Genomic DNA, 144,179 nt, shown 5'->3' with positions numbered 1-144,179 from the left:
TATTTTTACTTCAATTTGCTGATTATTTGAATATTAAATTGTTTATTTGGCATAATGTGTTAGACATTGGCAAACCATGTATATACGAAACACCTCCACTGCATGTCACTTCGAGTACTTGAGATCAATCGTATCCTCGAGTGCTGGATGCACAAACCAAAACAATTCAAAGTAGCTTTTCCATCTTCATTGTTTTAAAGTATGTGGCACTTCGGACTCCAAAAATATGTGTTGTCTGGATTTAGAATACTAGTACATGTAGTAGTTCGTCAGTTGTCTTTTTAATTATGTCGAAATCATGCTATCATCTGGTCACTCCTTTCATCAAACGTAAAGAACGATTTGCATTGAACAGCGAGGTCAAATACATGTCACGACTGACCTATTTAATAGTCTATGCACACTTTCCGACAAAAAAACCTACAACAATATTGGCATCATCCAAGGATCTTTAAAACAAAATTGTTTCTGTAAAAATTTGGGAATGTCACGCCTTTTTCTCACATAAAATAATATTAGGCAGGCATGGCAAAAACAAGCACATCAGTTATGTATAATACCAAATCAACGTCCTTATTGACCAAATGATTATGTTCATAGACAAAATATCTTTTTTTAAAGTCAAGCGCTTAGATTATCCGATGACGCAAAAATATAACTCCTATATAATGTCATGCATCAGCTGCTACTAAGGAAATAAGAAAATAATACAAACACATAGAGAGCTCTACATGCCATTCTGTGACTTCTACTACGTCACTGGTGTAGGTTTTGTATAGTATCGTTTAGAATAAAGTACTCTAGACGAATTAAGGTTTAATTATATAAATAGAACAATAATAATTAACGATAGTAATTATTTTATTGTATACATTTCATCAACATATTTGTCGTCAACAAACTCTCACAAAATAAATTACAGTATAATGGGATATGTCACGTTAACTCCCACTAACGTGATGGCCTATATTATCCTAAATGTTAATGTTATTGTCTCTTGCCTATTTTTTTGTGTCATAAATATAAAAAAAAAAGAAGTTTTGGTATGAATGCCAGTGAGACAAGTTTCCACCAGCGGACAAATGCGGTAAAAGTTAGAAACTACATGTCACAATACGGCCTTCACCAATGAAAAAAACCCGCTATACAAGGTCTCGAAATGACCAATGTCAAACGAGAAAAATAGCGCCCAGATTTATTAACAAAACAATAAATGAAAAACAAATGTGATATACTGCAACAAACGACAACCACTGAATTACAGGCTCATGACTTGAATGCCGTTTAACAGAAGTGATAAAAAGCGAATACTTGTTTAAAGTGATGATATCGCAAACAAAATTGTATAACATCTTAGTTTAATATTCCTTAATATGTATTTATATGTTTTCTGAACAAAAAAAACGTTGATATATCAATATTTTGTTTTAACCGCAGTGAGATAAACGTTTGTTTTTGTTCAATATATAAAGATCTAGAAATATGATATAATCGCTTATCGGACAACTGTTCACCATAGACCAAATGACTAGTATAGGAACGCCTATAGGTCACCATACGCCTTCTTCAACAATGAGAAAATTCCATAATGTACAGTAAGCTATAAAAGATACCGTTGTGAACATTCAAAAGAGAAAAACCAACGTCTTGATTTACGCTACAAACAAAAAACTTAAAACAAATATGTAAGACAGCAACCAACTACAACGACTGAATGACTGACTGTTGTTGTCAATTAATCCATTATATTACTTTTCATTAATAAATAAGGAAGATATTGGGTAATAATTGACATTACCTATTACATCTGGAAAGCATCCACAGCAAGGGTTTGTTATATGAAAGGAATTAATACTACAGAATTTGTACTGAATTAACTCATATCTAAGAATAAAAGAAACTTACAAAATATAAATAACTATTAATGGAAATGTCGTGACTACATTAACACAAATAAATCATTTTCCCTCAACTTAATCACACAGATGTAACATGGTTTCAAACACAGCCACCGCCTCGGTGGTCTTGTGGTAGTGTGTTCGCTTCGAGAGCGGGAGGGCATGGTTTCAATCCACTGCCGGGTCATATGAAAGACTTTAAAATCGGTTATTGCCTCTCCGCTAAGAATGTGTTATTAAGGAGTTAGAGCAAAGACTGGTCGAATACTGTGTCCGGCAGAGTGACAAGTCTTTCTGTGGACTGTTAACTTGCGAACTAGCAGCGTGTCTGTCTACACAAAGCAGGGTTAATATTGTATATTAGACAATCTCAAATCTTTGATTGAAAAGTTTCAATTTGGCTGTACAAATGTATAGATTTCTAATGTGTGACTACTGCTTCGGGGTAAATGAATAATTATTGTTGAAAGACAACGTTCTAGAGTTATGAGATATCATGTAAAGACTAAACTGTGCAGTTTTATAGTACTTTTCCTTTATTTTGATTTATAAACAAATAAACAAAAAAACATTATCGGAAATTTTGAAAGGGCTTTTGTGCTAGTATATGAGGATTTAACTCTTTGAAACAATGAGCACGTTTATCATATATCGAATTGTAGCTGTGAATAAAAAGATGAACTAGAATTTCAAATCATACTTTTTAACAATAACAAAACTATAGTTCAGATTTAATCTTCATTAGTTTTCCAAGGTGATGTCATGCTACAAATAGCTATGACGACAAATCAATACTGTCACAATTGTCAAACGTGCGTCATGCTTTCCTTAGTGATTCAAATTGAGTACCAAACCTCATCTATACGGTCATTTTTCACTTAGAGAGGGTCAACCTAAAATTTCATAAAAATAAAAAAGTTAACTGGCTATGAATTTATAAAGATGTAATTGATAAATTATGGCCAAATCAGAAACATTGTTGATTTCTAATTTCCGGGACCCTTCTGGAACAACTAGAGTCACACTCAGAATTTGATAGGGTTCGTGTTGTTCAATCTTAGTTTTGTGTGTAAAAAATCATCCGATTCTTATGTTTATAGTACTTCCTTGTGAATTTTGTAAACTTGGTGTATCGTGTTGTTGGATAAGATAGCATAAAAATTAAGAAATTCTAAATATTATTAAAAATTACATTTACTTATTCAGGATTTTAAACAAATACAAATAATTATGTTTAAGATATTGCATTCTTTTAATGTTTATTTTATGCATAAATATTACAATGTTTAGTTATGATTCTGTTTCTTCTCATTATTGTTTTATCGAAAAATATAAAACCAGGTTTAATCCACCATTTTCTACATAAGGAAATGCCTGAACCAAGTAGGGAATATGACAGTTGTTTTTCATTTGTTTGATGCGTTTGATATTTTGATTTTGCCATTTGATATAAGACTTTACGTTTTGAATTATCCCTGAAGTTCGGTATTTTTGTCATTTTACTTTTATTATAATATGTTAATAAAGCATCTTGAATCTTTGGTCTTACATTTTCTTGTGCAATTTATTTACTAATTTAGGTTAATATCTAGATAAAATAAGATAAATGCAATGTTTTCCGCTCTGAACTTGAACCCTGTCTAAAATAGAAAATTATAGTCAGGAACTATCTTAAATCAAACCAATAACTATCATGTTTGGTCGCAAATCACTCTGGTGTCCATTTTGTTTCAATAAGCTGAATCTGAATGTATAACGTACGTACAAGACATATATCCCTGTCTGACGGCCATACACAAAAGAGTAACTATACTATACTATTAAATCTAGGAGTCCTTTGTCATAAAATTGATTTGATAAAAGGTTTTGTTATTTCTCTACGAGTTAAAGGAAAAACACTGAAAGTATCATTTCACGTTTCAATCAGAAAATTTGAAATAGCCAAAGTGCAGACAGTAAGAGTGCGCTTTTATGCATATCATAATTTCGAACAAACGCTCCTTCATTTGTATTTTATCGGGAACGTATATACTGGTACGGCATTCTGGTACGTCATTATGTTTTGCACTATCAACTACACAACATTTTTTTTAATTAATTGTCAGATTTACTTTATCAACTATAACAACTTTTTTTGTTGGCGTCTTTGACAGATTATTTTTTGGATGTTTATTTGAACCTTTTAGTCAGTCATGTTGTATGTCTGTGATGTATGTTAACACAGTTTTGGCTGCATTTACCAAGTATGTATGTTTGGGTTTGGAACTATAAATAACTGTCATACAACTAGGAGCTTTTACCCACCGTTTTCTTCGCAAAATGTCGGTACCAAGTCAGGGATGTGACAGTTGTTTTCTATTCGTTCCGTTGGTTGAAAAAGTCTAACGTTTAATTTTTGTCAGCTTTTATGGACTTCCCCTTTTTGAATTTGCCTTGGAGTTCTATTTTTTTAAATACTTTTTTGCAAGGAATTTTCAAATGGAAGCGTCTTTTCAACAATGAATATATGCAAATTGGGTAAAATTGCAAGCATATACTCACTTTTTATACAAAAAAGTAATTTAACATTGATGAAGGACCTATTGAGCAAGAAAATAGGTTATGTTAAATGCTTTCAATGTGTACTCTTTTTTCTATTGAACTCAGTTAAGAGGCTTTTCGTTATACAATTTGTTTGTACCCTCTAACAATAGGTTACAATTTCTAAGATCTAATGAATCACCTATTATCTGGAAATTCTAACAATTAGACAATTTGTACCCATGCATACTATAGCAGACAGACAGGATGACAAGGGATTTGATTTGCTGCCCTATAAAACACGTGTGTTAATGAGTTGTGAAGGATGTTACCTTATTCGTCTGTATAGATTGTCATTCTAATGTTCATTTCTGAACACATTTAAATTCAATTGTCAAAATAAATTAAACTTTCACAATTTGTCTAGTGTATTGTTTCGGTTGATGATGAACTAGGATGATAGATGCACCATTAAATGAAATGGAAGGTACTGAAACGAACCCATCACAAACTATTGTTGACTCCTTTACATGTTTTTAACACACAATATGATTAAACCCTTTAATCACACACGTAAACTGGAATAAAATTAAGATCATGGTGATCCAGTATTATACGCATTGACCATGTTTACTTAAAAGAGATGCAAAGGATACCAGAGAGACATTCAAAAGTCTAAAATAAACTGACAACGCCATGGCTAAGAAAGAAAAAGACAAATAGACAAACAACAGTACACAACACAACATAGAAAACCAAAGACTGAACAACAAGAACCCCACCAAAAACTGGAGGAGGATATCAGGTGATCCGGAAGGGTAAGCAGATCCTGCTCCACATACGGCACCCGCCGTGTTGCTCATAAATATATATATATATGATATGTCTAAACCGGTAGATCACATTCGGGGGAGGAGGACGAGATTGTAGTTACGACAATTGGAACATATTCGTCGTCATCTGTGAAGCATATGGGCATGACCAATGAAATTAACCATATGCCTTTAAATTCAGAACCATCAAATTGATTGTTTATCGATGAACCGTATAGTGCGTGTAGATGTTAATATTTTGTGTACTTTTGTAGTTCCTGTAGATGTTAATATTTGGTGTTCTATTGTAGTGCCTGTAGATGTTAGTATTTGGTGTACTTTTGTTGTTATTTTGCTTTTGAGTTGATATCTTTCTTACATTTTGTGTTCAAAAAAGAACATTCCGTTAAAAACTTGGTTTGTTTTATAAGCTTACACTGATATTTGGATATTCTCTTTAAGAACGTTCCTTATCATTTGTTATATTATCCAGTTTCGGACATATGTAGTGTTGATAGTGTTGGTTTGAAAAAAACTCATCATAGATACCAGGATTAAAATTTTGTACGGCAGACGCGCATTTTGTCTACAAAAGGCAAAAAAAGTACGAAATTGAAGAGCATTGAGGTCCCAAAATTCCGAAAGTTTTAAAATTATGCTGCACCACACCCTGTGGCAAATATTACGGGTTCATTTATCGCAAATAGAAACTTACTCATTTAAACAAACAAAATTTTTAAAGATTGTAGAAAAAATCAAACCCTGAAATCTCTGTTTAGTTTTTAAATGATTCCTGTTTATTTCATCATCACACTGTGCTAAAACTAAAGGACACAACGGAAGCATTTTTCTTTCAAAATTTCCACTGCAAAGACATAATCAGAGTTTTATTTTTCAAGAATTGGTGACTCTGTAGATGTTTAAAGAGATTTGTAAAGAATAGTAATCTTTTTTCGTTGTACTTCTTGCCCTTGCATAACTTGGTACATTGTCGGTTTTGTCCGCTGACAAGTACAAAGGATGCCACGGTCAGCATTCCCTTCGGGAACACCTGATATCAACTCTGTTTTATATAAGATAGTTTTGCCTTATTTTATAATTTTGCCCTCATAATTTCGATTTGTTATACCTCTATTTAATATCACTTGATCAAAACCGCCATTTTATTACATAATTTAAACCGGCTTTGTAACAAAATGAGTATCAATGAGATCAATATTTAACAAAGTCAATGGCTTATTTGAACTCAGTTGCATGTACTTACTAACACTGTCGTATGTATCAAAATTATATATATATTCGTTTTTATAACCGAAAAAATGGAAATGCATACTATTTTGATCAATAATGATGGATTGAATAAACATCGATATTGTTGGTAACAAATCATTCAAAAGATGTCTCATTTGACGATAATGATGTTATAACATCTGGCATATATCTTTATGATCATTTATAATAAAAACAAAAATCGTATATGGTAAGACAATCTTCTTTATTGATAAGCAAACAGTTTGAGCTAAGTACAAAAACAATGTGAATTGACACCATTTATAGACCTTAAAATGAAATATCAACTTGTTCACTAATTATGTGAAAGCTGTGCACAGAATTTGAAAGGAGTAGGTTCCTATTTTGAACTGAATTTGTATCAAACTTAGATTTAATTGAAGTAAAACTTATTTACTCTTCAACTTATTTAATTTTTGTCGAGCCTGCGACTTCTGTCGCAGAAAGCGATACATAGGTATAGTGATCCGGCTGTGGCGGCGGCTACGACGGCGGCTTTAACAAACAACTTAGAAGCTAAATATTTTAGAAGGTAGACGACCACGATCCTTCACATTTTGTATATAGATGCCTTATGTTATGAAGTTTCTGTCTGTCATATGTCCATTGCCCTTGAAATCATTTTCATGGTTCAGTGAATACTTGAAAAAAGTTAAGATTTTTTGTATTCATAATTTCTCTCTTATTATAAGTAATAGGATAACTATATTTGGTATGTGCGTCCTTTGCAAGGTCCTCATGACTGTCAGACAGTTTTCGACCACATTTCATGGATCAGTGAACAATGTTAAGTTTTCGTTGTCAAGTCCATATATCAGATACTATAAGCAATAAGTCTACTATATTTGGTGTATAGAACGATTGCAAGGTGTACATGTCCAACTGACAGGTGTCATATGACCTTGACCTAACTTTTCATGATTCAGTGGTTAAAGTTAAGTTTTTTGTGTTTGGTCTGCTTTTCTAATACTGTATGCAATAGGTCAACTCTATTTGGTGTATGGATATATTTTACGATGTGCATGTCAGTCTGGTAGGTTTATTTGTCCTTGACCTCATTTTACGGTTCATTACCCCATGTAATTGTTTTGTGTTTTTTGGGTGTGTTTCTTAAACTATGAGCAATAGTCAACTATATTTGGTGTATGGAATGATTGTAAGGTGTATATGTTTGTTTGGCAGTCATCATCCGACCTTGACCTCATTTGTATGGTTAATTGGTCAATGTTAAGTTTTCCTGGTTAAGTCTGTCTCTTAGATACTATGTGCAATAGGTCAACTATATTTAAAGCAAAGAATGATTGTAAGGTGAACATGTCTGTCTGGTAGGGTTCATCTGACCTTGACCTCATTTGCATTGTTCATTGCTCAATATAAAGTTTTCATGGTTTGGTCTGTTTCTTGTATAAGCAATATGGCTTGGTTTATCTGTCCATGACCTCATTTTCGTTGATCATGTTAGGTTAATATGATACGTGTAGTAAAACTTTATATTTAGGACTATCAACATAAAATTAATGGTCAGTAAAGCAGGTGAGACATTTCAGCGTGTGCACTCTTTGTTTATTATTAGAGTGTCACTGACGAGTCTTTTGTAGACGAAACGCGTGCCTGGCGTACAAAATAGTAAGCCTGGTATCTTTGTTGGCGTCAAATTAGCATACCATTGAACTATCTAACAATTACAATGAATATAGACATATTTCTATAGGTGTTTAAGACCTAACACAAAGCGCATGTGTCGCCAATAATATCTTTTGATATTATTTTTTGTTATAATGATCGTTGTATATTAACTTTTGGTACTGCAACTATGCTTCAAGAACATCGTTAAAATACAAATTATTTTGTCAACTTTTACCATTGATAAATATAACAGAGACTACCTCCGATATTGAATTAATTAAACAATTCAGCCTTTTTTATCCATGACAGGAGCTTGTAATTTAATGATTGTCATTGGTTGCTGTCTGTCTTATTTTTGTTTTCCTAGCCTAAATCAAATCTTTGGTTTTCTATTTTCAATTGTGTCACATTTGTCTTCGGAAAATGTCTGTACCAAGTCAGAATATGACAGTTATTGTTCACTCGTTCCGTTAATTGATAACGTTTGATTTTGTCAATTTTTATAGACTTTTAAATTTACCTTGGAATTCTATTTTTTGTTATTTATTTTTAAGCTTGCTATGTGGTATCTATGATGTGTTTATCTAAGTATCACTAGTCTTAGCATGACAGATGTAGCTTGGGCCCGGGGACATGTAGTTGATATCACAACTAAACAAGTAACAAAAATTATTCACACTAGATATGGCAAAGCAAAAATTAATCAAACAGAGCTGTATTTTATCGTATTAACTGTGGAGGGAATATTTAATTATTCTCGAGTAAGATCATAAGCTAAATTATTTTTTCCGAAATTCTTACTTAAATAGAGTAAAGAATTTTCGATTTGAATAATAATCTTTATTTCTCCGAAATAAAACGTCAATGGCTCTATGCCACAGTTGATATAAGAGAAATTCCTCTACATGTGATTATTTGAAGGATAAAGTAACTTTCCGTTATTGTTTCTTAACTACAACTAAGGAGATACCATTGGTGAGCTGTCTCTGGAGTATTATCTTGTCAACTTGTGTATGGCCTTCCATTTCCTGATATTGTGTAGCGTATTTTACATACATTTTTTTTAAAATACTTCCAGAATTGTGGCAATTTTCATTAGCAAGTTTAACCTTTTATTTATTATTTTTTATATAGGTTATGTAGAAAGCTTATGTTTAGATATATCAAATATTTTACTTATTTCTTTACAATTTTATGTACGGATTTTTATTTGTGATTTGACGAAATTAATTATGCGTACAGGTAGCTGTTTGACAAAAGTATTCATAAACTATGAATAATATGTCACTTTGACCATGGCATTTTCTGTGCGGATTTACATATCTTTAGTAATATAAATGCCCAGGAGACAGTGCAAATGAATACTATCAGAAAATTTAGATTTTTGTTGCAAAAAAAAATATACAATTATGTGTATTCAATAATTTATTTATATTAATCAACTCATTTTTTTATATCTATTTTTTAATTTGTTTTTTTAAAAAACAATCTTTCCTTTTTTTCTTCAAAAAATTATTTCTTTATAACATATTTACATGATTTATTTTTTTTAAAACATTTCAAACTGAAAGTTGGAATACATATAATTGCGTATTTCATGTATTAGATAAAGTAATATATCATAATTTTATCTTTCTTAATTTAGGTCATTGTCAGCCAAGACTTCCTTATGATCGAGGTCAAACCACAGCATAAAAGAAATCAACATTATATGTCAATCATAAAACTTGAAATCCACAATAGAAAAAACAATAAACCAATAATATCTGTACTCAAATAATTGTATTCTCCTGAGAATACATTTGCAGATAAGTTGATAACATACTACCAACTTTAACAATGACAAAATAATGAACATACAATCAAACGTATGAAACAGTTTCCCGGATAATATTGTTGCATTTAAATAATTAAATTGCTATTTTATTAAATTCCATTACAAGATGAACAAATCCTGTTAGTCAGATCTGTGATTTTTGTGAACATATCCTGTTAGTCAGATTTATGATTTTTGTGAACAGATCCTGTAAGTCAGATCTGTGATTTCTGTGAACAGATCCTGTTAGTCAGATTTATGATTTTTTTTTTCAGATCCTGTTAGTTAGATCTGTGATTTCTGTGAACAGATCCTGTTAGACAGATTTATGATTTTTGTGAACAGATCATGTTATCAGATTTATGATTTTGTGAACAGATCCTGTTAGTCAGACCTGTGATTTCTGTGAACAGATCCTGTTAGTCAGACCTTTGATTTCTGTAAACAGATCCTGTTAGTCAGATCTGTGATTTCTGTGAACCGATCCTGTTAGTCAGATCTGTGATTTTTGAGAGCAGATCCTAGTACTCAGATCTGTGATTTCTGTGAACAGATCCTAGTATTCAGATCTCTGATTTATGAGAACAGATCCTAGTTGTCATATCTCTGATTTTTCTGAACAGATCCTAGTAGTCCGATCTGTGATTTTTGTGAACAGATCCTAGTGGTCAGATCTGTGATTTTTGAGAGCAGATCCTAGTAGTCACATCTGTGATTTTTGAGAGCAGATCCTAGTTGTCAAATCTGTGATTTCTGTGAACAGATCCTGTTAGTCAGATCTGATTTTTAAGAGAAGATCCTAGTAGTCAGATCTGTGAATTCTCTGAACATATCCTAGTAGTCAGATCTGTGATTTCTGTGCACAGATCCTAGTAGTCAGATCTGTGATTTTTGAGAGAAGATACTGCTATTCAGATACGAAATTATCTAAAACACGTAAAAATAGTCAAGCCTGAGCAAACTGTGGACGGAAAGTGACAAACGATTTGAACACGATAACATACCCAGATATAAATCGACCTCTTTGATTTCTACAATACACATATCTCTCATTCCGACACTATAAAATGATCGCGCTGCACTTCTCAAACCGCGAGAAAATATTATTAGATATCCTTATGATAAAAAGACAAAACGTTAATAATAGGGTCAAATATAAAAGTTAAAAGGCACATGCACAGTTTTGAAAAATCGGTTGTAGGCTCTCAAACCTTTCCATTATCAACTAAACATTTATGTTATTTCCAAATTAAACCCCAGTAGAGTTCTCCTTTTTGTAAAAAAAGACCCAAAAAAATCCAGAAGATACCAAATGAACATTTAACACTCATAAGCAGAAGAATTAATGTCAACGCCTTGGCAAAAAAGGGAAAGGACGAAAAGAACATCAGGTCCACAAAGCAGTACATAGAACACTAAAGAATTAGCAATATGAATACATAGAAAAACCGGGATGGTCTCAGGTGCCTCGGAATTTTGTAGATATCCTGGTCCACACATGGAACTCTCCATGTTGTTCATGGTAAGTACAAATTTGGTGACAAGTATCATCTGGTGATGTTACAATCGAGGAAAAGAGGACGTGATTATGGCTACGTACGAGACAATAGGCAAATATCAGTAATACACTGTATATCCGTGATGTTTCGTATCTTTCAACCAATTCGTGATATTATATGTAATACATCGAGATTGTTCTATTCCCGATCATTGCAGTTTGAAGTTAAACGCCTGGCTGGTTAGGAAGACAAAGCAAGAGAGACGTTAACCGGTCTAGCTCCATTCAGAGTTCATGTCATTCCATCCTGTTTTTGTTCTCGATTTGCATTTGTGAAAACAAAATAATGATGATTTTTTAACATCGATAAACTACTGTTACCCCTTATTTACCCCACGTAAACCAACTGCTAAGGTGTCATAGAATGTAACAGTTGTACGGCAATGATCATACTAACATTAAAGGGGTTGTGGATGGGGTTAACAGAATGGGGAATAATGGTAAAAAAGAACAATGTTTAAAGAAAAACAAACAAAAAACAAAAAACAAACAAAGAAAGAAAAGAGAATAATTCGGTGCAAAAGTATAATGTACAACTGTGGAAAATAAACAAATCAGGATATATAAAACTGATTACAGAAATTAATTAAGGATGTACAGAATAAAGAAATAATTTTATTACAGACAAAATTAATATTAAAATCTTTATTTTAGTATTACAGAATAAGCGTAATCTTTTAAGATAAAGGCAAAGGACCAAAAATGAAGAATACAGAAATTAGGGATCCCTATGATGACCAACATTAAAGAGAAATGGCAAGAACAGAGTTAGGAAAAAGTGTTTATATACTGCATAGCTTGCTTTTTGCGCTTCCCTTTTCTTTAAATTATTTCAAACGTTTCTACTGTTGGTAAGATAATCTTGATAATGCAGAGATCAGGAGTATATTAAGGACATCCGAAAGCGTTTTGAGGAAAAATTAACATTGTAGGATTATAGATAAATATTCTCTGTAAAAAGTAATATTCCTTCGTTTTGATATAACACAAAAATTACTATTTGAAATCAGATAAAACTCATATATATTTGAACAGTGCTTGCGTAGTTTGAAACAAATTCAAGTAAATATTGACCTTCTAAGTGATACAAAAATAAAATATATTTCAAATTCACAGAAGGACAAATAATATTAACTTCGCTATTTTTGACGAATTATTACTCAGTATAAAACCCTTTTTGGCGATAGTTACATTGTAGAATATAAAAACCTATGTCTTTCAATTTCAGTTTTCAATATTTATGATGTAGACGCACCCAGTTTCACTTAAATTGGTGATTATGCGATAACAGCAATTGCTTTAACTTAAATTGTTTATTCAAAAAGAATTTTCAAGATATGAACATCGACAAACTTATGTTGCAAAGACCTTCTAAGTGCAAAAATGAAATTCAGTGTCATAACAATAAAGTTCCATAATCAGTATCATGATCAAATTAAATGTTCTTGTTAATTTTTGGAAGGCAGGTCTTTGGCAGTTGCTCTTTAATTTACAATTACCTTTTTATACTCAAGACAATATAGAGTTTACAATGATGCATAGATCGTTCTATTGTTGAAAATTGAATGTTGACCTCTAGATGTACTTTGGTTTTTGGGTTTGTTGAGTTGCTTTCTCGTCAAATTAGATCTTTTGTTTAAACTGCCGAACTTGAGAATCATGTATTCTGTGTTCTTAAATCGGTTTGAAGCGTTCAGATTATAGTTTGTGATTCGATTTTTTGTGTGTGGAGAATTCGATGTTTGATATACTACATTTCACTTACAATTTGCTGTTTAAAGTCAATAATTTTGTTGACTTCTGATCCCAAATTTTCTATTGCTTTAATTACGATAATAAGATATCAGGAAACTATGTCAAAACAAAAATATATGTTTGTTTTGTAAGGTTCGATTTGTAGCTTCTTACTTTTTTACACATTCTCGTACTATACAGAATATTCACAATTATTATATTAAAATCAGCGTATTCTTTAGATATTTTAGAAACTTTACAGTTTAAGCGTTTCCATCTTTTGAACAGGTTATTATTGTGAAGAGAAAGATTGAAATATATGTTTCGCCTAGGTAAAGTAAACACCTGTGTGCCTTAACAGAAATAGAAAGTCCAAGTTTACCAAACGAAAGTAGTAAGTAAATGAGGCCACAAACGACCTATCTGACTATTTATTACATCATTAATAGTCAATTTAACCACCTGAAGGTCGGATTCGATTACCTCACAAATGTTTTCAGACACTAAAGTAGCACTTATAATAATAAACATTGCATACCTGTTGTATCCAATTCTCGGGTCTCCTCCCTTTTAACATAAAACCGTTCACGGAATATACTGAAAAGAATTATGTATAGGTGAAATGTGTTGATGGCGTACCAAAATTTAAGACTGGCATCTTTGATAAAATTTTGGTGTTACCCTTCAATCTTTTGACTCTCCTAGTGAATTGTTACATTAATAAATCTAACAATTTGAGTAAATGTAATGAAGATGAACATTAACGTGAGATATCTAGTAAGTCCCTGTTTTGATGTAGGAATAAAGGCACATTAAGTGTCCATAAATAAAGGCAACAATAGTATAAAGATGTTCAATTGTCAAAATTGATAAAGCGAACAAAAATCCGGGTTACAATCTAAAAACCGAGGAAACACATCGACTATAAGAGGAAAACAACAGAACAACAGAAACACTGAACTACAACAAAAGCAAACGCATACATACATAGAAACGGACTATCTGATAACAACTGTCATATTCCTGACTTGGTACAGGACATTTTAAGAAAAAATGGTGGGTTGAACCTGATTTTATGGCTAGCCAGCCAAACCTTCCGCTTATATAATCAAGAGATACATCGATTTTATAAGATGTAGATAATTTTTACATCGATACACATGCATTTAAATGTTTTGTTCTAGATCACGCCGTTAATATTCTCATTTGAATTGTTTCGCATTTTTTTTAATGTCTGGACCTTTTATATGTAACTAAACGGTATGATTTTACTCATTGTCGAAGGATGTACGGTGACTTATAATTTCTTTTACCCACTTGTTGAATCTTTGGTAGACGGTTGTCTCCTTGGCAATCATATCACATCTCCATATTTTTATTTACATCTAGTTGTATGCATACGATTATCCAAATGGAATAACGTGTATTCCAAATTTACATTTATCTAGGTACACACTAAAAGTAAACTTATTTAAATGTAAAACAAAAGCACCAAACAGGCTGTACTCCGACAAGCTGTACATCAAGGCTTTGTGGAAATCTGCACATTGTCAACTGTTGTAGGTTGTTTCAAACATCACCTCTAAATATTATTTTTTTAAGCGTTTTTTATCGACGTTATGTCACGTTGACTTTTTTCCTGTCATCAACCAATATCATATCTAACCTTCACAAGCAGGATCACACGATGAAATGATAGAAATTGATCTGTTATCTATGGTTATTAATCATTTTATGTCTGTTATGTGTGGAATACATTTCATTTTGACAGAATGGATTTGTCTTTTTCGATGATTCATGTTTTGCAATGATTCCAAGGACTTGCAAGGGACAGAAATATATGATAGTTTACGTGTACTATAATGTTAAGCATATTATGGACACCTACCACGGAAATAAAAGGCTGAAATATTTCTGCATATACTTTGTTAGTCTTTGCGTACCATATAATGTATACCTTGATTTTGGACACCGACACCGAAAAAAAAAAGACTGAAATATTTGTGCATATACTTTGTTAGTCTTTGCGTACCATATAATGTTTACCTTGATTTTGGACATCGACACCGAAAAAAAAGACTGAAATGTTTGTGCATATACTTCGTTAGTATTTGTGTACCATATAATGTATAGCTAGACTTTGGACAACTACCACAAAAATGAAAAGACTGAATATGTCTGCACAAACCCTGCTAAATAGACTTATTAAGAAGTGATATAGTTACGATACTGTTGTCAGGTCATTAAAGATTGCATATTTTGGCGTTAATATTGATTCACTTATAGGGTCTTTGCATCGGCACTAAACACATTTATTTAAAAACCAGTTGTTGGCATGACACGGGTTATGTTCTTCTCATATATGTTATGATGGTATGATACTAAACCCCTAACGGGAAGGATTGTGCCTGATATTCATATGATGAAGACATAATCTTTCAATCAGTTTAATTGAAGTCTGGAGCTGGCATGTCAGTTAACTGCTAGTAGTCTGTTGTTATTTATGTATTATTGTCATTTTGTTTATTTTCTTTGGTTACATCTTCTGATATCAGACTCGGACTTCTCTTGAACTGAATTTTAATGTGCGTATTGTTATGCGTTTACTTTTCTACATTGGCTAGAGGTATAGGGGGAGGGTTGAGATCTCATAAACATGTTTAACCCCGCCGCATTTTTGCGCCTGTCCCAAGTCAGGAGCCTCTAGCCTTTGTTAGTCTTGTATTATTTTTAATTTTAGTTTCTTGTGTACAATTTGGAGTTTAGTATGGCGTTCATTATCACTGAACTAGTATATATATTTGTTTAGGGGCCAGCTGAAGGACGCCTCCGGGTGCGGGAATTTCTCGCTACATTGAAGACCTGTTGGTGACCTTCTGCTGTTGTCTGTTCTATGGTCGGGTTGTTGTCTCTTTGACACATTCCCCATTTCCATTCTCAATTTTAGCTTTTGTGTACCGTATAATGTAAAGCTAGATGTTAGACAACTACCAAGGAAATGAAAGGACTGAATATGTCTGCATATATCTTGTTAGTCTTTGTGTACCATATAATGTATAGCTTGATTTTGGACACCAACGCCGAAATAGAAAACTACTTGAGAAACTTTACGGTTCATGCGTGATATATTTCCGCATATCCTATAACAGTATGTGTGTACTATATACTGTTTAACAAGGTACTGGACACCTAGCTTCTAGAAAAATAAAGAGCAATACTTCAGCATATACTTTGTTAGTAGTTGTGTCCTATATACTGTATCGCAAGAATGAAATACTTTGTTCTGCAAACCCTTGTTAGTATAGGTGTACTATATGATGTAAAGCCAGACTCTGGACACCTACCACGAAAATGAAAGGACTGAAATATTTCTTCATTTGTTTTGTAAGTCAAGGTGTACTATATGACGTGAAGCCAGATTCTGGATACTGATACTATTTCCTAAAAGAGGGACGAAAGATACCAGAGGGACAGTCAAACTCATAGATCGAAAACAAACTGACAACGCCATGGCCAAAAATAAAAAGACAAACAGACAAATAATAGTACAGATGACACAACATAGAAAACTAAAAACTAAGCAACACGAACCCCACCAAAAACTTGGGGTAATATCAGGTGCTCCTAGCTGCTAGGCTATCTACGTATTTTACATCCCTTGCTTTAAATATTTTGGTTTGATTATTCCTGAGGAAGATAAATCAAGAAAAGCGCTTCGGTTGATTGATTTATAAATATTTATAATCAATTAATCATTCACACCTCAATTTATTCTTACTTATCCTTTTGTTTGTGCCGTTGACTTACTCTTTCTACACTAGTCTATGTGTGTATATAACTCACAGAAGGTCACGTTGTTTACCGTAAAAACTGTTGCCTTGGATATATTTATTTTATAGCTAATTGAAGATTTATTTGATACTAGTATTCGACAGGAATAGTTAATAAAATAATTTAGTAGTTTATATTTTTTCTGATTTTATTGTAGGTTAAAGGTTCAAGCATAGGCGTCTGTATTTCCTTAGATATATAATTGAAATGGTATCATACTAGTCATAGATTATGAACAGTTAACGTTTAAAGTTTGAAAGATTTCAATACTTTTTATGACATCAATTACATGCATGTAAGCAAACATTTAACCGGTCTGTTAAATAATATTTGGTTTATATGTTAAACAATACAAGCCGTTCAGAACGAAATTACATTCCATAGTTAAATTGTAAATTATTAACATACTCGCTTTACATCTCGCATGTTCGATACTTACTGTTTCGGTACTTATACATCCCTCGGATTTCAAATGTTTGGCATTGAGCGTTCCTGATGATGGTAAATCCAGAAAAGCGCTTCGGACGCATGAAATTATTAAACGTGTTGTTTTCAATTTTTTACATCACTGGGTCGATACCTCTGCTGGTGGACTATCAGTCCCCGAGGGTATCATCAGCTCAGTAGTCAGTACTTCGGTACTGACATGATTTATAACAGAATTTTCTAAAATTGTCCGTTTATAAATTTTGAAATTATAAAGAAACTAAGGTTTCAACTCCCTCAGGTAAAGTTGACATTAGATGAATTTGGCTATTTGTTTTAGGTATTTTTGTCATATAGCTCTTCAACTGTTTCGGTACTTATACATCCCTCGGATTTCAAATGTTTGGCATTGAGCGTTCCTGATGAAGGTAAATCCAGAAAAGCGCTTCGGACGCATGAAATTATTAAACGTGTTGTTTTCAATTTTTTACATTTAACCATCCTGATATAGAAATATCGTAACCAACGGTTAACTCTAAATAGAAACTAAATCTATGTTTATATATCATCGTCTCTAATGAATGTTATTCCATAAAACAAGAAAATCGGTATCGTATGTTTTTTTACTTCCAATGCGTAGGCCACACTGCTGGTAAACTCTCGGTCTATGGGTAGCACACTGTGGGTGCAATGTTGGTCCCAAAGCGTACCATACGCCCTGTACCTTATAATTCAACATTTTTGCATTATTTAAAAGATACATTTTGTGTATAAATTTGTAGGTTTCAAATTACTTAATATTACTGAAACTACGATTGCATTTCAAAATGGAAACCCTCACCTCAACAGTTTTTTTGATTTGTTAAGAGTCTTTTCTGTTTCTAAGCTAGCAGATGTTTATAACTTTTGTCTATCCAAACTTCTTGTCCCGAACATATAAAGATCCGGACATACCGGTTGTGCGCATTGAAATGTGTATAATATTTTGAAGATCTGAGTTTGAGTAAATCATATTGTTTTTGTTTATACGAAAAACGGCTGCATTGTGTATAAATTATGATATTTTGATATTAAAATATCCTGGTTTATACTTGTTAGAGCCAAACAGATAAAGGACGATACAGTTTAAAACAAGTCACCTATCTAAGTCAGAGTTGCGTTGCTGTTCTGTTTAGACCTTGCTTTATTAAACTTCCTAAATAAAGACGAAAATACAAAAAAAGTTAATAAGAACGATTACGTTTTGTGTATACAAAAGTATTTTACGCATATAATGTTCTCCACAGGAAAAACGAACATGATAAATAATAAATGGCAAACCATAAATACAGTTTAAAATATATATTTTCCCACAATCATATTTAGTATACCCTTTTGTAGCTGGATACATATTGAAACGTTCTTTTGTCCTCGATTACTTGAATATGTTGCCTCGAGCGCTGGGCGCATTTTAACAAATCGCATTAGAATAGAATGATTATACTTCAAAAGTGTTACGTTTTTTAGCCCACAAATAGGTCCAATAATTTTGAAACAAATTTATGTGTAGACATAAATGAGATACTATTATACAAGCAAAATTAATTCGTCTTTCAAATATTGTTTTTACTAGTGAATACGTCTGAAAGTTATTGTGACAGTGAAACTTTGCAAAAGAAAATAACACTGTATCAATGTTATGCGTACAAAGCGTTTTTTGGATTTACCTTCATGGAACGTTTAAAGTAAAAAAATAAAAGTTAATCATGCGTAACTATAGTAACACGTGAAGAAATCTTGTTTCAGCAGTGAAACATAATTTAACAATTTTCCTTAATATCTTTCCTTTTAATAACTTACAATTCCCATATAAGCTTAGACAACCGGAAACTTTGTTAGCTTTGGAAAATCGCAAATGGAGTTCTCATTTGAAATCATTTTTTTTTTATCATTTTCATTCTTTTGAGGCACAATGGTATGCGTCAAGCCCTCTCTTTCACACGAATTTGCTTGAATCACTGCGTAATCAGATTGTCTATTCTAAAACAATAGTTGGTGCGTATTGTTTTGATATGATAATGATGACAACGTGCATTTTGATTCTGATTAATGAATCAAATAAATACTGCAATATATTCTGAAATGGTAACTCGTAACTTTTAGTAATGAAAATGACTGTAAACGTTCACTGAGTATAAAATGTTTAACAGAAAGATATGATAATTTATCTAACCAGTCTTACGCATGTTTAAATATGATATTGTTGTAGTATGATGAGAGACATTCCATAAAGCATTCTCTGTAAATAATAATGTGTAATACTGGAAATGATCCAATTGATTCTCACTTCAGAATGTGCAAAAATTAATGTTTTTATTGTTCCATCTGCATATCGAACATAACATGCAAACAACTAGCAATTGATTATCTGGACAACAGCTTTACTGTTTATTACTTCTGCTAAATTATAATGATTCATATACATTGAATTTCCACGTGATTGTTAAATTTTAATCAAGTGGTACGATCAAACAGTACACTATCCCATAAACATATTTGTATGATATTTGAACAGCTTGAATCGCTTAGACTCTGTGTTTTCTCTGTACTTTTGTCAACGCATTAATTGTGTAACGTAAAAAGCATTATATTATAAAAGGTACCATTAAAGAGTCATGTGTCGCCATAAATTCTGTTTCTATAGTTAATTGTGTTGAGATAAAGACCTTACGAAAGACGTTTTATCGACTTTCTCTGTATACACCATATATAAATGGAATGGTCAGTATCTTGCAGTTACAAGCATGCTGGCACCCAACACACAATAATAACAATAATGATAAAGTATTTGATTACGTTTTCCTTGATTTTGATCTGCGTCCATCATAATACTGGTGGTTTAGGTAAGTTTGCATATGTGTACTCTACAGTTTATGGTTTTTATAAGAATTCATCGACTGGTCAATCTTTTGTTTTATATTATATATTCAATTATTGTAGCAAAAATGTTTAACCCCGCCAAATTCTGTTTGTGCCTATCCCAAGTCAGGAGCCTGTAATTCAGTGGTTGTCGCTTGCTGCTGCATATCATATGTTTATTGTTTGAACATAAATCAGGCCGTTAGTTTTTTCGTTTGAATTATTTTATATTGTCATTACTGGGCAATGTATAGCTTACTGTGCGGTATAAGTTTTGCTAATTGTGAAAGGCCGTACGGTGAGCTATAGTTGCTTACTTCGACGTCATTTGTCTCTTGTGAAACATTGTCTCATTGGCAATCATACCACATCTTCTTATTTGTATATCTACAGCACAGTACAGTAAACTTCAGATACTTTTTTAGGATGATCTTGACAAATGATTAAAAATTTCGTAAATTAGCTTTTTAAACATCGTTTATCATTTTTGAGTGCTTTTGTTCTTATAATACTTTTTCAAAACATTCATTTATATTACTCTCAGTTCGTAAATGGACATTTATATTTCATGTCTTCTAATGTATTTACAAAAAATATGGATTTAAGAAATAAAAATATATATATACATTACAGCAATGTAATTTTAATGCAATTAAACATGATTTGAAGATAGATTAAGAAATGAATATGTCATCATTAAATGTATGTAAAATAAATAAAAGGAACTGTCTTTTATGTGTAATTAGAAGGTAACACAACGAAATAAATACCTACATCAAAAATATATCTCGATTTCAGTATACATATTAAGTGTTTTAACTTTTTGTTCCATTCTAAAAATAAGTTCTTACTGCACATTTATTATACAAAAAAAAACTGGGAGATGACAAGGGAACATTCAAAATTCATAAGTCGAAGTGAAACTGAAAACGCCGTGTCAAAAACCAAAAGGCGATGAAATGACAAACAAGCCCACAAAACACTATACACATGTGGAGCAGGATCTGCTTACCTTTCTGGAGCACCTGAGATCACCCCCAGTTTTTGGTCCAGGTTCGTGTTGCTCAGTCTTTCGTTTTCTATATTGTGTTTTGTGTACTATTGTTTGTCTGTTGGTCTTTTTCTTTTTTAGCCATGGCGTTGTCAGTTTATTTTCGACTTTGAATGTCCCTTTGGTATCTTTCGCCTCTGTTTTACACAGAAAACTAAAGACTGAGCAATACAAATCCCACCAAAAACTGTGATGTCATGTGCACTGGAAGTGTTAGAAGATTCAGCTCCACTAGTAGAAACCGTTAGGTTGTAAATGATTAGTACTTATTGTGACAAGTCTCAATCGTTCATGTCAAATTCAAGGAAATGAGGTTTGAATTGTGGTTTCGACAATTGGACTGTATAAAGCGTACTTACAGAAATTGGTGGTATTCGTTCATTGATCAAATCTAAGGCAATTTAATATTACAAACATGAAAACTAAATGCTAACTATACATATTTTATTTGTTAAATAAAAATAAACTATTGAAAAATAAAAGTTATTCAAAATTAACAGAAACTTCATGACTTATTCAAATAATAATATGTGTGGCTTTGTTTGCACGTTTATATTTCATAGGAGTCGGGTGCTGTTATGTGTTTTACTGTCCAACATTTGTTCTATAATTGGTATCATTTGTATGTATTTCTATAGAATATTAGTACATTTATCTATTATTTCAGCTGTATATAAACGAAGTATGAATCCCGACTGCAGCATAGAAATCCAAAAGGACTGCAAAGATAGAGGATATGATGTTATTAACGATGAAAAAAATTCATGTGTGTGTGTCATTACAAAAGATGGTGAGTACCTGTTTCAATTAATCGAGTACTTGTTGAAACCCATCCCCGCTTTTTTTGCATTGTTGTATATTTTATACGTATTAAAAGGGTCAACAATGTGTTAAATGATAAAGATAAATCAATATAATCATATTATAAACAATAATAACAATAAAAAAAATATAAACGCCGGCATAGATGCACAAACCTGAAAACCTTCCTGGGCAAGCTTTGCAAATAAGCAGTTAAATTTAACTTATGAGTCATGATTTAGGAAGTTTTTTGCTTAAATTCATAATAAAAACATTTTCATCAATGAAGCCTTTTTAAATGAATAATGTTAAATATATTATGAAAATTTGTGTGTTTAAAATTAAACTCATTGTTTGTGTGTGCTTGATTTTAGTAACACAAAGCTTAAAATAAACTGCACTATTTGGTGGCGGAAGTTTTCTCGAAAATAAGACAATAGTTATCAATTATACACCAAATAGTTAATGTTGAAACAATGTAAAACCTCTTCGTCTTTGTCAACAATTGTAATTATGTGTGTAAATTTGGTAACGACACGACATTTATTTTGAATATCAATTTTGAAGTTGGGGGGAAGATTTTTTCAGATGAAATAAACAATATTTTCGTCGATATGTTTTATTTACCTTGCCATTTTGTTTTCATTGGCCAAAGTCATATGTAGAAGTTGTCAATGAATTTCTATGACAAGAGGTCTGACGAAATTTTCTGGTTTGTCTTCATCTTTTCTCTTGTCCTTTAGTTCTAATGACCTTGGTGTCTCTCCTTCTGTTTGCTTTTGCTTTTTGGATACAGTAAAACGTGCCTTCGTATGTGCTTCTTGCTATTTTTCAAAGATGTTTTATTCATTATGTTTTTGCATTTTTTTACGAGTTCAGCATCTTTCATTTTTATGCATAGCTCTGTTTTTCATTTTATTTATACAGTCCATATGATTCATTTGAATATTTTATATTTAATGATTTTTTTTACCTTATTTTTTATTGACAAATTATTTACAAGGTCATGATGACGTCCTTAGAAAATTCATTCGTCTGAAATTGTAATAAATGTTATGTGTTTGCAGACAATGGTCGAATTAACACGAAGATTTGTATCGGTAATATGAGAAAATTATCGATAATCCCTTCCCACTTAACTTGTATCTATGAATAAAAAACTTGTCCTTTTTGAAAAACCGGATGATCATTCACTCTTTTTTATACCCGAATCGCATAAGTGCCCTTTAAACATATATTACTGGGTCTTCCAGGTGCTCCTTTCATACGCAAATTGAAAAGGGGCATCGGGATTGTATTTGAATTATCTCCTCATATTGATATATTGATATATTGAAAACATTAATTTCGTACATTTCATTATTTTTCTCTTCCACAAGTCAGTATAATGTTTTCCTTTGTCAACCTCTGCTTTACCTCAAATTTGTCTGCTATCATTGTTCCGTTTATCTTAAATAGTTTTTGTTCAAATTATTTGTTTAATTTCAGATGAAAGGAGATGAACATTAATCAGGATAAGGAAAGACCATGAAGAAGAAACGATAGTTTTGTATGACTGTTCTGATTGTGTGAATATATATGCCTCTGTATCGTTGCTCAATATCTCTTTCATGTACTTTTTGGTTTCTAGTTTTATGTGCATAATACGAAATTAATGAGTTGTGAATATACGTCAATGAGACAGCAGCTGCAGGGCCACGATAAACATTTTCAATGTTCATTAATAGGTCAAATAAGTCTTTCAGTAAACAGACGTTTATACAATATGTGAAGCTCTAAATTGCAGTGACTTCATTAAACTGTGCAAAATTTTAACAGAAACTATCAAAGAAAAGCACAAGATATCAAAGTAATATTCAAATGCAATACTCATAAGTCGAAAACAAACTGACAATGTCATGGCAAATAAAAAAACGACAAAAAGACAAACAACAGTACACAAAACACAACATAAAAAACTAACGATGTTGCAACACAAACCCAACCATACGCGGGAAGGGTGAGTTATATCAAATACTATATACCCAAAACAAGATCAAAGACTATCACAAGAGCCAATGACTACAAAGGTACAAACATATGAACAGGTACATGAATATTTGGCGAAGTTGATTGCATACTTGTCATCTGAACCCTCTCTCGTTTAATCGTGATCAGTGACATAATACAAATTTGAAAAAGAATATATTTTAGTACAGATTCTTACTGGAACAGCTACTTCAGAGGCGTAGTTTCCCTTGAGGCAATGAGGCTACTGCCTCACTACTTTTTTTACAAAGAAAAAACATAAGGAAGATAAAATGTACAATTTGTATTTCGTAGGATGGTTCTAAGTATTTCACTTCTCTACAAGTTACACAAGTATTTCTACTTCTAAACTAAGACCAATAGGAAGAATTTGTTCAATTATTTTAATAAAAGACTCAAAGTAGATACAAATATTCTGTTTTAGAAAGGGACATATACCTAATAAATAAAAAAAAATAACAATAAAAGAACAGAGTTCCAATGTCCCCCGCGGTGCACATATTTTATCTATCCAAGGTACAAGGGCAATAACAAAATAAAACACTTTTTTTTTTGTTCTTTAAAACAATTTATAAATATCTTAAAGAAATAAAGGCTTCAGAGCAAATGCAATGCGATTTCCGTTATAATCAGTTTTTCCAAGGGGCTTAACTCGTTAAAAATAGTTGTTCAGCACTGATTTTCGAAAGTGTCAAAGACATTGCTGATATGAACCTATGATATAAGTGTCATCAAATTCTGGCAAGAATTGTACACATGAGTGCACTAACAACGCAATTTTCCATAAAATCAATATATCCAAGGGACATAACTCTTTTAAAATTATTTTATCGGCACTAATTTTTTAATTTGTTTGAGACAATGATGATATAAAACTGTACTGTAAATTTCATAAAACTCTGTTAAGAATTGTACACAAGAGAGTGCTAACGATGCCATTTTTCTAAGGGGCATAACTCTTTTAAAAATAATTGTTCGGCACTGAATTTCGAACTTATCCCAGACATGTCAATATAAACCTATAATATAAGTTTCATAAAAATCTGGCAAGAATTGTACACATCAGAGCGCTAACAATGCAATTTTCCATATAATTAATGTTTCCAAGGGGAATAACGCTTTTAAAAATGATTGATTAGCACTGACTTTCGAACTCGTCCAAGACATAGCTGAAATAAGCAAATGATATAAGTTTCATAAAAATCTGGCATGTGAGAGCGCTAGTAGGTCGGACAGACGGACGGCCTGCCAATATTTCCATGTCCACCGAAACGCGTTTACGGGGGACAAAAGTACTGAACTCCAAGGTAAAAAGGGGGAAGTGCATAAGAACTGACAAAACCGAACGTTGGACTTTCACTTGGTCTGTTCGGGCCGGTTTTCTTTTCGACATGATGTTTTCTGTTTTTCTTCGACTGAGAGTTTTTGATAGCCTCATGGTATCGTCTCTTTTTTTTTTATTTCTGTCACTGGACTCTGTGTTCCCCTAGTACTTAACTCCAGTAAACAGCTAACGCAATCATTCTTTTAGAAAGACAAATACGAAGCCAGGTCTTACTGGAAGTGTATGGCAAGCCAAAAGTTTAAAAAGGAAATTTGGATAGGAATCAACATGAAAGATGGAAATCGTGATTGCAATTGCATAGTTGAGATGTATGCCTTTTGTTAAAGTTTGAAAAGTTCTCGTAAATATATTATTTTTTTTACAACTGCAAATTTTTTTATTTTTTTTTCATGATACAATTATAAGTCAATATATTAATTTCTACCCAGTATTAATAAAATGCTTCGCCGAGCGCGGCCTGATACGATCGCAGATGTCGAACCGTGAACAGTTAGGGCAAGTTTGGACACAATATTCAAGCTTGATACTGACTGAATTTGGATTGTGATCAAATTTTTGACATAATACAGGTTTCTGACACAAAATAAATGTGGTTAAAGATCTTAGAAATTTGAAATGGGACAATTAATCTACGGTCTGATATCTAAAATCTAACAACATGGTTAGATTCAGCATATAAAAAAACACCAAAAGTTTAATTTTAGTTGAAATCAAACAAAGTTTAATTTTGGACCCTTCAAACCGTAATATGGACTAATTTGAAAACAGGGCAAAAATAATAAATCTAAATGCACAATAAGATTCAGCATATCATAGAGCCGCAATAATTCAGTTTTTGATGAAATCAAACAAAGTTTAAGTTTTGACCCTTTGGACCTCAATGTAGACCAATTTAAAAATGGGGATCAATTTCTAAAATAGTAATACAAGGTTAGAAACCCCAAAAATTAAAGACTTTAAATTAATCCCATTGAAATTGGTTAAAAGATTTGTATTTATTTTCAATTGAAGATTTTTGCTATTGCGCAATACTGTGCTATTGCGCAAAACTGTGCTATTGCGCAATACTGTACTATTGCGCAATTATGTGCTGTTGCACAATACTTAGTTAATTTGTTATATATAATAATTTACACACCCTGTTTGGTGTATCTCCTGCCATATCAGTTTTTGTTGCTTTTATATATAAATCAGAAATAATCAATGTAAAATTGAAAATTTTTGAAAAAAAAATCCACCACAAAAATGTGTCCCCCTCCCTCCCCCGTTCACAAGGCTATTTTTCTGGAGCCGATAGAATAGCACCTAAGAGGCTATTTTGCCAAAACCGGCAAAGTAGCCACTGCAAATTATAAATACACAGTCATATTGACCTTCTGGCAGAATTAGAAATAACATTTAGAAAAGAGGGACGAAAGATACCAGAGGGACAGTCAAACTCATAGATCGAAAACAAACTGACAACGCCATGGCCAAAAATAAAAAGACAAACAGACAAATAATAGTACAGATGACACAACATAGAAAACTAAAGACTAAGCGACACGAACCCCACCAAAAACTAGGGGTGATCTCAGGTGCTCCGGAAGGGTAAGCAGATCCTGCTCCACATGTGGAACCCGTCGTGTTGTTTATGTTATTACAAATCCGGTAAATAGTCTAATTCGGTAAGTCACATTCGTGAAAAGGGAAGGATATTGTAGTTACGACATAAGGAACATATCCGATATCATCTGTGAAACGGTTATTCCATAACGGTCAACCAACTCGTGATGGCGTCTGTAAAATTTACGAAGGGATGATTTCAACTTCACCATTTGGAACTCTTGGCTTAATAGCTTCCTTGTGAGCAGCAATCCTCTATCAAGGAAATCATGATAGGAAACACAAGCCCGGGAATATCGTATCAATTGGGAGATATATACTCCGTATGCAGGCGCTGCTGGAATGTTGCTACATAGAAATGGAAAGTTCACAATTGGGAAGCTGAAATCATCTCTTTTGTCGTAAAGTTTTGTTTTCAACCGACCCTCATTGTCAATTTCTAAATGTAAGTCAAGATATGAGGCAGACTTAACTGTATCTGTAGTATCCTTTATCTCTAGTTCGATGGGATAGATTCGTTCAACATAGTCACCAAATTTTGTATTATTTAGTGAGAGAACATCATCTATATAGCGGAACGTAGAGTTAAAGGATATTGCTAACTTCTTATCTTTCTTCCTAAGAAGTTCCTGTATGAAGTCAGCCTCATAATAATAAAGAAACAAGTCGGCAAGAAGAGGGGAACAATTGATTCCCATTGGAATTCCGACAGTCTGTTGAAAAACACGTCCTCCAAACGTAACAAATATGTTGTCAATCAAGAAATCAAGCATCTTGATAATGTCAGTTTCAGAGATTTTTTTGTTTGAATCAGTCTTGAGAGTGATTCTTTACAAAGTAGGATTTATCCCTCCCCAAGACAAGATACTTGTATCTACGTTCGCCATTCTTTTTAATGAAACAAAGTAATACCAACTCTTTCAATTTGTCTTTTAGTTTGGAATGGGGAATACTTGTGTAAAGTGTAGAAAAGTCAAATGTTTTAAATCTATTGCAAGATGAGAGAGTCTTAGATTGTATGTACTCTAAAAGAACTTTGGAATTTTTTAGTATCCACATCTGATTCACGCCACCTCTAGAATAGGCAGTTTTACAATAAGTAAAGTGCCAGGCTTTGATTGCTGATAAAATAGAAGAGGGACGAAAGATACCAGAGGGACAGTCAAACTCATAGATCGAAAACAAACTGACAACGCCATTGCCAAAAGTAAAATGACAAACAGACAAATAATAGTACAGATGACACAACATAGAAAACTAAAGACTAAGCAACACGAACCCCACCTAAAACTAGGGGTGATCTCAGGTGCTCCGGAAGGGTAAGCAGATCCTACTCCACATGTGGAACCCGTCGTGTTGTTTATGTTATTACAAATCCAGTAAATAGTCTAATTCGGTAAGTCACATTCGTGAAAAGGGAAGGATATTGTAGTTACGACATAAGGAACATATCCGATATCATCTGTGAAACGGTTATTCCATAACGGTCAACCAACTCGTGATGGCGTCCGTAAAATTTACGAATTGATGAATTCAACTTCACCATTTGGAACTCTTGGCTTAATAGCTTCCTTGTGAACAGCAATCCTCTATCAAGGAAATCATGATAGGAAACACAAGCCCGGGAATATCGTATCAATTGGGAGATATATACTCCGTATGCAGGCGCTGCTGGAATGTTGCTACATAGAAATGGAAAGTTCACAATTGGGAAGCTGAAATCATCTCTTTTGTCGTAAAGTTTTGTTTTCAACCGACCCTCATTGTCAATTTCTAGATGTAAGTCAAGATATGAGGCAGACTTAACTGTATCTGTAGTATCCTATATCTTTAGTTCGATGGGATAGATTCGTTCAACATAGTCACCAAATTTTGTATTATTTAGTGAGAGAACATCATCTATATAGCGGAACGTAGAGTTAAAGGATATTGCTAACTTCTTATCTTTCTTCCTAAGAAGTTCCTGTATGAAGTCAGCCTCATAATAATAAAGAAACAAGTCGGCAAGAAGAGGGGCACAATTGATTCCCATTGGAATTCCGACAGTCTGTTGAAAAACACGTCCTCCAAACGTAACAAATATGTTGTCAATCAAGAAATCAAGCATCTTGATAATGTCAGTTTAAGAGATTTTTTTGTTTGAATCAGAGTGATTCTTTACAAAGTAGGATTTATCCCTCCCCAAGACAAGATACTTGTATCTACGTTCGCCATTCTTTTTAATGAAACAAAGTAATACCAACTCTTTCAATTTGTCTTTTAGTTTGGAATGGGGAATACTTGTGTAAAGTGTAGAAAAGTCAAATGTTTTAATACTATTGTAAGATGAGAGAGTCTTAGCTTGTATGTACTCTAAAAGATCTTTGAAATTTTTTAGTATCCACATCTGATTCACGCCACCTCTAGAATAGGCAGTTTCACAATAACTTTGGAGCCCGGCTTTGATTGCTGATAAAATAGATGTTAATAATTTAGAAAGAGGTTTCGTGGAGCACTTGGAAGACCCATCAATATATGTTTGTAAGGACACTTATGTAGTTTAGGTATCCAATACAGTGATGGAAGATCCAGTTCTTCATCTTTGGTTGAAATTCCAAAGGAACATAGAACAGACCTATGATTATCCAGGATTTCCTCTTTGGTAAGTGTCGTGAGGGTATATGTTGATTTTCCAAGTGAATTGTCAATACCTAATTCATTTATCCAGCAGTTTATGTAATGATATTTACACACAAAAACGATGTTGTTTGGGGCTTTATCTGCGGGGACAACAACATATTTGTCATGGAGGTATGACAAGTGTTTTGCAACATTTGGGTCTTTAAAAATTGATGTAGCGTGGGTATTGATATGCCCATTTAGTTTCTTAATTCGGATTTGTATCAACGACCTCACAGCTTTAATCCATTCGGAAAGAGTATCTACGTCTTCTTTCTCGCGTTTAGCCCACTGCCTGGCATAATCCTCGACTGAATCCATCAGTATTTTGAAGTTGTATTTCCAGATGGATTTAGGCTCACGATATTTCGGACCTTTGGATAACAAATTTCGCAGGGAAGTGTTATTGACAATGTTGAGGTCTCCGGTAATAACGTGGCCAGCCGGATTATATGTGAATTGGGAACTAGCACAGGTGCAATCAGGAGGTTTAGACTTGAAGTCGTCAATGTTGAGATCCTGCAAAACGTGTTTGTAATTGAAAATTTTAGTTGCAATTGGTTTGGTAAAGGTATAAGAAATTATTGGTACAGACTGATCTTTAAAATAAGGAGGTATATTTGACTGAACTAATTTATGATGAAGGATATTGCCTAAGTTGACGCCATCGAGACCTTTGTTGGCAAAGGAAAGTTTAAGAAAAGATCTTTACCCTTTTTCATCTTTTCCAATGCGAACTGGTTTGAAAATACTGTGATTTGCAATATCCAAAATGATAGCTGTAAGTTTGTATTGGTTTGAATAAGGGTTTGTAACAGTGGTTTCCAAACATAAATTGAACAGAGAATGAAGTTTTCAAAGGGGTAATGAATACAGTTTCGTGCGAATGTGATGAATACCTAACGGCTTTTGTATAAATGACAGCAAGTCATTAATAGAGACATCATGCAAAGTAGGTGGTGTATAATGACGATGACAATGACTGCGTCTACGTCGAGGAGTAGAATTGAAAATATTTATCACATTCACCGAGTTACAGGAAGGACTAGATAGAATACCTATACCATCAATTTTGTCATTGCAACCATATGGTGTCGCAGTTCCCAATTGTCGAATCCAGTAGTCCTCTTTTTGTCTACGGAGAGGCGTTGCAAGTTGAGGATTGTTAGTCTTGTGGTATATTTTTTCGATTATACGAACTGTCATAGAAACGATGGAATGATCAGGCTGATTAAAATGCTGGTACAGAATGTCGTTTGCATTGAGGTTGATATCTGATCTATGGCCGCACATACGTTTGTTTAGCCTTCCTTTCGTTTCACCGATCGAAGTAAACTAATCCACAAAGGTTACACTCTAATCCGTAGACGACATTTATAGATTTACAATTCAGATCATCGTAACTTCTTGTAAAGTAAGACTGTTTAGTTAAATTGCTAGTGAATTGAGCGTCTGTTATTAAAATTTCACAAGTTTTGCAGCCATTAGTTTCACATTTTGAAATGAGACAGTGTTGTTCAGAGTCATCAAAATCCAAAATGTCTTTACGGAGAACTGAACATGGCTGTGTATGTGTACTATTGCTATTGTCACTAGTATGATGATCTGAATGAGTCATGTTTGGGATATTTGTCATGTCTGGTGATGAGGGGGCACCTTCAACTGGATTTATTGCAATTTTTTCTAGACCTGAATGTGTACAGACTATTTGCCACTAGACATTAAACAAACATTAAAAAAATCACATTTTTATCTGTAAATGTTGAAACAAGGGTTTTTTGTTTTTTGAATTGAACTATCTGCTCCACAGAAGCATTCAGGTCAGTGGCCCGCACCGATGCATTGGCCTCATTTGCCTCACTAGAAATATAAGGACCTAGCTACGCCACTGTCAGGACTTTATAAATAAAATTAATTCAATTTATCTTTATCTGAATGTATCATGAAAACCATATGATATCATTTCCGTGTGTACTACACCTGGTTTTGGGTAACTTTCTGTCATACATTTGGTAATCCACAAATATAACACGTTTGAGAGCATAGAACAAATAGGTCCAAGAAAAAAAATGCCATGTGCAAAACAAATACCAAATAGTGGAACTAGATTTTGTGTATGAAATTAGGCTTTTTTAGTTTTTTTTTATTTTATTTTTTTTTCGGGGGTCTCTTTTTTTTATTGCTTTAGGTTCTTTTTCTAATGGTTTAAACGGTCTATTCTACCTTTTGCATAGGACAAATATTTACAAATGGTTCATATGGTCGTTGGTAACTGTAACATATTCTATATTTTTTTATTTGCATAAATTATTTTTTTTTCTAATCCGCTTAAACTCTTTATCTTTCCGAATTTTCCATCTTTAATCAAGGTCTTGTATAGCGTTTGAGTGTTATTTTTGAACTCACTATTTTGTGTTTTATCAACTGTTGTTTATTTGTTCTTTTTTCCCGTCATACTAAGACTTATGGTTTTTTGTTGTCCCGTTATTTACTTTTTTCATTTGTTGTAATACTTCTTGTCTTTTTGTCCGTTTTGAATACATTTCTCTTCAATATTTTACCTGGAATAATCTATACCCATTTGAATGCCAAATTACGAATATGTTCTCGGCTTAAAGTTGACATTTCCATTGATATCTAAGATAGGACATATTGGATAACCAATATACAAAATTATTGATATGAGCAAGTAAACCTTGGGTTAAAGTCGAAAAGACAATTTTGACAATAATCAGAAAAACTGTTTGATAGTATTTTGACGACTTTCTGTAAAGTAAAAATTGTTATGTAAAAAACTATCGTTCCCTCAAATTAGTCGCTGTATGAACTATCAAAGAATACAACGTAGGTGAATATTGTAAACATTAAATCCTATGTAATGGAAGTTGACTTTACGAAATATGTATCAAAGAGATTTTATATATACCTAAACGAGACAGCATAACTAAAATACTGTAAATCCAGAAAAGATATCTTGAGACCAACATACGGTCTTAAAAGTCATTTTGAAAAACAAATCGACGAATATATTGATATGAGTGAGGAAATATAAATGTCTTGTATTCAGGTATTTAAGCAATGCAATGCACTTAGAATCATACCTTGAACATAATCCTTCTTAAAACAGTTATAAACATCAATTCAATGTTTTAAACTATATGTCAGGTATCAACTGTCAATAACATTATATAATTATATAATGATAACACTGGTTTCACGATAGGTTCTACATGTTTGAAGATTTGCTCATCCTTAAGGAGCACCAGAGATCAACTCGGTTTCCTGGTGGGATTTGTGTTGCTCAGTTTTTAGTTTTCTATGTTAGGATTTGTATGTACCAATTGTCGTTACCACAATTCCGTCCTCTTTTCCACGAATATGACCTACCAAATTAGATTTATCACCGGTTCGTACTTAATTCAGCAATACGATGAATGAAACATGTAGAGCAGGATCTGATTACCCTTCTGAAGCACATGCGATGACCCCTTATATTTTGGTGGGGTCATGTTGCTTAGTCTTTTATTTTCAATGTTGCGAGATGTAGACTGTTGATTGTCTTTTCGTCGATTTATTTTCTGGCAAACAGTTGTCAGTTTGTCGTCGACCTCTGAGTTTAAATTTCCCTTTGTAATCTTTCAAACCCTTTTTCATCGAAAATCACTTTAGAAAATGTGCATAAATGATATAATATAAATACACATTTTTTAATTTGAATTTTTTTTATACCAATAAACATATGATAGAGACAATTATTTACATGTTAGGTAATGCAAAAACTAATCAAAATTACCAGGCTTACAATTTTGTATATCAGACGCGCGTTTCGTCTACGTCTGACTCCTTGGTGGCTCTCGAATTGGAAGGCCACATGAAATACAAAGTTGTATAGCATTAAGAATGGAAAATTACAACAATTAATTGCAACATAAAAAATTGTATTTGTGATACAAAGTACCGAAAACTTCGTGTTTAATAAAACATCCTTGTTTCCGTCTAAATGTTAGGATCAAGTAATTACTTAAGAATTTGCAAACCTGAATAATTGTATTTGTATACCAGATGTAACACCAAACAAACAATTATACGTGATTATGTTTAATTGAAAAGTAAAACTATTATGTAAGTACTAACAACATCGTGCACATGGTGTATCTACAATCGTCCTATTTTCTTTTCTTCTGTTTTAATGTTAATGTAAAGTACTTACATGAAAAGATCTATGGATTGTTCATACATTTTCCATATATAAATGAAATTGTCAGCATCTCGACATTGTAAGCATACAGATACACTAAATATTGGAAAAAATGATAAAAAATATTCTTGCTTCCTCCTTACCCTCAGCATAACGCTGCTGGTATAGGTAAGCTGTTATTTACTTTTAACAGGTGAGCACGATCTATTCGTATTTTCAATCGAATCGTAAGAGAACAAATGTAGAGGGAGCTCTTGTGTGTATGCTTGCTTTGTTTTAAGCGTGTTTGTTTATAATAAGATGATACAGAGTTTGTTTTACAGTATATAAATATTTTTTGTAAATAAAGCTTTTGAAAGCCTGCAAAAAGGGATATCACTCAGTAATTTACTGAAGACGCTTATATCATTGATGTCTAAACAACAGTGCCTGTTGTTTATATAAGTATATAGGTGTAATGGTCGAGAATAACAAAAGTATAGTTACAGTTGATTTCCATTCGTTTGATGTGTTTGAGCTTTTGATTTTGTCATTTGATAAGGGACTTTCCGTTTTGAATTTTCTTTGAGTTCGGTATTTTTTTTATTTTACTTTTTAAACATATGAATTATCAATATCAAAAAAACATATACATTATCATGATTATGTACAGAGAGATAATTTAGCTTTCACGGATTGCTTCCATACAATAATCAGTATTTAAAGGAGGACTTCAAATAGGGGCAGATCCAGGATTTTTTAAAAGGGGGTCTTACTATTATACTACTATATTCGCGATCATACAAATACCTGGAACTGAACAAAAAAAAAACGTTTGAAGACAATATTACCAAAAAAATTGTTACGAATCTGGTTCCTTTTATATACGAAACAATATTGAGCATCTGAGATCACCCCCATATTTTGGTGGGGTTCGTGTTGCTCAGTCTTTAGTTTTCTATGTTGTGTTTTGTGTACTACTGTTTGTCTGTTGGTCTTTTTCTTATTTAGCCTTAGCGTTGTCAGTTCATTTCGACTTATGACATGTATGAGTTTGAATGTCCCTCTGGTATCTTTCACCTCTCTGTGACAAAGACAATAAAGCTGGTGTTAGCACAAAACATGTCTTTATGGTCATAAACAAAGGTTAGCATAGCACAACAACAAATCCCAATAGAAAAAAAGAATAGATAAACATTAAGAAGTAACAACGTGTAGTATCCGCCCATAAAAACCAACTGGTGTACTTACAGGTCTCCATGTTGAAGACCGTTCTTTGACCTATAATGGTTTACTTTTACAAATTGTGACTTGGATGGAGAGTTGTCTCATACCACATCTTCTTATATCTACTTACTTAGAATACTAATATCTGTAAATTAAATTTTTCATTTTGCAATCATTAATTTTAATGAAGCATCATAATATGTTTTACGTCTGCACACAACTGGTATTAAATAAGTAATTTATGTTATATTGTTTTCAAATTTTGAAATATAATGAAACCTTTCTGTTATATTTTGGTTCGCTTTCTGTTTTTGTTGAGGTTCGTATTGCTCAATCTGTTTTCTATCTATTGTTTGTATACTTTTTGTTTATCTGTGAGTTGCTTTGCTGTGTTTTCTTTTTAGATTGTCTTATTTTACTATGTAATTGTCGGAATACTAGTTCTAGAATTTGTCTGCGACATGTAACAGTGTTTGTTGTACTCAGTATTCCTCTATGTATCCATCGATTTACCAATAAATTACTGTCCCTATCGTAATCACTACCATAATACAAATATCTGAAACACACACACATACAAAACTAAAAGTCCGCAACAACAACCCCTTCCTTCTCTCCAAAACAATCGTTCAGTGGACACAACTACAGAACAGTTACATTATTTCAATCATCTATATCTGTATGTAACAAAATTGAATTTATTTTGATTTTTCGTTCTGTTATAGATCATGCATATTTTAAGGTTTTACTTGTCGTTTAACACATCGAGGGGTATCTGGATTGATCAAACGAAAGACCGACCGTAGGGAGGTCTTTCTTTGGCCAATCCGTACACCCCAAGGTTTGTTATATGACAATTAAACACCTCAGAATATGCATTATCTGACTTATATACCGTCCAAAAAATATTATTTTCTGCAAAGACTTGCATGATTTGTATTCTATAGTTTTACCGATCTCTTTATAATAAGATATCCTTTAATTATGCGTTTATGTTTAAATACACACTACGGCTCATGTATGATGTGAAAAAAAGTTAAATCACAAAAAAACTGAACTCCGAGGAAAATTCAAAACGGAAAGTCACTAATCAAATGGCAAAATCAAAAGCACAAACACATCAAACGAATGGACAACAACTGTCATATTCCTGACTTAGTACAGGCATTTTCTTATGTAGACAATGGTGGATTGAACCTGGTTTTATAGATAAATAGATAAATAAAACTCTCTAATTAATATAGATATAAACTTTCAAAATTCCAGTTACAATAAAAATTTAATTGTTATTGCATGAAGCAAGAAACAAATGAATTGTTACGGTGTATGAAAAATACAAGTCACTTTGTAAGTAATTCATTAAATTAACTTTATGAAAGGGGGTACTATGTTTTTTTCTTTTGTTACATGACATTTTTACCCGGAAAAGCAGATTTTTTTAATTTTTTATTTTAATGAACAATTCAGAATAACTTTTGTGTAGAAAATATGAATAAAAGGAAATAACCCTCTAATTGTACAAAATGCCATTTTATCTAGCAGTACAATCGGGGTAAAATGTTATAACACCTCCATCCTCCTTTCCCCATTTATAAAGTACGTGGCAGGCCTCCAATGAAAATGAGAATACCACGAAGTGAGCACAAAATTGTAATGTACATGTAATATGAATAGCAGAAGCTTCCTGGTACTTCAGTCTAATTAACGGAGAAAAGAATTTTTTTGCCTTTACCATCACCTTACACAGGTCATTATTTTATGCCTTGAAGCACATTTTATTGAAACTTGGTATCGTTCGTGTTGATTCTTTAAAAGAATTACCTATCATTCTGAAAGAAAATAACTCCATATAGGTTTATAAGTAATCATAACGTTTAATGAGGCATCGTGATAATTATTGACATCCATTGTTTGTTTATCTGTAGACAGCTGGTATTGCTTTATCAGTTTATTGTGGGGGATATTTGATTTCATAGGTATTAATGGGTCGAATGCTCATCATACTACAGTAGAATATTTACAATGAGAATCATATTTTATAGTTTCGTTATCTTTTTTTATTTACATTATACTCTGAAACTGCTGACAAAGAGAAAAGTTCGATTTTCAATAAAAATGTATCATACAATGTATACGACCACCATTTGACTTTAAACTTCAGTATCAGTAGGTCTGGCAATAACGTTAAAACATGGCAAAAGTAATGCTTATTTTGATAATTGTATTAGTCTGTGTTCAACAAGTTACAAGCGGAATAGGTAAGTAAAGTGTACCATTAGTGGGTTATTTCCTTAGAAGAAAAGTGGTTAAACCTAGTATATATCCTTTTATTCATATTTTCTACACAAAAATATTTTATACAGTACAAGAATTGTGTTTTCTAATAGTGCACATAATGTATATTTTTGCTCGAAACCCACGTGTAATCAACTATATACTTTGAACGTGGAAATTTTCGCTTATTTCACGATAACGTAGATGCACAAAATTATCCCCCGTGCGAATTAATTTTAGAAATCAACAGTATAAATGTGAATTTATCATTCAGTTTGCGAATTTAAACTTATCGCAAAAAGGTCGTCCATTCATATCGCGAAAATGATAACCCGCCGTAATATCCACTTTAAAGTAATGAAGAATTATTCACAAATGCACTGTCATTTTTTTTGTTTAAATCTTTTTATTTTGTTCGCCACAATTTGTGTCACGTTTGGTTTGTTTTAGTACCTTAAGTCTTGTTTTGTTTCTGAATTTCTTAAACTTATGATGTGAATTGTTAATTCTTGATTTATTTTCGATCCATTCAAAAGAAAATTTGTATAGTCCTTAGAACCTAGGAATTAGAATAATATGATTTTGAAATTCAATCACGGGTGTCAGTAAATTTAGCAAGTGGATATTCAAACATGACAAAAAAATGGTATATAGTAATACATGCAACTAATGTAAACAAAAATGGGTTTTGAGATATATGACAATTCTAAAGCAACCTAATAAGACTACATATATATCTTCTTATTCATATTTCGAAGAAAAATATAGTTTATACAGTATAAAATAACATTACGAGAATTGTTTTGACTTTACGAATAAGAAACCCACAGGTAATCTATTACGTACGTAATGTAGAATGTCCGCATTTACACTGTCATGTTTTGTTTAAATCTTTTAACGTTGTTTTTCGTCTGGCTTGGTCTATTTTCGGTACTCTTAAGTTTTTATTGTTTCTGAATTTCTAAAACTAAAGTTCTGTATATTATTTCTATTCTTTAGGATTGTAGTACAATCAGAGAAAAGATAAAAAACAAAAACAAAAAAAAAACAAAAAAAAAACCAGACTTAGCCATGGTTGAAAGAAACGGAAAGAGCCGCACAGCATTGCAAATCCTGTTCGACCAGTGGCATCCGTCGTGATGCTCGTACACATTTTTAGATCAAACTCGTCATTAGGAACACTAAGAGATTGTTGAATTTGCTTAGTTGCATTTTCGAATTTCCGAATTTAGTTCCGAACAAAGTACTACACAAGTGTCGTACATGTTAACATTTCTTTTTTAGTTGAGTTAAATAAATCTTTACATTTAGATTAACTTTGTTCGGTGCCCTATTAAAATGATATATTAATATTGTGCCTTTCATTATGATTATCATCATTCTAGCTGCTGAGAAGAGAAATGCAGATAAAGACTGTTCCCAGAGAATCATAGACGATTGTTCATATAAGGGATGTAGTTATATACCCAATGGAATAGATTGTGTTTGTTACTGTACGGTATGTTCTTTATTTTTGTTATCTATCCCACTGATAGGATGCATGAGAATGTCCTCGTTTCTGTATAATTAAGTTTTGCGGTATGTGTTCTCTATTCTTTATTTACTTTTTTCTTGCCCATTTTACTCTATTCTTTATTTGTTAGAAACTATCATTCTGTGTTTTTTTATCATGTACCCTTTTAACCCTTTTCTTTAATGTTGTTGTCCTTTATTCTCTGGAGGTTTATCTCTCTATTCTGTAAACCCTCTACAGACCCTCAGATAGAACATAAATGTAGGTTACAGTAACTTATGTTAAAATCTCATAAATTAATCTAGAAGATACAAATCAAGGAAACAAACAAAACATTTAAAAAGATAGAAAAAATTAATACGTTTAAAAAGTTTTTCGTTATTATATATTTTCAGTTATGATGTTTTAACTTATAATGTTATGATATGTAATAATTAAACTGATTGTTTTTTTTTTGTTTTTTTTCAACACTTTAATTGATAGTACCTTTAAGACTGATGCCATAAAAGCAATTTTAAATTGTTTCGTATTTTTGTTTTGTTTTCAACATGTACTAAGTGACTGTGCTATTTATTCTGAAATATGTACTTATAGTTATTTTATCACCAATAGAAGGTGATGCGGGCTATTTTTTATTGAGACAGGAACCCAACGAAAAATAAATAAGCCGTACATATGTCAACGTACCGACAATATCCCATGTAAAGCTCTTAATTGTCCTGAGTCTAGTAAAATGCGAATACAATTTACAGGGACTATCAAACATCTACCATCAACACCGTTATTCCCGAAATAAAAATAAACATTAAGATCTAACTTGAGACATCCACTGACCTGGCTAGTTTAATTTGGTGCTATTGGACGTCTTTATGAGCATACTGTTATGTGGAACGACACAGACAGACAGACATGGGCATTTGAAAAGTCAGAATGTGAATATATATGTTCAAACTCTTTTAGGTCATTTTTTAGTAGCAATAAACAAAAAAACTATGTCAATTGGACATGCTTTGATACTATATATGCCCTTGAATTTTTACTAGATAACATTTTTGTTCGCTTTGGAGATTCCGTATATCGTCAGGTTATCGGAATTCCAATGGGGACTAACTGTGCACCACTTATTGCGGACCTTTTTTGTATTGCTACGAGTTGAAATTTATGACAAAAATCAGCAAAGACCCATCGAAACAACATCTGATACACAAATTTAATAATATTTTTAGATATTTAGATGATATTTTGGCTCTCAATAATGACGACTTCAGTATGTATACTAAAGAAATTTATCCTGTTGAGCTTACTTTAAATAAAGCTAATACTAACAATGACCACTGCCCTTTCCTCGATCTTGATATCTATATCATTAACGGAAAGCTTAATACTAAAATATATGATAAAAGAGATGATTTTTCATTTCCTATCGTTAATTATCCATTTTTAGATGGTGACGTTCCCTTGTCACCATCTTACGGTGTTTATATATCTCAACTTGTACGATTCGCTCGTGTATGTAACAATGTTTTAGATTTTAACGAGAGACATTTATGTATTACTGAAAAATTATTACACCAGGGTTTTCGATATCACAAACTAGGCAAAACATTTACTAAATTTTATCATCGGTATAAGGACATCATTCGTAAATATAGCTCAACATGCAGACTTCTTATACGTTCAGGTATTTCACATCCAATTTTTTATGGAAATATTCTTTATAAAGACAAAAATGTCAGTATTCACCTCTGAAGCTAACAAAACCTTTAAATAGACTTATTAAGAAGGGATATAGTTACGATACTGTTGTCAGGTCATTAAAGATTGCATATTTTGGCGTTAATATTGATTCACTTATAGGGTCTTTGCATCGGCACTAAACACATTTATTTAAAAACCAGTTGTTGGCATGACATGGGTTATGTTCTTCTCATATATGTTATGATGGTATGATACTAAACCCCTAACGGGAAGGATTGTGCCTGATATTCATATGATGAAGACATAATCTTTCAATCAGTTTAATTGAAGTCTGGAGCTGGCATGTCAGTTAACTGCTAGTAGTCTGTTGTTATTTATGTATTATTTGTTTATTTTCTTTGGTTACATCTTCTGATATCAGACTCGGACTTCTCTTGAACTGAATTTTAATGTGCGTATTGTTATGCGTTTACTTTTCTACATTGGCTAGAGGTATAGGGGGAGGGTTGAGATCTCATAAACATGTTTAACCCCGCCGCATTTTTGCGCCTGTCCCAAGTCAGGAGCCCCTAACCTTTGTTAGTCTTGTATTATTTTTAATTTTAGTTTCTTGTGTACAATTTTGGAGTTTAGTATGGCGTTCATTATCACTGAACTAGTATATATATTTGTTAAGGGGCCAGCTGAAGGACGCCTCCAGGTGCCGGAATTTATCGCTGCATTGAAGACCTGTTGGTGACCTTCTGCTGTTGTCTGTTCTATGGTCGGGTTGTTGTCTCTTTGACACATTCCCCATTTCCATTCTCAATTTTATAACCATACTATGGCAAGACAAATGTATACAGTGGTAAATCCCATTAACTAAATAATATCTATTGACAAGTTTATTCACAAATGCACATTACTTCAGACTTATTGACAAAGTTAGCTATAAACTTTAAATACAAGTCCTCCAGAATCTTTACTGAGTCAAGACTTCAAGGAAAAATCACATCATACAGTATCACAGCTGATACACAATCAGCCAATATCTCGACCAACTGACCTTTATCAGAAAGTTTAAATACGTTCACTCTGACAAAACAAATAAGCATAACTAAATGTTATTACCCTACATCCCAATACATCGTTACTTGTCTTAATTACATCTGACAGTTCAACTTTAACTGCGGATACTAAAATAGCCATTTGTCAAATGAGCCTTGCGTCTTTAATTTTCTCAAAAATACAAAAAATAAACAGTTATGAAGCCAAACTAACCAGAGGTCAATATTTACAAAAAAATACAATGGTCTATTACAGTAACTGTTATACGTGAAAGAATCATTTAAATTTATTCCATTTTGTTTTCTAGGGTGATCAGGATGAAAAAAGAAGAAAGTGAAGATTTTGTCACCTAAGCCATTGGATGCCAAGTGCACGTAATGGATGCATATACTTAATTAAATAGTTTTCATTTCATTTCTTCTGTTATTGTTTTAAGATGAGTGTAATGAAGGAGACCCTGAATGAAGGCTGTTTCGCTCTGATGAAACCGAGATTTCATTGCAACGTCATCACCCAGATTAAGTACTTCCGCAAAAGAAATCCTTAGTATATTTTTGAATAAACTGGTACCCGGTTGTTATTTGATAAGTTTGACAATGTAATTGTATGTATATTCCAAAGGCCTTCAGAATATTTTACGGAAGGAACCAACCAAAGTTTTGATTGGTTGGTGGCTTCTTAATCTCCAGGGCAAGTATAACATGCATATTCATGACGATAACATGCTAATCATATTTGAATATACTATGCTTTGTACTAGACTGAAACGCTGGGTTGGGTTTCTAACTCAAACGGTACAGTGCTCAGTTTATCATATTACCCTATACAGACACTGCATTCTGAATACGAGTTATCCCTGATCTAACTCGTAAATGCTGCGTGCTTGACGAAAAAAAAAAAAACCCAACAAATATCGATTTTTAACTTCCATTTGAACAAGTCGGGAGTCGAACCCACGATCTCAAGCACACCACTGCAAGACCACCGCTTTTTTTCTTAGCCCTATTTTTGGGTTGATATGGCTGTAAAAAAATAATTGGTGAAGAACAAATCATATGGTGATGCAATTCTTTTTTTGCTAGAGCCATTTAAAAGTACCCAATTTTGATGATTTTCCCATTTTTTATCAATTTTTACTCATTTTTGGGCTATTATCATGAAAATTTAAACTTTTTTTCATACTTTCACTAAAGATGAAGTGGACCAATCTGAATAAATTTAACTTAAAAAAAACTATAGGTAGGTGTTAATATAAGAAAATTTTAAATAATTTTGTTGCTTTTTCGTGTCAAATTTACCATGTTGTCAATTTTGTAAATTTGGGATTTTTCTCCTTATTTTAGAACAAAAAACATATTATTTCAACTTCTTTGTTATAAATGATTGAAAAAATACATATCTAAGAAATTTGAAAGGAAAAAAATTGATATGGGATGTACATGTATCTGGTAAAATCATTTATTGTACCCCTCACCCATTTTCTCAACAGTTTAGCTAATGAGACTGAATTGATTGGTTATAAAATTTCAAAATTTTAATGCTCAAAAACTACTTGTTGTAAATACACAATTTTTTCACAGAGTTAAGTTTGATTATAATATTTTTTAAATTCATTGATATTTTCCACTTCTATCACATGTTTAAGAAATAATTCCAGAACGAGATTTCAACTGACTGAAACGTCAAAAGAATACATCCTTAATAAAAATATGATTCTCTGTGTATTACATTACACACAATTTTTCTGTTCTTGGCAACAAACATATATCTATGTATTTTGTATTGTACGATGTCGATGTACAGAGAACAACATGTATTTTTTCTTTGTGTTCAGGTACGATGTCAATGTACTCAAAGCGACAAATAACGATTTCTTTTAACTTCTGCAAATATTCGAAACAATCATTACGTAATGTTATCGCATATTTCTTTACTACTATCTCTGTATCTAATAACTTATTATTTTATGAAATAAACTTACACTTACGATTCCTTGTTACTATAGTGTGTGATAACAATTTGTGAGAGAATTCGATGTTTGCTATACCATGGTTCATTTCAACCCGAGACTAATAGAACACAGTGTTATAGTAGTCTCAGTTTCAACGCACTTTATGACAAAACCACTACTGTATAGTCTTTGTATGGATACAATGAGAACTAGATTTCAATGCTAACATGCACGAGTTTCTGAATTATATGACAATCAGACCAAAAGACTTATATGAAAATTTCCCTTCCTATCAATGTCATTCAGACAAAAGAAAAAAAATTACGGTTGTCCTACTTTGAAGGCCTGCTACGATAGATTCCGAACGGGCCTCAAAGTATTTAGTTTTATACATGAACATAATTTGTTTTCCTTTTCTGTTACTATCAGGGTAAAGACGAAGTCACAGCTATGGCTTAATAGACCAAAACGTGGAGCAAAATCACAGAGCAGACCTCCGTTTAAGATATTTCCCCAAAGCCATCAATTGTTAAAATTCATCAAATTTATTCACCAGTTTCCTCTATAAAGCACACGTGCACGACGCGAAAAGGACTTACTCCAAAACGAATTCGCTATCTAACAAAATTCAAGAAATTCATATTTTCTGATATATTGTACTGTAAAATCCCTACCAGATTAGGAATTTGAATAATTATGGTCATTACACGTAGATCTGAGAATACTCGGAGTTACTGAAATTTACAATAAACACAACAGGAATCTAGGTCCTGTAATAGGGGTCGTCCAGGATGAAGTTCAGGAAATTTAGAAATGCCATGAATTGGAAAATGAGGGATTATTTGATAGAAGTTTTGCCTTTCAGTAGACCACATACGAACCCCCCCCCCCCCCCCCCCCCCCCCCAAAGAGTTGTTGCAAGTGTTTTTAACGTGCTGATTGCGTGGCATTCCCTTTACACTAGGCATCGGATTTAACGTCCCCAAACTGACCAGACGTAACCGTAACTGCGTATTTATACATCCCGCACAGCCAAACTTTGGCAAGGGTTTTATTGTGGGTCAGATGAAGACCAAGTGGAGAGCTAGTTGAAAGTCAACAACAACTAATCAGAATAAAATGCTTCGCCGAGCGCAGCCTGATACGACCGCAGAGGTCGAACAGTTGAGACAAGTTTGGACACAATATGCAAGCTTGATACTGTCTGAATTTGAATTGTGATCAAATTTTTGACATAATATAGGTTTTTGACACAAAATAAATGTGGTCAAAGATCATAAAAATTGGAAATGGCACATTTAATTTACCTAGTATGGTCTGATATCCAAAAACTAACAACATGGTTAGATTCAGCATATAAAAAAACACCAAAAATTTTATTTTAGTTGAAATCAAAGAAAGTTTAATTTTGGACCCTTCAAACCTTAATATGGACTAATTTGAAAACAGGGCCCAAAATAAAAAATCTAAATGCACAATAAGATTCAGCATATCATAGAGCCGCAATAATTCAGTTTTTGATGAAATCAAACAAACTTTAATGTTGGACCCTTTGGACCTCAATGTAGACCAATTGAAAAATAGGACTCAATATCCAAAATAGTAATACAAGGTTAGAACCCCCAAAAATTAAAGACTTAATTTAATCCCATTGAAATTGGTTAAACGTTTTGTATTTATTTTCAATTGAAGATTTCTTGCTATTGCGCAATACTGTGCTGTTGCACAATACTTAGTTAATCTGTTATATATATAGAGAATATCATATGGCTTTTTCAATATAGCATCCGTATCAACCCGAGACACCAATATAATCCCAAGAGCTCTGCTCGAGGGATTATATTGGTTGAGGGTTGATACGGTGTGTGATATTGAAAAAGCCATATCATATACACTTTATTATATACATATACCTCACGTAGATGTTTTTTTTATGTGACATGACGTCATACAGGTAAGGAGATTTGAAATGACGTCATACGGATTATAGGTTTGACATGACGTCATGCAGATTATGGGTTTGATAAAGCCTTTGCAACAGTGACTGTAATCGATGACGTGACGTCATATAGATTAAAGGTGTGATAAAGCCTTTGCAACCGTGTTGATATCGATATCATCACGGATGGCTGATACAGCACGCTTGCCAATGATTGTATTACACATGCAATTTATCTGTATTTACTACTAAGTATATAATAAAATAATTTACACACCCTGTTTGGTGTGTTTCTCCTGTCATATCAGTATTTATTGCTTTTATATAAAAATCAGAAATAATCAAATGAATGTAAAAATGGAAAATTTTGGAATAAAAAAAAAAATCCCCCCCCCCCCCAAAAAAAAAAAAAACCCTAATAAAAAATTTTGGAAAACATTTGAAATTTTGAAAAATCTTGAAGAAAAAAAGTATGAACCCCAAGAATTTTTGTCTGGAAACTAGAACAATTATTGTTTTTGGCCCCTTTTTTGCCCGTAATTTCAAAACGTTTAGGGCAATTACCCCAAAACTCAATCCAAGCCTTCCCGTTGTGGTATGGAACCTTGTGGTACAATTTCAGACAGATCCATACACTTACACACAAGTAATTGTCCAGAAACTACAAAAATGCGTTTTTGGCCCCTAATTCCTAAACTGTTAGTACCATAAACCCCAAAATCAATCCCAACCTTCCTTTTGTGCTGTTGAAACTTCTGGTAAAATTTCATAGAGATCCTTTCACTTAAACTAAAGTTATTTTCCGGAAACCAAATGTGTTGTTGGACGACGACGACGACGACATGATATCTTTATACGAACGCAAATTTTGTGCAGTCGTATAAAAAATCATGTATCTAAATATAAAATGTCAGTGTTTTGAGCATGTTGAGGTTCATTCAAGTATTTCGGTTGATAGACGTGAAATGATCTGAACCAAATACTAGTTTTTAGTTTCTATATAAGGTGGAATATAATGACATACAATTCTATCCAATGCTCCATTCACTAAGAATGATAGACTAGTGCACAAAACACATTTGATAATTAAAGAGTTTTTACGACTTCACGTGCATCTACAGATAACGTTGTTTATTTTTTTTTAATGAAAAAAAATATTTGTGAAAAAAGTATGTGTATGCACGTGCCTAAAGTGCCTAACGACAGCTACGCCCCTGTTTAATGAAGCATCATGCTATGTTTGATCCTTTGTTTGTATCTGAACACAACTAGTATTAGTCCAGCTGATTCGTGCATATTTTAAGAAGAATTGTGGGTTCGATGATAAAAGCATGAAACTTTGCACAATAGTAGATATATATTTGATAGTCAATCTAAGCTATGGACCCACTCTGAAAAATCCAATAGGGCAGCCATTTTTAAGATGTCTGCCAATCAGTCTTAATTTCCCAACCATGTCTAATTAAAAGCAAATAATATTCAAACCAAATCTTTTAAGAACATGTAAAATGTAATCCAACGTCATGACAGTTATATTAGACTTTTAATTTATTTTTCATAATGGCGAAAAATTTAAAAATGGCAGCAAAAAAATTTAAAAATGAACAAAACTAAGACAAGGCTTTGCTTATATTCTATGGAATTTTATTTTGCAGTTCATACAATATTATAGGGATTGTATTTCAATGATACACGGATGCTACTTGCAAGATGATTTAATCAAAGATCCTATAAATGGAATCATTCGAAAGTTTTCAGGACGCCATCAGGATTTGTTTGACCATTAGGTACCATCTGAGTCACAAATGATAATTAATATGTTTCACTTCTCTTTTCCACAATCCTTTCTTTTTCCTCGATTGTGGCAACATCAAGTTAATCAATAAAACGACATATGACCAAATTTCTACTTGCAAACGGCAATCATGGTAGCATCACGAGTGCTTCCAGTTGGCTAGAAACTACACACCCTTCCAGAACACCTAGTTTTATTGAAAAGGGACTTGTGTTGTTTATGCTTTCAATGTTGTGTTATTCGCTCTTTATTTTTCAATGTCTGTGTTGTCAACCAGTAAAAGTCTGGTTATTCATCGTACAGGCATGGGAAACCTTATTTCATTTCAAACGTTTACATTCGGTCAAGTTTTGTATAATTTACATGATTGTACCAATGGTTTCTACATGTCTTAAATTTTGTGATTCTAACGGTTAGAAAAGAGACATTTATAAATCCACTATTATATGATATATGCCTAATTACTGGATATCACACATTAATCTATTTAAAAAAGAGCACATAGGCAGGTGTCACTTGTTGAACAGGAACTGTTGACCCTTCTGGTGTCGTTCAATATTTAGATTTTTGTGTAGTGATTTCTTGACTGCTGTTAGTCCTTTTTACTTTTTTTACCCATTTTCGTATCTGGTTTTGTTTTACTAATGATTTTTGAGTGCCTAAATATCTTCTCCACCTTTTTATCACCTAAACACAACATATTTTCAATGCGTTGTTCAAAATGTTTCTTAAGGACAGCCCATTTAGTCTTTACATAACACAATTGTCCTCGCGCAACTTTATCTACCGTAACATTCGTTTTATATCTGTCAACCACATTTTATTAGCTCACTACAAAATGCTGATACCTTTGTGATAAATGTCCATATGGCATATGCCATCCACAGTCACTCGAAGTAGCACTCTGGGTAAAAGGGCGAAACATACCCCGCCTTAAGCATGTTAAGCTTTCAAATGCTTTGAGAACGTTGTGTGGTTGCTTTTAAAACGTTCATGATGTAGAACATCATGTGGTTTACCTGATTGCGTTAAAAAATTTTAAGGCCATTTCTAGACAAAACACCATTAAATGCTGTAGTTGTGCGACATTTATTGTCAATCTGATTGTCCCACCTTCGCCTTTTACAAGTGTGTAATTCTACGCATGAGATTAATCTACATTTCCATTTTCCAATTACGTTTGCAACACTTAAACTGTATAGTTAAAGGACATAATATAGCGCACGGGTACTGGAAGCCATAATGTGGAAGGAAAAATACAACGAATCAATGAATAGGCAGTATAAGGAAATCTGTATGCACCCAGATTGAACATTCTCTTAATGATCTCACATCAACATGTCCAGTTCAATCTTTAATGTTACAGAACAGTTGTGGTTAAGTGCACTCTCAATTTCCCTCTTGTTACTCCATTCTTTGAATGTTACACAGTTCTCATCAGGGTCTCGTTCATCAGTAAAAAGATCAGTCAGGATCTTTGCATAAGAATGAGAAGTTCACCTACTGTAACCTTATAGAATGTCTTGTTCATGATGTATGAAAACCTCTAAAACAGAATCTGCTGTTCATGAAGTACTATGTTTCCTTGATTGAACACTTGTTCAACCACTGTTTTCTAACCAATCACGTAAGATTCTCAACGAATAAATTTCTATATGAAGACCTAAATCAAAAACATTCTTTGTTCTGCTAGAAATATGTTTGCAGAGTTCCACCTTTTTCACAAGTGATAATTGATACATTTCTCGGAAAAAAAAAAAAACATATTGTTGAATTGTATTCATGGAATGTCGAATCGTTGTGATAGATTTGATCTCTTACTGAAACATTGGTCAATGCGGACTGATATATATAAAGGCGGATGACCATTTGTTTTGGCTCTACATTCGTGGACTGATGTCCAGACATATTTAATGTTTTCATTATCATCTGCTTAAAGCCATCTGTGTTTTCTTTTTGTTAACTTATTTATACCATGTAAGGATAGAGTTGCACAATTGACTAATTGTACCAGGTTGGCATACATGCATTTCTGGTTAGTCAATTGACACAGCGTATGTTCATAAAACGGTAATTATAAGATGTAAGTATGAAACGCATGGTTATATTTGGTTAGTATTAAGGATATACATTGTATCTTATTCTATAGTAGTATTTATATATTATATACTAAGTTAGAGCAATAATACGAACAGATGTTCTGCCGCATAATATATAGGTAAAAGTACTAGAGAGTATAAGGGAAATTCATATATTTCAAAGCATAAGGTTATGACGAATTTGCCAAGCTAGACTTAGAAGATACTGAATGTAACGATTGTTGTCAATATTGTCCACCGCTGCTGTTGTTAAACCGCAAGGATTCGAGGGAGGAACCACATATTCAATGTTGAATGCTTCAAAGATGGAATCTTCTAGTACTGTAGATACATGGATATTTGGATCCTTCATAAACGTCAAACGTAAATTGTACATTTTGGTCATTTAGTACCTCCTTTTCTGTTCCTAGCATTCAAAAGAAGGCCTATATACATTAGGAGATGGATTTAGTTCAGTTGAAAGTGAAATTAAAGAAGAATAGAGAAAACAAACAGAAGTAACATTGACATGGGTAGCGTCGTATTTGCCTCAATAGAAAAAATCGACTGCATCTGATTATTTGGCCGAACGATTATCAACTAATGTTTTAATGACTGTGGAAAAAACTTTTCACTACATCATATCTTTTTAAACTACCAGCATGTGAAGCTTTTTTCAAATACCGTTGTCATACAAACAGATTGTTGCGGTTGTTTATTTAAATGCAACATGAAAATAATCATTTAACAGGATAAGCAATCACATGCCTTGTTAATGGCCTGGAAAGCCTGAGATTACTGCAATTTTGTCAGATCATTACTATGTCCTCTTTCAATTGATCATAAAGAAAACTGTTCGAATCGAGAAGTATACATTCTAGTTAAGTCTAGCTCAAATATTGGAATACCACCAGTGTCTATACGTGATCCCTCGTTGTTGACTACTGTTCTGCAAGAATGCTACCGTAGTTACGATTTTCTATACTTTCGTTACACATGTTTTGATTGATGTCTTTAGTATATAAATGTGGCATGCACTTGGTATTATAGGGCACTTAGTTTTACTGCAGGTACGTAAAAAAAAACCACTCTGTAACCTGCTATAAGGGATATTTGTTGATTTTGATATCTTATGGCGGCCATCTTGGAAAAAGCCGCCATATCAAAATTTCAATTTGGGTCCATAGCTTATATATTTTTTGAAGCACCTAGCACAAATTAAATGACAAATGTGAACTAAAATAAGGGTATTTTTTTTTTATTTTGATATTTTGTGGCAGCCATTTTGGAAAAAGCCGCCATATTAAAATTTCAAGGTGGGTTCACAGCTAATATTGTTGAAACACCTAGCACCACTGCCATTTTGACCTTAAATTTGACCTTATATAAGTGATATATGTTGATTTTGATATTTTGTGGCGGCCATCTTGGAAATAGCCGCCGTATTGAAATTTCAAGGTGGGTCCATAGCTAATATTGCTTGAAACACCAATAACTGTCCATAGCTAATATTGCTTGAAACACCAATAACTGCTACCATGCTAAATTTGGTGCTTTTATCATCAAACCCACAATTTGTTCACCAATCTGCTGTACTATATTAACAAATTATCATGTTATATATTTTTTTTCAAATTTAAGTATATAGTGAAACCTTTCTGTATTACTTGGGTTAATGCTCGGCTTTTGTTTATGTTCGTATTGCTCGATCTGTTTATAAAATGCGTATTGTTTGTGGACTGGTTTAGTCTGTTAGTTGTTTTGCGTTTGGTAATTGTGCTGTCAGTTTAGATTGTCTTGTTGGCATCGTCTTATCTTACTCTGAAACTGTCGGAATATTAGTTCTTGAATATGTCTGCTACATTTACCAGTGTCCATCTCTGTAGCAATAGTGTACTGTCCATATCATTGTCACTGCCGTTATACAAATCTCTGAAACACACACACATACAAAACTAAACGACCGCAACAACAACTTCTTCCTCCTCCCTCCTAAAAAATCGTTCAGTGAACAACTACAGTACATTTACATTATTTCAATCATATATAATCTGTCTGTAAAAAAATTGAATTTGTTATGATTTTTCGTTTGGTAATCATAACGTTTAATGAAGCATATTGATAATTATTGACATCCATTGTTTGTATACCTGTAGACAGCTGGTATTGCTTTATATCAGTTTATTGTAGGAGATGTTTGACTATATATGTATTGATGGGACGAATGGTCATCATATTACAGTAGAATATATTACAATGAGAATCATATTTTATCGTTTCAATATCTTTTTTTTTTAATTATGGGCACTGAAACTGCTGACAAAGAAAAAAGTTCGATTTTCCATAAAAATGTATCATACAATGTATACGATCACCATTTGACTTTAAACTTCAGTATCAGTAGGTCTGGCAATAACGTTATAACATGGCAAAAGTAATGCTTATTTTGATAATTGTATTAGTCTGTGTTCAACAAGTAACAAGCGGAATAGGTAAGTAGTTTGTACCTTGTACCATTAGAGGATATTTTTTTTGAAGAAAAATGGGGGTTAAAGCCTAATATGTATCCTTTTATTCATATTTACCAAAACATATTTTATATTGTACAAAATGACAATGCAAGATTTATTTTTTCTGACAGTACTAGTAATGTATATGTTTGCTCACTCTTGAAATTCAGAAACAAAACTAGACTCAGGGTACTTAAATGAAAACTGATCAAGCCAGACACACAATGTGACAAACAAAGTTAAAAGAGTTAAACAAAAATTAAAAAATGATTTTATTTGCGAATAATTCTTTATTACTGTAAACGTGGAAATTTCGCGTTGGGATTATATTTTTTCCATATTTTGCGATTACGTAAAATGCATGTAATGTACCCATTGTGATAAGGTTGCACATATAAACTATATCAATGTGAAGGGCTCATCTATCATCCAATTTACGAAATTAAATTAACCTCGCGTGAAAAGTTCTTCCATTGATATCGAGAAAATGACAACACACGAAAACATATACTTTTACAGTCAAAAAAAAAAACTATCCTCAACTAAACTGTCATTTTTTGTTTAAATCTTCTAACTTTTTCAAAATGTTCGTCTAGCTTGGTCAGTTTTCAGTATCGTAAGTCTTGTTTTGTCTCTGAATTTCTTAAACCTAAGTTCTGAAATACTATCATTTGTTTAATCTTAAATTCTTGAATTTTCGGTTCATTCAAAGGAAATGTTGTACAACCCTTAGAGCCTGGGGATTGCAGTACATTTCAATTACAATAATATGATTTTGAATTTATGTTAGGAAACTCGCATTACAAAATATAGTATATAGAGTAATACATACAATCAATGTAAATAAAAGGGAACATGAGATGTACGACAATGAAAAAGCAACCAAGTAAGACAAAATAAATCTCCTTATATTCATATTTAAAGACAATGGTTTATACTGTACACAAATTAAATGACGAGTCAGAATTGTTTTCTTTCTACAAATAAGATACAGATATATATTTGCTCGAAGTCTACATGTAATCAACTACATAATGAAGAATTATCCACCAACACTGTTTTTTTTTTAATACTTTTTACGTTGTTTGTGCGTCTGGCTTGGTCTGTTCTCGGTACCATAAAAGTTAGTTTAATTTGTTGTTGTTTTTTTAATCTCTCAAACTAAAATTCTGGTGGACTTATTTTTTTTTTCAACATTTAAAAAAAATCGGTTCACTCGAAGGACATTTTGTACCTATAAGAGCCTTAATAGAATTGCACTACGTTTCAATTGCAATAGGAGACAAGTCAGAGAAAGACAAAATGGCCATGGTCTAAAGAAACGGTAAAAAACCACACAACATTGCAAATAGTACTAAAGATAGAACAAGTTGATCCCATCAAATTAACCTCAAATGCTCCGGAAAGGTAGACCGCTTCTGTTCTGCTAATGGTATCCGTCGTGATGCTCATGTAAAATTACTCAGATTGACTTGATGCAATTGAAACAGTTTTTTGTATAAAAATCCTGATTAGGAATACTAGGAGACACAAACATATCTGAATCCGAAGACTTACAACAACAAAAAAAAAACATATGAACTTAAATAATACCTAGTAAACAGTTTACAATCGGAGGCAACCATTAAGGGAGATCTTATTATCAGTTTCAGAAAAAGGAAAGAATTCATATTCTTATACAAAAAAAAATGAAAACAACACGTTATAAATTTAATTCGTCCGAAGCGCATTTCTGGATTTACCTTGACCAGGAACGTTCCTGGTACATGTTCCGATATTATATCTAAATGCTTGTCATAAATCTTGTTTGTGATGGAGCTCTGACCTTTCGGTCATATTTAACTCAGTAATCAGATTACAAAACATCGTATGCAGTATTTTGATTGGTTGATTTCTGAGTCTCAGTACGATAATCGTGCTCGAAATTTTGATGACTGTAAGCCCTGGTCATCGTTACCCAATTATATTTTCAAATGATTGTGTCAAAGAGATCACCAGTAATAGTATGGTTACCAATTGGAAATGAATTTACATGAAAATCTCAATATTGCTATCTCTTTCCTCTTTCGGTTTTCTCCCGAGTCAATCCGTAACATTTACGATAAGAACCAACGGTGATCACCAAGGCAATTGAGGAGTAGAAAGGCTTGCGGAGTAATCAAATCGAAATGTTTTAAATAGCAACCAAGAACGCATTAATTTTACATTGATGGAGTTGGATTGTTGAATTTGCTGAATTGGATTCTCAAAACTGATGAATTTAGTTACGAACGAAGTACTACACGTGTGTCGTACAGATGAACATTTCTTTATGTTGAGTTAAATGTTTAGAGTGATTTCTTCAGCGCCCTGTTGAAATGATATCTTCGCATCGAGTATTTGTATAATTTATTAGTATTGTTATTATTGAAGCTGTTAACAAGAGAAATGCAGATAAGGACTGTCCTCAGGGAATCATAGAAGATTGTGCAGATAAGGGATGTAGTTATATACCTAACGGAATAGACTCATGTGTTTGTTATTGTCCGGTATGTACTTATTTGTTGTATTTTTATGGCCTGGGTTTGGGTTTACAAATAGAGAATAACGGGGTTTTACAATTAAAGGATAGAAAATAATGGGCAGCGAAATTAAATGATAGAGAAAAATGACCTAAAATTAAAGAATACGGAAATGAAGAATCCAACCCAGACCCTGAGGCCTCATTTATCACACATACAGGCCATAACTTTAGGCTTCATTTATCACACAGATAGGGCATAGCTTAAGGCCTCATTTATCACACAGATAAACCATAACTTTAAGCCTCATTTATCACACAGATAGACCATAACTTTAGGCCTCATTTATTACACAGATAGACCATAACTTAAGGCCTCATTTATCACACAGATAGGCCATAACTTTTGGCCTCATTTATCACACAGATAGACCGTAAATCTATCACACAGATAGACCATAACTTTAGGCCTTATTTATCACACAGATAGACCATAATTTTAGGCCTCATTAATCACACTGATAGACCATAACTTTAGGCCTCATTTATCACACAGATAGAGCATAACTTTAGGCTTCATTTATCACCCGATAGACCATAACTTTAGGCCTCATTTATCACACAGATAGACCATAACTTTAGGCCTCATTTATCACACAGATATATCATAACTTTAGGCCTCATTTATCACACAGATAGACCATAACTTTAGGCCTCATTTATCACACAGATAGACCATAACTTTAGGCCTCATTTATCACACAGATAGAGCATAACTTTAGGCTTCATTTATCACCCGATAGACCATAACTTTAGGCCTCATTTATCACACATATAGACCATAACTTTAGGCCTCATTTATCACACAGATATATCATAACTTTAGGCCTCATTTATCACACAGATAGACCATAACTTTAGGCCTCATTTATCACACAGATAGAGCATAACTTTAGGCCTCATTTATCACACAGATAGAGCATAACTTTAGGCCTCATTTATCACACAGATAGAGCATAACTTTAAGCCTCATTTATCAGACAGATAGAGCATAACTTTAGGCCTCATTTATCACACAGACAGAGCATAACTTTAGGCCTCATTTATCACACAGATAGATCATAACTTTAGGCCTCATTTATCACACAGATAGACCATAACTTTAGGCCTCATTTATTACATAGATAGACCATACCTTTAGGCCTCATTTATCAAACAGATAGAGCATAACTTTAGGCCTCATTTATCACGCAGAGAGCATAACTTTAGGATACAGTGTTTCACCGAGGGTTCGTTAATAAATATTGTCAGTTATGATGTTCGAGGTGGTACATAATAAAAATGAGCTGAACGTTTTAATCACGTTCTATTGTTTTGGAAATTTAAACTTCTTAATGATCAAAATTATTGTTTGTCGAACTGCTATATATCCAATGATTTTTTTCCAATTAAGTATGTGGTTCAAGTTTTTTTTTAAAAAATATACTTTTGTTAACGGGTAAAAGTAAATATTTTGTCAAAATTTTATGAAAATTAAACGAGCCAAATTAATTATAGTCAAGGTATTTGGTACCACCTTAATTAAAATGTTATAATCAAAAATAATTTAAAAAATGATAAAACTGATCGTTGTTTTTTTTGTTTTCAACACTTTGAAATACCATACGGTATAAAGTTAAGTTATGATAGTACCAGCATAACTTAACTCTATACCGTATAGTACTGTATTGCTATTTTTAATCTATTTTGGCACTTTGATCAACGGTAAACACTGTAAACACTGATATTTAGACTGACCCCTTACAAAAGGTCACTGACACCATAACCAGTGTATAAAATAAAGCTGGCTTTTCCTATGTATGAGCAATATGTAGTTAAAACCTAAAATGTCCGACTATCTTTGCTAATATCAAGATAAAGATGTGGTATTGTAACCAACAAAGTATATAAAAACATCTTCGGGTCATCCTATGACCTTCCACAATGATCAAATCCCTTACCATATAGTGAGCTATAACAGGCCATTGTATGAAAAAAATACGAAACACTTTAAAATTGGTTAAATTTGTGTCACAAAGTGGTGTTTCTCAATAACTGTATTATTTATTCTGCAATAGGTACGTATAGTTATTTTATTGCCAATTGAGATATATTTCATATTTTAATGAGACATCAACCCAACGAAAAAAATGTAAAAGGCGTAACATACAGTCTTCAACAACAGACAATACCACATATAAAGCTCTAAATCGACCCGAGTGTAGAAACATATAAATGTGTTCTAGAAAAATGTAAATGTATTCTAGAAAAATGTAAATGTATTCTGGAAAACTGTAAATGTATTCTAGAAAAATTAAATGTATTCTGGAAAAATGTAAATGTATTCTAGAAAAATGTAGATGTATTTTATAGAGACTATCAAAGATCTGCCATCAGCACAGATATTCCCGAAATAAAAATAAACATTAAGATCTAACTTAAGACATCCACTGACCTGACGAGTTTCGGTGTTATTGAAAGTCTTCAAATTCATGAGCATACAATGGTCTTGCTATTATTTTTATACGCGAAATAATTATTTAGGTTTATTCTTTTTTGTTTTCTAGGATAAACAGCAAAAAGGAAGAAAAAAGTGAATATTTTGTCACATATGCAGACTATCTGAATTATCTAACATAATCCCGTTGATGTCAAGTACACGTGATGGTTGCATATAATATATTAAATAGTTTTCATTTCTTCATGTTTTTACTTTGAGTTGAGTGTTTTGAAGGAGGCCCTAAATGACGCATGCATATTTAAGACTCGCACTAGTCGGGGATCGAATCCTCGACCTCCTGGAGATGATATTACCACGAGACTACCGAGTCGGTTCCAAATGGATTGTAGCATGCTTGGAAATATACGAATATTTCATGTCGACGGCTACTAACATCTTGATGTTACTCTCAGGTAGTACGAGAATTTGACCTAGCATATAAGGACACTATCTCTGAAAAAAGCTCTTGAAACTATCTGGAAAAACATGGATAAAATTCATCACACCCTTTTCAATGATCACGTTGGCTAATTGTATGATATCTAGTGCTGCTTCTACAAGACTTGTTTAAAAGAGAGAAACAAAAGCTCAAAACTATCATAAAAGTTACACACTTAACTGGCCTTCGGCTGTTTTCTTCTCTTCGGTCGGCTTGTTGTCTCTTTGACACATTCCCCATTTCCATTCTCAATTTTATTAACTATATACTTTAAATCAGCACTTGCGATCGCCCCTAGTTTTTTTAAGGGGTTCGTATTGCCCTTTATGGCAAGCTGTTCTCGTCAAAACTATGTTTAAACCATTTTTCGAAAAAAATTTACACACTGAGATTAAAAAACCTAAAAACACACAAAGAGAATTAAAAATTACACACTGAGATTTCATGAAGACGCACTGAGATTACAAAAATGAAAAACACACACTGAGAATTGAAAATTACACACTGAGATTTCAAAATGACCCACAGAGATGAAATGGCATATAAACGTAACAAAAATATAAAAGATTACCTTGCGAAATCAGGTAACAGTTGAAAGACTTTTGAAAAGGGACCCATGCTTAAACAGTTTAAAGCAAAAAAATCATGATACACTTTTATCAATAATCTGAATTATAGGCAACAAGCTTATGAATATGAGTTAGCAAAAAACGATGTTAAGTCTTGAAATTTATTACGAATGTTGGTTGAAGGAACCGCATTTCATTATAATGACGAGAGTTCGGGAAACCAAGATATAAATCTGTTGAATTATTCATCTCATGAATATTTATTAGAAATGTGCATATTTTTTTATTAATATCACTGTGTAATTAAAAGTTCTAAGTGTGTGTTTTACAATTTATTTCATCTCATTGTGTATTTTTTAAATCTCAGTGTGTGTTTTTCATTTTTTTTAAATCTAAGTGTGTAATTTTAAAATCTCCGTGTGTAATTTCGATTTCACAGTGTGTTATTCTAGGTTTTTAAATCCCAGTGCAGTTTTTTTAATTAAGGAATGACTGTAATATTTTTTCTGTCTATGAAGAAATAACATAAAAAAAAAGTGGTGCACACTGAATTACCCGTCGTTATTCATAGACAAAAACAATAGTACAGTCATTCCTTATAATTTAATTCTAGAAAGGAGTAAATAATGATAAAAACGTTGATGCCGTCGCGGTCACATGACAAAATTATGTCTATGAGATGATAGACAAAACACTTTCAGCCAATCAGAAGACGTGTTACATCCAAAATTAAATTATTTCTGAGTGTGCAATGTTTTCGAAAAAAGGGTTTAAACATAGTTTTGACGAGAACAGCTTGCCATAGCTCTTGCTTTAGTTTAAAGTGTTGTTCTTCGTGCATTTAAAAAAAATGTTCAATGTCTGTGTTGTTTTACCGGTAACAGATTTGTCAATCCTTTGAATGAAAAAAAAAAAAAACGTTTCAATTTCAAAATTTCACATTCGGTCAATTTCCAGGGTAAGCAAATGTACATGCCCGATAGATTACGAATTTGATAGTGTCTCAAAATGTCTTAAAAGATTATATAAGAGTCGATTATCAACCCGCTATTGCGTGATGCCTTATCACTTTATATAACTTATCAACGTATTTTATTGGAGTTACACAACGGGTGTCACATGTGGAGCAGGATCTGCATAACCTTCGTAGCACCTGAGATCACTTTGGTTCTTGGTGGGGTTCATGTTGCTCGTTCTTCTGTTTTCTATGTTGTGTAATGTATACTGTTGTTTGTCTTTTTATCGTCTTCGTTTCTGTCATGGCATTGCCAATATAAAACAAAGGAGATGTGGTATGATTGCCAATGGGACAACTGTCCACCAAAGTTCCAAAATAAAGTGGATGTAAACAATTATAGACAACCGTACGGCCTTCAACCATGAGAAAAAAATCGTATAGTCGGCTATAAAAGGGCCCCAACATGAAAAATGTGAAACAATTCAAGTTTACGAGAAAACTAACGGCCTGATTTATAACAAAACAATTTACAAAATACAAATATGACAGACATGAACCAATGACGACAACAACCACCGAACTACAGGCTCCTGACTTGGGACAGGCATATAAGGAATGTGGCGGGGTTAAACATCTTTGTGAGAGCTCAACCCTCCCCAAGTTACCTGGGACAATGGTGTAACAGTACATCCAATATCCTAAAACCTTACAGAAACTGCATACAAAATAAATGGTTTCAGATAAAGCTGGTTAACTACTCATCGTACTCATCCGATTATTTCTTTATTTAAAATATTATCGGTACTCAGTATTCAACTCTGTTACTAAGGAATACATGTGTTGCTAAGCAACCATTTTTTTCTTCAGATAGTTCGTTTATGAAATGAAATATGTTGCTTAATGCTTAATGTTTAGTTGTTGTTTTTTTTCGGTTTTTTTTAAACCTCTTTAGGTATAAAGATGAGGTTTCAAACTGTTTCTATTTTAAAAAATTTTTAAAAAGATTTTCCAAACCGACTTTAACAAATGAAAATATAGGTTATGTTTTGAACTTTTTTTCAAACTGGCTACAAACAAAATTAAACTTCATAAGAAAAACTGTTTTTACTTCAATATTTCGACTTTGATTTCAAAAACAACACCTCAAAATCGAACATCCGTTTGTTGCTTCGTATTTTGCATGTCTAAGTTGAAGAGTTATCTGTCGGAAACGATTTCATGGATAAGAATTATGCACAATGTTAGAATGTAGATGTCCTAAACCCACATCAGGGAACAGTCATTATTTATCAGCTGGGGGGGTCGGTTCATTTTACGGGGGTCACTACCAAAAATATCATACAGCTGGGGGGGGTTGCCATCAAAAATTTTATTTGACTGGGGGGGGGGGGTCACACAATGAAAGTTTTTATGTCTGACAAGCATATAAATTGTTGACGATATTGAAGTGAGTGTGCAATCTTTTAAATAATTTCTGTCATTATTAAATCTTTGGTCATGTACAGTGAGCACTAGAAGGATGTCTAATTTGTCAAGGATAGTGAATCTGATCACTCCTTATCACAGTCATCTGTTATGGTTCATTGTCCCATGGAACTATTATATTCAATATAATAGTTCCATGATTATCTATAGGACAAGTAGGATGTGAAAGTTTACAATCCGACTTATCTCAAGATTAACAACTGTATAAACAATTTGTCTCTAGTTTTGACCACAGGAAACAATGAGTTTTAAAAGTTTCTGGAAATGTGTATTACAACTTTCTGAAGTGTTCAAATCATTTTGATGCGATTTCTAAGAATAGATATAGGACTGTAAAAGGTGTGTACGTTCTAAAATCATTTGTAAATATGTATAATTATTTTATGAAATTATTTCAAAGATATCGAATAATAAAAAGAATTTTTATTGTTCCAATTGATGGCCGTTGTTAGGCAGCATGGCATTCACACACACAAAACAATACACTGGGATTTCGTAAAACATTTTCACATTGAAATAAGATATTGAATGTTCATATAGTTATTAACCTACATATATATATTTCTTTATCTCAAATAAATCATGTACATTTTTGTACATATTTGATCCAGGAAGGACTAGAACCATACAATTAGTATTATTCCACTGTTTAAACATATTGATAGTTTAATCAATATTTGCTTGGTTGAGACTATCCCACGTGTCATTGAACAAATCTTCATATTCCATTCTGAGGATCATGTTCCCCTCTGAAATGTCGGGATTACTTCGTGCGACGTTACGCGCGGTTAATGTACATAACGTTTTGAACTTCTTATTCTTCTTAAAATAGCGATAGCAAAAATCATTATCATGTTCAAATTTATTTCAGACAATAAAACAAACAGACTTATAATTAAATTTTGATCCTTACTGTTTATCAATGGGTATGTCGTGTTTAGTTTGACTTACAAAAACAAAATAATATTTAATGTATTGATAGTAAACAAAGCAAAGGCAGTGGAATAAAACATTCATTTCCCTTTGCCTCGGGAGATATGAAGATTTGCTCACCCTCGAAAAATCATATTTCCCTCGGGCAGAGCCCTCGTGAAATATGAATATTATTGGGTGAACAATTCTTCATATCTCCCTCCGGCACGGGAAATAAATGTATAATATTTGCAATGTGTTATTTTCAGTTGCACTTCCAAGAGTGGGATTGAAATAAAAAAATAACTATATGATGAGAAAATTAAAATCCAAAAAACATTTCCAAATCTTCAAAATTTTAATAAAGACATTAAAAGAATTGAGCCATGTTTTCTCTTTTTTTTAATGTTTTTTTCATTCACAAATAATTCTGTGTCAGACAGTAAATTTACATTTATTCATAATTGAAAGGTTATATATAATACTGTAGAATTATAGGTTGCATTCAAATAAATTGGAACAAAGAATTTTCTGTTTTTTTTTTCTTTTTACGTCATTCCATTCATTTATAATAGCACATGCTCATGTATATAAACAAATTTGGCTAATTGTGCCTTTAAAAGCTTAACTTTTTAAGAATTAGCAGTTTCAAAATCAGGGACAATCTGTATTAAGGTATGACTTCATTCTGTTCATAAAGGTTCAAGTGAAAAAGCAATATATATTTGTTTTCATTTAAATGCTTATTTTGTCCATTTTTCTTCTTGCATGTGTCAGCTATTCATATTCGAAAGAAAGAAAAAACAAGAAGAAAAACTCTATTGTATACTCAGGGTTTTCTCAAAGAAGAATACAACTGAAATTTTTTTTCTAAACTCAGTTGCATCAGCTTCAAAATAAAGAATATGGAAGGTCATGATGAAACATCAAGGCAATATAATATTTACAGAATATCACTTACTAATGACTGCTAACCAGACAAAGTAAATTATCTTTATCAAATTAATTAGTTCAAGCTACTTATACATGTTATATAAAATAACGGAACTATAGTGTAGAATGTATTATGAAATATCAGTTCAAAATCAAAGAAAATGAGTACTGCAATCAAGGAAAACCCCTTTATGCCGTATTCTGTTACGGATAGTGTCAATGTCCACATACTTCTCATAGCTATTTTTCAAGTTCAATGCCTGCAACTTTTTACATTGTAGCTTGCAGTCATCATCTTCTCCCAACTGTTAATCGATAGAGATTTTTGTTTGGTGTGGGGGGTCAAACTTTTGAAACTATGTTCTCAGGGGGGTCATTATTTGGTTCATAAGAATCATGGGGGGTTGCCAACAAAACCTTTTAATGTGAAAAATTTGAACCGACCCCCTCAGCTGATAAATAATTACCATTCCCTTAAACAGCCGTTACATTTGTCCAATGAAATATTGGCCGCCGGACAAAATTTCATAATGAATATTGTCCGCATACAATATTTTATAATGAAATACTGTGCATTACGTGAGTATTTCTGTATTGGCCTTGTTATTGGTCCGAGGCTGGCTGTATTGGCTTGTTATTGGTCCGAGGCTAGCTGTATTAGCCTGAGGCGAAGCAGCACAATATTTCATTATGAAATAATGTCCTTCTCTAGGAATTTTTGTCAGGTTTTTCGGGACAATATTTCACTGTAAAATAGTGTCACTGAAAATATTTCACTTTGACTTTCTGTCCATGACAATATTTCACAGTGAACTAAAGGCCCATGACCATATTTATCAAAGTATATCTTCCCTGAGGAATCATATGCCATGAAATTCTGAGAGTGTTTCTGGCATCTTTGAAATATTGTTCTTGAAAATATGTGTATAACAGTGCAATGCTGCATACAAAAAATATCATCTATTAGTACACAAGCATCAAGCACTTTATAATTGAAGATCATTTTTGTAGGGCAAGTATTTTGTATTAAAACACACATATACCGTATCATTAGCTAATTTCAAATTTGCTTTAATAAATGATTAAATTAAAAGTAAAATATGTTTATTGTACCATATCAACTGCTTAAATATAAGTGAAGTACTGACAATCACTAATAATATAAGTTTGTTAGTATCAATAAAATAATATACTTAAATGATAGTAGTATCCAAAATATTAATATGTATAACCTCCCTTTCGCAGTAAACAAAAAATCATGACACACTATCCATGAAATATTGTCTCAATATACACAAACTATAACTTTGCCCCTTTAACGAGACAAAATGCATTACTATCAGTCTATGAAATATTGTCCAACATAGTAAGACAAAATTTCATAGATGGGGGAAAAAATATCATAAAACATTAAGGTGAAATTTGTCCGCGGCTTGACGAACAATATTTCATAGGACAATATTTTGCTTTACACTTTAAGAAACCATTTTAGTTTTCTACTTCTTATGAAGAACTAGGTTCAAAGGCGTTGGAGTCGAGTGGAAAAGGGGCAGTTTACCCCCAACACTCACCGCCACACACTCTTCGACAATGCAAAATTATTGAAAAATAAAAAATGAACTTGAAGAAGGCACTGAGTAGCTTCTAGACATCTACACTACAAGACTTTTTTGTCACTGAGGTTAAATCATGCATTTTTAAATATTAATTATCTGATCTTTCAAACCATATTCAGGCAACAAAAAATTTTTGGACTCTTTTTTCAATTCAGTAATGAAGATAGTTGATATACGTATACAACATTTTAAAGAACATTTTACTCTTAACAACAACCATAAAAATCCTATTTCTCGTATCAAACATAAACTAAAAGAACTAGCCAAGGAATTTGTTTTTGTCCCGGCTGATAAAGCTGCTAATAATATCATTATAGTTTGACGTAAATTTTACATTGAGGTTCTGCAAAAGGAAATCACGAATTCACCAACATTCCAACTGACTTCATTTTCAGAAAACGATATCTGTAACAAACATAAACCATTAGCTACTTCTTTACAAGCAGAACCAAATACAATGAAAGTCCCAACTATGTACTGGCTTCCGAAGCTACACAAATCACCTTACAAATATAGATTTATTTCGTCTTCAAGTCATTGTTCCACTACTAAATTGTCTGTTCTACTTACTAGTACACTTGGTACAATCAAAAACCTGATAATAAATTGTTCAAATAAGGACTTTGAAAATAGTGGGATTAACTACTTTTGGAGTGTCAAAAACTCGTTGAAAGTACTTGATAAATTGCATGCATATATATTGGTGATTTTGAATCTGTTCAAAGTTTTGATTTTTCTACCCTATATACCACTTTGCCTCATATTCTTATTAAGATTCACACACCTAATTAAATGGGCATTTAAAAAGTCGGAATGCGAATACATATGTTCAAACTCTTTTAGGTCATTTTTAGTAGCAACAAACAAAAAAGCTTTGTCAATTGGACATGCTTTGATACTATATCTGCCCTTGAATTTTTAACTAATAACATTTTTGTTCGCTTTGGAGATTCCGTATATCGTCAAGTTATCGGAATTTTAATGGGGACTAACTGTGCACCACTTATTGCGGACCTTTTTTTGTATTGTTATGAGTTACAATTTATGACTATAAAATCAGCAAAGACCCATCGAAACAACATCGGTTACAAAAATTTAACAATACTTTTAGATATTTGGATGATATATTGGCTCTCAATAATGACGACTTCAGTATGTATACTATAGAAATTTATCCTGTTGAACTTACTTTAAATAAAGCTAATGCTAACAATGACAACTGTCCTTTCCTCGATCTTGATATCTATATCATTAACGGGAAGCTTAATACAAAAATTTATGACAAAAGAGATGATTTTTCATTTCCTATCGTTAATTATTCATTTTTAAATGGTGACGTTCCCTTGTCACCATCGTATGGTGTTTATATATCTCAACTTGTACGATTCGCTCGTGTATGTATAATAACGTATTAGATTCTAGCGAGAGAAATTTATGTAGTACTGAAAAATTATTACACCAGGGTTTTCGATATCATAAACTAGTCAAAACATTTACTACATTTTATCATCGGTATAAGGACATCATTCGTAAATATAACTCAACATGCAGACATCTTATACGTTCGGGTATTTCACATCCAATCTGTTATGGTAATATTCTTTACAAAACACAAAAATGTCAGTATTCACCTTAAAAGCTAACAAAATCTTTAAACAGACTTATTAAGAAGGGATATAGTTACGATAATGTTGTCAGGTCATTAAAGATTGCATATTTTGGCTTTAATATTGATTCACTGATAGGGTCTTTGCATCGGAATTAAACATATTTATTCTAAAACCAGTTGTTGGCATGACACGGGTTATGTTCTTCTCATATATTTTATGATGGTATAATACTAAACCCCTAACAGGAGGGATTGTGCCTGATATTCATATGATGACGACATAATCTTTTAATCAGTTTAATTGAGGTCTGGAGCTGGCATGTCAGTAACTGCTAGTAGTCTGTTGTTATTTATGTATTATTGTCATTTTGTTTATTTTCTTTTGTTTCCTATTCTGACATCGGACTCGGACTTCTCTTAAACTGAGTTTTACTGTGCGTACTGTTGTACGTTTGTTTTTTCTACATTGGCTAGAGGTATAGGTTGAGATCTCAAAAAACATGATTAACCCCGCCTCATTTTTGCGCCTGTCCCAAGTCAGGAGCCTCTGGCCTTTGTTAGTTTTGTATCATTTTTAATTTTAATTTCTTGTGTACTGATAATTTGGAGTTTAGTATGACGTCCATTATCACTGAACTAGTAAACATATTTGTTTAGGGGTCAGTTGAAGGACGCCTCCGGGTGCGGGAGTTTCTCGCTGCATTGAAGACCCATTGGTGGCCTTCGGCTGTTGTCTGCTCTATGGTCGGGTTGTTGTCTCTTTGACACATTCCCCATTTCCATTCTCACTTTTATAAGGTTCACGTGTTGCGTTTCTTTTTCAAAGATTTTTTGCGTTTCCGGAAATTAGCCGAATCGTGATCGACTAAAAACTATTTGCAGTAATCAGTTTCCGGTGTTTTTCGAACATACCCTTACCAGTAAGTGGAAACAACTGCTTACTATAATGCAACCGCCATGTTTATGCGGGGAAGACCGATTTTTGTGTTTACAAAAAGGTTGATTTAGCGGATCGTATATATCAGAATGACACGTAAGTCTGCCACTTAATATTTCATAACATAAACTTGCAATCTATCTATATGACAATAATAATCGCACTATAAAGACTATTGTAACCAGACGACCAAAAAGTTGTGCTATTGAAAATTATTAAAACGAAATCGCAAGATACTTGCGATTTCAACTTTTGTCAAGAAAATGAAATAAAAAGATAAACTATTCTATTTTTTGACATATTATCCATTACAAATGGTGTATAAAGTTTTACTACTCGATATTGAATGAAAAAAATAAAATCAATCCGTGAACAAAATAACGAGTTTGCAGTTGCATGTTGACATTGTTGTTGTTCTATTGATATGCTTATCAAACACCACCCAAATTGTTTACTTCACAGTCATGACGAAACATAGAAATAGTTCCTACTTTAAGTGTTGGCAGAATGTAAGTGAATAACACCCTAGATTTTATTATATAATTTACATTGCTTGATATATATAGTCATGTATATCTTTTACAAAAATGTACCATGTTGTACTGTTGTATACTCTCAGTCATTGTTTAATTGTCAGGTCAATATTAAATATTTGCACATGGTAAGCATTTTTGCTCCTTTCATAAAGGCAACCAAAGTGATTAACTTCAGTGGCGGATCCAGAACTTTTTATAAGGTGGGCCCACTGACTGACCCAAGCCCCCCCCCCCTGGATCCGCCTATGAACTTTTAAGTATATTTACTCATATTTTTTTTTAATCCATGATCATGACCATAAAAAAAACCAAAAGACTGGACAGATTTGTTTGAAATAATATACAGTTTGTATATAGATATAAGAAGATGTGGTATGAGTGCCAATGAGACAATATGTCCGATTATATGAAAAGTTTGTCTCATACATGTCATAGTCATTTAGGTAAAATATAGCAAAGTAATCTTTATTTAAAGTCGGTTGCATATATAAATATTAATAACAAGGAACATGAGCTCTTAATTAGAGCTCTTTAAGGATTATGTACCCGTTTGTTGTTTCAATGCTAAACATGGAAATTTTAAAGAAAATCCAGCCGTTCCCTTGTACTCTAATATTTGACCATTCTATGCTTGATAGATAGAGCATTATTGCATGCAGTGCTAGCAATGATTTCCTTAGGACAAGTTTATAAATCAAAATATTGGTTAGAACAAATATAAATATGGACCAATTCAAGTACACCTTCTAGGGTGCACTTGACTTTAGTGACTCGATCAACACAAGGTTTTTTGGAATGTAAAGGTTATTTCGGCCTTCTTGTAAATAACAAATGCTAGCACATCATGGACAAACAAGTGAGTAATCTATGTTATAAATTTTATAACGAAAATCTCTGTATAAAGTCTGTGAATTTTCTTCAAAATCTTATATGCTTTTTGCGCCGCATTATCCCTATTTTCTATTTAATGCAATGAAACAATAAATAAAATATAGCTTAGAAAGGAGTTTCCTCTTGGTACATGTATATGTGCAAAATGGCACATCTCTAATATTCATTATCTTTGCTGATATTATTGCACTTTGAAAATTTCAATTTTTTTTTTCACACCTTTAAATTTTGGTTGTTGCAGATGCTGATCTGATTGCAGAGGTATGTGGAATGGAAAGAAAAAGATACATGTACATACAGAGACTGTTTGAATTTAAGGTGTAAGTACATATACATGTATGATATAATTATTAGAAATGACGTATCAGCTTATCAGTGAATGTACAAACATTTATAAGAGTTCTATATTTCAGTTAAGAAAAACAATTTTTTGTCATTTGAGTATATAAGCAAGGCAAATGGACTTGTTTGTCAATAGTACATTACTCATCTAACATACTTCTAGAAAATATAATTTTATTGGACTGTTTTCCGATGTATACACAATTGAATGAATCAGCAGTAACAATAAGACAATTTTATCTTCAGAGGTGGATTTAGAAAGGCAGCGGCCGCTAACCATTTTGTGGGAAAAATTTGGTTGATTATGTAGAGAATCACTGAAACATGACTGTGTCCCCTGTTTTGAAAATTTATGGATCTGCCACTGATCTTTATATAATTACATGCCAATTTTGTTTATTCTTTATTTAATATATTATCAAAATATCTATATGACTCTTCTCTTTTTCAGGTAAAAATGAGCTACATGTACCAGAAAAGATGTTGAAAATTTTAAAACTGTTTTAACAAGAGCATCATAAAATATAAAAAAAGAACAATACCAGGTCTGAACCTTTTTGGCTGCATGCAGTTAATTCTAAAATACCAGGAAACAAGATGTAGCTGCACAGCAGACATGGCAGATCTTAAAATTGCTAATAGGCATCAACTCAACATTTTCAAGCTGCATATAAAAGGAAAAGCATTCCTTTTCATAGAATCCAAGAATATTGTTAACCAAGTCAAGTGGTTATTAGACCTGTTATCATGAAAATACGAACATATATATTAGTATTTACAGTCACATGTAATATCCCAAATATAAGAACTATTTGGTATGTGTGACTATCTTTCGTCCCATGTCATGTTGTATGCTCAGAATATTTTAATGTCACAAGTATATGAAATGGATAAATGATATATTGTCAACCATTTAAATAAAACAGACAGGCTCACATATAAATTAACTGTCTACGTGAAAGTTCAAGTTGACTAAAATTGTCTAGAATTAAAAAAACATATATCCAAAAGTACAGAATTGCCTTTCTCAGAAATTTTGTATGTTTAATAGAATGATACTTGTAGTTTCTATTTTCTTGGATCTGTATCAAATTTATATAGGGAGATGTGGTATGATCGCCAATGCGACAACTTTCCACCAGAGACCATAGTAAGTGTTAGAAAATACAGGTAACAGTTATTTATGGCATTGTGTAGCAATCTATGAAAGACACAAAGATTACTAAGTGTAAAATAATTCCGACAAGATAACCAACCATCAAGGCTTCCTCTTAAACCAGCCAACTCACTGAAACTATACATAACAGCCAATTACAGTCATATTCACAATTGGTACTACTTTGGGTCAACAGAGAATTCAAAGTAGCCACCAAAGGCAATGAAAATTAGAATGAGAACTCAATAGGATATTGACTTGGATTATTTTCAACTAGGTTTAATATAAATGGTCCCAATTTTTAAGAACGAATGAAATGGAATCAAATGATCCAGGAATATTCAGTCTGTCCAACACTTTTGAAAATTTGTTTTCGGTGCTTTTAATCACAATATGTTATGTTCAAGCAGAGACATACTACATAAAAAAGTAGTTAGCTGGTTGTTTTGAGGGATTGAATTCTGTTCTTTGAACAAAAACATAAAAAAGAATGACACGAAATAAAGTAAATGGGGAATCCAGTTTTTCAAACTATGTACATACAGTTTGTATTTGAGTTTTTGACTTAGTGTTTTAAGTGTTAATAGTGCTCTTTATGACACAGTCACACTAGGCCACGATCGCACTACGATCTCTGAAAAAAATGCAAATTTTGACGATCGTAGTGCGATCGTGAAGATCGCAGTAAGGTCGTGGTAAGGTCTTCATGATCGTGATGAGCGTGGCCAACTTTGAACATGTTCAAAACAATCGTGGTGCGGTCGTGCCGAAATCGGATCGTAGTAGAAGCGTAGCGAGAGCGCAGTAAGGTCGTGCTAAGATCGCAAAGGTCGCTATACCATCGTAGCGAGAGCGTAGCGTAAGCGCGAATGTAGTCAGAGAGATTGCGCCACGATCTCACAGCGACGTTATTACGACCATCATGTTCTCCCGGCGACCAAAAAACGCTTCTACTACGGCTATACCACGTTTATACTACGCTGTTCAAAACCATAGTACCAGTGGCGGATCCAGAGGGGGTTCCGGAGGTTGGAACCCCCTTTTTTTGACGATCAATGCATTTGAATGGGGACATATGGTTGGAACCCCCCCTTTTTTTAAATGGCCGGATCCGCCCCTGAGTACGATTCTAGCACGCTCATCAGAGGCGGATTTAGAGGGTTTTCCAGGGGGCCCGGCCCCCTTTTGTGGGAAAAATTTGGTTGATTATATAGGGAATCACTGAAGCATGACTGGAGCGGGCCCCCTCTTAGGCAGTCAGTGGGTCCCCCCTTATGAAAATGTCTGGATCCGCCACTGCTCATGCCGTCCTCATCACGCCCGTCTTACGACCTGACTACGTTCATACTACGACCATTTCGAGTTCTAGCCATGCTCATTGTCATTGTCACATAAAATATATAAAAGCTCTCCATGTTTTGTTTATCTGTATGTAATTTGGACCTCATGACCCTAATATCCAACAGCTCAACCGTGCTTTACACATCTGTATCATTCCCACTTTTGTTCAATAAAATATCGTCAGTTGATCTGGATAGATCAGCAATACGTTGTGATTCAGGTTGGATTGGTTGATCCGACATCTCTACTGGATCAGGATGCGTACCAGAGGCCCCTCTGACTACATTTTCCGCCACCACCACACCCACGAGTTCTGGTAGATATGGATCATGATGTTGACGTTATTGCTGAGGGCGTAGTTAGATCGCGGTATAAACGTGGTAATATCGTAGAATGATCGTGGTAAGAGCGTGCTATAATCGCAGAAGAAGCGTGGTGAGATCGTGTTGCAATCGGATAAATCGTGGTATGGTCGTAATGAGAACGTGATAAGCGTAGTAAGATCGAAATAATCGTAGTGAGGTCGCAGAATAAGCGTGGTGAGAACGTGATATAATCGTAGCAAGATCGTTGTAGAAACGTAACGAGGACGTAGTAGCATCGCGAAAACAACGAAAATCTACATTTCATGCCGCTCTTATCGCGACCTCGCCACGATCTGAATTTATTTCAGATCGCGGTGAGCGTGATGCGATCGTGGTCTAGTGTGACTGGGGCATTACATACATCTGCCTGCTGATATTACACAATTGAAATCGATGCTAAGAAAACCTACAAATAATTCTACTGCCTATTTCCTCAAATTGAAAAAAAAACACCTAAACACAATGAAACCCGTGAAATCATCGGCAGATCCAGGGAGTCGGAATCCCCTTTCAAATTGACTGGATCCTCGCCTGGAATTAATATATCACAGATTGTGGTCAAAGGGTGGATCTATCCTGTTTATTAAATAAATGAAAGGATAATAGATAGTACAGTCTGTTTTTGTTAGATGTATTTCTATTTGATTCCATCTGATGAGTTGAGGCCTTTTTTAACTGCTTTTTATGGTTTGTTCTTATATTGGAATATTCTACCATAGCCCTGCTAACATGTTTAACCCCATATTCTGTATGAGCCTGTCCCAAGTGAGGAGCCTGTAATTCAGTGGTTTTCGTTATAGTTGCTGTGTTACATATTTGTTTTTCGTTCATTAATTTGTACATAAATTAGACCGTTAGTTTTCTCGTTTTAATTGTTTTGCATTTGTCATTTCGTGGCCTTTTATAGCTGACTATATTCGGTGTGAGCCAATACTCCGTGTTGAATGCCGTACCTTAACCTAAAATGGTTTGCTTTTATAAATTGTAACTTGGATGGAGAGTTGTCTCATTGGCACTCATACCACATCTTCCTATATCTATATATGTATTTACGGCTTTGCTCATTCTTGAATGCCGTACGGTGACATATAGTTGTTAATTTCTGTGTCATTTGGTCTCTTAATTTGTGGAGAGTTGTCTCAATGGCAATCATTCCACATCTTCTTTTTGTCAAGACTGCGACTCTTGTCACAAAAGCGAGACATAGCGATTCTACATTGCGGCGTCCACAAATATTCACTCTGTGGTTACAGTTTTTAAAATTTTAATAACTGTCTGAAACTATCATCGATTTCTACCAAACTTTGAAGGAAGCTTGTTTATGATCATAAAATAGTATCCAGAAGTAAATTTTGTAAAAAAAAATCCTGTTTATCCGTATTTACTTATAAATGGACTTAATTTTTCTTCCAGTTAGCATTACATTCACTGTGTGTTAAAAGTTTTAAAACTTGGATAGAAGCTTGTTTATGATCAAAAGCTAGTATCTAGAAGGAAATTTTATAAAAAATTATTTCCTGTTTTTCCGTATATTACTTATAAATGGACTTAGTTTTCTTCCAGTTAACATTACATAATGATACAGTCTGCAGTTAAAGTTTTAAAAACATTTATTAGATTCAAACCATCCTGGATTTTAACCACACTTCAGTTGGACAGAATCAAAAGATAGTATCTAGAGAAAAAAAAATCAATAATTTTCCCCATTTTTGTTGAGCCTGCTACTATAACACTTTTACAACAAAAATAGGCGAGACACTGGGTTCCGCGGAACCCTTACGATTTTTTTCTATAAACTCTTTAATATATTTTAATGATAAGATGAAAAGAAAAGAAAAAGTCACAATAATGTTTATTTATGTACATATTATATGATTCCACATTGACAAATACAGAGTGGTCCTAAGAATATAGAAAACTGGAATAAAATATTCTGTTGTCTAAGGTGCTGTCATAACACTACAAACGAGTAAAAGTCTGAAATGGCCTATATCTGTACTCGACTGTACTGATTTTTACTCGACCAGTCTGAATTGGTCTGAATTTTACTCGACATTACTCGACCCCAGTAATAACCATACTCGACCGTACTGATTTGTACTTGACCCTTATCTTTGCCATTGAAAATAGTCTGAACTATTACTCGACCAGTCTGAAACAGTCTTAACCCATTCTCGACCTGTACTCGACCAAATTTTTCAGTCTAAACCATACTCGACCAAAGGTCTGAACAATACTCGACTAGTCTGCCATACTTACCCAAAAAACCTATACTTTTTTTTTATTTAGCTGTTAAAATTAATTTCTTTTTTTCTGACATGACAACAGCCACAATAAAATAAAGATATATATAAAAACATATTTTTACATCCTTACATGATTCTCAGATTTATCAAATAGAGATAGTTAAATTAAATTATCTTATATAATAATTTAATTATATTAATTTTAAAGTTTAAGAGTTTTTAAAAAAAAAGATTTTCTTTTAACTAAAAACCACACCTTTACTGAGGGTAATAAAACCTTATTACCGGTAAGGTGCTTCTTGTTTGGCATGTGTTTTTTTTTTTTTTTTTAAACTTAATTTTCCTAAATTCCTAAAGAAAAACTATATAGGTTTCATGGTTACATAAAATAGTTATATAATTATCTTTTTAATGAGATAACAACAGACAAAAAATCACTGAAATTATTTAACCTTATATTAGAAATATATCTATTCTTATTATAATTTGGGATATATCATATATAATATATATCAAAAAGGGATAAAAAAAATTAAAGAAATAGATAAAAATTTTCTTCTGATTAGTGGTAAAGTATAAAGTAATACCTCCTGCTTGCAATTGGGGCAAACTCATTAAAATGATCACACCTGGTCAGAGAGTATTAATTTCTAATTAACATTCATTAAAAAAATTGAAACATCCTGTGAATCTGAAATCGCAAGGCCTTTTGAATTCACTAGATAAGTAATACACGAGTTTAAGAAAAAAAGGGCTTTCTTTTTACCTGTAAAACACACATGTACTGACAAATGACTGAGGTAAATAAACCTTATTAAAGTGCTTCTTGTATGCCATGTCATTAATTTTGACAAAAGTTATTTAAATTTAATTGAAATAAATTTTTTTCTGCAACTTTGGAACACATTTCCTTTTTTAAATGGTTATCAAGGATTGCTATGGAAGTTCTATTATCATGATTATATTAAATTCTTGGTTTTACAAAACAAAGGTGTGACTTTTTAAAATTTATTAAGTTGCTTTATATACTATTTTAGATATATATTTATAACAAAAATGTTCACTGCATTAATTATTAACTTAACTCAACTGACACCATTAAAAAAAAATTGAATAACATTGAAAATATTAGTCACAATTCAGTTTTGAGATTATTTGATCAGCTCGTTTTATTTTAATTTTAAAGGTGATATATATATGTAAGTGTTGATAAATATGGTGTTGAATTTATATTATGTTTATTGTGAAATTTTGGTTTCAATGCCATATTGAATACATTTTAAATTTCAAATTGTTGTTCAAATTTCTAGCCAGGGGAAATAGCTGTTAAAACAGTTCCTAAATTGATGAAATACAATAGATAGATACAAAAGTTAGGTCAAGGTTGGTTAAGACTTAGTCGAGTATGGTTCAGACTAGGTGGAGTATGGTTCAGACTAGGTCGAGTATGGTTCAGACTAGGTCGAGCATGGTTCAGACTAGGTCGAGCATGGTTCAGACGAAAATAAAATGGTTAAGTACTGGTCGAGTAAAGGCCGAGTACAAGTTCAGACTGTTAAGTATGGTTCAGACTATAGTCGAGTATTATCAAGTAAATTTCAGACCAATTCAGACTGGTCGAGTAAAAATCAGTACAGTCGAGTACAAATATAGCCTAGGCCATTTCAGACTTTTACTGGTTTGTAGTGTAAGCAAGCCGCTTTTGTTGTAAATAGATAAAATAGTGCACCCTTTTATTAATAGAAGAAAAGTCTATAAAAGGTTCATAAAAGATGAAGACGAAAAAAATGAAATAATCATCACTGACTCAAGAGTAACAGAAGTTAAGAACTATCGAACAGTTGAAATACAACGACCTGGTGACACGTTTCATGAAAGGAGCATTGCAGTTAGAATGCAAATTACCTGTCATCAAATCGTTAATATTGTACAAAAATATGTGCACAACGGAAACAAATAAAGTTAAGGTCTTTTTTTTTAAATGTTGCCATTTTATATATATGAATCATATATACCTATTATGATCCCTATTTAAACATGTGCATAGCTGTAATTAATACGCGTTAGTGAACAAAACTGTATTGACCTTTTAATTTTAGAATAATAGAGTTCAAACATATCAATATTCATGTTATAACTTATTGTCATTTTGACGTAAATGTTTTTAAACCAATGGCAAGATACGATTTATTTTTCAATAATCTCTGGTATTTACTCGATTGATATGGTAAAGTTCCAACAGGTTCGAATAAGATCTTCCCAGCATATTATCATTGTTTTCCCTCCCCCTTACTTATATTCCCCTGGAACATATTACTACCAGTAAGGGGAAAGAACTCATTAATCTAATGCAAACATGGCGGCTATCCGGGGAAGATCAAGTTTTGTGTTTACAAAAAGGTTGGTTATGCAGATCGTATGAGGAAGAATGACTTGTTACTTTGCCATAATTTATTTAAGATCATGATCTTTCGGTTTATCTATATGCCTATTGTAATCACACGGTGCAAATATGTTAAATCTGACTGCAAAAAAGTTGTGCTATTGAAAAATGTTAAAATTGAAATCCCAAGATAATGGGGATTTCAACTTTTTCAATTTTCTGGCGTTTAAAAGATATACTTTCATATTTTTTAAGTTATAACTTAAAATATAATTGATATATTATTTTTACTTGATATTATATGTTGAAAAAGTAAGATCGGTAAACAAAATAACGAGTTTTCAGTTGCACATGTTGCATGTTGTTATTTTATTGATATGCTAATGAAACACAACGTCAATAATTATTTACCACCCAGTACATGTCCAACTCTAGAAATAGTCCCTAATTCTGAAAAGCATGTTCAGAAGCAAAAGTGATTTGCAATTTACAACCATAATGCAATAATTAGTGTTTAACATGCATGATGTACAAAACAAATACATGTTCAGCTTGGATGTTGAGTTATGCAGTGTGTCTGGTAGTTATCTGAAGGTATAATCCATAGCCAAGGTCAGCTGCCCTGGCTATCATATATGTGTCCATCTGATCATCTATCCCAAATTTATATGTACATGTAGGGCCTAGATGTCATTTAGTTGTGTCGTATGGTTGCTGTCTCAGCATACATTGATATATACCCTGGCAGTATCTTTTTTATTCAAATTACCACAATAGAAAAGCTCATATATTACATGTATATATATGGCAAAATTGCAATTAATTATTTAATAGAAATACATTGTACATTCCTCTTCTTAGACAGTCTGCACCAAAATCTTTTCCAACTACTAGTCCGAAGGCAAATATTCAGACATTTTCCTTATGTGTCTAAACAAAGTTTTGCGAAAATTAACTAGTCCAAATAAAATTTTACTAGTCTGGGGCATTGGACTAGTGGCTAACAGTGCAGGCTGCTTCTACATTTACACATACATGTATATACAGTTTGTATATGTACAATGTACATGAACTGCCTCAGATATTAACTAGTCCAAATAAAATTTTACATTCTGGGGAATCGTACTAGTGGCTAACAGTGCAGGCTGCTTCTACATTTACACATACATGTATATATAGTTTGTATATGTACAATGTACATGAACTGCCTCAGATGTCTTGTAGTAATGTCAGGTACAAAATGTAACTAAACTGTAGTGTGCAGGCATGAATCATAGGAAGTTATAAGTTGGATCTGGGGCCAAGTAAACCTATTGACTTGAAAAATGGTTTTGCTGCTTCTCTGCTAAGCACCCTCTGCTTTAAGGGGTATAAACTAGAGTAAATACTTGGTCAGCTGAGGACAATAATTAAACTGATGCAGATCCAAGAGTTGAAAACCCCCAAAGCTAGATAATGTTTGGAGTGAAGTGTCTGTCTAGCACAAAGCAGTGTTCATACTCACATTACATAACATGTAAAGTTTGCCATTGAATTTTACAGGGTTGGCAAATTATTATAAACCTGATTTTCTAAGGTTAGGCAATACCCCCAGCAGTTGGTATTAAATACATGTGGTACAGGGTAATGTGGTTGTTGTTTTCTTGACCCATGCTAGATGGGGAAATTCAATATAGAATATTTTGTACCTTGCGTTCATCTGATGGTAGGTATACATTGTACATTTTTTGGTGTCAGAAGTTATTAAAATTATTATCAAAGGTTAATCATGTTAATACCAGCAAGGTCTTGGAACTGTGCTGTCAATTTTTTTTTACAGGAGTTATACTGCTTGTTAATAGATATTATAGGGAAAATTACATTGTTAGGGATTTCTTGACTACATTTTGTAAGATATTTAATACATAGAAGTATATAAGAACCCAACAATTTTTTCTTAAGTAATATATAATTGTCCTTGGACAGATAAAATATGTGTCATTGGAAACTATCTGTCAATATTGTCATGTTTTATTTAATTTTAATTTTACACAGAACAGTTCAAACATATTTTAGTTTCATAATACCATTGCCATATATAAACATTTTACACAGATAAACCTTGAATTATTTTCTTCAATTTCTCAAACAATTTCATATACTAAATGCAGATTGTCAGAATTAGTATTGTATAAAATAAGGATATATGTGGTATGATTGCCAATGAGACAAATATCCAACAGAGTTTAAATGACAGGATTAAAGCAACTATAAGTCAACAAATGGTCTTCAATAATGAGTAAAACCCATACCTTATACAAGACCCTGACATAACAGAATGGATCAAAGAACATTATTTTTCCAGTTCCAAGAATATTACTGGTAGTGTAATATTTCAATATTTTTTTTTATTTACAGATTGTTTGTTCACTGTTGGTCACTTAATGTAAGTGGGAAAAACTGATTGGATAAAGATATTAAACAGTCTTTATAGTACAGGTGAAATATGTGAGTTTTCACAGTAGTAAATTTGTTTGTTCTTTTTGAATATGGGACATTTCAATAGTAAAATTGAATCGATATTAATATTTTGCATTGTAATTGGCCACTGTACCATTTGTAGTTAAATTAAAATAAAGTTGTTATGTTTTGATTTTGATAAAACAGTTTACCTTTTACTGCTATAAAATGTTTTATTCTTTATTTCATCTCTCAATTTCAATTTTTGCAGGAGAGTCATCTGATTGTGGAAGTTTGTGTAGTGGAAAGAAGGAGTTACATACAGATGCTGTTTTGAATCATAAGAAATGACTGATATTAATTCATTTCTTCAGTTCCTCATTAGCTTCTTCACAAGGAATAAATTGTGTAAGGAGTTCTAAATTCCTATTTAAAGACCTAACTTTTTTTTCCATTTGAGTGTATGAAAGCAAATTAATTGAATTCATTCTGAATACTGAGCTTATATAGTTTTATGTACATGTATATGTGCCTTTTCTTTATTTGACTTTTTATTTATAAGTTATTTAAACATTAATAATTTTATTCTTTGTATGAGAAGCTATAATCAATCAACTATATATTTTTTTCTCTCCTGCGATGAATGTCGGGGAAAGTGAGACATAAGGGTTCCTTTTCTGGCGACGATGGCTCTGGCATCAACAATTGTTAAGTTTTCTGCTTAAGTTAGTAAGTTTGACAGGTATTACTTGTGATAGATAATTGATATTTAATATAAAGTTGTATTATTATCAGTACATATCAGTTTGACAACTATTTTGAGACCCTGTCCCTAGGATATGGTGCAGTGACTTGGATTTAATTAGAGATTTTCAATATTAATAGAAAAACAAAGGATATGGAGTATCCATCCATGACACAAAATCTGTAAATGCACAACAAAAAAACATACAAAAAGCAAAGGAACAGTGCTTTTATTGCTGTTTTCATCTCAAAGTCACAGTGAGACCTCAACTCGGAGCAAAAAAACTCTCACTTCACTGCAAGTTTAAGATGGCCCCTAGCACCGGCTTTAGCGGAATTCTTTGCAAAAATAATTTGGATAGACTTTGTAAGGTGTAACACCACTCAATCGGGCTAAGTCATAAAAAGAACATACTGGAAAGTAGTACATATTTAAAACAAAAAAGTTTACTGCTTAAGTTAGTTTGATAGGATCTAATTCTGACACACACATTACAATATATCCAAAAATAAAGTAATTGTCTGATACAGAAGTATTATATGTTTTGAAGAATAATGCTGTTTTTGCCTTCTTTGTTTTTATTCCCTTTGAAAATATATCATTTTGTCCAACAAATTTTAAAAAAATCCACATCAAGGATTTGTAATATTGCAAATATTTGACCCGATAACAATTTAGACTGTTGGAATCATCATTGGCATCATAATGATATCAAGTTTGACCTGACATGAGGAAGGCAAGTGTCATAAACTTATGAAACAATAAAATTGAGAATGGAAATGGGGAATATGTCAAAGAGACAACAACCCGACCAAAGAGCAGACAACAACCGAAGGCCAACTATGAAACAAGTTTTGTTTTGGATCAAGAAAATACTCAAATTAATACAATAAACAATGTATACATTGACATATACACACATTAAAATTAGATGATTTATGTGAGAATCTTTTTTTTTAAGCTAATCTGGCAATAGTGACTAATTGTGTCTTCATACTCAGTTCATTGTTTGTCGTCTGTAAACCTTTTAGCTCACATCCCCATAAAGCCACTGAACTACTGTATAAACTTACTTGTTGTCCATTGTAAACTTTTTACCAAACTTGAGGTGAATGGTTCTTATGGTGTCTAGTATAAACTTTGTTGTTTTTTTATTCTGGTCAGTCTGTACACAGCAAACACGTTTGGGTGAGTCTTTAAGGAATTATTACCCTTAAATAGTGATTTAATCAATTTTTGCATTTTGGGCAAATTCAATAGTAGTTTAAAAGAGAAACTGTAACCAGCCAAAATGATCAGCAATATGCATGATTTACAAATAAGATATGAGTGCTGAATTAGAATCGGGTCTATAATGTAAGAGAGTGGCCATTTTTGAAGATGCAAATAGATCCAAGTGAGTGACACAGACTATTGTCTAGTTAAAAGAGCTTCCCTGAAACTAATGAACCAATTCAAACCAAAGTGACATGATCGATGGTGCTTAGTGGTGTGTAAAATATTGCTTAAATATTGTATGGCAATAAAAGACGAGTTGAAACAAAAAAAGATCAGCATTTTAGGCGCATTCATTGAGCCTGTAGTTTACCGTTTTGCTGTGACTGATAACAGCTTCATATCAGGATCAGTGCTGAACTTATATACTTTGTTGTGTCTTTCTGACGAAGTTTTGTTTACCTTTAAAATGTCACAAAGAGTGGGTCATGAATTAAATTGACCACTGTCTCGAGTCACAGGGAGGACTGGGCACTAACAAACATTATTAACCCTGCCAGGTTCTGTATGCGTTTGTCCCATGTCATGGAGGATCAAATTGAGAATGGATGCGGGGAATGTGTTAAAAGAGACAACAATCCGACCAAAGTGCAGAAAACAGCCCATAGCCACCAATGGGTCTTCAACACAGGTGCTGCTGTATTTCGGTGATTGTCGTTGGTTGCTGGCTTTCATGTTTTATTTTCGTTTCTGATTCTGATAGTGTGTTTTCAAAACAAGAATCGGACGAATTTGTAAAGATTTGGGCCGGTCCAGAATTGCTTGTACGATTTAATGCTAAACAATGATATATTATCCAATTAAAGGGGGCGTACGCATTCTACGCCCTCCCCCTTAATCCATACATAATTGGATTGAGGTGAGGGGATGGGTAGACAAGTGGACCCGCCCACTCTTATGGGACTACATGTCTCTTGCATATAGACTGTATGCCCCACTCCTGATGTTTTTTTTAGTGGTTCCCCTTTTTTTTTAAATCCTGGATCAGCACCGAATACGGTATATGAAACATTGATTGAAGATGAAAAAACAGGGTAAACCATGATGTAAAGCAATGCATATATATTACTCTTCAAGAGTATTTTGAAAACACACATTGGAACTGGAGCAAATGCATGTAGGGCTGGCCTACATCTGTGGTAACATCCCTTTTCGTCATCAATACAAATAAGTAGGATTATTTATCCAATGAAAGAAAAATAAATACCTATCGGATCGCTTGCCAACCGGTGTATTGAAAAAGTAAGATATGAAATAACGTATTAAGGGTAATCATGAATTTATACAAAATATATTCATTCGTATATCTGCATATCCTAGCTTGAGTTTTGTGAAAGGATCATGTACCGAAGTACCACCTATACCGAGAGTTCAAATTGTTTAAATTCATAATGAGAAAAATTACAATCATGGTTAAACTGATTCTTAAACAAATTCTTTAAATAGGAATTAACCATAAAGGTAATGAAAACCGTGTGTTAAACTTCAAACACAATACCAATATCAAAAGTTACGGCTACAGCGATTATTAAAAAGAAATAGAAAGGGAGTCATAAAATTTAAATTGCATGAAATATAATATAATAGCCCAATCATTGATGACCTCGGAGTCAATACTTTCTATTTCTGTTTTCTGATATTTTCATTGCTTATTTTACTATTTCTTATATTTTATTTTCTATATACCGTTTTTACTATCAAATGCACCCCCCCCCCCCAAAAAAAAATAAATAAAGAAAAATAAAAATATCACCAAAAACCTTTAAAAAGAAGGATAATGCGCACGTTTCCGGACTAGTGTAACAAGAGAGAAAAAAACAACCGTACGTAAAATCATAGCTGTATAAAAAAAAGCATACATCTATGGTAAAATCCAGGATTTGTATAGTGAAATCAAATCCTTGGTAAAATGAAACAGTCAGTCGAATACACCGCGAACCAAGTATAAGGTGTAAATGAAGTATTGCAGATTAACGACAAACTAGCTGCTATTAATTCGATCACACACACACAAAAAAAACAGCAAAAAGCAGAAAAAACAAATTAATAAAAAAAACACTGTCGGTAATGGTTATACTATCTACAACAGTAAAATGGAGGAACGACGTGGCACGTGGTTGTGATTAATACGCCGCCTAGATAAACAAAACTGTGTATTGACCTTTTAGTGATAGAAAAACAGAGTTCAAATATATAAATATTCATGTTATAACTTATTGTCATACTTCCGTCAAAACTTTTAAACCAATAGCATGACACAAATTATTTTTCGAACAGCTCTGATATTTTCTCTTAAATTATAGTCAAACCCAGAGTGGTTCGAACGAAATTTTCCAAGCATAGTATCATTGGTTTCCTTCCCCCTTACTTATATTCCCCTGTTACTACCTTCCATAAATGAAAATTGAAACCTTTAGATCCTAGACTATGCGTGCCTTCAGATATATGAAACGTTTTAGCCTTTTTGGTTTGTCAGTTTGTGCCGGTTGCTCTTTGAAATGGATGATACTTGACAGTCGAGTTTTAGCTGTTGAGAACGAGATCGACAATGCCAGCAGCAGTGAGAGAATGCGATTGAAACATGTACAGATCCTGTTCAGACACGGAGCACGAACTCCACTTCATATGACTCCTGGTATAGAGCAGGTATTTTGGGGAACTTTAATTTCGGATCTTGTTTCAATTAAACAGTGAAAATAATTGAATTTTCAGGCTTTCTTATTGTCATGATAATTTGTAACATGTTCAGTCAGAGATATAACTCTATAGGGTTATTACAGAAAATAACTTGTATGTGTTATTACAGATACTTTCATGAGTTGTCTACTCTTTATTCCTTAAATTTTCTAAATCTGCAATAACATGTGTTTGTTATTTGTAAAATAAATCAAAAATATTTTAATTTATAATGGGCTCTAGGGAACTCTTGAGACTTTGCGCAGAAACTAAATGCATAGCCTTGATAATTAATTTTTTAATTAAATTAATACATTTTTTATTAACCATGGTAAATCAATGAGACGAGGCTTTTAAGGGATAAAATTAGCTGTAATTTTAAGGGATAAAATTAGCTGTAATAACATAGCTTAGTTATTAAAGAAATGTAACCTATTAAATGAGACACTTGGGAATTACTGGGAAGCTTGTGCAGAACCTCATTACATGCTCTGGTCATTATTTCTTACAATAAATTATAATACATTGTAATTTAGCATGATTTATGTCTGAGAAAATGCTTTGGAGTGAAATAGAGAAGCTGTGATAACACCCTTTAGTATTACAGGCATATTTTTTCTGTAAAAACATATAGGTGTACTATGCAAAATTGGCAAACTATGAACTGTTATATCTTTCTATAGTTAAGTATACATAAAGACGATAGTAATATCAGTAGAACTTGTATGCATTTTAACTAAACTAGTGATGTATATTGTCCCTTTGAAACATGTAACATACATATGTTATCGCAGTTCTTTGATTTTTTAGTCCACAATAACAAATGTATGTTATTTTTCTGTAATAACCCTATAGAGTTATATCCCTCACTGATGTTAGAGTGGGGGGGGAGACTATTTTAAGGACGCCGGGATCGACACCTATTTTTACAACGGATAATCAGGGTATCGTTTCACAAAGCCTTCGTAATTCTACGTGTCATCGTACGTTCATCGTAAATAAATCGTAGGTTTTACAGCCGTTTCACAAAGCTGTCATAAGTTAAGATGAGCGTAAATAATACGTAAATCCTGGCGTAACTTACTACAGCTATACCCAGTCGTATCTCGATCATAGTTTATCCGTGAATATGAATTAAACCATATCTAAGATGGCTTTATTCTAAATCAAGATGCCGCAAATGTTAGAAGACGAAGAAGAATCTTCAATATTGGAACCACACTTTCTTCGTTTGATCATTTTGAAAATGAAATGGATATTATATCCAGATACAGACTGGATAGACACAGTATCAATGAAATACATTGGCAATAGAACCAGATATAAAACATGATACAAATAGGTCCAATGCACTTACTTCTGAAACGCAGGTTTTGTTAGCTTTGCGCTACTCACTGGTTCCCCGGTAAAGCGCCCATTTTATGACGCTGATTTGTCTCACCGTAACAAAGCAAAACTAACGACTTCGAGTTATATACCCGTAGCTTGTTATACTTATATCTAAGATTTTTATATTTCTTTATTATCTATAGTTTTAATTTATATAAAGTTTAGTACATATTGCACAACGATAGTGATCGTACTGGCCGTCATAATGTTTTCTTTGTAAACCTGTAATTCCCGTTAACGGATAGAAGATTAAGCAAGACTAAATATTTAGCACAACATAGAGTGTGATATGAGTTAAATTTGATTATCAGGTTACCATAAATAATTTTGTTTATAAGGTTACCATAAATAATTTTGTTCATGTTGTTAAATCGTCATTTATTCCAAATCATATCAGTCTTGAAAACTAAACAAAGTTGAAAACATGTTGGACAATAACTCTAAAACGCTTTAACCAATTTGCATGAAACTTTGGTGAATTGTTTATATCTGTAGATGTGAGCTCCCTTGCGATTTTTTGTCGAGCCTGCGACTTTTGTCGCAGAAAGCTCGACATAAGGATAGTGATCCCGCGGCTACGGTGGCGGCGGCGTTAGCTAACTTCTTGAAAGCTTTATATTTTAGAAGCTAGAAGACCTGGATGCTTCATACTTTGTATATAGATGCCTTATGTTACGAAGTTTCTGTCTGTCATATGTCCAATGTCCTTGACCTCATTTTCATGGTTCAGTGACTACTTGAAAAAAAAGTCAACATTTTTTGTAATGTTAATTTCTTTCTTATTATGAGTAATAGGATAACTATGTTTAGTATGTGCGTACCTTGCAAGGTTCTCATGCCCGTCAGACATTTTTCATTTTACCTCGATCTCATTTCATGGATCAGTGAACCAGGTTAAGTTTTCGTGGTCAAGTCCATATATCAGATACTATAAGCAGCAGGTCTACTATATTTGGTATATGGAATGATTGTAAGGTGTACATGTCCAACTGGTAGGTGTCATGTGACCTTGACCTCATTTTCATGGTTCAGTGGTCAAAGTTAAGTTTTTGAGTTTTGGTCTTTTTTTCTAATACTGTATGCAATAGGTCAACTATAAATGGTGTATGGAATGATTGTAAGGTGTACATGTCTAGCTGGCAGGTGTCATCTGACCTTGACCTCATTTTCATGGTTCAGTGGTCAAAGTATTCAGAGAAACAAAATTGTGACATTTTTGTGGAAATTTTGGGAAATTAAGCCCTTTCCAATAGATGGCGCTGCAAAATCTAAAAATAGCATAAAATCAAATTTTAAAGTTAGAATTTTTTTTCTCTTGACTATCATAACATTTGTGCAAAATTTCATTACATTTGGTTGATATGTCATGTGGACCCACTTATAAGCCTTTTGCATGGTTCTATCAAAGACTGGGTGTTAATAGAACAAAGGGGGTAAATTGCAAGTTTTTTGTTTTGTTTGAAAACCTTTATAGCTAGAGAAAATCTTGACATGGGCAAATTTTTTACGTTAGTTATGACTGACCTCTAAGTTCTGAACTTAAAAACTGAAGGTCTCCAACCTCAGACCACAGCTTATTTGAACTCCTGTGGTATTTCATTCCTCCACATCTTTACTTGAGTAGTAATGACTTCAGAAATTAAAACCAATAACGAATTGAAGAATTTGAATAGTTGAAATTTCAAGAATTTAGTATAAGTGTCTTTAATTGACTTTTACCATGTCCCTCCTTTATTTTAATGATTTTTGAACACTTATTTTTGGAGGTTATGGGGTGAATGACATCAAATCCATGAGTTGTACTTCAAACCAAAAAAATTTAGAAAGGATAGAAATAAATTGATGCATTCACAAGACATTTTTGAAAGTTGTGACATTTAACATATCTGAATTTGTCATTAGTGGAATTTGGCATCAAACAATTTAGTCTGTTGAGACTTACTGGTACAAGTAAGGGAATGTTGTTCCCATTTTGATACAGAAAGAATACCCCTATCTTGTCTAATAACTTCATAATGTGTTCATTTCTCAGGTTCATGATGAAGTGCTTGGCAATATTGTATTTGTGGACAAAGGGAGGTAATTCAAACATGCATATATTTATATACACATTTATTTGGTCCATGGAATCATAGCAAGTTAGTCTACATGTCAGTCTGATAGGGGTTATCTGATCTTTTTCTTCATTCACTTATGAACTTGCTATGGTCACATTATCAATTGTTATAAGTAAAACATGTCAGGCAGTTATTGTTAATTACATTTGGTTTACTGTATACAGTTGTTTTTTAAAAGTGGTCCAAGTTGCCTTAAAACCTTTTCCGAGTTGTTTAAAAAGTGGTCCAAGTTGTCTTAAAAAGTGGTGCAAGCTGCCTTAAGAAGTGGTCCAAGTTGTCTTAAAAAGTGGTCCGAGTTGTATTAAAAAGTGGCCCAAGTTGCCTTAAAAAGTGGTCCAAGTTGCCTTAAAAAGTGGTCTGAGATGTCTTGGTCTAATTTGTCTTTGGTCCAAGTTGTCATGTATTCCTGCAATAGTTCTATATCAAGTTATTTTTTGTCCACACCATATCTAAATATGATTTGAAATTATTCAAACTACTCTTCCAATCTTTCCATGAGTGATTTTGATCTCTTTGATTATTGGTGGAGGAAGCAGGAGTACCCCTAGGGAACCATGACATTCAGTAGGAAAACTTGCGAAGCCTAGTCAATTAATATAGGAATCCAACACACCTGCCACCAGGGATTTGAACTGACAACCTCCGTGTTGACAGGACTTGTGGTTGAAAATTATAGAACTGGCAGAGTATTAATAATACAATGCTTTGGTATGATATTACAATGAACCAAAAAAAAATTCTTCTCAAAGATTATGAAACTCATCAGCTCTGTTATTTTACAGGCAACATATCCAGTAAACATGTTGATACGACTTGCACCACACACCATGGTTGATATGGAATTTTTAAGTGCAGAAGGGAAAGAACTGTTACCGTCCAGATTTGATGCTCATTATCAAAAAACTAAATTGAAGGTAAGAATACAGATAACACAATCAATCAGGTATATTTTTTTTTCAAGAAATATTTTTCAAGGATATCAGTTAAAAAAGAATAGCTTCATGTACGGAATGGATTAATAGGAGAGAAAATGGTCAGAAACATTCAGTTTATTTGTACATGTATATGACCAGCCAGGGCTATCACTTAAATAGGTGATTTCAGAATTTGAAAATTGATAAAGTTAATAAAATTTGACACAAATTCTATCAGCATAAGCTGTAAGAATTTTTGAATAAGTACAAAACCTTGAGGTTAATCATTCTAAAAATAAAGAAGTAAAATCAGGTAACTAAGAATTGTTAACCTTTGTCTTACTAACATGACTGATAAGAGTTAAGTTAAGGGTACTTTTTATACGACCGCAAAAAAATTTTGTGGTCGTATATTGGTATGACGTTGGCGTCGTCGTCGTCGTCCGGCGTCGTCGTCCGAAGACATACTGGTTTTCGCACTCTAACTTTAGTTTAAGTGAATGGATCTTTTTGAAATTTGACCATAAGGTTGAATACCACAAAAGGAAGGTTGGGATTGATTTTGGGGGTTATGGTACCAACAGTTAAGGAATTAGGGGCCAAAAAGGGGCCAAAAATAAGCATTTTCTAGTTTCCAGACAATAACTGTGGAACGGTGTATGGATCTCTCTGAAATTATACCATACCTCAAAGGGATGGTTAGGATTTGCTTTGGGGGGTTATGGCTCAAACCGTTTAGGAATTAGGGGCAAAAAAGGGGGAAAAACAAGGTTGTCCTGGTTAATGGACAAATACTTTTGTACAAAACATAATTTAAAGCAGTGTAAGGGAGATAAATCAAATACATCATTGAGATTATCTCCCTTACACTGCTTTTAAATTATGTATAAAGTAATGGTTAATGAACTAAAGATAATTTAAAACAGTGTAAGGGAGGTAATCAAAATACAACGTTTTGGTTACTTCCCTTACACTGCTTTTAAATTATGTTTAAAGAAATGCATATCTATAAAGGAAGACCAGTAAAAATATCTGCAAATGTTGCATCTTTTTTTTTTACAAAAAAATCCATATGAAAGATTTGACAGTATATTTTTAATTCTATTATAAAATAGATTAAGTTAGCACTATGGTAAAATTAAATGGGTAATTATGGTTACCAACTCCATTGGAAATTTGAATTGAGATTATGACCATATCTTGAGGGAAAGAATTTTTTGGGGGAAAAAAGGGGGGGGGGATAAAAAGAAATTGTGGGGGGTCAATTTTTTCTCATTTCAGATTTCAGAAATTAAAAAGAATTATTCTTCAAATATTATTTTTTTTTCAAATTTCAAATATTGAAAAATTTCAAGAAGTAATCTTTAATTGCACAGTATGGCGCATTAGATTTGTAAAATCTTTGATCACATTTATTTATTTGTTATGCCGAATCTAACAGTGTATTTAAATTTTTAATTTTGGGTCCAGTTTTCAAATTGGTCTACATTAAGGTCCAAAGGGTCCAAAATTAAACTTAGTTTGATTTTAGCAAAAAATGAATATATGAGGTTCTTTGATATGCTGAATCTAAACATGTATTTAGATTTTTGATTTTTTGGCCCAGTTTTCAAGTTGGTCCAAATTGGGGTCCAAAATTAAACTTTGTTTGATTTCAACAAAAATTGAATATGTGGGGTTCTTTGATATGCTGAATCTAACCATGTATTTGGATTTTTTATTTGTGGACCCCGTTATCAAATTGGTTCATATTGAGGTCAAAAGGGTCCAAAATTAAACTTTGTTTGATTTCATCTAAAATTGAAGTATTGGGGTTCTTTGATATTCCAAATCTAACCGTGTATTTAGATTTTTAATTTTTGGTCCTGTTTTTTAAATTTGTCTACATTAAGGTCCAAAGGGTCCAAAATTAAACTTAGTTTGATTTTAACAAGAATTGAATTCTTGGGGTTCTTTGATATGCTGAATCTAAACATGTGTTTAGATTTTTGATTATGGGCCCAGTTTTCAAGTTGGTCCAAATTGGGGTTCAAAATTAAACTTTGTTTGATTTCAACAAAAATTTAATATATGAGGTTCCTTGATATGCTGAATCTAACCATGTATTTAGATTTTTGATTATGGGCCCAGTTTTCAAGTTGGTCCAAATTGGGGTCCAAAATTAAACTTTGTTTGATTTCAACAAAAATTGAATATATGAGGTTCTTTGATATGCTGAATCTAACCATGTATTTAGATTTTTTATTTGATGGCCCCGCTATCAAATTGGTTCATATTGAGGTCAAAAGGGTCAAAAATTAAACTTTTGTTTGATTTCATCAAAAATTGAATTATTGGGGTTCTTTGATATGCCAAATCTAACCGTGTTTTTAGATTTTTAATTTGGGTCCCGTTTTTTAAATTGGTCTTCATTGAGGTCCAAAGGGTCCAAAATTAAACTTAGTTTGATTTTAACAAAAATTGAATTCTTGGGGTTCTTTGATATGCTTAATCTAAACATGTGTTTAGATTTTTGATTATGGGCCCAGTTTTCAAGTTGGTCCAAGTTGGGGTCCAAAATTAAACTTTGTTTTGATTTCAACAAAAATTGAATATATGGGGTTCTTTGATATGCTGAATATAACCATGAATTTAGATTTTTTATTTGTGGGCCCCGCTATCAAATTGGTTCATATTGAGGTCAAAAGGGTCCAAAATTAAACTTTGTTTGATTTTTCATCAAAAATTGAATTATTGGGGTTCTTTGATATTCCAAGTCTAACCGTGTATTTAGATTTTTAATTTCAAGTCCCGTTTTTAAATTGGTCTACATTAAGGTCCAAAGGGTCCAAAATTAAACTTAGTTTGATTTTAACAAAAATTGAATTCTTGGGGTTCTTTGATATGCTTAATCTAAACATGTGTTTAGATTTTTGATTATGGGCCCAGTTTTCAAGTTGGTCCAAGTTGGGGTCCAAAATTAAACTTTGTTTTGATTTCAACAAAAATTGAATATATGGGGTTCTTTGATATGCTGAATATAACCATGAATTTAGATTTTTTATTTGTGGGCCCCGCTATCAAATTGGTTCATATTGAGGTCAAAAGGGTCCAAAATTAAACTTTGTTTGATTTCATCAAAAATTGAATTATTGGGGTTCTTTGATATTCCAAGTCTAACCGTGTATTTAGATTTTTAATTTCAAGTCCCGTTTTTAAATTGGTCTACATTAAGGTCCAAAGGGTCCAAAATTAAACTTAGTTTGATTTTAGCAAAAATTGAATTCTTGGGGTTCTTTGATATGCTGAATCTAAACATGTGTTTAGATTTTTGATTATGGGCCCAGTTTTCAAGTTTGTCCAAGTTGGGGTCCAAAATTAAACTTTGTTTGATTTTAACAAAAATTGAATATATGGGGTTCTTTGATATGCTGAATCTAACCATGTATTTTGATTTTGGACATTGGACCATAATAGGTAAATTAAAAAAATTCAAGTTCTTAGACCACATTCTTTCTGTGTCAGAAACCTATGCTGTGTCAAATATTTAATAACAATCCAAATTCAGAGCTGTATCAAGCTTGAATGTTGTGTCCATACTTGCCCCAACTGTTCAGGGTTCGACCTCTGCAGTCGTATCAAGCTGTGCCCCAGCGAAGCATTTTATTTAACCTTCAGCACACTAACTTACAGGCCTGCCTGGTGTGCTCTTGAAATAAAAATATTTTAGAAAAGGATAATTGACCTTTATGTCATGTGTTTCATGTAATATGTAAGCAAATCACAGAAAAAATTGTCATTTGATGGAAAGTTCATCTGTATTTGAAGATCAAAAGAAACATCAAAATCACTTAAATACTCATGTAGGTAATTACTGAAATGATCAAATTACCGGTAATTAAGTGATAATAAAATCACTTATTTAAGTCATACCCCTGACTGTTGACAGTTTTCTACCAACAATTTTCATAAAGCATGGTAAACAGGCAATTTCTAGCAATTATAGCATCACATTCAAGCCAATACCATTGTGCTGAAAAGCCCTGGGGAGAAAACTGTCATCATTTTAATTGAGTTGTTTTACATTTACAGGGTGGGTCCACAAGTGGATTGTTTACAACTTGTTTTTTTTACATTTACAGGTTGGGTCCACCAGAGGATTGTTTACAACTTGTTTTTTTTTACATTTACAGGGTGGGTCCACCAGAGGATTGTTAACAACTTGGTTTTTTCACATTTACAGAGTGGGTCCACCAGTGGATTGTTAACAACTTGTTTTTTTTTTACATTTACAGGGTGGGTCCACCAGTGGATTGTTACCAACCTGTTTTTTTACATTTACATTGTGGGTCCACCAGTGGATTGTTACCAACCTGTTTTTAGCTCACCTGGCCCGAAGGGCCAAGTGAATTTTTCTTATCACTTGGCGTCCGTTGTCGTTAGCTTTTTACAAAAATCTTCTCCTCTGAAACCACTGGGCCAAATTTAACCAAACTTGGCCACAATCATCATTAGGGTATCTAGTTTAAAAAATGTGTCCGATGACTTCGCCAAACAACCAAGATGGCGGCCATGGCTAAAAATAGAACATAGGGGTAAAATGTAGATTTTGGCTTATATCTCTGAAACCAAAGCATTAAGAGTAAATCTGACAGGGTAAAACTGATTATCAGGTCAAGATCTATCTGCCCTGAAATTTTCAGACAAATCTGACAACCTGTTGTTGGGTTGCTGCCCCTGAATTGGTAATTTTAAGGAAATTTTGCAGTTTTTGGTTATTATCTTGAATATTATTATAGATAGAGATAAACTGTTAACAGCAATAATGTTCAGCAAAGTAAGATCTACAAATAAGTTTTTTTTTTTCTCTTTTATTTGTTTTTCAATAGTCAGGATTTAATATACATGTACCCCTACACTACCACCTGACAAGGGTATCAAGGGGTTACATATAAAAAATAATTCAGTATACAATATATATCACTGACAAGTTGATTTTTATAATTATACCTGTAGTATTTAAGGTTACATATAAATTTTATTTGATTATATTCTCTCGCTCTCTGACTTTCTCTCATAAAATACAAATACTCTTCACTCATTTGCTTTGCTACAATATGTACATGATGTATCTTGACTTACATTTTAAAAACAAAATATTTTAAAGAAAAAAAAAAAAACAAAAAAAAATTCAAGGCTAAATATTTGCTCATGACATATAGATATTTTATTCTCTCACTTATATGAAACAATAATTAATTAAATATTACATGTAAAGGAGACCAAAATTTTTCACACACTTGGACTCTATTATTTTTCTTTGCAATATAATATTCAAGAAATTGGTATTTCTTTATTCTATTCTTTAACCCAACCATATTTGGTTTTGTTTCATTTAATTTACATTTGTATATATAGTTTTTTGTAATTATGACTAACAGATTCAGTAATAAACTTTCATGTTTGCAACCAAGAAACACATTCTCTTTGTTAAGAACAAAGTTTACAAAAAAAAGTTTTACTGCATTTGAAAAAGACTGCCACAATTGAAAAGTTATTGGGCATTCAAAAAAAAGGTGTTCAATGGTTTCTTCAGCAAGTTTACAAAAAATACACATCTTGGTGTCTTTTAATTTAATTTTGTATAAAAAGGTATTAGTTGCTATGATTCTATGCAAAAATTTGTATTGAAAAGTTCTTAAATAAACATCTCTACATGATTTTTTGGTTATCCTGAAATATTCTGACCATTCTGTTGTATCAATAATCAACAGTTCTTCCCATTTCAGAAACTTGACTGTTGGTAGTTCAATAACTTTATTTACTAATTTTTTATATACAAATTTGGCTTTCACATTACCTATAATTCTCTTTAAAAAAATATCACCATTATCAGGCTTATCCAAATCTACAAATAAGTTGGCATGACCAAAATTGTCAGTCAACCCTTTAGGAGTTATTGCCCTTTATAGTCAATTTTTAACAATTTTTCGTAAATTTTTGTAATCTTTTACAAAAATCTTCTTCTCTGAAACTACTGAGACAAATTTAACCATACTTGGCCATAATCATTATTAGGGTGTCTTGTTTAAAAAATTTGTCTGATGACCCTGCCTTCAAACCATCATGGCTGACTTGGTTAAAAATAGAACATAGGGGTAAAATGCAGTTTTTGGTTTATATCTCTGAAACTAAAGCATTTAGAGCAAATCTGACAAGTGGCAAAAATGTTCATCAGATTTAGATTTATCTGCCCTGAAATTTTCAGACGAATCCGACAACCTGTTGTTGGGTTGCTGCCCCTGAGTTAGTAATTTTACAGAAATTTTACAGTTTTTTGTTATTATCTTAGATATCATTATAATATCTAATATCTAATACTATTAAGATTTCCAAAGCATCAGTAAATACAGGTGAGCGACACAGGCTCTTGAGAGCCTCTAGTTTTACATTTACAGTGTGGGTCCACCAGTGGATTGTTTTAAATAAAACAACTTGGTGTGTTTACATTTACAGGGTGGGTTCCCCAGAGGATTGTTAATAACAACTTAGTTTTTTTTACATTTACATTGTGGGTCCACCAGTGGATTGTTAACAACTTGTTTTTTTTTACATTTACAGGGTGGTTCCACCAGTGGATTGTTAACAACTTTTGGACAAGATCAGATGTACTTATTGGGAAAAAGACTTAGAAAAGAATACATTGAGAATATTAAATTTTTAGATTCTTTTGATCCAAACTTGGTAAAGTATGTTACTTTTTATTTTATTTTTTATAGAGATTAATATATGTGTACATGTATTTCAGGGTTGTAATTTCAAGGGGTACCTCTGATTTGTGAATGCCATACTTTTATTTTGAAAAAAAAGGCTTTTTCAATATCATGACTATACCATAACATACAAGATTTATCATAAACAAGAAATTATTGTGAAAAAGAACAAATATAATATGTAGTAACAAATTTAAACTGCCTTTAATTGATTTATGACTACTGAACAGCGGTATACACCTAATGCCTTTATTTGTGCAGAAAAGGAGCCTTTGAATTATTCTACAATATGGTCCACAAGTAATAATTTCTAAAAGCTGACAAACTTGTCTACAAATAATGATTTTAATAAAGCCTTTTCTGAAAATTAAAGTCAGGTTTAAATTTGACAAAACATTTTTGATATTGAGGCTGTGATAAGTTACCATTATTTTCTATACAACTTACAAATGTTAGAATTTTCAATAAAGTATGATGTAATTTGAAAAAAAAACTCAATCTGATACAAATTACTGTAAATTCAGAAATTAATGCAAGGTTTTTATTAAATGTGAATAATGCGACTCCATAAGTATCACATTAATAAGAACTCACATTCTGATATATGATACATATATATGTAGGAAGCTTTTCCTAAAATCGCAATTATTAAACTCACATTTTTTTTTTTATTTTTCAAAAATTGCAATAATGAACATGAAATAACTTCTGAATTTACAGTATTCTGTTTCCTGGAAGATATCTGGTTCACTGCAATGAAGAATGAAGAGATTTATCTTATTGATTTTCATATAAGATATATTCTGTTTAAAAAATTTCTAAACTATTTTGATTTTTCATATGTTTATATTTATTCTACGTTTATCTTTTACCACATTTGGTTATAAAAAAATAATGATATCAGATGCTCAGACAAATTACTACTACCCATTATTTGTACATAGGCAGTTAGGCAGCTAACTAAACTATTCTAGAAACATTAAAAAAGAAAGGTTGTTTATTCACCTTTATCTTTATACAGATTGAAAACAACTCATATGAAAAGAACAAAAGAATCACTACGATGTGTTCTGGCAGGATTTTTTGGTGCAGAAAATCTCAATAAGAATGGTAAGTTTTTGGAAAATGACGCTATCAGCGGCATGTTTCCGATACCATTGACCAGAACTAACGGAAGTCGATTATTGCCTCCGCCTACCGCACTCGGTTTCATATTTACTATTTTACATACTAGCAGGAATCTGCTTGTATTCCGCTACACTCGAACAAAGTGTTGTAGTCGGACGGAAACCAGTTTACATACTTTATTTTATTTACCAAAAAGATATCTTGACCTGTCCATATTTTTTTTGTTATTAAATGGTATTTGGAGCTATCCCTTTGTTATATTTTTCATATTTATTCGAGCTTTCACTTTTATGCACATGTCTTACAACCGTAAACAATCGGTATGTGTACATGATAAATAGATCCGTTTTGTTATGGTGTTGGACTTTTTACCCTCCAATGATCAGCAAACGCTAGACAAAATAGTTCTCCTAAATAATGTCAGCCTTTCATGCCATTTCAACTTTACAATCATTAAAAAAAGTGAAAATCGGAATCATTTTGATATCCATTGGATAGAAACTGGTCTTTATCCAGATTTACGAAGATTTTAAAAATCGGAAATTAGTAATACGGTTATACCCACGCGGTGCGTATGAATCTTTGTTTACAAAACAGGATTTCGGAACGTCTCTAGTTTTTAGATCGTAAGTCACGATAAACTCAAACTGAAAGTAAACAGTTGTTTGTAAGACGCATGTTGACTCACCATAAACAAGCTGAAACGTTCAGTATGGCATATATTTTAGGTTAAAGACGGTCCCATTCATTTAAAAAGCATTTTGAAAGTAGACGATGGGATTATTTCAGGTTTGGGGAACGAGTAAATTATCACAATTTAGACACAAAGTTCATTTCTTGACGACCTCATAATTTCATCATGTCATTGGTACAAATCGATATTTACTGTTTACTGTCGCTTCTCATGTTTTGTATTTAAACGGTCGTTTATTTTTAAACCCGAACCAGGCATATGCATTCTGTAATTGTGCAAATCTTCGTTCTTTGGTCAATTGGCTTATGGATAGTTGTATCAATTTCAACTCTTACATTATTTTTTTTAAAAATATATTTGCATTACACATGCAATGGCAGTACCTTTCCAATTACTATTTATGTGTTGTGTCTAAATTAAAGTTGTAACACTTTATAGTGACTGGAAAGGGTAGAAAAATTCATCAGATGAGAAAAGGCTGAAGATACTTCAAACGGCACCGAATCATTAGATATTGCATCTTATAAAAAGAAACTGAGATTTGGATAGTTCCACTTCAAGGTAAAAATGTTTATCTCTTGTGAAATGAAATAAAAAAATATTGTAACACTGCAGTTAATTAATAAAGATACTATTACGTGTATTTCTGTATTGGCCTTATTATTGGTTCTCGGCCAGCAGTCAAACGGCACGGAATCATTAGATATTGCATCTTTTAAAAGGAAACTGACATTTGGATAGTTCCACTTCAAGGTAAAAATGTTTATCTCTTGTGAAATGAAATAAAAAAAAATATTGTAACACTGTAGTTAATTAATAAAGATACTATTACGTGTATTTCTGTATTGGCCTTATTATTGGTCCTCGGCCAGCAGTATTGGGCTGGCCTTCCGCTTCGCCTCAGACCAAAACACCCAAGACATGGACCAATAACAAGGCCAATACAGAAATACTTACGCAATAATATTATAGAATGACAGTATGGTTCAATAGCGGGAATCAGCCCCTCAACTACTTTTTACATAAATATTAACTTCTGGCTTCAACGCTTTGTTCGTCTTGTCTGGAGATCTTGCTGTAGTTCCAGTTCAGCAAGCATTTTAGAGACGTATCCCGTCCATCCTCTTTTGACTTGTAATCTCTGGTGATAAATTTTGCCGCTTGACATTGTATCCTTTTAAGCTTGTTTTTTTTTGTTACCGTGTAGGGGTCCCATACTATGGCTCCATATTAAATTATAAGATCCATTACTAAAGATCTAGATCATTGTTCTAATCTGACACAAATTTCAATAACTGGAATGCTACCCAAGTTGAATATATGGTGACCCACGAGAACAGCATTATCACTATTGAAATTGTGTTTAATACAATGATTGTTCAATGTCATTAACTTAAATGGAGACAGACATTTGACCTGAAAGACATGAAAGGTGGAGTGGGAGTGCAAAATTAAATACTAACTGACTATGATATATGGTTAAAGAATGAATATCAATTACATGAGTCAACATGGTCAAGGGCAGAGTTGTTATAAAATAACAATATGGCAGAGAAGTGGTTTCAAGTTTCATATAAAGCGACCTGACTGACATGAAATAAAAAATCGAAGGAGTATCCCTATTTGTCTAATCTTCAAGGTGAAATAAAACTAGTAAAACAATATTATACTATTGTCTAAATATACAGAAATATAATTTGCTTCAAGTAACAGAAATAACTAGGTCACTAGTAACTTATTTAATGAGTATGTGGGGTATAAGAGCTTGCTAACAACAGGCTCTTCATAATCATTTGGTTTGAAAAGGATACTAGTAGTCTATATTCTTGATTTAGAAAAATGTAATTGCAAGAACAAAATCACATTACTTAGAATACTTTAGATCATTCAGGCAGTCTTTATTTATATGTACAAAAGAACAGCCAGTAGTCATTGGATATTGTAGATCATTCAAATAGTCTTGACCTTTTTATTAGTACAAAAGAACAGCCAGTAGTCATTGGATATTGTAGATCATTCCGGTAGTCTTGACCTATTTATTTATACAAAAAAAAAACAGCCAGTAGTAATTGGATACTGTAGATCATTCAGATAGTCTTGACCTATTCATTTGTACTGAAAAAAACAGACACATATACGAATATCAATTATATGCTTACGAGACATGTTGCAATGTTAAACTTATTACGGTACATGTATGTGAAAATCAAGACTTGCATAAAAAATATCACAATATTAGAGACAGTGGCGTCATTTTTCCTCAGAGCTTTCAGCTCTTTGATTTCTTATATCTGGATGAAACTTTTTTATGCATTTATACTTATTTGTATGGTATAAATGACAAAACGGGATTAAATTAAGGTTGCATCTAAGGTAATGAACTATTTTAATGAAAGCCATTACAAAATAAGTAAGTCTTGTGGAAAATACCCAGAATAATTTGTATGTCATTGTATCAAGGTTTACACCCATATGTAATCCTTGATTAATACACACGTATGAATTGAAAAAATGGGGTATATATCTTTGGGGAAGAGACCTTAAAATGCAATGTATCTAGAAAAGCTGTCTAGATGTTGTTACAATGTATGCCCCTAGATATGTTTTCTGGGGATGACTACCTTTTTATCTCGTGTATCTTTTGCAGTCAAACTCTGCCCTTGACATTCATCCTATGTACCTTGATTTAATCCTTTGTCCCTTCGTCAATTTCCCCATTTGTCTTGTATTCTTTAATAGGTCAAAACAAATATAGTTGTTTTCTGACTCCTTTCCTACCATAAACTCATGACTACCCTAACACATTTATGGACATTTTTTGTTCAGCACTGTTAAAAGTCCTTATGGTTTTTGTTCAGCTCTTTTAAAAGTTCAGAACATTTCCCTACATAGTCTATGTAAAATATTTTTACAAAAAATATTCAAGCAAATTTGATCAGCAATACAAGATCTACTAAAATGCCTACATGACTGAGACCATTAGATGACCCCATAGAAGTCATTGGCCCTACATAAATAAGAATTTTAGACTGTTTTTATTGTTTTTGTCTAGCTACTATATCAAAAACTGTAATAGATAGGTGGAAACTATACTAGCACAATTAATCAGAAATACAAGATCTACCGAAATGCCAATACAACCAAGACAATTGAATGACCCCTTAAAGAGTTTAGCTTTAAATGACTTTTAACTAATTTTTATATCGGTCATATACTTTTTTAAAGATCTACTGTGAATCTACTCAGCCAATTTCAACCAAAGTTGAGGTGAATGATCCTTTATATGATATCTTTGATAAAGTTTGTGTTTTTTTCCCCTGTCAGATATATCGCGATAAAATGCATTTAATTGTCTTAATATATATCTTGAAAACTTTTATAGATAGAGGAAATCTGACAGGGACAGAAATGCTCAAAATTTCAAGATCTACCATGCATGTCTACCTATCTCGAGGTTGCACAAAACTGATTTTTGACGAATGTTTGTCTTTTTTTTTTGCCAAATTTCTTTAGAAAGTTCTACATTTGTATAGATTAAAACTTTAGGCAGCATAAATGATCTGCAATATAGGATCTAAAAAATCATCATAAAATAACTGATATTTAAAGCTAAAAATTGATTTGTATGTCAAAAAGGCATATCTTTACCAAGTGAGAGATTGATGCTCTTAGAAGCCACTTGCTGTAGGTTGTGATAAATTTGGAAAATGAATGCATAAATTGAATTCTTAATTTACAACACACAATTTAAATATTAATGTTAAAATTTTAGAGTATTTAAGCAGTAGTTGTATGTTGTAAAATGGAATATAAGTATTGACTTTTCAAAAATTTGTAATACAGTACATTGTGTATAAGCCAGGACCTCAACTTTTCTGCTATTTATTTTTAGGTCCAGTAAAAGTTGAAAGTAATGACACCACAGATGAATATCTTGTACCTTCTCCAAATATTTGTCCTGTCTTTAGACAGATAAATCATTCTGCCATGATCCATGGATCTGATATACCAGAGTTCAAGGAGGATAGAGCACTGTTAGAGGAGACATTAGGTAAACACATTGTGCTATCAATTCAGGGACCACTACAAACCAACAGTTATCCAACTGGCAGTAAAATCTATGCTAAAAAGCCTACAGAACAATTTATGAGGGGTCCATAGGTGGCCTGTTGCAAGGCCTAAGTTCTGCCCCTTTCCATCTGACCCTTTTTTCAGTGGTTATCCTTATTTCCTACTCTTTGTCCAGATCAGCTTACTTTGCAGAACCTACTTGTTGTATTCTTTGTTATATTAAAATAAGAAGATGTGGTATGATTGCTAATGAGACAAAAATCCACAAGAGATCAAATGACATAGAAGCTAACAACTATAGGTCACTGTATGGCCCACAGCAATAAGCAAAACTCATACTGCATAGTCAGCCATAAAACGCCCCGAAATGATAAATGTAAAACAATTCAAACGAGAAAACTAACTGCCTGGTTTATGTACAAAATAATGAACGAAAAACAAATATAATATACAGCAAAAACAACAACCACTGAATTGCAGACTCCTGACTTGGGACAGGCACATACAGAATGTGGTGGGGTTAAACTAGTTTGGAGGTGCCAACCCTCCCCTAACCTGGGTCAGTGGTGTAACAGTACAACATAAGAACAATCTATAGAAATCAGTTAAAAAGGGCTTAACTCATCAGATCGATACAAAGCAGTTAGACATATAACAAAAACGCAGACGGGACGTGGCAGGGTATTTATACATCCCTACAACAACAAAAAAAAGACACTTAGTAAAGATCTGAGAATACTTGCAGTTACTGACAGCTAGTTCAAAGCCAGTAACAACTAATAAAAATCATTGCATCTAAGATTACTTCGTTCTTGTCATGAATATACATGAAACATTTGCCACTGGACATTGGAGGAAATAACAATCAATCAATAAATCAAAATTAACCAAATCATACAATAAATCTCCTTTTTTCTCTTTAAAAAATTCATATGGTCATTTGGTTGCCTAGGGAGTTCATTCTAATTATCAGAATTAATAAATATCCAGATAACTGCTGATATAGTTTTGAACTTATGTCACATCAATAAATGCGTTTATTCACTGTATTTTCTGTTAATTTGCAGGAAAAAAACATTTTTCGAAGAAAGCAGTGCAGTTCATAGATTGTAGGGATGATCTTATAGCAAGAAAGGTAAAGTTACACTTTAGTCAGAGCACCAAATAAGAATTGAAGAGTTTCATGCATATTTTAACTCACCATAAGATTTGATGTATTTGGTATTTTTCTTACCCCATCATTGCTAAGCTGGAGGATATATTAATCATTGTGTTTATGTTCTTTATTCATTTCTTCCACATTTAGTATTGGAAATGCCTCCGAATCAGTTGGTTGTAAAAGAGAGGCGAAAGATACCAAAGAGATATTCAAACTCATAAGTCGAAAACAAACAAACAATGTCATGGCAATAAACGAAAATACAACTAAAAGACAAACTACAGTCCACAAAACACAACATAGAAAACCAAAGACTGAGCAACGAAAACACCACCTAAAAACATGGGTGATCTCAGGTGCAACTGAAGGGTAAACAGATCCTGCTCTACATGTGACACCTGTTGTGTTGCTTATGTAAGTACAAAAAGGTTTTAATTTAACATTCAAAGATTCTTTATTATATAAAGTTTTTTTTGTGTATCCTGTTTTATTATCTTATCAGATCTATTTTAGGGTATCCCATAGCATTACATGGACAATACCATATGATGAAGACTCAGGTAACGGTCAAATTGACTCCTATGGTATCTAAATTTTGATCTCATACAATTGTAAAAAATAAATTGTGAAATTAATATATACATGCAAGAGAATATTAAATTGGTTGAATTGCAAATTCTCAAAGCTCCAAATTGTTTTTTATACAACCGTGACAAGAACCCAAAAGAAGCAATAATGGAGCTTACTTATACTTTTTCCCAGCAAATTAGAATTCATTACCAAGAACTTGTTTATTGATGAAATTTAAGATTGATTAAAAAAGAAAAAAAAATCTGTAACAAGATACCATAAGATACCAAATTTAGTTGACTTCAAAAATTAAAAGAATAAATCAAAATTAAAAAAAAATCCAAATTGAAATTTGACAAATGTTATATTTTAATTAAAGTAGAGTAAATGTTGTAACCAGTTTACGATATAAACCAATAGCATAGCTTTGTTTCTAAATAACAATGCACTAATACTAACATTGAATTGGGATATTCCAAAGTGTTTTTGGTTGTGTCCCAAAGCTTTAGTAGGTTAACAATGCAACTCACAGATCTAGAGACATGGGGGTTGGGGGAGGAAGGGTCGTCACCATAGCATAATCAGGGATGGTTAAACGAAAGAAAACACACTACAAAAAATTCCCCACAAAATCGGGTTGTACACAAGTGTAAGATTTGTTTGTTTTTATTAAAGGTTTACCCTTGTACGTCCATACCTCCACATACACAAAGCTTATTACCACACAACACAGATCAAGTTCGAATTTGGGTGGTGTCACTTTTATCGTTCTTGAGTTATGCTCCTTTATAAATGGAAAATTCCTGAATTTATCATTTCCTTTCTCTAACTTTAGTTTGCCTCAACCAAATGTTATGAAACTTATACACAATGCTTATTACCATAAAACACAGATCAAGTTCGAATTTGGGTGGCCTCACTTTTATAGTTATCTAGTTATGTCCCTTTATAATGTTATATGCAAGCGGGGCATCATATGTATCACATGGACACATTCTCCAGTTATTTTTTATTGTCTATATCCACTTTCAACAGTATTTCATTTATATCATAGAGACCTTTTTAATTGGTGGAGGTTGTACATGGAGAGAACAGGCATTCCTAGGTAGGCAACTTTATTACACGAGGGTGTATCAATTGCATGTTTTCACCAGTGCAAGAAAGTCCTACCCTATTTGGACAACTATAAACAAGTACCACTTCTTTCCAGCTGTAAACCAAGTTAAAAGCATAAATAGCATTTGTTCGCCAACTAGAACCTTATTATCTGTAATGTCTATGCTGTCTTGTGGTCTTTCAAAATTAAGATAAAAGCAAATGAAACTGTCGGTTTAAAAATGTACATGTTGTACCTCTAGATCAGCATGATGAAGTTGATTTTATAGTGCTAGCTCACAGCGCTAAGAGCCCAACTTGAATAGAACAAATTATCCTGACGCCTGTCTTGGCAAGTCTTTGCTGTATCTCCATTAAATGGTGCCTATTTTGTGAAAAAGCAGTAACTACCTATTACAAAGTCTTTTGTTTGTCTATCATGGTGGGAACTAGATGAGATACAATAACTTGGAAAGGGCATTATGAAAAACATCCATTTATCTTATTCCACAGGAAGAAATTTTGCAATAAAATCAAGATCTGCAAATTTGTTCTAGGGTTTTTTATTACATGTATGTTATTACCATTGTCAAACGGAATCATATAATGAATGCATTTCATTTGGTTAACTTTCATGACTTTAATAAAGTTTAACATTAAATTTTAAACAAATAAAAAACCAGCCGAGCCTTTAACACAAAACAGCTGTAGAGCCTCCAGGCATTTAATGATTTTTCCTCCTTGAAGTAGCATATCCAAAAAAGATCTTTTTGTGTCTCTGTAATCTGAAAAAAGTCTAGAAATCTTTAAGTTAAAAAAAAAAGTTTGTATATATAATCTCAACATAGAATATAATGTTTATTAGATTTAGCTATACGCCAAAACTTTTGAAATTTTGTTTGTTTATATAATTTTCAGCCGTTCAAATTTTTGATCAATTTATGTAAATCAATGTCAAAATTTGTTTTTTGGTTTAATTCCTCAGACTAAACGAAAAAGTCAATAAATACAAATGCCAGTTTGAGTATGCATAAATTTAAATTCAGTTGACAGATTCAACAATGTTCACATAATTGAGACAATTGTTGTGAGACATTTTTTATTTTCTCTCGATGGACTGATCCAATTTTATTCTTAAAAAATCATAAACCAACTAATTTAAGCGACCACCCAAAGACCATTCCTACCAAATCTTGTTCAAATTGACCTTGTGGTTTCTGAGTAGATTAAAATGTGAATAGTTTACAGACAACAGATGCAAAGTGACGACAATTTATAGCTCACATGTCCTTTTGGGTCAAATGAGATAAAAATCAAATATTTGGCTAGGGGACCCCAAAAACTGATAAGAGAATGATGTCACAAATGCAATTAATGATAGACGAGACAATATACAGTAACTTTGAAACTTGTTCTGCTTTTTAGTTGTTGATTATAATACAATTCAGAATAAAAGCTACAAAACTACTGAAATATATACAAATTTGACATGAAATCCATCTTTGAAAGGGTAAAGAGTATCTTGATAAAAATTATCCTGATAAAAATTTCTGCAGCTTCAACAGGTAACAAGACATAGTAACAGATAAGATGGACTCTCGACAAAGTAGTAACTGTTTCGCTTGCTGTATACACAACGAAATTTAAAATTGGTTTCCTGAAGCAAAGGCCCATATAATATTGATGATTGCCATTAAAAATTTATATTTTTTTTTATATTTTATTTATATTTTAAGAAGCTTCAACTTTAAAATATGACAGGATACAATAAACATGAAGTCCTGTTCTTTTAAAGGAAATTGGGTTTTAAAAGTACACTTTACACAAAAATAAAAATAAATAACTACTGGAAAATGAAAAGTTTGACATATTTTATCCATATCATTGAAAACATGAACCCTATATGATATTAAAACTCTACCAGAGATACTGAGTCATGGATGCAATATATATATGAACTCTCGACGTGCTATTTATGGAATGTAGCAATCCGTTCAATTACTAAATAGGTGTTCAAAAATATACAACTATATATGCACATGCAAGTCAAAATATTATTCTACATGTTTTCATACATTTATTTGGGGTCAAAATCCAGGACACTTCTATTGATGTGACAAGATGCAATATGCGTAAATTCCTAGAATTATTTTATATATTTGTATTCAAATAGTATGAGGGCATGTAAAATGGCATTGCACGAGTTAAGTCTGTTAGCATATTGCATGCAAACATGATTGGAAGCAATTTGTTTGCATGGTTTCTTAAAAAAATATTCCTCAACAAAATAACGAAAGAAACCACCTATGTTGCTTCAAGTAACGTCATGAAATAAAATATGATATCACTATTAACAGATTCCATTGTAATTGGTTACAATTTTATATCTTCCGTTACATCAAAATAGAAACAAACATTGGAGTATGGACGTATCCAAGTCATTTTTAGTAGAACTTCGTAGGAGCTTTATGCCGTTCATTTTGTTCCAAATTTTAAAAAGATGAAATATATTATCATTGACCTTGTTCGTAATCTCTCCAGCGTTACAGTGCTTCGTAGACGAAAAAAATCTGACAAGTAGTAAAACAAAATCAGCATTTTAATATTCAAAATAAAGAAAATAATAGTCCTTAGTCATTAGCAAATTGATTTAAGACAAGTAACACTTTCTGAAGAATAATAACCTTGAACAAAGGTAACAATTTTCACATATATTTGCAAATGAACATAGTTTTGGCGTGACCTAGGAACCCATGACCTTTACCTGAGTTTTCATCATATCACAACCATGGAAAAAAGAAGTAGGAATTTGTAATCAGATATTGGCAGCTTGGAATATGAAATTTTTAGCTCTGTTCACAGTATTTCTTGTTTAATTCATTAGCTATTTTTTCAGACTCACGGATTGCCATTTCCTGAACACATAACTCCAGAAATTGTAGATATGGTAGATAAAAATGCTACAAAGCTTCTTTTTTATGCAGTATGTGGACAACATGAGTAAGTTCCCATACTTTTTTATGCAGTATGCGGACAACATGAGTAAGTGTCTATGGTATTATTTTGTAGCCATGTAAATGTCACAGTAATCTCACCCAGGCTGTTTTAGTGTCGTGGCACTGCGATGCTATAATTATTTACCATGTTGCTATAATAATTTCAGCAATGCTATAATTATTTTGAAGATGCAATTTTTTAATGTCTCTATACCTAACTGCAAAATCGATCGATGTCCTACTTTTTGGACTTTCATCTAATCGCCGCTTACAATCATTAACATATGTTAAAAGTTGAAATGCTAAATTGCAAAATAATTATGTTTTTCCACAAGTAAACAAGGTCTTCTAAATATAGACTAACTTTTACCGTGGCTTCTGTGGAAGTTTGTTTGCACTGAGACCATGGGGATAGACAATACAACTTTATAAAAAAACATTCCAAGACAAGTATGTCCAACTGGCTGCTTGTTTAAATAGAAATACATTATAGTACAGTTCCAGGCCTCAGACTTAGTAATTTTAAGACCCTGTCAGATCACAATCTGACTTGCATAAAATTGGTTCTATTTATGTTATTGCATAAATAAGGTTTAAGGTCTTTACACAAAAAAGTCTCATTGCATCTTCAAGTTATTTTTGAAATAATGTGGATTCATTTATTTTCATTGGTCCCAATTTTTGCGGATTAAGGAAAACTTACACTTTCGTGGATATAAAAATTTTGTGGTTTTGCCAAAGTTTGCATACGAGCCAATTGAAAATTTCTAATTCTTTGAACATTTAAATTCGTGGTTCGTCTGTACCCAATAAATCCACGAAAATTGGTTTCATCGAAAAATAATAAATCCACAGTAAGTGATATTTTGTTTCTTTAAATTTTTGGTTTAGACTGCTAGCTTACTTTCATTATTTTACTATTATGAAATGTGCAAAAAGTATATCCTTGTAAAATTTGTACAAGATCATTCCAAATATTGATAGTGTAATAAAATGATATGTTTTATTATTTTCAGAGCTGAAAGATTAGTAGCCACACGTTTATCTACAGGAAGATTAATTCAAGTATTTCTTGACAATATCCAAAATGTTGTAAAAGGAGAGAAGTAAGTCCAATTAATTACAGTAGTTATGTATGCTCTGTATAAGCTTCCTCTCTGAAGAGCACCACCATGAAATATGGTGTAAAGCAGGACATTAAATTCATATGAAATGAGTTTCTTGAAATTGTAATGTTAAGGAAATTATTTAATCAGTGCATACTAATATACTAAACTAAGTCCTCTATACACATTTTTTAACAATCAAAACGAATCAATAACATATAATTGACAAAAAATATTTCATTCAGTGAAAACTTTCCCTGGTAATTAACTTCCATGTTTTATTGCTGAAAATTACCGAATGTAACCTTAATAAATCTTTAACTAAGAATCACGGAGCACGTGAAAAATAAGTGAAATGCATGATAGACGAGCAATAGAGAGATGTTTATATATTTTTTTGGTATTTTCCATGCGTTTCTAATTGTTAATTAAACTTTGTCATAACAGTTGTTAAATGCATATGGTTTGGTGTATAATAAAATCTCTCTTTCAGAATCAATTAAAACTACCTAGCTTCAACAGTCAAGGGTCTAACTTAAATAAGTTATTAGAGAAAAATATCATACATGTGTTATTCCGGTTGGTTTCATGAGTTGTCTGCTCTTTATTCCTAAAATGTTCTTAATCTTTAGTAACAAAAGTTTGTTATTTGTTAAAAAAAATCTTTTAATATTTTACTTTTTATTGGGAACTTGGGAATTCTTGAAACTTTGCACAGATATTTAACATGACAGGATAACTCATTTTCCAATTAAATTAAATCATTTTTTATCAACCATGGTAAATCAATGAGACAAGGCTTTTTTAAAAGTGCTGTAAAGTTTAGTATGCATATAGACAATAATAATATCAATAGAACTTGTATACATTTTAACAAAACTAATGATGTATACTGCCCCTTTGAAACATGTAACATACATACATGTATGTTATTCCAGTTTTGGGTTTTTTTAGTCAACAATAACAAGTGTATGTTATTTTTCTCTAATAACTTATTTAAGTTAGACCCTTGACTATTCAAGTTCCTTTTACCTTTTCTCTCAACATGATTTCTCCCCACATACTTGGGCTGTGCAGTTGCTGAAGTCCTATTGAGAGGTCTCGTGGTTAAGGTCACTGCATAGGGAAAAACTATTGGCAAATTAAGAATATGGGTAGACATTAATTCAATAGCAGTACATCTTTAAAAGCATTTGCCTTTAATGTCATCTTGTACATGCCATTTAACTCTATTCTAAACTTGTGTTTAATACTCTATCTTATTTGATTGTATTGTTTTGTGGTTTGCTATCTCATTGAAATTGAACCACATCTCATTTTATTTATACTTACATGAAGTTGAAATTCTGAAGCTTTTGTCGGAATTCTTTGAGATTCTCTACATACAAATTTGTTTGAATTATTGCTCTAAAGCAGATATTTTTACTTTTACCAGAAAATAATACCAAAAAAATTAGATAATGGTGATGCAAAAAGGACTAAGTTGATAAATTTACAGGTTATCAAATATTGATAAATAAGATGTTTCTACAACAGTAAATATGGGGAAACAAATTCTCTGCACAAAAAGTTCTTCATGTACAACAAGTCTCATTATACATATTTCAAAATCTACTGTGGATTAGTTATTGGTCCCCTACGGACGAAGTCGAAATGGACTTTAGGTTTGAACTCTGTCTGTCCATCCGTCAGTCCGACAAATCAGTTTTCCGCACTTTTTTTCTTGGTGCTTGAAGATATTGATTTGTAATTTAGTATATAGAGTCATCATGACAAGTTACAGATCAAGTTCGAATTATGTTCCAGTCTGATGATTTTGTGCAAAGTTATGGTCCTTGGATTTAGAAAATTCACTCAAATATCAGTTTTCCGTACTTTTTTCTTTGTCATGCTTGAAGATATTGATTAAATAATTGGTATATAGTTTTATCATGACATGTTACAGATCAGTTTCAAATTTTTTTCCGGTCTGATGATTTTGTGCAGAGTTATGGTCCTTGGACTTAGAAAATTCACTCATATAATCAGTTTTCCACACTTTTTTTTGTCATGCTTGGAGATATTGACTTGATATTTGTTATATAGTTTACATCATGACAAGTTATAGATCAAGTTAGCATTTTGTTCCAGTACAATGAATTCTTAACCTGTAGGGGACTATGTATTGCCATGCAATACTCTCAGAATGCTTTTTATTTGTGGGATACCAGTTTTTGTTGTTCATTTCATTTGTTCATTGGGTATAGGTCAACAGCGATTTAAATATTCAATTACGTAAAAGTTTCTTTTGGTTTGTTTGCAGATTTTGGGAAAACCATGAAATTACAATTCCCTCAATCTTTGAAAATTGATATCCATGAAAAGAAATGAATCCGCAGTCTCATATTAAGATTTGGCTATGTATTAAATGTACTTTGTCCCTTTTTAGCAATGCCAAAATGCAGATGTACTCAGCACACGACTCTACTGTTCTTCCAGCTTTAAGTGCTCTTGGTCTTGATGTGACAGAGTGGCCTCCCTTTGGAGCTGATTTAATTCTTGAGCTGTATGAAGATAGTGACAAAAATCATTATGTACAAGTTAAATATCTAGGAAAGGTAAAATTGAAATGAACAAGTGTTAAGTAGCTTTAATCTGTTTTTAAAATACTTTAACATGACAGGGTTCAGAATTGATGAAAGCTAGCAAATTGTGAGATAAAATAGTTTTTAATTAATTTACGAGTTTAAGTAGATATGAGAAGATGTGGTATGAGCCAATGAGACAACTCTCCATCCAAGTCACAATTTGTAAAAGTAAACCATTATAGGTCAAAGTACGGCTACATTATTCTAGTTTTTTAATTATATACATGTAAATGTCTAGTTTCTAAGTGGGCTTCTTGTAAACACATTAACATGTAATTGTGTATGCTAGATAGTTAAAGTATTTAGCTCACTGAATATTGAATTAGGGTTCTCACTAAGGTGAGTCCATGAGTCCTGGACTCATGAAAATCTGTCTGGACTGATCATTTTCTAAACTGATGAGTCCAAAGAGGCATCAAGGTATTAAACTGTTGTGTCAACTGACCACATATATTATCGTTTTATAACAAAAAAAACCTAAATTTAATGTCATTTCAATGCTCTATTTTGTCATGAGGACTGAAATAATAAATTATATATATAGCAATAAATTTCATAAACTTAATGGTCATAGATGATGAGTCCTGGGACTTGTCTTCAAAAACCTTAATGAGAACCATGTTGAATAAAAGGAGACTTGGATTATAAGTCAGTGTGACAGCAACACAACAGTAAAATGATTTGTTGAAGCAATATATCAAGATATTATATTTACATTTCTATAAACATGATAAATTCATCCATCAAAATTATAAACTCATTTATTCAGACTGCAAGATAGTAATTGTGCTTACTTGATGATATTATTCAATTGTTTTTTTTTTATTTTATTCAGCCACAAATTGTTAGAGGTTGTGATAAAGAGTTATGTCCCTTAGACAAGTTTTTAGAAGAAATATCACCATTTGCAATAAGCCAGAAGGAGTTCCAGGAAGTTTGTCATTCTAATATCTTGGAAGTAATTGCCAAAGGTAAATGGTTGATTACACCAGGTTTAAAAATACTATTTTAATACATGTATGAGGTGCTTCTTTCCTTTGTAAATAACAAGAAGATAAAATTCTTTATATATCTGTACTTAGCTAAATCATGGAAATTAAAAAAAAATACAGAATTGTTATAATGCATAACAATAATAAAAGAATTAATGCATAAATTTTCAAATTATGTGTACTCTCCAAATTCGAATAATATTGCATTAAAATGGAGTTTGAGGTAGGTGCTGTTTCATTTTCTATTATAATACATTATTCACACATTTATGGATTTCAGCAAGTCAATATGGCTGCTCACTCCTTAGTAACTACATGTCAACTGTGGATTTGATGTTTAGTCTTTATATTTCTTAATTTTATCCCTTGCTAGTGCTTGGGATAAAATAAGAATATAACGGCACAGGCCATGTGAAAATTTCCAACAAATCTAAGGCTCGCATGAATTATTTCTTAATTAAAGTTACCTATGGGCTGATTGCTGAATTGGTGTTGAAATTTCAGCTTTGGCAAAGAGGTTACTTGTAAACACCAGTTTTGTTTATTTTTTTGGGTTTTTTTTCTCAAAAAATATGATTTTACATGATTGATTGTTTGTCATATGTGAGGGTCTGGATTGGGTTTACAGAATAGAGAGTAATGGGCTAAAAATAAAGAATAGAGAACAATGGGGCCCTAAGATATAAATCATATAGAGTTAAAATTAAAGAATACAGGAATGAAGACCCCAATCCAGACCCTCATGTTAAATGTTCTATATCATCTTGTGTCTAAAAAAGGTGTAAATAAATTACATAGAAGCCTGTAATTCAGTAGTTGTCGTTTGTTGCTGTATATCATATTTGTTTTTTGTTTATTGTTTTGTACTTAAATCAGGACGTTAGTTTTCTTGTTTGAATTTGTTTTACATTTGTCATTTGGGCCCTTATATAGCTTACTATGCGGTATGGGTTTTGATCATTGATGAAGACTGTAGAGTGACCTATAGTTGTTAATTTCTACATGATTTGGTCTTTGGTGGAGAGTTGTCTCATTGGCAATCATAACAAGTCTTCACATTTTTTTTAAATAGAGACTATCTAAAATCTGACATCATAAACAAAATGTATGGATCGTTATTAAACATTAATATTATGATAAACTTAAAATTTGAAAAAGATATATTCAGATACCATTCCATAGATGCCAATCGCTAGAATTGTCTGTAATGTTTACCTATTTGGTCCAAAAAATCATATTGTTTCTGTCATATAAATTATTTATGGCATAGCTGTCAACTGACTGGTATTCTGGGGGTTACACCTGAGAATTTCCCCCTTTACACAGGATTTTTTTAAATACACGCCGGGTATTCAAATAACCCGGGATTTCAGAAAATGACCTGTTTTCACCCTTATTTCTGACCGGCATTGTTTCTGGTATCTAGAAGTCAAATATCCTTTAAGTTTTCTCTGCGTTTTTCCTTTGAAAAGGTTAACAATTGAAATTAAAATTTGCTTATTTACCGTGCCAATGACATGTACAGCTATCAAAACATTACATTTGATTGAAAAGTAATAATTCGAGAATTGTTTATTAAATGTACCCCAGAAAGTTGAAGCCAGTCAAGCTTGACATACAATTCTATGCCCTGATTAAAAGATTTGCCGTTTGCAAATATCAAATATCCTGTAAAAATCATTTTAAAACAATTTGAACCTTTTAATACATTTCTGTTTGAGAGAATAATTTTGTTATCACTTAAATGTAAAAGCTTTAAATCAAATCCATATGCTCTAGATATTACACTGAAAGGAAACACTAACTTCTTTCTATTTATCTTCCTCCTGTGTATAGGAGCACATTAGCTATAATTGATTTCTAATTACATGTATAGCTGGGGTTTATGACATTCATTAATGAAAAGAAGTAAACTAGTGTGAATAAAACAATAAAAGGGCATTGCTTAAGAAAGATATTTAATTAATGATAAATGTTTATATACTTAACAAATACAAAAGGGATTATTTTTAGGAAACTCAGTGGTACATGTACATGTATATATATGTTATAGTATATATAAAAAAAAACTCTCAATACTAAAATTAGACCGAAAAAGTTCATACTCGTTATGACCTGACATTTTCTTCTTCAATGCAGGTCATGACCTGCATTTTCAATTTCAGAGGTTGACAGGTATGTTATGGATTTCCGTTAAATTCATTACAGTTTATGATTTGTTCTTGCTTTAGATTTACTTCAGTGTTCTTTCCATGACTTTTTTCTGTTTTTGCTTTAAGTCCTGTTCTAATTTTAGTGCTTGAACCTTGATTATAAATGGGTTCTTTGGATTATTTAAAGTAGTGAAGGAATTATCTAAATCCATTTTTAGCTCACCTGGCCCGAAGGGCCAAGTGAGCTTTTCTCATCACTTGGCGTCCGTCGTACGTCGGCGTTGTCTTCGTCCGTCGTCGTTACCTTTTTACAAAAATCTTCTCCTCTGAAACCAGTGGGCCAAATTTAACCAAACTTGGCCACAATCATTATTAGGGTATCTAGTTTAAAAATTGTGTCCAATGACCCCGCCAACCAACCAAGATGGCCGCCATGGCTAAAAATAGAACATAGGGGTAAAATGTAGATTTTGGCTAATATCTCTGAAACCAAAGCATTTAGAGTAAATCTGATAAGGGGTAAAACTGATTATCAGGTCAAGATCTATCTGCCCTGAAATTTTCAGACAAATTTGACAACCTGTTGTTGGGTTGCTGCCCCTGAATTGGTAATTTTAAGGAAATTTTGCAGTTTTTGGTTATTATCTTGAATATTATTATAGATAGAGATAAACTGTAAACAGCAATAATGTTCAGCAAAGTAAGATCTACAAATAAGTTGCCATGACCAAAATTGTCAGTCGACCCCTTTAGGAGTTATTGCCCTTAATAGTCAATTTTTAACAATTTTTTGTAAATTTTTGTAATCTTTTACAAAAATCTTCTTCTCTGAAACTACTGAGACAAATTTAACCATACTTGGCCATAATCATTATTAGGGTATCTAGTTCAAAAAATGTGTCCGATGACCCTGCCTTCCAACCATCATGGCCGACTTGGTTAAAAATAGAACATAGGGGTAAAATGCAGTTTTTGGTTTATATCTCTTAAACTAAAGCATTTAGAGCAAATCTGACAGGTGGCAAAAATGTTCATCAGATTTAGATTTATCTGCCCTGAAATTTTCAGACGAATCCCGTTGTTGGGTTGCTGCCCCTGAGTTAGTAATTTTACAAAACTTTTGCAGTTTTTTGTTATTATCTTAGATATCATTATAATATCGAATATCTAATACTATTAATTATGATTTTAACCTTATTTTACATGATTTCCAAAGCATCAGTAAATACAGGTGAGCGACACATGCTCTTGAGAGCCTCTAGTTTTTTTCATCATGAGTAGTAAAAAAGTTATTCATTTAACAGACTGCAAATAAAAAAGAATTGTCTTAAATTCAATTTAAGGTAGAATTTTATGGAAACCTGCTGTAACAAAATAAAATACAAATTACTGAAATCTCAAAATATATCTAGGGCTATTCCATAAAAATAGATGTGAGAGGGTAAGAAATTGACTTTCATAATGCCCAAACAGCCAACATACTGCATCATTTAATTTGAGTGTTCATCTTATTTGTGGGATACAAATTTTTGTGGATTTCATTGGTACAACATGTACAAGTGAACCACAAATATAAATATTCAAAGGATTACAAATTTTCTATAGACTTGTATGCAGACTTTGGCAAAACTATGAAATCAAATGTTCACCAATATAAGAATAAGAAGATGCGGTATGATTGCCAATGAGACAACTCTTCACCAGAGAACAAATGATGTAGAAGCTAACAACTATAGGTCACCATATATACAAAGCAAGTTTTCCTCAATCCACGAAAGTAAATGAATCCACAGTACCTCAAATAGACAAACAAAAATGAATGACCCACAAACTTCCTCTCCTAACCCCTACATTGATTTTAATGAAGTAGCCCTTACTGACTATCCCCTACATTAAATTTAATTAAATAGTCCTTACTGACTACCCCCTACATTAATTTTAATGGAATAGCCCTTACTGACTACCCCCTACATTAATTTTAATGGAATAGTCCTTACTGACTACCCCCTACATTAATTTTAATGGAATAGTCCTTACTGACTACCCCCTACATTAATTTTAATGGAATAGTCCTTACTGACTACCCCCTACATTAATTTTAATGGAATAGTCCTTACTGACTACCCCTACATTAATTTTAATGGAATAGTCCTTACTGATTGCAGCAGAAATAAGTCATCATCACTGTGTATTGTTTATTTACAGAAATGTTAGAACAAGAAATAGGAGAAGTAGAAGATGAGGAAAGTAAAGAAAGATCTGACTTTGCCCCAGGTCTTTGATGATGGTGTAACTTTAGGCTTTACTTCAGGACTTTGATGAACAGTGCTTCTTTAGACTTTCCCTCCAGGACTTTAATGAATGGTGTAACTTCAGAGTTTGCTACAGGACATTGATGAAAGATGTTATTTCAGTTTGCCTAATTTGTTTCAAATTATCATGAATGACTCTGAGCTTTATATTTTTCTATGTATTAGTTATAAATTTATAAAATTATTGAGAAATCTAATTGTAGAACAAGGATTTAATCATTTGAAAGGTACAGTTGTAGGTCCATATAAGAAACATGCAACATATTCTAAAATGGTTACAATACTTATTTTTGGCTTCCGATTGTGTGATGTTTTTATATAATGAAATGGATAATTAGTTCCTGCAATTTAAGTGGGTAATCTATATTAAGTCAAGGGTTGTCTACCTTTGTGTGACTATCTACAATGCATTTTTACAAATCATTTTTCTGGTGAATTGACCTGTATGTAAAATCACAAGAAAGTTAGAATTTTCTGTAGTATTTTATGATATAAAACCATTATAATTGTAGGTTCAACAATGAATCTTTTTTCGAATGATTCTTTATACATTGAATGGCACTTAAATTTATACTGGGAACTGAGTAGTATAAATTGCTGACTTATTATTATGACTAACAGTTATTTTTCACTTGATGCATCAGTTATGTTTCCTGATTATTTTTTCTTTATACATAAACAAGCAATTATAATAGCTTAATGAATAAAAATAAAAAACTAATTTTATATCCTATAAACATGTTGGGATAATATTTCTTTATGCAGTCCTTTTGCATTTTTTCTGTCTGTCTGTTTATTCATTATTATTTAGAAATCTTTTATTGTGAAAACTCTGCTGAACAAAATAATGACAATCATTCTTACGATTTTTTAGTTTTGTATATCATATTTGATGTTGCACATTAAACAAACATATTGCTACAGTTGGAAAGTACAATGTATCAAATTTGCAATTTCCACATATTTAACATTGCCAAAATATCAAAGAGGATAACAGCCTCAGTGGTCTCGTAGTAGCATGTTCGCCTTGAGTACGGGAGGTTGTGGGTTCAAACCCCGTCTTTTAAATTGGTATTTGCTGCTTCTCCTCCAATCACCCAGCATTAAGGACTAAGAGCAAAGTCTGGTCGGCTCAGAGTTAGAATAATGTGTTGGGGTAGAGTGAAATGTCTTTCTGCTGACTGTTACCTTATGAACTCACACATTAAAAATCTGGCTCAGTGTTTCGGTCTAGTACAAAGCAGGGTTAATATTCATATTAAATTATCCTGTACTCGTCCTGAATATATTTAACTTGTGGTTGGACATTAAACAGCCATCCATTCATCCATCAAATAGTGGAAATTGTTTTTCTGAATGAAAAAATCTGGTTATTATTCTTGGGGCAGTCCTAGCTGTTTCCATGCAAAAACTTGAAAACTATTCAACCAACTGTTTTCACAATTCAAATATGTTTTTAATGATGACAAGCCAGAGGTCATGAACAATATTGATGATTTTCAATTTTGCCCTTCTGGAGTAAGTGACACTGTTAATATAAGAAAAACCCTGGTTTGCTATCATTTTGACAACTTCTCGTTGGTTATGGGGTGAGAACCCTATGTAAATACTGTAAACCAACTTATTTTCGCAGGCGATTTATTTTCGCGACTTTTGCCGAGTAGAAAAAAGCGCGAATATAAATCGTCGAGAATATGAAAAACTTGGATTTTTTCATATTTAACTACATCAATTAAAATTGAGAATCGCGAAATGGGCTTGAAAGGGCTAATTGCGAAATAAAGTATCCGCGAAAATAAGTTGGTTTACAGTATTCCAAGTGGACCTATCAATAGTTTTTTTTTTTTAAATGGGAATTTTTATTTGTTATATAACAGAACCATTTCTATATAAATTTGTCACTATATTTTAACATATTTTTTTTATTAAGTAATTTAAGCAGAACATATGGGTTTAATATTATCATTGGAATTGTGTAATTTGGTGCAATAAAATTGGTACTGTTAATGTTATTGACAATAAATGTACTATGATTGTAGATTTCTACTTCTGAATGCAGTTATATTTATATCATACAGTTTGTGCTTGCGTACTCTACCCTTAAGGCTGTTTAGAAATTTATCAGGTGTGGGGATGGAAGGTATTCAAATTAACTAAATACATGTATGGGGGGTCACATTTTCCTAGATTTTTTTAAGAATTATAAGTAAAATGAAAAGTTTTGTTTTTTGGGTGGTTGGGGTCCTAAAAAAATGCCTCCCATGCCCTCAATGCAATTAATTTTGGAACAGCCCATTTGTTAATTCCCAATAGCTCACATAAATCCACAATAACCCAAGTGTAGTATAATGTATTTATAATGTCTTTTTAAATTTTGTCAATTAACAAACAACATTTTTGTATGAATGAACTTTTTTTATTTATAAAACTTTTAGTTTTAACAAGCAATCGAAAATTCTTTTGCATAGGTAAATACTTTTCTCTCAAGTTGAAAAGAGGGTGAATGATAATGTTATTCAATATCACATTGTGTAATGTTATATTCTGTGAAACAGGTCTAAGATTAGCCCTGTGATTACCCAAAACCTGTGAAAACTCGAATTCATGTATTTAGACATGCACTTATTATTGTGGAGGCCAATCAAACCTTTCTCCCCAGAATCAGTAGGAGTGTTTGAAAAGTGTACTTTCCCATTGCATAAATACAATAGCTATTGTTCTCTGTTGAGTTCATTCAATGGGAACTTTAAATTTAACCTTCAAAAAAACAATCATTCATTGATTAATTTTGCTGAACAAAAAAATAAAGTCTTTTGCAAAAATTTAAATGAACATGTTAACTCCAACTGATTTTTGGAGAAATGTTTGAAATGTTGAAAAAAAATAAAGGGAAAAGGGGTTGAGATTTTCAAAAAAATAGTTTATCCCGGTCAAATATTTATTTGCCTGTGTCATGTCAGGAACCACATTTGTTATTGTTTTGTTCCATTTTTAGCTCACCTGGCCCAAATGGCCAAGTGAGCTTTTCTCATCACTTGGCGTCCGTCGTCGTTAACTTTTACAAAAATCTTCTCCTCTGAAACTACTTGGCCAATTAAACCAAACTTGGCCACAATCATCATTGGGGTATCTAGTTTAAAAAATGTGTCCGGTGACCTGGCCAACCAAACAAGATGGCCGCCATGGCTAAAAATAGAACATAGGGGTAAAATGTAGATTTTGGCTTATATCTCTGAAACCAAAGCATTTAGAGCAAATCTGACATGGGGTAAAATTGTTTATCAGGTCAAGATCTATTTGCCCTGAAATTTTCAGATGAATCTGACAACCTGTTGTTGGGTTGCTGCCCCTGGATTGGAAATTTTGCCGTTTTTGGTTATTATCTTGAATATTATTATAGATAGAGATAAACTGTAAACAGCAATAATGTTCAGCAAAGTAAGATCTACAAGTAAGTCAACTTGACCAAAATGTCAGTTGACTCCTTAAGGAGTTATTGCCCTTTATAGTCAATTTTTAACCATTTTTCGTAAATGTTTGTAATCTTTTACAAAAATCTTCTCTGAAACTACTAAGACAAATTTAACCAAACTTGTCCACAATCATCATTAGGGTATCTAGTTTAAAAAATGTGTCCGATGACCCCGCCCACGAAACAAGATGGCCGACATGGCTAAAAAATAGTACATAGGGAAAAAGGCAGTTTTTGGCTCATATCTCTGAAACCAAAGCCTTTAGAGCAAATCTGACAGGATAAAATTGTTCATTAGGTCAAGATCCATCTGCCCTGAAATTTTCAGACCAATCAGGCAACACATTGTTGGGTTGCTGCCCCTGAATTGGTAATTTTAAGAAAATTTTGCAGCTTTTGGTTATTATCTTGAATATTATTACAGATAGAGATAAACTGTAAACAGCAATAATGTACAGCAAAATAAGATCTACAAATAAGTCAACATAACCAAAATTATCAATTGACCCCTTATGGAGTTATTGCCCTTTATAGTCAATTTTTTACAATTTTCAAAAATTTATAAGAGGAAAACAACGGAACAACAAAAACATTGAACTGCAACAAAAACAAATGCCAACATACATAGAAACGGACTATTTTGTAAATTTTTGTAAATTTTTACAAAATATTTTCCACTGTAACTACTGGGCCAAGTTCATTATAAATAGAGATAATTGTAAGCAGCAAGAATGTTCAGTAAAGTAAGATCTACAAACACATCACCATCACCAAAACACAATTTTGTCATGAATCCATCTGTGTCCTTTGTTTAATATGCACATCTCTTGATTCTGATTTTTTAAATTTTTTTCTCTGTTTCTACATCAGAAGCAATTGTCATTGAAAACAAATTACCATGTATATACTATAGTGTACATGTCCGTCTGGTTGGGTTGATATATGACCTTGACCTCATTTTCATGGTTCATTGGTCAATGCTAAGTTTTTGTGTTTTGGTTTGTTTCTCGGGTACTATAAGCAATAGGGCCATTATAATGATTGTAAGGGGATGTGGTATTACTGCCAATGATACAACTATCCACCAACACTACTGCATAGTCATCCATTAAGTGGTCATTAAAAAAAGGCAACAGTAGTATACCGTTGTTCAATAGTCATAAATCGATTAAGTGAAAACAAATCCGGGTCACAAACCAAAAACGAGGGAAACGCATCAACTATAAGAGGAAAACAACGGAACAACAAAAACATTGAACTGCAACAAAAACAAATGCCAACATACATAGAAACGGACTATTTTGTAAATTTTTGTAAATTTTTACAAAATATTTTCCACTGTAACTACTGGGCCAAGTTCAATATAAATAGAGATAATTGTAAGCAGCAAGAATGTTCAGTAAAGTAAGATCTACAAACACATCACCATCACCAAAACACAATTTTGTCATGAATCCATCTGTGTCCTTTGTTTAATATGCACATAGACCAAGGTGAGCGACACAGGCTCTTTAGAGCCTCTAGTTGATATTGATTATTACTTGGAGAGAATGAGGGTGTGGATGAGGTTTGGGTCAAAAAAATATAGAATAGAGAATAATAGGCAACATTTTTAAAGAATAGAGAAAAATGGCTTAAAAAATTAAAGAATACAGAATTGAAAGACTCCCCATCCAGACCCTCGAATATTGGATTGAAGACAGATATTTAATTGTTTCTCTTTCATATTTTCACCACTTTTATAGTCTCGGGATAATTAAGAGGTAAATATATATAGACACCTGTTTTTTTGTTGAAGACATTGCCTATTTGATATTTTTTATTCATTTTTGTCCTTGGGTTGCTGTCTCATTGATGTAAACCCCACATGATCTTTCATTCATACTGGATATCGTTGAGTTATTTTATCTGTTCTATCTGTGTAAACAGAACACATGCCTAAACTCTTCAGTCTCAAAGGAGTTTGGTTAAGAAATGTTTGAATAAAATTACTAAATAATCATAATACATGTAATATCTTTATTTATAGAGAGTAGCTCATTCGGAGTTCAGTATTTTTGTGATTTTATTTTTAGCTCACCTGACCTGAAAGGTCAAGTGAGCTTTTCTCATCACTTTGCGTCCGTCGTCCTGCGTCCGTCGTCCGTCGTCCGTCGTCCGTAAACTTTTACAAAAATCTTCTCCTCTGAAACTACTGGGCCAAATTTAACCAAACTTGGCCAAAATCATCATTGGGGTATCTAGTTTTAAAAATGTGTGGCGTGACCCGGTCAACCAACCAAGATGGCCGCCACGGCTAAAAATAGAACATAGGGGTAAAATGCAGTTTTTAGCTTATAACTCAAAAACCAAAGCATTAAGAGCAAATCTGACATGGGGTAAAATTGTTCATCAGGTCAAGATCTATCTGCCCTGAAATTTTCAGATGAATTGGACAACCCGTTATTGGGTTGCTGCCCCTGAATTGGTAATTTTAAGGAAATTTTGCTGTTTTTGGTTATTATCTTGAATATTATTATAGATAGAGATAAACTGTAAACAGCAATAATGTTCAGCAAAGTAAGATTTACAAATAAGTCAATATAACCGAAATGGTCAGTTGACCCCTTTAGGAGTAATTGCCCTTTATAGTCAATTTTTAACCATTTTTCGTAAATCTTAGTAATCTTTTACAAAAATCTTCTCCTCTGAAACAACTGGGCCAAATTAAACCAAACTTGGCCACAATCATCATTGGGGTATCTAGTTTTAAAAATGTGTGGCGTGACCCGGCCAACCAACCAAGATGGCCGCCACAGCTAAAAATAAAACATAGGGGTAAAATGCAGTTTTTGGCTTATAGCTCAAAAACCAAAGCATTTAGAGCAAATCTGACATGAAGTAAAATTGTTTATCAGGTCAAGATCTATCTGCCCTGAAATTTTCAGATGAATCGAACAACCTGTTGTTGGGTTGCTGCCCCTGAATTGGTAATTTTAAGGAAATTTTGCTGTTTTTGGTTATTATCTTGAATATTATTATAGATAGAGATAAACTGTAAACAGCAATAATGTTCAGCAAAGTAAGATTAACAAATAAGTCAACATGACTGAAATGGTCAGTTGACCCCTTTAGGAGTTATTGCCCTTTATAGTCAATTTTTAACAATTTTTCGTAAATCTTAGTAATCTTTTACAAAAATCTTCTCCTCTGAAACTCCGTGGCATAATTAAACCATACTTGGCCACAATCATCATTTGGTTATCTAGTTTAAAAAATGTGTGGCGTGACCCGGCCAACCAACCAAGATGGCCGCCACAGCTAAAAATAAAACATAGGGGTAAAATGCAGTTTTTGGCTTATAACTCAAAAACCAAAGCATTTAGAGCAAATCTGACATGAAGTAAAATTGTTTATCAGGTCAAGATCTATCTGCCCTGAAATTTTCAGATGAATCGAACAACCTGTTGTTGGGTTGCTGCCCCTGAATTGGTAATTTTAAGGAAATTTTGCTGTTTTTGGTTATTATCTTGAATATTATTATAGATAGAGATAAACTGTAAACAGCAATAATGTTCAGCAAAGTAAGATTAACAAATAAGTCAACATGACTGAAATGGTCAGTTGACCCCTTTAGGAGTTATTGCCCTTTATAGTCAATTTTTAACCATTTTTCGTAAATCTTAGTAATCTTTTACAAAAATCTTCTCCTCTGAAACTCCGTGGCATAATTAAACCAAACTTGGCCACAATCATCATTTGGTTATCTAGTTTTAAAAATGTGTGGCGTGACCTGGTCAACCAACCAAGATGGCCGCCACGGCTAAAAATAGAACATAGGGGTAAAATTCAGTTTTTGGCTTTTAACTCAAAAACCAAAGCATTTAAAGCAAATCTGACATGAAGTAAAATTGTTTATCAGGTCAAGATCTATCTGCCCTGAAATTTTCAGATGAATCGAACAACCTGTTGTTGGGTTGCTGCCCCTGAATTGGTAATTTTAAGGAAATTTTGCTGTTTTTGGTTATTATCTTGAATATTATTATAGATAGAGATAAACTGTAAACAGCAATAATGTTCAGCAAAGTAAGATTAACAAATAAGTCAACATGACTGAAATGGTCAGTTGACCCCTTTAGGAGTTATTGCCCTTTATAGTCAATTTTTAACAATTTTTCGTAAATCTTGGTAATCTTTTACAAAAATCTTCTCCTCTGAAACTCCGTGGCATAATTAAACCATACTTGGCCACAATCATCATTTGGTTATCTAGTTTAAAAAATGTGTGGCGTGACCCGGCCAACCAACCAAGATGGCTGCCACAGCTAAAAATAAAACATAGGGGTAAAATGCAGTTTTTGGCTTATAACTCAAAAACCAAAGCATTTAGAGCAAATCTGACATGAAGTAAAATTGTTTATCAGGTCAAGATCTATCTGCCCTGAAATTTTCAGATGAATCGAACAACCTGTTGTTGGGTTGCTGCCCCTGAATTGGTAATTTTAAGGAAATTTTGCTGTTTTTGGTTATTATCTTGAATATTATTATAGATAGAGATAAACTGTAAACAGCAATAATGTTCAGCAAAGTAAGATTAACAAATAAGTCAACATGACTGAAATGGTCAGTTGACCCCTTTAGGAGTTATTGCCCTTTATAGTCAATTTTTAACCATTTTTCGTAAATCTTAGTAATCTTTTACAAAAATCTTCTCCTCTGAAACTCCGTGGCATAATTAAACCAAACTTGGCCACAATCATCATTTGGTTATCTAGTTTTAAAAATGTGTGGCGTGACCTGGTCAACCAACCAAGATGGCCGCCACGGCTAAAAATAGAACATAGGGGTAAAATTCAGTTTTTGGCTTTTAACTCAAAAACCAAAGCATTTAAAGCAAATCTGACATGAAGTAAAATTGTTTATCAGGTCAAGATCTATCTGCCCTGAAATTTTCAGATGAATCGGACAACCCGTTATTGGGTTGCTGCCCCTGAATTGGTAATTTTAAGGAAATTTTGCTGTTTTTGGTTATTATCTTGAATATTATTATAGATAGAGATAAACTGTAAACAGCAATAATGTTCAGCAAAGTAAGATTTACAAATAAGTCAATATAACCGAAATGGTCAGTTGACCCCTTTAGGAGTAATTGCCCTTTATAGTCAATTTTTAACCATTTTTCGTAAATCTTAGTAATCTTTTACAAAAATCTTCTCCTCTGAAACAACTGGGCCAAATTAAACTAAACTTGGCCACAATCATCATTTAGTTATCTAGTTTTGAAAATGTGTGGCGTGACCTGGTCAACCAACCAAGATGGCCGCCACGGCTAAAAATAGAACATAGGGGTAAAATTCAGTTTTTGGCTTTTAACTCAAAAACCAAAGCATTTAAAGCAAATCTGACATGAAGTAAAATTGTTTATCAGGTCAAGATCTATCTGCCCTGAAATTTTCAGATGAATTGGACAACCCGTTGTTGGGTTGCTGCCCCTGAATTGGTAATTTTAAGGTGATTTTGCTGTTTTTGGTTATTATCTTGAATATTATTATAGATAGAGATAAACTGTAAAAAACAATAAATGTCGGCAAAGTAAGATCTACAAATAAGTCAACATGACCGAAATTGTCAGTTGACCCCTTTAGGAGTTATTGCCCTTTATAGTCAATTTTTAACCATTTTTTCGTAAATCTTAGTAATCTTTTACAAAAATCTTCTCCTCTGAAACTACTGGGCCAAGTTAATTATAGATAGAGATAATTGTAAGCAGGAAAAATGTTCAGTAAATTAAGATGTACAAACACATCACCATCACCAAAACACAATTTTGTCATGAATCCATCTGCGTCCTTTGTTTAATATTCACATAGACCAAGGTGAGCGACACAGGCTCTTTAGAGCCTCTAGTTTTTGGATTAAACCAATTTTCAATGTGGCTCTCTAGACACAATATTAACTACATAAATAAAACATTATCAATTTACCAATACACAATGATAAACAATATATTGTATAATATATATACATTGTACATGTATAACAAAAATAAATAACAAAGGTATACATTGTGGTTAAAGTTATAAATACAACACTTTCATGTATTGATGTTCCAATTGTCTTCACAAAAATAAATTATTTTTCAGCTTTTCTTCTTTTCTTCTTAGGATATGATAAGAGCCATTAAGGCAAAACATGTGTAATGTTTTGTGTATAAAGTTCTCCTCATGCCATTTAGACATAGTAATTTTTGAACAATTCCTGTCAAACGGTATTTTTGTTAACATAATATGATGACAATTTAAAGTTTCTAACATTCAGATTTCCAGTACACATTGAATGAGGTTATAAAACTTACAGAGATAATTCCTGAGTGTGAATGTTCAATTTTCTCTGAAACTGCAAAATAAAATCTGAATTTATAGGAATAACTTAACTATTCTAATTTATTCTCTGGTCACAGATGATTTTATTGTGGGAGATCCTTAAAAGATTTCTTTTTCCAATCAGAAGACAGTGATTCCTGTTATACCTTTTGTGAAAGTACAGTTTCATATTTTTTCCACAGTTGGTAAGAGTAATGTATCAAGAGTCATTTCTTTACATCATTTTTTCTCAAATTTCAAACCTCATTTGTATAATATTTTATATTAAATCGTCTAAAAGCATCTCTGATTCTGATTTTTAAAATTTTTTTCTCTGTTTCTACATCAGAAGCAATTGTCATTGAAAACAAATTACCTTGTATATACTATAGTGTACATGTCCGTCTGGTTGGGTTGATATATGACCTTGACCTCATTTTCATGGTTCATTGGTCAATGCTAAGTTTTTGTGTTTTGGTTTGTTTCTCAGGTACTATAATCAATAGGGCCATTATAATGATTGTAAGGGGATGTGGTATTACTGCCAATGATACAACTATCCACCAACACTACTGCATAGTCATCCATTAAGTGGTCATTAAATAAAGGCAACAGTAGTATACCGTTGTTCAATAGTCATAAATCGATTTAGCGAAAACAAATCCGGGTTACAAACCAAAACCGAGGGAAACACATCAACTATAAGAGGAAAACAACAGAACAACAAAAACATTGAACTGCAACAAAAACAAATGCCAACATACATAGAAACGGACTATTTGATAACAACTGCCATATTCCTGACTTGCTACCATTAAATTAACATTAAATCTCATTGAAAAACCCATTAAAAACCTGTTAAAGGTACAAAATTAAGACCCATAAATCCGTTTTCTTTATGTTAAAACCATTAAACTACAGATCATGGCCTTGAATTTTGACAGTATTAAACCCATTCAATATATATTTAAGATATTAAGATAATAAGGACAAAATAAAAGCCGTTAAAATTTTCTTTTATGGTCATTATTTTGACATGATAAACCCTTTACATATATTTCATAGCCATTACATTGTAAGTTTCAACCCATGAAATAAACCCATTAAAAGAGTTTATTTAACACCCATTAAGCGACAATAGGTTAATGGTCATTAAAAAAAATGGTTGGAAATTAAAACTTAATAGTCATTAAAGGTACAAAATTAAGACCCATTAAAATAAAATTACCGAAATAAATGGGTTTTGGCCTTGTTTAATGGCTAACTTTAATGGCTGTCAAATTCCCATATAAATGAAATCATGGGCTGTTTTCTTCACTTCTGTCAAAGCATTTGGAGGTGTGTGAAGCAAGAAAGACTAAGACGCCCATACAACTAAAGTCGAAGACTCAAAAAATGCATTCGCAAGCTAATGGCCATGACCTTCCTCCCAGTAGCGGTTGTACAACAAAATGTTCCTTTGTGCAAGATGTAGAAACTTATGCACGAGACACCATGATTTGGGAGTCCTTCTGCTATATTATGAGCGTAATTGACCGTTTCAGAAACTAAAGGACTATGGGTAATTTAATTGTTAGTACCTTAAAATTAAAGAAACGTCACTTCATTGGTTGAGTTTCCATTGTTTTTACAAATCTGTTACTTTTTCCCATTATAATTTATGAACAGATATTTTATCTTTATTTGTATAGTCATCTCGTAATTTGAATGGTCAATTATTGTCCGAACTAATCTGCATATTAAGTTAACACATTCACTATGTGCCTGTCCCCAAGTCAGGAGCCTGTAATTCAGTGGTTGTCGTTTGTTGCTGTATATCATATTTTGTTTGTTGTTTTGTACATGAATCAGGCCGTTATTTCTCTCGTTTGAATTGTTTTACATTTGTTATATCCGGGTCTTTTATATTCAATATGGGATTAGCTCATTGTTGAAAGTCGTACGGTGATCTATATAGTTATTAAGTTCTACGTCATTTGGTCTCTGGTAGAGAGTTGTCTCATTGGCCATCATACCACATCTTCTTATCAGCATAGATTATCATTACAATCCAGACCTTCGTAAAGAACAAACACAGAGAAGAGAGATATACCAAAGGGATATTCAAAATCAACGGTCGAAAAAATACAGACAACGTCATGGCAAAAAAACGAAAACCGATGAAAAGACAAACAACAGTACACAAAACACAACAAAGAAAACTAAAGACTGACCTACAATCGGGGTTGATCTAAGGTGCTCTCACGCCTAACAGACTGCGAGCTATGGAGTGAAAATTAGTTTCATCGTTTGTTATGAAACATATAGATTATCACATGATACATTATTAGACCGGTTCCTTGTCATTTATCTGTTTAGCTATGAGAACTAGGGTGGCTCAGATACTCGTATCTTGTAATGGTAAGAACCAGCCTAGATCATACCACAATCATACCACATCTTCTTATTTTTATAGATACATAGTATACAAGTTGTATGCAGTAAACTACAATACGAATATTATAATGATTATATATATATAGCACCAATAACGTGGTGACCGTTCCCGCCTGAAAAAATGTTTTTGACTGAAATGCGCGTGTTTTATCGACGGTAAAAACGTGCATGCTCATTTCTTGATGATTCGAAAGCGCATGGTTATTTCGGGGTTACTGTATCAAAGATTCTTGATGTATCAAAGATTCTTGACTACATGAAATAAAAAAAAAAGCAAACTGTGTTTTTAATGAACATTGATCTACTACCCTTGAGGCGAAAATGTTCAAATAAAAAAAATCAACCAATTATAGTATAAAATGAAAACAGACAGACAAAGGACAATCCAAACACGTCAGTTTTGGCTAACGTACAAACAATTGAAACGCGTAATCGATATATTTTTATTTTGCATTTTATAGAATGAAACAAATAATTTTGGAAATATGATAAAGAACTTATTTGGAGCTATGAAACGAAGGCATCTCCAAAATCAACCGATGATGAAATACACAAAACGACACCCAGAGCTCACCACACGATCCTCAATGGAACAGAAACTACTTACCAAAGTCAGATGGCCACAAAAAAAATCAGAGCAATCAAATCGGAAGGGCACATCATAATGTCAAAATATCTTATTTAGAACATATAGTAGAACGAGACAAGGACCAAGATTTGATCATGATTCGGAGTGTCGATATAAAACCGCAATGTAAGATCTTTTCTTGACCGAACAAGAAGAAGGTACAGACCCGAGATACCAGCATCAATAAATGACGTTGACATTTTTTGACATTGGCGTGTAACGTTAGATAGGAACCGCTTTCTGAGTAAATTTGATAATGCATGGGGCATTGTTGTTTTTATCACGACACAAGCACTCCACTTTTTGAGTCAATGTAACGATATCTATTTAAATTAATACCAGGTTCTTACAAGCAATTCCTTCGCATTCATGTATTTTTATAGGGATAGAATAATTCAACTTGTATTTGCGTTAATGGCAGACAATCCAAGTGCTTCTATCATGGGCTGATTTCTTCATTTCTTTCAAAGCATTTGGAGGCGTGTGAAGCAAGAAAGACTAAGACGCCAACACAACTTAAGTCGAAGACTCAAAAGATGCATTCGCAAGCTTAGGGAGCTACCATTTGATTTTTATGGGGGCTAGGATGAAATTTGAAAAAAAGGCCAGGACAGGAGTTTTGAGTTAAAAAAAAGTCAGGATGAGCAGCTTGGCAAAAAAAAAGACAGGATGACAATTTATGTAAAAAAAGTCAGGATAAACTAATAAAAAAACATTCAGGACCGAATAGAGTGAAAAATAAAAATCCAGGACAGAGATTACAACTAAAAAAATGCAGGACAAAATTTTATCCTAGCACCCCCATAAAAACCAAATGGTAGCTCCCTAATGGCCACGACCTTCCTCCCATGGTTTGGGAGTCCTTCTGCTCTATTATGAGCGTAATAGACCGTTTCAAAAACTAAAGGACTATGGGTAATTTTATTGTTCGTACCTCAATATTAAAGTAACGTCACGTCATTGGTTGAGTTTCCATTGTTTATACAAATCTGTTACTTTTCCCACTGTAATTTATAAACACATATTATATCTTTATTTGTATAGTCATTGGTTGAGTTTCGATTGTTTATGACGTTTTTAATCAATCACAACGTTTTGATGTACACTTTTAAAAATATTACCCAGAATGCATTAGCTTATGAAACGGCGAATTATCTCAATAGATAGTTTCAACTGGCGACGTGGAATGTGTACAATAGTATGGACATAGACAATAGAACCAATAATCACGTTGAGGGTAAGTTGTAAATATAAACTTACGTTGACATACTTTAAACAAAACGAAACCATATAAAAGTAACGGACAAATCTGTTACTTTTCCCACTGTAATTTATAAACACATATTTTATCTTTATTTGTATAGTCATCTCGTAATTTGAATGGTCAGTTATTGTCCGAACTAATCTGCATATTGACACGATGGAAGTGCCACCTCTTGTAATGTTGAGGATGTTCGCTGCTTTGTTTCAAAATAACGAGCTTTTTAAATTACTGTTATAAATTGTTTGTTCATAAATAAAAGGACAGAGTGATAAACAGATATATATGTAGGTCAGCGTGAGAGCACATGTTTTTGTTATATGAGCTATTGAAAATTCTGCGAGAAATGACTGTCTCTAAATTGTTCATACATTTAACATTGGTGCCTAATTTCTTTCAAAACATTAGAAATAATAACAAAGAGTTAAAAAAATATGCAAAAATTATGAAAATAAATGCACTGAAAAAGACGATACCAGAAACATATTTACTAGAAGCACAAAGGATATGATTTTTTTACGCATGTTTTATATGTCAAATCGACCATATTTTCTTGAAACTAGCCTAAATTTTGCAAATCATTTTTTTTTTCGAATCACCCTAATGACTTCACTAACATATTGTGACACCTAATCTAGGCTTATACTTTTTTAAAATTTAACTTTATACCAAATCATGTTTTTAAATTGTCTTCTTAAGTCTGAATTAAATGATATCCTACACATTTTTGGTTTTGATAAAACTACACAGTTCCAAAACTCAACAGTTGGTCCTTTTAACAAATACACATTTCATTTCTGGAAATTTCAATAAAACCAATGAATAGCACAAGACGGCTGATTACCACTTTACCTTTAGTTACATTTCAATTAAGTAAACTACAAGTATGTCGATCTCGCTTAAGAGTAACTTTTTAGGATTCATACGCATCTAAGTTGCGATCTTTCAAACATATACTTAAAGCAAAGTATATGGAAACCCAAAGCTGTCTTATTTGGAAAATTGTAATTATATTCTGTCATTAATTCATAACTATATGCTGTGGATCTGTTATAATAGGCTTCGGTACTGTTATTATATGCTGTGGTATTGTTATTGTATGTTATGGTACTGTTATTATATGCTATGGTATTGTTATTGTATGCTATGGTACTGTTATTATATGCTATGGTATTGTTATTATATGCTATGGTACTGTTATTATATGCTGTTAACTGTAATTTATGCCTTGGTTCTCTCATAATATGTTGTGCTTCTGTTATTTTATGCTATGGTACTGTTATTATATGCTATTGTACTGTTTTTTAAATTCTGTTATGCTTTGAACTGTAATTTATGCTATGGTTCTCTTATAACATGTTGTTGTTCTGATATTATATGCTATGGTACTGTTATTATATGCTGTGGTACTGTTATCATATGCTGTGGTTCTGTTATTATATGCTTTGGTTCTATTATTATGCTGTGCTTCTGTTATTATGCCGTGGAACTGTTAGTATTTGATGTGGCACTGTTATGATATGCTTTGGTTCTGTTATTGTGTTGTGATTCTGTTAATATATGATGTGGTACTGTTATAATATGTTGTAGATCTGTTATTTTAAGTTGTGGTTCTGTTAATAATGCTGTTTTTCTGTTATTATATGCTGTGGTTCTGTAATTATAGATTGTGGTTCTGTTATCATACGTTTTGATTTTGTTATTATATTTGTGGTTTTGATAATTTATTTTGCGGTAAGGTTATAATATAAAAAAATTGGCTGTGGTTATGTTTTTATATGTTGTGGTTTTGTTATTATATGTTGTGATTCTGTTATCATATATTGTGGTTCTGTTATTTTATGTTGCGGTTCGGTTATATTATAACACATTATGCTGTGATTCTGTTATTATATGTTGTTGAACGGTTTATGTATGATGTTGTTTTGTTATTATATGTTGTGATTCTGTTATTATATGTTGTGATTCTGTTATTATATGTTGTGATTCTGTGCAAGGTAACAAATATTTCCATCGTGTGATTTTTTTTTGCTATAAATCTTTTCACTTTCAGTAACGTCCCGTCTGACGCTGAACTTGTATCGTTGCCTGATAAAGTATAACAAGTTAACTATCGTGTCTAAAGCGAACAGGTGTTTGTCTCTGTCTTGTTGATTGCCTTAGATTTGACACTTCTGGAGCTTCGTCTTGTTTGTGTTAGATTGGTCACTTATTGAATTATCATGATTTGTTGACGCAGTATACACGGTGTCTTGTTTGCTGATGACACGATCCATAAAATATTCACATGGATTTGGTACACGAGTATAGGCTGGCTTTAAACGATTAATGTGAACTGGTTGTGGAATAATTTTGTTTGTTTTTGGTTCCATTAAGGAATAAAGATGAGGACTGTCTATGCGATGAATAATATACGGCTTTATGTTTAATGTTTAAGATTAAACTTCTGACCAGCCCTCCTCTGGGGTCTTTTTCTAAGTACACATAATCCCCTTTTTCTAGAGACAGATTATGAGCTTTCTGATTAGCCCGTTCAATCATTGATATTTTAGATTTTCAGAATTTTCACGCACTTGATTTCGAATAAATTCAAGTTTTGTCAGAAAACTCTCGAATATAATTGTGATAATCTTTTGGAATATCTGAAAATGCGGTTTTTGTTACACACGATAAGGGAAATAATGGCCTTTGTCCATAGATAATCTCAAATGGAGAATATTTTGTTCCTTCATTCACATAGTTGTTCATAGAAAAAACCTATGCTTGGAATAAAAATCCTCCAAATTTGTATTGGTCAACAAATAAGGTGTAATTCGCTCTGCTAAGGTTCTGTGTGAGCGTTTGCAAGTTCCTAAACAGTGATGAGTAAAACTTGGTGTGAATTGTTGTTTGATATCTAAAAGTCTACATATTTCTTTTGTGTGTTTTCCTATCATCTCGGATCTATGATCCTTATAAGAGTATCAAAAACGCCATACTGAGTGATGATTTTATAAAGTGCATGCGAAAAAGTAATTGGGTCAGAATTTGATATAGGCTCTTAAAAAATAAACTTACTAAACATATCGACTGCAGTACATACGTAGCTGTTGCCTGACTTAGTCACTGGAATAGGACAAAAAAGGTCAATTTCTTAAACTTGAAAAGGACGAATTGGAGTCTGAAATGCAACAATGCCGGCTTTAGTCTTTCTGGTAGTCATCTTACGACACTGGCAAGCATGAAACGATTTTAAGTAGTCGGACACTTTTCCTACTAAATTTGAAAAATGATAATGTTCCCTTATCAAATCTACTGTATGCTGAATCCCTTCATGGGCTCCAAGTGGTGAATCGTGGTAAAGCGAAATAATTGTTTTTACGGCTATTTTAGGTAATGTAAGCTGACAAAATTGTTGTGTTCGCTTAGATCTTACGACTCTAGTATGAAAAAGCAAGTCATCGAATAAAGAAAAATCTCCTGATTCAAGTAGAACTTTACGAGCTGGTTTTTGTGATTGTGGTAAATCACCTTTTTCTAAATATCGGAAAATATTGGCAAATTGCGGGTCATTAATTTGTAACTGTTTTAAACTTTTCGGACTGAAATCGCAATTTCTGAAAATTTGCAGCGATTCTATTTTCTGTTAGACAGTTTGCATAAAAATCTTGCTGCGACAGATATGTGATTAACCTTGACGGGCATATGAATAAATTGAGATTTGAAACTAATAAAATTTTCATCAGTAAATTCGCAGTCTTCAGTATCAGTGCAATAATGAGCATAGTTTATTTCTTCACATTTGCGACTTTGAGGCGTACTCCTTTTTCTAGCACCTATGGATAAACACCCGAGGAAGCGTGCCCTATTTCCCACGGGTTTGACTGGTTTCCCTGATTACTATGATGGTGACACTGAAAAGCACTATGTCCAAATTTGCTGACAAAGTTGACACTGCATAGTTGGACTGAGTTCACCGTGACCATTCCAGTTGCAATTTGGTCGAAAATGACCAGGAGCCTGACAATTAAAGCACGTTTTAGGTCGTTTTTTTTCTGCCTGACTAAAAAAGTTATTGTTTTAACGAGGATTGTTGTAACGAGGGTTTTGATATTTTGGAGGCATTCTTGGTTTGATATCGCTACTTTGTGATTTTATTTCTGATATTCCTTTTGTGAGCTCTTTAACTTGGTTTTGCAACTCTTGAACCGGATTATTATCATTAACAACCGTTGGCTTAGCAGCTGCGACACAAACTACATCGTCCTTCCTATACCTATAAGCTTCGCCCAATTTAGCCGCGGACAATGCACTAGCACTGTCTTTATGTGTACCAGCTACAACAAAAAAGCAAGCTGTTCAGGTAAACTCTTGATAAATTGAGAGATAATTCCATGGTCCTTCTTTTTCAAAATCTGAGTTTTCTCAACTATCTGTCCATAAAAATCTTCCAAAATTAGACCCCTACTTAATTTCATATTTTGAAAATTTTCGCTCTCAAAGAAAACGGTCGGACTTTGCCAATTTAACTCTATATACTTTCATCAAAAATTGTAAGAAATTGCGTCCATATGCGTTTGCTTCCCGCATCTAGTGAATTAAACCATGTTAATGCAGGGCCTGTAAAGTTAAGGTGAAAAGCGTCAATCATTCTTTGATCATCAGCATGGTCAATTTTGTGAAGAGTTGCAAATGAAGTAAATTCTTTTATAAACACCGATGCATTTTCGTGGGGGATCCCCAAATTTGCGACAAGCAGCCAATTTTTCCATTATTGCAGCATCTGAATCTCGAATGAAAATACCTGGTTGATTTGCCAATGGCACAGAAATTTTGGGTGTGTTAACTGTAGGAACTAAAGAAAGTAGATTGTTGAATTCGGCATCCTCAGAATCGTAATTTGGTGGCATATAAGTGTCATGAAAAAGAGCTAGATGGTCGTCACTATCATATCGGTTCATGAGTAATTAACGCTCGATCGTCTTGTCAATGAAAATTAAAATGTAATGAGATAAATCTCACTTACACAAATAAACAGTTTTAATATACAGCCATTGGAAATAATTAATGTAACGATATAAATCTCACATACATATATTTATACAGTTTTATGCAGTTCGACGGCCATTTTCTGCCCACACTTAACGTGGAGAGTCAAACCACGTGTTTTCTATTATTGACAATTATTTCTTCATTTTTATGCTTTATATGGTCAAATTTTGTATATTGTTTCGATTTTAGGGTCCTCCACCATGTAATATACCTGACTTGGGTTTGGCGGACTATAAAGACAAGTATAAGATATAAATCAAACGCTGAGTTTTCAAATTACATCCCTTTACTTTGAATTCAAACAAAAAAAAAAGAGGCTGATACATGTAATAATCACAACAATCATGGATAAGGCAATACAGTTCCGGAAAATACGGATTCAACATACAGATATACAACAGAAATTACTTCTCTGAACTTGTTCTTATGATATGACATTACTTATCTCATCTTACTTAGGATTTTAATGTATTTCTCTGATCTTGCTCTTGTGGTGTGACATTACTTCTCTCATATAATTCTTATAATGTCTCTCATCTTACTTTTATGATATCTTACTCTTGTGACATGACATTACTTCTCCCATCTTGCTCTTGTTTTGTAAAATTACTTCTCTCATCATGTTCTTGTGATATGACAATACTTTTCTCAACATGCTTTTGTGATGTGACATTGTTTCTCTTATCTTGCTCTTGTGAAGTGACGTTACTTTTCTTATCTTGCTCTGGTGATGTGACATTTCTTCTCTCATCATGCTCTTGTGGCGTGAAAATGACTTCTCTTATCTTTCTCTTGTGATGTGACATTACTTCTCTCATTATGCTCTTGTGGCGTGACATAACCTATCTTCCTTTGCTCTTGTGTGACATTATTTCTCTTATCTATCTCGTTCTTGTGACGTGGCATTACTTTTCTCGTCTTGTTATTGAGAATGCGAAGAATGTATCTTCCTGGTGTAGTCACTCACCTTATCAACTGCTGTAGTTAATTAACTATACCATATAAAAACAACAAGATGTGGTATGATTTCCAAAGAGACGTCTATCAACCGGAGATCGAATGCTATATAAGTAAGTAACTATATATAGGTCACTGAACGGACTTTAACAAGGTGCAAAACCTTAACGTATAGTTAGCTATAAAATGACGAAATGTAACACAAGTTAAACGAAAAAAGCAACGATCTGATTTTACAAAGCGGTAAACGAAAACGAAAAACAAACATGAATACAGCGACCATACGAAGTTGATGTGTCCACATAAATGTTTTCTGTCTGGTTTTTAGGACATTGTTAAATTGTTTCTTATTGAAAATAAGATGTCGATTTCTTCTATTAAGAATAGCAGAAAGATGTATTAATTTATATTATCTGACCTCCTATACATTTCTAGGAATATGATTGGTTAAACGCGACCGCGTGGAGACCGTGTATATTTCATATGAGTTTAGTTGGCGTGGTTTATTTCAATACACGGTTAGTAATGGTGTTACGTCCCTTTATAAAAAAACAATACGGCGTTGATGAAAAATATGAAAAGTTTTGCCCGGACAACAGATGACGAAATTGATGATGAACGATTGAAATAAATGCAGAAAACATATTAAAAGCTAACAAGCTGTTGCCAAAAGAAAAAAAGTAGGTTCTTTGTATTGAAGACTTGATCATTTTGATAGGACACTAGTCTAAATGCCACATGTTAAGATAAGCATTAAAATAGATTCGTTACACAGTGTGCTAGTGACCTAATACGATATATATGGGGTCAGTAAATTCCGTATGGGGTTCGAGATTCGCTGACCCCATATATATCGTATTAGGTCACTAACACACTACATAAATTTCGAATTGGATTAATCCTCTATGGTAAAATATCATAAATAATTTATTTAAAAGCCATTACTTTCCAGGGAATAATTACTAGTCCAACGGAAACAGTTGGTCAGAGAATTGATATCAAATGAATATCTGAATATTCTTTCAAGAAAAAAATAATTAATAACCTATTTTGTAAATTGAATATTTCGAAATGTACCTAACACGACATATCATTTGTTAAACGAAGCAAAACATGAGATCTTTAAACACGTCCTTTTTAAAGCATTCGTCAGTTACAATCCTGGGATTACAGATGAACATTATAAACAAGTAGGTATTGAGGAATTTTTCGTATTTACTAGGTAATTCTTATTAGTTTTAGAAGTTTCTTTTAATAAAAAAAACATTAATAGGTATGATTTTAAATTACTATATATGTATAATCTAAAGCAATTATACAGTTCCATTGTAGTTCATAAAATTGAATACAGCTGTTGTTAAGTGATTAATTTTTATAAATTTTAATTGGGTAATTAAAAGTTGATTTTTTTTACAGGAGATTAAAACATTTGTCGCAAAAGTTATTTTCAATAAAATATTAAGTATTAGAAGAGTTGTCTCATCGGAAATTATACAGTACTTGCAACCTTAGGCGTTACTATTTTAGCAATCATTCAGCGGTCATCGATCAGTCACCGATCAGTCAAGTTCGCGTCCAGCTCACGTCGCCAATTCGTCAGACTTATAGTAAAAATCGTTGACTGACCTGACAGATCAGACGAATAGACATTTCCGACGGATTGAACTCTAATACGTTACATGTTGAACTCGTACAAATTACAGAATCTTAGTTTTGTTTTATTTAATTAAAATTGCGTCACGGGAAAATACGAATAGTTCAAGTATGGAAGCTCGACTTTTTTTTATTATAAATCATTCAGGAAAGTTTTAAGAACTAAATTTTGCGTTTGTTAGAAGAGAAGAGAAATATGCAGATAAAACTTAAATTTAAATATCATTAAAGAACCATGATTGTCGTTAATATTCAAGTTTTTTTTTCCAAATCGATGATTGATAAAAAACGGTGCTATCGCGATTGTTAAATCTATCAAATTGGCCAAAAATGCTCTAGAAATGAAATGAAATGCAACGACCGTTACTGCAAATTGCGGTGAATTGATGTTAATAGAATAAAGAAAAATGCAAGTGGGACACGCTAAAGTAATGTAAACAATATATTAAGTATATTGTCCCTTAAAATTCATTAAATGTCTTGGGGAAAAACCCAACAGAAATAATTATATCTAATAATTAGGGATGTCAACGAGTACTCGAGTGCTCAAGTATCGCTCGGTAGTACCGAGTATCGAATAACAAAATGATACTCGACTAATCGGTGTCCTGTTAGAATGTTGTTGCTTTCTTAAGCTTAAACAAAAAATATTTTTATTGAGAGCGCCTCCCGGGATGACATAAATATTAATCAAAACTAATAGAAATTAAAATACGATTCGAATGTTTGCGTTTAACTGTCATTTAAAATTCCTCCAAACATAGGTAGGCTATGAACAAGAGCACTTTTCCAAGGCTTACACTTTTAGCTAATCTTAGTTATTACCCCACCTCTGTACCGTCAGAGCATGTAATTTTCATCAGCGGACTTTTAGTTACATAAAAAAGTTGAGAATTCGCCTCGTCCCAGAAAAAGATGACAAGATAATATTTTTAGATAAGAACAAATTCGTTGCATCCTGTGTCGACCATCAGAAAATGATTAAAGGCATCAGCAAGTTCTAATCATCACCCCTTTGTTGATTATTAAGTGTGTTTTTTACCGTTCCCAAATACTGTTGTTTGAGTAATCATTTTTCTATACATATTAGTTAATTACTTGATTAGATTTTTACCAGTTTACATAATTAGAACATGTAGTAAATTAGCTATTAATTATGGTATAAAAGTCCTTGGACTATTATCTAGTCCTGGGTAATAATGTTGAGGGTTTTACGTTCATATGACAACGACCCACAATACATAAAGTGGGTATAATTTTGTGTTTCCATTTTGTAAATGTTTTACCGAGCGAGTACTCGAGTATCGCTCGGTAAATCCAACGAGTACTCGATTAGTAAATCTTCACCGAGGTGACATCCCTACTAATAATTGTTATGTTACTAATTAAATTTTAGTGAAATGAAGAATTAATTGCCCTTTTATTCAACACAAACACAAGTTTAAGTATCTTTATCCCTATATTATTCAAATTTTAGGGAAACATTTATCCTTGACTGCTTACAACAGTGCATGATAGAAAATTACGAAATATTGCTAACAAAACTTTACTATCTTTTCTCTGATATTCATCATATTTTATGAAAAAAAGACAGTCCATCCTTATGTACCAAAAGTACTAAATTCCAAAGGCAGTTCATAATTTCCATTACAATAAAGAAATAATACAATATTATTCAACACAAACAAAAGTTTAAGTATCTTCATCCTTCTATTATTCACAATCCATCAAAAATTACTTATATCTAGAGGCATTTGAAATTACTGATTGCAAATAACGTTGCTTTATTTATAATAAAAACAAGAAGTAATATTTGCATACTTAATCAATGCAAACAAAATTTTAGTATCTTTTCTCTGAAATTCGTCATATCATTTTATAAAAAAACTACCAATCCTGATGTACAAAAAGTATTAAAATCCAATGGCGGTTCATAACTTCTATTAAAATAAAGAAGTTTTTGCATTTTTATTAAACACAAACAAAAGTTCGAACAAATTTATCTTTATATTATAAAATTGTTATAAAAAATAACTAATTCTGAAGCATGTGAAATAACCAATTTATATATGCATCCGTCCGATATGATAATATAATTAATTGACTGATCGATCACTGACTGTTGTCACAGTAACTCATAGCTTGTTTGACGTACATGACGGATTCTATGGGTCATCCATCACCGATCATTAATCGATCAGTCAAACATTCGTCATCGAGCGTTCAAGTTCCCGTCAAACATTAACGCCTAAGGTTGCAAGTACTGTATCACATCTTATTTTTATATGTATATACTTTATATACAACTGCAAAGAAATCGGCTTTACTTAATGCATTTTCATTGCATTGTAATTAACATATGTTCCTATTTTATGAGTTGTAGTTTATTTCTTAACATTATGAGTATCTAGATACAGAGTGAAGAGATTTGATGTAACCTACTCAAATATTAATTAAAAACCAATTATTCAGCGAATAATGGGAGGTCTTGCAATCCAAATTCATTTAAGAAACGAATATTTGGATAAAAGTAGAATGTTGAGTGTTATAGGACAGCTTATCTCATAATGGTCCCCAAATTGAAACGTTTAAGGCACTTTTTTCAATTTGTGTTTTTTTTTTAGATTAAGCAAGATAATAAGCCACTTCTGGTCAACTTAATGTCACTTCCGATAAAAGCTTACTTTACGCTGATTACAAAAATATATGTTCTTTATATACTTTTGCATAAAATAAGAAAGATAACTTGCTACGTCGGGTTTACAAAATTTCCCTTTTGGTATCGTCTGATTTAATATACACTGATTCATAAAATATGTGGTTCAAGGTACTTTTAAAATAATGAACATAGTAATCAAAAGAAAAACAAAATGTTTCAAAAATAAACAACAACACACATACAAAGATACAAAATAAGAAAAAAAAACCAAAATAAAACAAGAGATAAAAGCCAAAATAGACACCTAATGACGGAACGCAAAACTACACATCAGAACACAGACAAAAAAAAAATAAATGAATAAAAAAAAAATAAAAATAAAAAGTCCAAATAAAACAAACAAAGAACGGTAACCAATATAGTTGTTTAAATACACGTCGTCAGTACAGTCCTAACATATTCTGTTCAAGAGTGCTGCAGTATTATATATGCCTCTTTTTTATTTGTATCAAACAACATTGATTACTTTACAACAACACGAGTAATACGAATGGTGCAACATGTGAAGCAAAATCTGCTTATCGTTTCGGAGCACCTGAGATCATCCCAAGTATTTGGTGGAGTTCGTGTTGCTCAGTCTTTAGTTTCCTATGTTGTGTTTTGTGTATTGTTGTTTGTCTGTTTGTCTTTTTCTTTTTTAGCCATGGCGTTGTCAGTTTATTTTAGACTTTTAAGTCCCTTTGGTATAGTTTGCCTCGGGTTAACAGCATCGACTATAGTAAAACATATCAATATAACTACTCCAGAAGGATATGGAAGAATTAAACTATCAGATTATTGTATTAAGCCTTCAAACGATTACTCCTTCAAGTTCGAGGCTATGGCTTCCGACAATGCATGGGTGGACATGATTACGGATATTGGAATCACCGGACTTGGATACCAGATAGGCATAGGGGTTGACTTTAATACACGTTGTGACATTCGACGAGGGATACCAAGTGACGACAACTATGTGGAATGGGAGTATATAGGTATGTTTATTTTATTTACATATGATCAGCTGATGTATTAAATCCTAGAATGATATTCGGAATGACGAATTACAAGATACATATATTGTTTACGTCATGAAATATAACTAGGTGAATACTAGTATACAAGATACCAAAAATCCGTAGATTGATGCAAGATAAACTATAAAAGGGAATTGTTAATTGCTAAGGACGTACGTTGGCCTCAAGTTGTTGACATCCTCGTCCTTTAGTTTATGGTGGATAGTTTTCTCTTTGGTAGCCATACCACATCTCCCTAATTTTATCAATATATTTAAAGAACCATAGGTGTTTAATTGTTGGTATTCATCTTGTAAGTGTTCATGTAGTGTAAGTATTTCATCTACAGTGATCACTACCTTGTCAACACTGGTGTATCGAGTTGGAATTTCGGTCGCACGAAACAGTTTGTTACGCAAACTTTTCCCTGAAGGCACATGTTCCGTTACAGCGGATAGATATAAGGGCATCAGTAAATGTACACCACACTGAACTTGTGCCTTCAGGGAATAAGTCGGTGTGCAGACTGTTTCGTCGCCCTTGGCAAGGTGTGTTCGACTCCGATCTCAATTAACTAGAACACTGTGGGATTGCCTGATTTCCTGCCGTAGTTCAGTGGTTTTCTTTCACATTCTCTGAACGTCATTAAGAATCGACCCAATGTTGCCAATGCATTTAAGTCATTTCAGCGATGTCGTAGAAATATGTTCTTTATACTAAACGCATTTGCAAGTACTACTTTTGATTTTTAATTGCCAAATCGATAGTATAAGTTAGCGTGCAAACTGTTTCGTTGATCTTTTTAAGGTGCGTTCGACTCTGATCTCAATTGACTAAACAATGTGGGATTGCCTGATTTCCTGACATAGTTCGGTGGTTCTGTCTCATATTCTCTGAACGTCCGGTAGGTATTGACCTTATGTTGCCAATGCATTTAGGTCATTACTGCGATGTCGTAGAAATATGTTCTCTAGACTAAATCCGTATGCCAATAGTACTTTTGATTTTTTAACTGCCAAATATTCCAGAAATCGATAGTCAGTAATAGTAATATTATGTATCGTCAAAAAAATGTAATAGGGCAACTGCTACCCTCGCACCAGGAATAGTAAAATAGGAGTCAAATATAACATAACATGACCCATCCTTTTTGTATAGTATATACTTACATTTTCATATTACATTCTTTTGATTAAAGTGAACAATTGTAAATGCTGAGTAATTAACAAATACCAGTTCACCGAATTATGATTCTAATAAAAAAACATATATTTAATCAGTTTACCATACAGTATTCATTGGCGTATACACGATTTAAGTGGACGTTATATATATTTAATTATTTTTCAAAGAATTCAATTCTTACGTTAAGCATGACAGTTTTCTTGGAACATTTTTTTTAACATTTTTTATATAAGAAATAAACATGTCTGTAGCAAAAAAATAAAATAATCAATGATCGGTGCCAAGCTCAAGTACTCCTTGACTCAATGAATAGTCATATTCGGTGTAAAAGACAACATCACTCGTAAATTACCGCATAGTAATTGGTGTAATGGTCGACGTGTTTCGCGACAAATAGTCATATTATAGAATTAAATGTTATCTAGAAATGTATGTACATGTGTTTTTATTTAGATAACCTGTTGGAAGGTTCTGAATATCGGTCATTCTGGATAAGTTGGAGAGACGGCATTATTGAGGTCGGTCGTGGACTTAGCGTTCGTAACACTTCTAGTAGATTTATAGTCTGGACTGATCTAGAGCCTTTGAATATTACTGGAATTCTTCTGAGCAGTAACAAAGAAGGCAGTTACATTGTCCATTATCCTACAGGTACAGTTAAAAGGTGTTGCTAAGTTCGGAAGTTTTCAGCTCTTTCTTAGTTTATTTTAAACATATGATGTGCAATGATAACAAAGGACAAGACAGAATTTTAACAACAGTAGAGGCGTCCTCTCCAAATATGAACACACAAAACATTAAGGAATGACGAAACCATCAAACGAATGTGTGTTCTACAAAACAAATTACAAGGAAATGAACAAAAGTACACAAAACACAACACAACGGTATCCCGGAATGGTAGGCAGGTTCTGCTCGACATGTGACACCAGTTTTGTTGATAATGGAAGTACAAACCAGGTGAAAATATGAGCTGAAATATAATAAAAGAATAGACTTCAGTAGAGTGAAATAGTAGTTTTTCTTAACCCTTTGTAAGCCATCTGACTGGTTTTGTTGCTATGTAATAATATGTATCTTCGAACTAGATATAAAGGACTCGTGTAAACTCGGTCGATTCCATTTTCATCTAACGAGAGTAGCGAGTCCAACCAAAGATTGCCGATTAAGCTCTATGTATTTATCAATGTATGTAACAATAAACAGCTCACATACATTTTTCGTCACACTTTTCGCAATTTGTGTTTGACAGTTGACGTCTCTAGTCAGTGATGCTGAAAGCCAAAAGTAATTCAAGTTCAGAAACCTAATACAAATGCTGAGAAGCTGATAAAACTCCAAATGAACTGAACAAAAAGAATAATGCACTAGAGGAATAGATCTATAATGCATCTGAGAGAAACATTTCTGATTTAAAATGATTTAAAAAAATGTTAAAACAGCAAATTTTGATAAAACTATTTGCATGTTTTATGCTTATACCGAAGTACTGAGCTACTGAGGTTGTGATAACACATATAGTTCACAAGCAGAGTTTACCAACGGGTAATATTACTTTTGTTTTTCAGGCATTTTCGATATAGATAAAACTTTTTAAATTATACTGTACATGTGACTGGTAAAATACCGGATGTTTTGATGTGATTACAAACAAATCTACTATAATTTTATATTCTAGTAGCTGTACATCGATGCACTAGCTCATTATATGCTACTAGTGACAATAGGAACTGTTGAAAAATTTTTAAGCTAATTTTACATTTTTTTCAGGAAACACCGTGAAATACACTAAATCTTCAGGGAAAAGAGGTGCACCTGTCCTGCTGGGTAATGTTTTCGGACACAATGATGTTGAATGCGCTTTTAGATGCCACATTGAACCTGACTGTATCAATTTCAACTTCAAAGAGTCCAGCAAGATGTGCGAATTGTTACAAGCTCGACTATCTGAAGCAACAGACGATTCACTTTATAATTTCTATACCGAATGTTAATTTGAATGTGTACCCTACATATATATAATATAGACCATGCCTAACAATGTAATTTTAACACACTATTGAGTATGTAAATATAAGAATGTTTAAAATATTTACAAAATGATGAAAATAAACGCAATATTTCGCTAGACTAACTAGCTTTATCAAGCGTGCATCTATCGAGGTGAAATCGGATGTAGATGATAAGAAACTTTTGCAGCTCAATGTATATGTTGCACTTGAATTTAGCTGCCTTGAAAATAATACATAATTTGGATGAAGTTCAAGATTTTTACAAAATTGGTAGTTGAAGTTAGCAACGTCCATTGGCCAATATTACAGGATAAAAAGGACGATGCTGTGTACTAAATTATTCTTTATCTTTCCTGTATCTTTTCTCATCTTTTTCGTTAAGACCATCAGGTTCTAAAGTGTGGAGTTGGTGGATC

The 144,179-nt window shown here is 32.6% G+C and overlaps 1 protein-coding gene and 5 long non-coding RNA genes across 7 annotated transcripts; all 6 read left to right on the top strand.

The window, feature by feature from the left end:
- Positions 1-20,286: 20,286 nt before the first annotated feature.
- LOC127722465 (uncharacterized) lies at positions 20,287-23,876 on the top strand. Its single transcript, XR_007991749.1, has 3 exons — positions 20,287-20,393; positions 22,128-22,250; positions 23,750-23,876. It is a non-coding gene; the product is annotated as an uncharacterized LOC127722465 (long non-coding RNA).
- Positions 23,877-37,407: 13,531 nt separating this feature from the next.
- Positions 37,408-42,247, top strand: LOC127722037 (uncharacterized). Its single transcript, XR_007991615.1, has 3 exons — positions 37,408-37,559; positions 38,961-39,073; positions 42,141-42,247. It is a non-coding gene; the product is annotated as an uncharacterized LOC127722037 (long non-coding RNA).
- Positions 42,248-51,931: 9,684 nt separating this feature from the next.
- LOC127722036 (uncharacterized) lies at positions 51,932-57,345 on the top strand. Its single transcript, XR_007991614.1, has 3 exons — positions 51,932-52,088; positions 54,519-54,634; positions 57,213-57,345. It is a non-coding gene; the product is annotated as an uncharacterized LOC127722036 (long non-coding RNA).
- A 9,252-nt stretch (positions 57,346-66,597) lies between these two features.
- LOC127722034 (uncharacterized) lies at positions 66,598-69,436 on the top strand. Of its 2 annotated transcripts, XR_007991611.1 has the most exons (4): positions 66,614-66,699; positions 67,066-67,112; positions 68,272-68,350; positions 68,824-69,436. It is a non-coding gene; the product is annotated as an uncharacterized LOC127722034 (long non-coding RNA). The 2 variants fall into 2 exon arrangements; XR_007991612.1 differs by lacking the exon at positions 67,066-67,112 and having other exon boundaries at positions 66,598-66,699.
- Positions 69,437-75,804: 6,368 nt separating this feature from the next.
- Positions 75,805-78,827, top strand: LOC127722035 (uncharacterized). Its single transcript, XR_007991613.1, has 3 exons — positions 75,805-75,880; positions 78,261-78,350; positions 78,574-78,827. It is a non-coding gene; the product is annotated as an uncharacterized LOC127722035 (long non-coding RNA).
- Positions 78,828-82,709: 3,882 nt separating this feature from the next.
- On the top strand, positions 82,710-120,116 carry LOC127722033 (lysophosphatidic acid phosphatase type 6-like). The gene is made up of 11 exons (XM_052228883.1): positions 82,710-82,968; positions 87,287-87,418; positions 94,019-94,146; positions 95,192-95,280; positions 99,885-100,043; positions 101,131-101,198; positions 105,784-105,887; positions 106,900-106,989; positions 109,418-109,586; positions 110,452-110,587; positions 114,967-120,116. Exons 1-11 carry the CDS (start codon positions 82,750-82,752, stop codon positions 115,041-115,043), a joined length of 1,371 nt encoding a protein of 456 aa, XP_052084843.1. The 5' UTR covers positions 82,710-82,749; the 3' UTR covers positions 115,044-120,116.
- The last annotated feature ends 24,063 nt before the right edge of the window (positions 120,117-144,179 follow it).

This window comes from Mytilus californianus, unplaced genomic scaffold (genome assembly GCF_021869535.1).
Source record: "Mytilus californianus isolate M0D057914Y unplaced genomic scaffold, xbMytCali1.0.p SCAF_12, whole genome shotgun sequence".
Lineage (NCBI taxonomy): Eukaryota > Metazoa > Mollusca > Bivalvia > Mytilida > Mytilidae > Mytilus > Mytilus californianus.
Note: the sequence above shows the minus strand (reverse complement) of the source record. Positions and strands in the feature narration are given on the sequence as shown.

Excerpts from the sequence above, each read along its gene's own strand:
- LOC127722033 (XM_052228883.1), top strand. The coding sequence starts at position 82,750 with ATGCGTGCCTTCAGATATATGAAACGTTTTAGCCTTTTTGGTTTGTCA. Across the intron at positions 87,419-94,018 it reads ATCAAAAAACTAAATTGAAG|GGTGGTTCCACCAGTGGATT; the intron begins GTAAGAATACAG and ends TTACATTTACAG. Across the intron at positions 95,281-99,884 it reads AGAAAATCTCAATAAGAATG|GTCCAGTAAAAGTTGAAAGT; the intron begins GTAAGTTTTTGG and ends ATTTATTTTTAG.